This window comes from Notolepis coatsorum (assembly GCF_963971535.1).
Source record: "Notolepis coatsorum genome assembly, chromosome: 14".
NCBI lineage: Eukaryota > Metazoa > Chordata > Actinopteri > Aulopiformes > Paralepididae > Notolepis > Notolepis coatsorum.
In genome coordinates, this window is record NC_140178.1 from 92,287,218 (window position 1) to 92,431,396 (window position 144,179).

The 144,179-nt window shown below is 45.3% G+C and overlaps 2 protein-coding genes across 9 annotated transcripts; both read right to left on the minus strand.

The window, feature by feature from the left end:
- Window positions 1-294: 294 nt before the first annotated feature.
- Window positions 295-56,107, minus strand: ilf3b (interleukin enhancer binding factor 3b). Of its 8 annotated transcripts, none has more exons than XM_084328476.1 (19): window positions 56,057-56,107; window positions 54,065-54,138; window positions 35,155-35,423; window positions 32,938-33,112; window positions 31,426-31,576; window positions 29,403-29,494; window positions 27,372-27,467; window positions 26,250-26,376; window positions 24,717-24,814; window positions 21,941-22,052; window positions 13,255-13,368; window positions 12,271-12,476; window positions 10,183-10,362; window positions 8,013-8,288; window positions 7,427-7,553; window positions 7,104-7,160; window positions 6,709-6,765; window positions 2,111-2,557; window positions 295-1,226 (listed from the first exon to the last, which is right to left on the minus strand). In XM_084328476.1, the coding sequence occupies exons 2-19, from the start codon at window positions 54,065-54,067 to the stop codon at window positions 1,063-1,065; spliced, it is 2,751 nt and encodes a 916-aa protein (XP_084184602.1). In that variant the 5' UTR covers window positions 54,068-54,138; window positions 56,057-56,107; the 3' UTR covers window positions 295-1,062. The 8 variants fall into 8 exon arrangements, with proteins under 8 accessions (XP_084184602.1, XP_084184603.1, XP_084184604.1 ...); XM_084328477.1 differs by having other exon boundaries at window positions 26,265-26,376; window positions 54,065-54,142; XM_084328478.1 differs by having other exon boundaries at window positions 8,040-8,288; window positions 54,065-54,142.
- A 38,273-nt stretch (window positions 56,108-94,380) lies between these two features.
- On the minus strand, window positions 94,381-103,251 carry LOC311240250 (prostaglandin E2 receptor EP1 subtype-like). Its single transcript, XM_084328803.1, has 3 exons — window positions 102,992-103,251; window positions 100,144-101,060; window positions 94,381-94,669 (listed from the first exon to the last, which is right to left on the minus strand). Exons 2-3 carry the CDS (start codon window positions 101,011-101,013, stop codon window positions 94,385-94,387), a joined length of 1,155 nt encoding a protein of 384 aa, XP_084184929.1. The 5' UTR covers window positions 101,014-101,060; window positions 102,992-103,251; the 3' UTR covers window positions 94,381-94,384.
- Between the last annotated feature and the right edge of the window lie 40,928 nt (window positions 103,252-144,179).

The following is a 144,179-nucleotide window of genomic DNA, read 5'->3' on the forward strand; positions in this document are numbered from 1 at the left end:
TCCTATACAATGTTGGCTGAACTGAAAGTTTCCACACTTGGCACCAATGGCTGATGACCCTTCCTTCATGTATGGTTCCTTGATCTTGACGACAAACATTCTAAATAGACCCAAGTTTACTTCTTGTTGCAATGTTAGCCAATACCAATAACAGGCAGGAAATAAACATGGGTCAACCATACACAAAATACTTCCCATGTTTAGGAAAGGTTTCCAGCACGTGCTGAAGGATCAGTAACAAGGGGTGGTATTGTAGATGACAAAAGTCAATAATAAATAAATCTCTACTTTCCTTCAAAATAAAAATCCTTTATTGATACAAACACACTTTCTTATACATCGTCTTTAACAGAAAAGATCCCACCCAACCCAAAGCTACATTGACCAGAAATGTGGATTTAACAGACGGACAGTCTTTCCAGTAATCTCCAAAAGCTTTTTTTTCTTGATTAAAATAACTACATCACATTAAGTAAATTACAAAATAAAAGTCTAAAATTACAAGCAATGAAAAAAGAAAGAAAACAATCAATATGCAAGCAGGCCTATTGTTAAATTAAAATAAAACGCTCCTCAGTAGTGGAAAACTACAAGTGGTCAACTTAGTTTTACTGGTTGCATTAAATTAACCTGAGGTAAAAAAAATAAAAATAAAAAAAAACATCCTTCAGTAAAAAGGAAACCAAGTCATAATTAGTGAACAATCTGCAGCATCACCCTTCTAATTTAGTGACAAGGGCAAAGATTGGTGGGATACATATATATATAAAAAAAAAAAAACACAAGACTCAACACTGAGCGCACCACTGAAACAGACAATTTCATTGAACCAGTTTACTAAAAAGTCCATATTTTCGTGCCCACTATTGTTACAAACAAATCCATAATTACACAAGCAGACATGGAGAAGGCAAGGAGCACAGGCTAGCCGTCAATCGCTTTCTTTGGAGAAGGCTGGAGACAGGGAGGTGGGGGCGGTGGGTGTCGATGGTGGTGGAGTTAAGGGACACTAGGGAGGCAGAGGTGGGGGGATACAGTCCATCTGCACTGGTGGTTCTGCTGCTAGTAGTATGTTGCATGTTGTTGTTGTTGTTGCTGCTGCTGCTGTTGTTGTACGGTGGCCTCTCCTCTGCCGTAGCCCACAGGGTTGTGGTACTGAGTTTGGCTGGCGTCGTATCCCTGGTTGGCGCCTGCCTGTGTGTTGTAGTTGGACTGGGTGTTGTAACCTGAGAGGAAACCGAACAGTTACTGAAAACATTCCATGGGGGAAAGAAAATCTACAATAATACAGGCAACATTATGACTCTGTCACTTCTGCCATAGCAGCACTAAACAAAATACCATGGTAACAGTCATATCACTCATATGTACATAATATGTATGTGGATGTATAGATGTAATATAAAATAGTTATAAAAAAAGAAATCAGATATTATTTTTAACCGATACCCGATCCAGCTATTTGTGATATTGGGGGCCGATATCCAATATCAGAGCTTCCCCACTAGATATATGTATTAATTAAGGTATGTGTGTATAAATGTGGATGTGTAGATATATGTATTAAGGTATGCGTGTACTGTAACTGAATATCCTGTATGGATGTCTTTCATGTTGTGGATGTATCCATAAATACAGTATATGCTTAGTCTGTACAGACTGGCAACAAATATCCTTGAAGGATAATAAATAATCCATCAATAATAATGGCCACATGATCTGCATTTTATTGTTTAAAAAGGCCCAAAAAAGAATAGTTATATTTCTCTCTTGATACACTAACTAGAAAACAGCTAAAGATGTTTTAAAATGTTTATTGGTTGTATTTTGTGGCTGCAAAATGTTTGTTTACAATAGCAATGTTTGTAAACACTGGAGTTAATCAGATCTTTATGATTTATAATGAGTTAGCAAAGTTCCAAAGAGCATATTTTCAAGAATGTATGTGAATATGCCAAACAAATATATATATGGTATATATATAAAACAAATTAAGACAGATTGGGGCTTTAGGAGGTTTTAAATGTAATACAAACTGCATTCAAAATGCTAACACTTCCATTTGAAAATCAGTCAAACACCAGAAGTGATGAAGGAGTTAGTATCTGACCTTCATAGCTGTAGTCTTGGCTGGCTCCAGTTCCCCCAGTCACCTGGCTGGGGTAGGCAGTGCTGTAGGAGTACCCTGTTGTGGCTTGGTTCTGGTTCTGGTTCTGATTCTGGGTGAAAGTCTTCTTGCCCTGGCCCTGCGCCTGTCCGTAGGCCTGGCCGTACTGGTTATAGGTGCCCTGTGCCGGGGGGGCGGTGGCCTGGTAACCTCCTGAGGACGCTGCGCTCACGCCAGGGGGGCCGGGGTAGGCAGCCTTGGCTGCTCCCTGGTGCATGGGGGTCTTCTTGGCAGGGTTTTTGGGGGCGGTGGAAGTGGTGGCGTAGCTCCCGTCGTTCTGGTAGTAGGAGCCGTAGGAGGCTTGCGTGGAGCCGGCTCCAGCGTTGGCCGCGGTGCCGGTGGACTGGGTCCCCGGGGCCCCGGCTCCTCCGTTGGCCCCGTTGTAGTAATCTGAGAGGACAGCATGGACTGGGTTTAGAACGAGCTCCACGACGTATTACAACTTTCAAGATGCATTGACTATGGAAAAAGGTGCATTGACACAGGGCTGAGAGGGGCGGTCAAAATACCAGTGTGGTTTTCCAGTGAAAATGTGATTATTTTCTGCTTGTGATGATTTTATCCATATATAAAAAAAGTTATCTGATGCAAGTGGAACATTTGCGATTATCTTAAAAAAAAAAAAAAAACTCTATCTATATAATGATTTCATGATAAAGTACATATATTGTGGATGGAAAAAGGCATACGTTTGCATGGATCTATAACTGCATACTTTAAAGGTGCTATAGATAAAAATGTTATGTCATTTATAATGCATCCCGTTTTTAGAAAGGTGCAGAATAAAAAATATTGCTCCCCCCCCCCCCAAAAAATATATTGATTAGTGAATTTATCATTTAAAATGTTTTTTGCAGGGTCCAAAAGGAATGTTGTTTACATGTTGCGTGCATGTATCCCCTCCCTACTTCCCATTTCCCCACGTGGGATGCACCCGAGTGGATAAATGACATGGTGGTTCTCCAGTGCAACATCCAGTGGCTGAATATCATCCATGCTAGCACCTTTAATATGCTGTATACATCCCAGCCCTACGCCGTGTAAATGCTGTATACCTCCCAGCCCTACGCAGTGTAAATGCTTAAAATAGAACTGAATCAATAACTACTACATAGTTCCATATTACTGAATGGGGACGTCACATTTATTTAAAAAATAAACGAGAAAAAAAGAAGCAAAAACATACAAAAACAGCGTCAACAAGACAGTTTTCCCTTCACAACCGTACTACAGATAAATCTACTTCAGCCAGTCGTATGCAAAGCCTCAGTCAAACCATGCCCGACGCCGTCGCACAGAGGTCATACTGTGACCAGCAAGCACAGTCATCAAATGTTAAGACAAGTCTTCATCATGCATTCAGTAGCCATGACTCATAGCAGTGTTATTGATATGACAAAAGAAAACGGCAAGTACTACATAAAAAAGTGGCCTTTTTCCCAAAAGCAAAAACAGATAAAAAAAAACAATTGATAAGATTGGAATCAATTGATAGAAAGGCATAGACATGAAATAAAACAATTTACAGAAGATTATTCTTTCGTATGTCTTCTTGTGTGAACACAGTAAAGAGGCAGGGTCCATTAGAAACCAGTCTGTCGTGGTTTTAGGGGGGCAACAGGCAGTATGAAGTCTAGCATCCTCCTAATCTCCCCAGATAAAAAATAAAAATAAAAACATGTTCCCAGTCCAACGAATAATGAGCCAATCTGGAATAAACTGAGCTTTTAATTGTTGTAATTTTTCTGTTTTCTTTTGGCAGATCCAGGGGTCCCAGAATGTGTCCATTTGTGTGAGAAGGTGATGGCGACCGCAGGGCTACATGCTCTCAGTGGTGTCTGGTCGCTCCGAGGCGTGGAAACATCACAACACGTTGGGCTTTTAGCGAGACAGGAGGGAGGGAGGGAGGGTTCTCCCGACTGTATTCCCAGGATGTGACTTGCGGTGACAGGAGGTGGTGTTGCTGCCGGAACACTACTGAGGTGGTGTTGCTGCTGGAACACTACCAAGGTGGTGCTTTTTTTTGTCCTTTTTTTCTCCCTCTCTCTCTCTCTCTCTCTCTCTCTACAGCTTTGTTTTGTTTTTGTATAGATTGGGGGGAGGGGGTCTATGTCGCAAACTCGTGATAGCCATGGCAGTCTGAGACAAAGTCACCTAAAGAGTGAGACAGGGCAGAGAAGGGGGAAAAACAAAAATCAAAATTAGATTTGTCGTTTAAAAGGTTTTGTCAGCCATCAAAAAGTAGGCAGTTATCAAAAGATTTTTTTTTTGGTCAGATTATTATTTTTTTTTTTTAGATTTCTCTGCTCCTGTCACTCATGCAGGTCCTCAGTAAAGTCTGCTTGGGAAAGAAGGGGCTCTCATAAGAGGGAGTATAACAAAAACAAACAAACTTGCTTCCGGTGGCTCAAAGCAGAGAAATGTAAAATCACTGAGCTGGGAACAACCCAACACACTCGTCTTCCACTGACTACCATCATTTCTGACTTCTGAGGTTGAGAGGAGTTTGCCTGTAATCTTCAGCATCGGCGCTAAACTCTTTCCAAGTCACAATATGTAACATACAGGTTACAGGTGAAACCAGCTTTAGTTTGTCACAAGTAGTGGTCGATAAAAGAAAGAAAGAGAAAACATCTATCCACCAATATCGAATCTCCATATCAGCACACAGACATTAGCATCTCTCGTGAGCTCTAGCGGGCTCATCTCTCGTGAGCTCTAGCGGGCTCATCTCCCGTGAGCTCTAGCGGGCTCAGGAATCCGTTGACGTCAATCACTTCATGCTAGCTCACCCAGGGAAGCGGCTAAATAAAGTTCAGATATTTTGAAGGGAAATTTATAAATTTATATCCAATGCCTAGTACAATTCTAACACTAGTGACTGCAAATCTACCTGTAATCAATCAGCTAAGCTAGCCAATATACGTTCCAACAATTTTGTGTGCCCTCGGTTATTAACCTCTTAAGCCCTAGCCCTATTTTCTGAAAATCTGCCTAGAAATACATACCTAAGTAAATGGAAGATTGCTCCACTTCTACAAGGTCCATTAGCATGTTCTTGGTATCTAGGGACATCTATGGATCTCAGGGAATGTATTCCCAGTGTCAGAAATATTGCGTCTCTTACTAGGCTTGAGTAAATTTGTAATGAACCAAAGGAGAATATCAATTTTATTTTAATCTTTGACGGTGAACAACAGCATGCTAAAAATGACCAGACATGAAAAACTGCCACAGAGTTTGTTCAGCACCTGCTTGAGATCACGTACAAAAAATCTAAGCAAATGACTAAAGGGAAGATGATTAAACGGAAGTTTTGTAGATACAGTACTGAATTCTGCCATCCGGACACATGCAATTTGAAATATTATAGAATATAGAATATCAGGACAGGCCTATAAATGACCTTATTAAAGCCAAGTTGCACATCTATGGATCGGGCCAAATCTCCTCTTTCCAATGGCAGAGTTCAATCTGGATTTAGTATCACCAGACGTGATCCACAAACCGTGAATGAAATCTACTGTAAGTGGTTACTTTTTTATAATGTAAATTGCTCCGTCATTTTATCAGATTCCAACTTAGATTTTTGCTAAACGTTCACAGAAAGGTAGATAAACTAACTGCGTTCTAATTTATGCCAATAACGTTCAGGTTTGTGGTAAGATAATAAAATAAATAAGTTATTCCACAAGTAATTTGTGACAGGAGCTAGCTGGAGCGCGGTAGTGTCGTTTTTAGACATTCCAATGCCATTCAAAAGCCCTGGGTCTCCTCTCCTCATATGACTACAAACAAAATGGCGGTCTATATTCGCCTGTTTCCAAATACATTTAGAAAACGAATAACACTTTAACCTATTGGTAAACAAACGTATTGCTGAAAATATACATTATGACTGCTGTTTTGACAGAGTTAGGGTCTATACATTATAAAAAAAAAAGAAAAAAAAAGAAAAAGAAAAAAGCAACATTTATTCATAGTCTGTAGAGATGGATCTATGGCTTGGGTCCGGTATCAGACCCACCGGGCTTAAGATCAGATGGAAAAAATATATAATTATATCGGCCACCCTGCTCCCTAAATATTGGTATCAGCCACTGAAAAACCCATATCGGTCGACCACTAGAAGATGCACCACCTTCCACCAGCATGAGCATCTAGGCAAGGGCTGCCTGAAGGACCGTGGGCCAAATTTGGTCCCGTCACTTTTATTTGTATATATATATTTTTTTATTATTATTATTTTTGATGAATTGATTAAAGCCCCAATCCATGATATTTTGGACCATATCAATATCAAGTATACAGATACATCATCTTTCAGAGTTTGATCTCTAGATGGAAAATATGCTTTTTGGAACTTCAAACCCATCACCAAATCAGAATCCCCCCCCACCCCTTTACCTCCAGTGTTTACAGACATTACCAACATAGACAAACGTGTTGCAGCCCCAAAATACAGCAAACTCAATTAAAAACTAATTTATATATTGTCTAGTGTTAGTCTTTGTATCAAGAGCTCAGTCAGTCATTTTTACCATCAATTGTCGGTGGTGGGGCTGCCCAATTGTTGACGTTTACATCATGGATTGGGCCTTTAAAAAACAGGAACAAACACGTTGACATGAGATTCAAGACAGTCATTTACCTTTGCATTTGTAACATTTAACATTTGTAAAATCATCCATTTAAAATGTGTTGGGATCAGATTATTTGGACCGTGGCACTCCATGCATGCTACGCTTTGGCTCTTGGCCAAAACTGATCCAGGCGAACATACTGACCAGTACCTCGGCTTGCATTTAAATTTTTTTTTATTAATTAAAAGTTACGATTTTCACTGCAGCCCAGATAACAGGGGGTATAGATAGGACCTGTCTGAATGTGAAAACATAGGACTTATCAGAATGTGAAGTGTGTAATTAATACTCACTGTATCCGGATACAACTGACTTCGCATTGTTCCCGTAACCATATGTTCCGAAGCCACCTGTTCAGATAACAGGCACAACATTAATGCTTTGACTTGGTGTAGACAATGCACTACCCCACTTGGGGATCCTCAACTACTAGGGCTGGGCAATTCATCTAAATTTGATTTTCTAAATGACAATTTTGGTTTCCAATGATTATGAAAACAAGATAATGGACTTTTAAGCAGGTCGTGTTTTGTAAGCCAGGTCAAGCCTTGGAGCCAAGTCGTGTTTTAGTTGAATTATATTTCAAGTTTAAATCAGAAACTGTGTGTTGTTTTACCTCCTTGGCCATAGCCTCCACCGTTATTGAAGCCACGCCCCCTGCCGCGCCCCCGTCCTCGCCCTCTGCCCCCCCTGGTGTTTGAGTCTCCGCCCGCTGCTCCCCCAATGGAAAAGCCTTGGATGTGCTGTACAGGAGAGAAAAACATCAGCAACCCGTTTCCTTCTGTACAGGAAAGACAAAGCTTTCACAAATGTAAGTTTTGAGCACTCTAGTTCAGATATTTTTATATATATATTAGGGCTGTCCCCGACTAAGGATTTGGATAGTCAACTTTGATTGGAAAAAATGTGCCGACAGTCGACTACCACCCCCCAAAATAAAATAAAAATGGAATGATAAAAAAAAGATAATAATTTACATTAATTTTTTTGCAATCGACTAAGAGGTTGGCAGTCGACTACGGCTCCTTTAGATCGATTAGTCGACTAATCAGGGTCAGCCCTAATATATAATAAAATGCTTTTAAATGCAATTATTTTTTTATGTTTTGCGTTTTATGATTAGTGGATCATGTTCCCTGTAGGTGGATACTAAAGTTGTTTTCAACCTTACAAGGGGCTCTACTACAGAGGGTAAATCCTACCATGGGCGGCTTCTTCTTCTTGGCTACCTCAGTCATGGAGCCCTCGGGGAAGAGCTTCTCCAGGGCGGCCAGTGCGGCATAGGCCTTGGCCACCTTCTTGTTGGACCCGGTTCCCTGGAACTTCTGGCCGTCAATCTCCACCTCCATGACGAAGCGCTTGTCATGGCTCCCGCCAGTCTCTGAGATCAGCTCGTACTTCAGGCCGCGGCGCTTCTCGTTCAGCTCCATCACGGGGTTCTTGCCGTGTTTGGTCAGAATTGGTCCCTGTTGGCGACTCTGCGGGACGGAGGGACAGCTAGTTAGAGGGATGATCGTTCAGGATTCCCTACAGAGACTCATAAAAATGCTAATTACCAGCTCCATGATGGCTATCTCCCCCTCTGTGGTCAGATCAAAAGGGCAACCCAAACAAGCTGTTGAAAGCTCCAAACCCACCCTCCTCTTTAGATAGTAGTGGGGGGTCTACCATCCCCACCCTCCTCTTTAGATAGTAGTGGGGGGTCTACCATCCAGAGTGGAAAACAGTCAGTTTTCCTCTGGACATTGGTGTGAATGGACAGCAGACAGATAGTGAGCTCCTCTGCCTGGGTACAGATGTTCCCGGTATCGGTGCTGAGGTTTGTGCATGTGTGCTGCGTTAGCCTAGATGTTATTATTCTTTGCCTTATAATTCTACTTACTACTAGGGTGTAAAGGTACACGTATCCGTACCGAACCGTTTCAGTATGTACCGTACTGAAAAGCTGTGTACCGAACGAATACAACGGTATGTTAACCACTAACGACCGCCCACCAGGGGCTGTTTTATTTCACAATCTAATATAATTATAATTTTCTTCTTTTTCTTTACAAGTCGATTATTAATTTCAATATAGAATATTTGTTGACCGCCCTACAAGTACCGAACCGTGACTTCAAAACCGTGACTTCAAAACCGAGGTACGTACCGAACCGTGGTTTTTGTGTACCGTTACACCTACTTACTACTGTATTATAATTTCTTATTGTGTTACACAATCATTCACTACTGAATTACTACCATTTGTGTGTTTTATCATCAAGTCTCTTCTGTGTGAAACCCTCTGTGAGGCTGTGACTTGTTCTCTCTCTCTAATGGGGGAGTGTGTAGTCCGGGCCTACTGTGCATCCTTCTTTACATTCATTAACCCTTTCACTACCACACTATAGAAGGTTAACCCCTTCACTACGACACTACAGACGGTTAACAGTCTGTAGTATGGTAGTGAAAGGCTTAACCTTATGCAGTGTGGTAGTGAAAGGGTTAAGCTACTGTAGACACTACAGACGGTTAACAGTCTGTAGTATGGTAGTGAAAGGCTTAACCTTATGCAGTGTGGTAGTGAAAGGGTTAAGCTACTGTAGTGTGGTAGTGAAAGGGTTAAGCTACTGTGTGTGGTAGTGAAACGTTAACCTTCTGTAGTGTGGTAGTGAAAGGTTAACATGCTGTAGTGTGGTAGTGAAAGGGTTAACCGTATGTAGTGAAAGGATAACCTCCTGTAGTGTGATGGTGAAAGGGATAACCTCCTGCAGTGTGGTGGTGAAAGGGATAACCTCCTGCAGTGTGGTGGTGAAAGGGATAACCTCCTGCAGTGTGGTGGTGAAAGGTTAACCTGCTGTAGTGTGGTGGTGAAAGGTTAACCTGCTGTAGTGTGGTGGTGAAAGGGTTAACCTGCTGTAGTGTGGTGGTGAAAGGTTAACCTGCTGTAGTGTGGTGGTGAAAGGGTTAACCTGCTGTAGTGTGGTGGTGAAAGGTTAACCTGCTGTAGTGTGGTGGTGAAAGGGTTAACCTGCTGTAGTGTGGTGGTGAAAGGGTTAACTCACTGCTAGTACTTTCTGGTCCAACACGCACATCAATTTATTAGCGCGACCAGGAGAAAATAGGTTCATCACCACTGGTATGGTCCGTGAAAAGCTCAGTCATGCAACATTAAACTGCTACCTTACACTGTGCTGAGCAGTGCTGTGGAAAAGCCCATGTATTATATAAATAAAGTTATTATTATTAGCTTGAGCGCTGTGCTGCACCGTCTCCTTGAGACATATCATATAAGCCCAGACTATTATTTGATATGGTTGACGGTACTCCGCTGCTATTGCCACCTCCTCACTAAACCCTGGGGGGGGGGGGGGGTGCACGCTGGTCTGGTACCTCAGCGACGTCGGTGGCCTCTGCGCTGGCAGCACCCGTGGTGGCGGTGTCAGTCTCGCTGGGAGTGATCACTGGCTTTACGTCCTCCATGGCGGCAGCTACTGCAGCCACCTCCTCTGGCTTGACCGGCTCCGCAGTCTTCAGCTCCACCCCTGTAGGCAGGCCCATGTCCTGGAGGACCTGGGGTTTCATACACAGGGTCAATAGAATTCATTCCACCAGCATGTTTAAATTAAGTGGTAAAAATTAAGAAAGAAGCAATATTTTACTTTAAGTTTATATATATTAACAAAGGAGTGTCTATTGAGACAGTAGGAAGGCTGAGATGGAGACAGAGTAGGGGAGAAGGTTCTTTTTTGAGACAGCAAGTAGGTCAAGAGGGAGACAGTAGGGGAGACAGGAGAGAAGGTTCTTTATTGAGACTAGGGCTGTCACTCACGATTATTTAGTTATAGATTAATCTGTTGATTATTTTATAGATTAGTCGATTAATCTAAACAATTAATTTAACAGAAAAATCAACAATTGATTCTATTTGCAATTGAAGTATCAGAGTATCCGCATCCTTTTTAGCTTTAGATTAAAAAAAGAATTTTACCGGCCAAAAATTATAAATAGCTTTTTAGTATATTTCCATGAATTATTATATGTATGCGTTATCTCTCCACTCCACGCTATGGTAGTGCTTGTGCCAGCACAGGAGATACGATTAAAATATTATTTTTTATATTATAGGCTACCATACATCTTCCTTTTGAATAAAATAAGACTCAGGAATCAGGATTTTCTTTTTTTTTTATCAATGGAATCAGGATTGTTAAAGCTAATTAGACTAATCCATGTCAAAAGAGTATAAATGTATGCACACACACTAGAGGGAGAATAGCTTATAGCAGACTTAATGATTTTACAATATTTTTGCTAATCAAGTGAAATATTTATTATCAGATCAACTATCCAGTTAGTTTTTATAGTGTAACTTTTGGTTACTTGATTGATCATCATCATTGAACATACAGAGGGAGAGACGGGCTCAGCCCCCCGCCCTCCCTTTCCTCACTATTGGAACTCCACAAAACATATTTCTCCTGTGCCTGTGAGCTAGCCTAGCTTAGTTAGGAGCTTACTTTAGTTAGCATTAGTTAGATTACACGTTGCGTATGTTATAGGGCTGCACGATTTTGGGAAATAATCTAATTGCGATTATTCTGACAGATATTGCGATTGCGATGCGATTATAACATATTTTAATTTTTTTTTACAAGTAGCATGTTGCTGCTTTCTGTAGTCGGGTGCCAACTGCAAAATTACTGTATTACCCTGTATTATACACTTTTACTATCATGTAGACTATTCTGCTTTGTGTTTACATGTGATGTATTGTATACATGCACATTTATTATGTTCTTGTGTGATGTATCGCACATTTTATTGCTGTGTGATGTATTGCAAATGTTATTGCTGTCATCTTGGCCAGGTCTACCTTGCAAAGGAGATATTGTATCTCAATGGGACTTCCTGGTTTAAAAAAAAAAAAAAAAAAAAAAAAAAAAAAAAAAAAAAAAAAAATTTAATTGCAGGCTTGGCGATTTGATAATTGCATCATTCCAAATAGCGATTTCGATTAAAAACCGGTGCAGCCCTAGTATGTTATGACTTTGAAAGTCTGCCATTTTCACCGCAAAAGGCACATACAATTAGCAATGCGATGAGTCGATCATGAATATGCAAATCGACGACATTTCATAGTCGATGACAGCCTTAATTGAGACAGTAGGAAGGCTGAGAGGGAGACAACAGTATGGGGGAAACAGTAGAGAAGGTTCTTTATTGAGACAGCAGGGAGGTTAAGAGGGAGACAGAGTAGAGGAGACACAGGAGAGAAGGTTCTTTATTGAGACAGTAGGAAGGCTGAGAGGGAGAAACAGTAGAGACGGTTCTTTATTGACAGTAGGAAGGCTGAGAGGGAGACACAGTAGAGAAGGTTATTTATTGAGACAGTAGGAAGGCTGAGAGGGAGACAGAGTAGGGAGACCATCTTTGAGCACAATGGCTAATCCCCTTTATACGCATCACCAATGGACCTACCTTGACAGCTACGTGTAGCTTGGCAGTTCGTTTGGATGGGCCAGAGGCCTCAAAGGTCTTGCCGTCCACCTCTACAGACATGGTGAAGACGGGGACATGGACAGGACCCGTCTGGGAGAGGAGCTTGTACTGGAGGCCTGGCTTCAGCTGGTTCAACCTCATAAGGGCGTTCATAGCCTGGGGAGGCTCAGACTTCTCCTCCGGGGCTGGGGAGGGAGAAGACATTCAATCACCTAACGCCAGAAGAATAACAGTCGTAGTAACTTAAGTCGTCTTGTGCAAAATGCTCTGAGCAAACACACGCATTCTTGATTATTTCCATTGGTGTGTTGGAATCTATGTTCAGAGCAAGTAGCTTCAATCGCTTCGGATCCTTTGAATGAGACGAAAATGTAAACACTAGCCTCGACGTTAGACAGTAGCACTGCGTTGCGTGAAATCACTGTGCCCAGACAGCAGTGGTTCGGCAAAAAATTGTTCCGAGTATATCTGCTTAGAAAACGGAAATGTCTAATTCAATTATTTTTTATTTCTCCACGTGGTAAATACACAGGTCACAACATGTTATATGTTACAGGAACGTTTGAGTTGTATTTTGATTGTATTTAGAGTGTATTTCGTGACTGTTGGGAACTGCGGCTGTTCCCTAAGCCTAATGCATGCACAGAGACGAAAAAGGTATGTATCTTCCTGTCTAACTCCAGGGTAGATGGCAAATAAGCAAATTTCCCAAGTGTTCCTTTAAAGACAGTAGAGGTTGAGTACTTTATTATCTAAAGATGGTGAGTTAGAGTGTTGTGTTCATTCAGAGTGAAAGACAGTAGAGCGTTATAACTTTCTTGTGATATATCACATTCCCCAGTGATTTTGCACCTTTTTGAACCTTCAAAACAGAGGCAAACGATTCTTCAGTGGGTTAAACTGAACGACTGGAACAAAATTACATTAGATGAAGACGATGATAAATGCTTCATGGGCTCTTACATTTTTTCTGCAGCTTCTTCTTCTTCTTGTTCGGGCTCTTATCATCCATCCCTTCCTCTTCCTCGATGGGCCTCTTCATCGGCGGGGCGTAGGTTGTACTGGGGGGGATTTGAACTGAAACGGGATATCACACCATGAGAAATTCAGCCCAAAAACAGCCCATTTCTAAATGAGTAAATAGGTCTGTCGTTTATATAGTACACACAAAACAAGGACAGGTCGTATCAGAGATACCAAGAATGAGGACAGGTCTTGAAGACAAGTGTCACGCATGTGAACCTCCACTAGGGGCAGAGTGGCTAACTGTTATTGAGTGAATGAGTGAGTATTAAGTAGGTGACATTGCCCTGGGGGGGTCCATTCTAAGCACTTTGCCTTTGTGAAGCCTTTGCCTTAAGGCAGGGGTTCTCAAACTGTTTTATACCACGACCCATTTTATTTAGGATTTTTTTTGGCGGCCCCACCATTATAGTGCAAAAAAATATGTTCCTCCTGCCTCATTACTGTGGTCCTTTTATTTAACATTTAAGTGAGTTTGTTTTCAGGTTTGTATCTTTTATAATGAACCAACTGAGAAAGTGTGTAAATCACTAATAGAACAAAAACAACAAACTGTGTGTGCGTGCGCGCTTGTAGTGCTCTTTGAATGAGATCACAACACACACCATTGCATTAATCAGGAGGACAAGAAACTCTGCATACCTTTGTTTCACAATGAAAAGTGCTTTATAAATAAAATGAATTATTATTATTGTAAATAACCCCATGAAAGGTTTATTATGGGTAATTACCCGCTTCATATTTGTGATGTTACTGGTGATGTTTTTTATAAGAATTGAGAGGCCTACTACGGTATGTGTATATGTGACCTTTATTTTGAAAACCGTGTTGCGACGCAACCTTGTTTAAGTTTGCGCTTTTGACAGTGAAATATTCAGTTCAACTTAGCTCGAAGGAAAGACTCTAATCAAAAAGGTTTAATGGACCTGTATGAGGCCATAGCTCTTACGGTGGGACTTTATAGAAGAGGAATGTAATACTATGCAAAACGAGAAATAAACTGATTTTACCAGCAGTAAGTTGCAAGCCACTTTCATACGGGGAACTGTGACAATTATTAGTATTATCTTATTTGCATATTGTCTCAATATTAGATAGATAGGTTGATACTTTATTGATCCCCGGAGAGAAATTTAAGTAGGCCGTATTTAAGTATTGAAAAACGTCCTAATAGTGGGCTCACCTAATGCATGGCTGAACGTTAGGAACTGTCCGTGTCCCCGTCAATCATCACTGCCAGATCAGACTTAATTTAATCGGCTATGGTCTCTTATCATCTCTCCGCATCGGACGTGGTTGTCATAAGATGGACTAATATCCGCTGCGTTCTTCTTGCAGAGCAAAATTAGCGGCTTAAACTTATTGAAAGGAAGTTCTTCTTTGGCGATGCAATAGGCAACATTGAGTTTCGATTGTTCGCTAGGAATTATGGGATTTGGTGTTGGATGTATGGACTCTACGCAGACATGGTATTTAATCGCACGATAGACTACAACCAGGGGAGGAAATTAGACCATTTGACTCGCCAAATGAGTATTTTTTATGTTTGGCGAGTGATTCATGAAGACCACTCGCCAGTCTGGCGAGTGAACAAAACAAAAAAAACATTCTGCAATCACGGTCAAACGGTGCGCGTCTTCCGAGTGCTCGCTTTAGTTGACAATGCCATGAGAGCACTGCACAAGACCCACGGACATATAATGTTTAATAAAAGTTCCCACGGTACTGGCCAAACCACGAAACGTATAGAATGTTTAATAAAAGTTCACGCAGTACTAGCCATCACAGCAGAAGATGGAAAACAGACAGACCAACGGGGAACTGCATCCAACCCTAGAGTATAAGTTACTAAGGACTAGGGATGGGTACCGAACCGAAACACGTCGGTACTACCGAGTATCGAATCAAGTGAGAATCCGATTTTTTTTTTTTTTTTAACTTTTTTCTTTTCATGTCAACGTTCACACGCACAATATATGCTTACCTAGGATTTGACTTGATTCAACAACAAAGCAGTCGGAGCAATGACAAGCCGAAAACTGTCGAAATTGTAGTTATTTGAAGTTTGGATTTTCTTTTTTATGACTGAGGTAGGTAAATAAAATTTCTTGAGACTAAAGTACCGAAAAAAGGTACCGTTGGGTACCGGTATCGATTCACAGGTACCGGTTCAAATGTGAAGGTACCCATCCCTACTAAGGACACATTTAAATCACAGAGGTGTAATGTTAGTCTATTGTAACTGTATACAGTGTAGGGCTGTCTTAAATACTTCGAAGCTTCGTTCGATGGCACAAGCTTCGAACATTTAAACAAAATCGAAGTAAAAAAAAAAAAAAAAAAAAATTTTAACTTCGATTTTTTTTGTTTATGTTTGAAGCTTGTGCCATCGAAATAACGTTTATCCATTCAACTAGCTGCTGTACTGCTATGGTAGCTAGCCTAGCCGCAATGCTATGGTCGATCCCATTCACGTTAGCATGTAAGCTAACAACAACAAGAGCGTTAGGTTTAGTCTCTCGCTTTTCATTTTTCATTTTCATTTTTTTCCCCCATTTGTGTGTGTGTGTGTGTGTGTGTGTGTGTGTGTGTGTGTGTGTGTGTGTGTGTGTGTGTGTGTGTGTGTGTGTGTGTGTGTGTGTGTGTGTGTGTGTGTGTGTGTGTGTGTGTGTGTGTGTGTGTGTGTGTGTGTGTGTGTGTGTGTGTGTGTGTGTGTGTGTGCGCGTGCATGGGGCCATTGGGTGGGGCCGGGGGACAAATACACTGGAGGAAAGTAACCCAGCTCAGCACTGCCCAAATTATATCATCACTATTGCCTGTTTGAAGGATATCATCCTCAAACACATACACCTACATGCCTTGTAGAATTCCACACATAAGAAAGAAAGATACTGGGATGAATAAACAAAATAGGAAATAAAATGTAGAAATGCATGCAATACATAAATAAATATGAATCTCCATATATGAAATAGAACATTTAGATAAGGTGCTACCGAGATGTTTTGGTGAGTTCTTTGTTTTTTTGTGGAAGTAGCCTTTCTTAAAAATGCATGAACATTCACTGATAATTGGTCTCTAGTGGAGTCTACAAGGTCTACATTGCCGGACCATGTAGAATCCGGACCTTGTAGACTGACATAATTCTGTGCATAGTTTAGTCTACACAGGCCATATTTCAAATAATCAAAATCTTACTTCATTCATCTTAAACATTATTGATTTGGGGGATTGGTAGTTCCCATGAAATCTGAAGTTGTTCAAATGACAACAGCGATCCACCTTGAATTAAATCACACAGCCGAGTGAAACCTTGTTGGCTGTGTCAGTCACGAAAGGGGCTACTTAATTAATTAATCCACTTTATTTATAGAGCACATTTAAAAACAACAAAGTTTACCAAAGTGCTGTACAAGTCCCACAACATAAGATAAAAAAAAAAAAAAATGAATCGAAGCTTCGAATTAAAATCGAAGCTCGGCCCCGAAGCTTCGATTGCCAAAAAAAGCTTCGAAGGTCAGCCCTAATACAGTGGTTAGATTCTAGTTAGCGTTTTAGCTATAGCTGCTTGCTAGCTAACGTTAGCCCCGTGTGCGCGTGTGCTCAAAGCGGCCAGCCCCATGTTAGCTAGGTGTATCCGTTATGACTATAATGTTTCCAAAAACGCACCGGACTATGACTTAAGGTTGCGTGTATCCTTTCGGCAACTGGCTTGTCCTTCCGCGTTGCTCTGATTGGCCAGCGATCTACGCTAGTTTCGCCCCTACGCCGGTGTGCGCATGAGCCTAGATAATAATAATAATAATGCGCGCGCCCTCGCACACACGCAGGTTTTGCCTAGATAATAATAATAATAGCGCGAGCCTAGATAAGAATAATGCGTGAGCCCTCGCACACACGCACGCTGAAATGGGTATCGTAGAACATGACATAATATTATTAGACAAACGCACGCAATTTGCACAAAGTGTAAATTATGCATTAGTCACTCAAGTTTGAACATCGACGCACTTAGCTCAACTCGTTCCGTCAGCTGGCTGTGGACCCTATGGTCACAAGTTCAAATCGCTCTTTGTTCATTTTATTGATAGACCCTCTAAACACTGATAGACCCTCTAAACACCGTCCATCACAGTGTTTAGAAGGTCTATCAGTGTTTAGAGGGTCTATCAGTGTTTAGAGGGTCTATCACAGTGTTTAGAGGGTCTATTAGACCATAATTTCATAATGGTTTAGAGGGAGTGTTTAGTTACGTTAATATAGAGATGAACGTTATTTCGATTGATATGAATAGCTAGTTACGTTAATATAGAGATGATAAATTAACACTTTGAGTGCCACTCACGAGATTTCTCTGTTTTTTTTTTTAGGTGGTTGCATGCCACTCACGAGATTTCTCGGAATTATTATTTTTTTTTTTTTTTTTTGCGATCTGAAAAATTATTGCATCACCCGAGCCTACCCGAGTATAGCCGAGGGGCACCGGCGATCACTGTGGAAAAAAGCGCCCCCTGTCGTCTCCCAGATGACATAAGTGATTTTGGAATGGACTCAATGAAAATGAATGGGGAAAAAAATCCGGTACTCCACATTTTCCAGTTCACTGATCCAGCCGGGGTTACTAGAGTTCATTCTGGAGCCTCAGAGCCCCGCGGATCATGGAGTTCTACTGTATCGCGTTGGATCCATACACGTATCGATTTTTTCGAATGGTGATCAGGAATTGGAATATACCAGTTGGATACCATCTGATGTCAGGTAAGGACTCTATGTTATCAGTGGTAGGATAATCAGAGTAAGTTTGATGAAGTTATAAGCTGTTTTGTGAAATGTCTTTTCGGTTTCACTGTAAAAGTCCGTGAGGAAATCAACGGAGCGATTATCAGTGCGCGGCCGTAATGTGCGTGCGTGCACGTATAATATTGATCATCTAGCGTTTATTTGAAAACGATTCATAAAAAGGCCGACGAATATCAACGTTGTGGAATATTCCACTAAAAGACGATTTTCATAGAATGCTCCAGAATGAGCTGTTTTTTATATCAAAACGGGGGCTTTTCTAACTGCTCTGAAACGGCAACGACGCGATAAAAAAACAATCTGCCAAATAGTCTTTGATAATGCGATGGGCAGATTAGACACAGCCATAATTTAAAACATAGATTAGGCGATATTAACGTTAACATTGGCGCCGATGGTGGCATTCAAGCGGTAAAACAGAAAACCAGGCGTGGCGCTGAAAGTGTTAATTAAACGTAAAAAAATATATATAATTGAACAAAGAGTGATTTGAACTTGTGACCATAGGGTCCACAGTAGTGTCAAAAATATCGAAGTATCAATACATATCGATACTGAATATTTAAAATGGTTTCGATACTCATTTCCCGAAATACCGAGTGTTCTACCGCAAGTTGTTGACGCGCTGTTCAGAGCACGCTTGCCCCTCCGCCTGCTCCGAGTCCAGCCCTCCCCCTCACAGAGCCGTCTTCAGTTTGTAAACAAACATTTTAGCTGAAGATGGCAAATGCAGAGCCTCCGCAACTTGTGCTTGTGGATAAAGAAAACAGCAGAAGTGCTGTTTGGAGGTACTTCGGGTTTGAAGTAAACAACGAAGGACAAGCTAAAGATGCACCAATGCTATTTGCAAGCGGTGTTACAGAGCAGTGCCAACTCGGATCTCCATAAAGAAATGAAAGAGGTTCGTGACAGCTGCTCTTTCAACGTCACTGTGACTGAAGCATTAAACCATTAACTCTAGTTTAATACATGATACGTTTACTGATGGCACATAATATCAACAGCTGATTCGTTGTTAGTAACGTTACAGCTTTCAGCTAACGTTAGCTACTGCTAGCCGTTAGCTCCGTTAGCTTAGCTGGCCACTTTTATAATTACTGCATGGAAACGGAGTAACGTTAACGTCTAAACGTTATGTCGAGGTCATACAATACTACAGTCGACATAAGGTTAATGTTACCCCGTTTCCATGAAATGTTTAAATAGCAGCAATGTTGTTGAAAATGTAATTCTCTCTCTAAAAATCGAAACTGTTACCAACTGTAATACAAACAGTTCAGTTTGTCAGGTACATGCAACACAGATTACAGTGTTTACATCTGTCTGCTTGAGAAAATACCATGTTCTGCATCTGCAATTAAAATGATTGAAGTGAGATGAACAGTTATTTTTAAATGTGTGATCTAAAGATAAACAAAGGGTTTTAAAAGTGTTATATTTATCTTCTCTTATAGTACCAGAGAGAAGCTGAGGAGAATCAACCAGCAACAAAAGCTAAATTTGTTTAAAAAAAAATATATATATATATATATATATTATTATTATTTTATTTTTAGTATCGAAATGGTATCGAAGTATCGATACTTTTCAAGGTATCGTATCGAAGTCGAAATTCCAGTATCGTGACAACACTAGTCCACAGCCAGCTGACGAACGAATTGAGCTAAGTGCGTCGATGTTAAAACTGAGTGACTAATGCATAATTTACACTTGTGCCAATTGCGTGCGTTTGTCAGTTGTCATGTTCTACGATACCCATTTCAGCGTTATTATCTAGGCTCGCGTTATTATTATCATCATCTAGGCAAAACCTGCGTGTGTGCGAGGGCGCGCACATTATTATTATCTAGGCTCATGCTCATACCGAAACTAGGGTAGATCGCTGGCCAATCAGAGCAACGCGGAAGGACAAGCCAGTTGCCGAAGAGATACACGCCGTAAGGTTAGACATTTTATTCATGCTCAAAAGCCCCTGGCTTGCACATCGCAGTCACAAAAGGGGCTAGCTCAACCAGTACACAACAGCACACCAACCCAACTGACGATACCACAACACTTGACGGTATTTCACAGCCCTGTCGTAAGACTACCATGCCGTCTTAAAGGCACAGTGAACACCGTTGTGATGCCTACCCAGATGCATACACAACATTGACGCGGCTTGACAACCGAGGTTCAAAGTTAACTTGATTGAATAGATCCCTCTTTCATGTTAATATGTTTTATGCTAATATTGTGAAGAGTAGAGACACTGTTAATGTTTTATGCTAATACATATTTTAAAGAGTAGAGACACGGTGTGATTATTACTATGATTGAAAATCTATTTAGACGAAGACATACAAAGAAGTAATTATCACAATTAGCGATTTATTTTTGGCTGGTAAAAAATAAATCAGATACTCGCCAGTTGGCTGGTAAGCCAAAAAGTTAGTTTCCTCCCCTGACTACAACTACCAAGTTGCATGGCCCAGATTCACTTCACACGCAAAAATTTTTTTCACACAGGCTATCGCAGCAAGTTCATTCATTGCAGACAGATTTTTCATAGCACCGCAACATTATGTCGCACTGTACAGCCCTGGTTGTAGGCTAATGTCTTACTATTTTTTGTATCCAATTTGTATGGATTAATTTAGGAGTGAAATGCGAATGAAGGGTTGAAATCACTACTCGCAAGGTTACCCCCAAATATTATTTTCCACTCGCACGGGCCAAATTAAGGGGCAATTTGCGATAACCTCGTCGCAGTGTACAGCCCTGACGATACGCGACTGCGTTGTGCCAAGCAAGAGGCGGAGATCAGTCATAAATCTGGCCTCACATAGGTATGTTAATGTAAGGGGACAAGCTTTCTCAGCGCAGCATTAGACAACACTGGATACTCGTTCCGGACTGATATCCAGAACTTAACTTTCAGAAGCTCGTCACACGAAAGATCAATGGTCGCCTCCTACTCAGACAGTGTCTGTGTCTGCGTAATGAACAGATCTTTGATCCAGTAAAATAGTCAAATAGAAAATAGTTCCGAAATTGTTCAATGAGCCCTTCTATGTGGCTACAGATGATGGGCTTCAACACATTTTTTGGAACATGCGGTTCCTCCAAAAAGCCATTAAGCAGATTAAATACCCCAAAATCTCCACTGATTATCCTGGAGTGCCACAGACTGAGTTTCTTAATCCAGCTCTCCATTTGAGCTGCGAGTCCAAACAGGTCTGTGTCCCGACCTTGTAGCTAGTCCCAGATTCAACGCATTGAGTCGGTCAAAGATGTCGGCAAGATAATAATAATAAACAAAGCATGTGGGCGGCTACGTGGCGTAGTGGGCAAGGCACTCGCCACGAAATGCTGGAGACGCGACTGCTGTTACCTCAAGTACCGGAGGGGACTTGTGCTATGTATGACTTAGTCCACATTGCAGCCGGCTTGTGGGAGGCAAGAAACAGCGTCCGTGACAGGGGAGGGTTGAATTGGATGATACGAAATTGGGATGGGAGAAAAATATAGAAAATGGGAGAAAAAGTGGACCAAAAAATAAATAAACAAAGCATGTAGTCCTTTTTCTCTGCTCCAAAATATTTTCTTTTCATTCCGAAAGAAAGCTAGCGGTTCCGGTTTAAATTCAGCATGTCTAGTTTCCAAGTGTCGCTGTAATCTACTTGTCTTTTACTCGTTTCGTTTTAGTAGTGCTGGTGTCGCTACTACTATATATTCTACCTTTCTTTTGCCAGCATTTGGAACACACGGCCAACAGGCACCGCTTCCGACAACAAACCTATCCATTGCGAGTGGATCTGATCAAATATCTGAGGTAGAGCCATACCCGTGTAATCAATGGGGGTCTCGCTCCTGGGTTTTCTGGGCATCTTTGAGGGAAGGGGGTCCATTCCAAGCACTTTGTGAAGCTGTCCGAAGGCAGACAGCCTTAAGGCATGCTGCGAACACAAATCACAATTCAAGGGACAATTTAAGGCATGTTATCACAAACAGCTGCATTTCTATACATTCAAGACAAAACAGGGACAAGAGACATACATGACACTTCAAAGTATAAAAGACATGACACTGCCAGAATGGGATCCCTACATTGTTGATCCGTCAGTCCAATAGATAAATAAATAGATTTGGTCGGTATAAAAAGTGCACTTTCGTCAAATATTAAAATCAAAGGGTCAAAGGGTGCACATTTGTAAACTGACTGTGGCCATTCACCAGTCGAATGGCCTCTGGTACAAACCCAAATTTCCTTCTCGTTTGTTTTGCAGGCAGGCTGTCTAAAGGGCTTTCCTGAGGGCAGCAGGTCAAAACACACATGAAGGACATGTGTGGGGTCATCAATTATTTTGTGTGCTTTCTTGAGCACTTGGGCATTGTAAAACTGCATTAGGGATCTTTGTGTTCTGCCGATAATTTTTTAGCTAAGGTTCTTGTCTCTTTGACAGAGGGATGTGAACCAGCATACAAATGAAAAGGTTCAAATACTCTAAAAAAAGAATAAAATAGAATTCTCTGGTCTACTCCAAAAGGAGTTTAGTTTTTGAGAAGACAGTACAGATGCTGATGAGCCTTTTTTATTATAACATCCGTGTTGTCACTAAATTTAAGTTAGTCATCAAACACAGTTCCTTTAGTATTTGTAGTTCTGGACAATTTCCACCTCGGCTCCGTGGATGCTTGTTGGGGTGACTTCTATGCGTTTGTGAGATAATAATTTCTTTGGTTTTGGATACATTTAAATCCAGAAAACAGCCATCACACCAGTCTACAAAGTCCTGCATTATGGGTCCGTGTGATTTATCTGACTGACTGAGAAGAGAAGACATTTCATACACGCTGGGGAGTGAACTCTCACACCAGGGGGATAAATTGACTTTTTATTGAACTTTCTTTAAAATTCTAAACTAAACAAATGTTGTCATGAAAATGTACTATATAACCTATTGACAGGTAGATTAGTAAATAAACTGGTAGTTGACTACCCAGCCAAATGAAAAAAATATATAAAATACTATTCCTGAAGCTAAATAGCAAGAAGACTGAGCTCATGGTTGTGGCCAAGCAGTCACTGCTCCAGAAGGTTGGAGACCTCCTCCTTGAAGTGGACGGCTGCCTAATCCACCCTTCCCCAGAAGTTCGCAACCTGGGCGTCATACTGGACTCCACCCTCTCCTTTCATTCCCACATAAAAACAATAACCAAGTCAGCTTTTTTCCATCTCAGGAACATTTCCTGACTCCGGCCATCTCTCCCTGACTCCATAGCAGAGACTCATCCACGCTTTGGTCACCTCCCGTCTTGACTACGCAAACTCTGTCCTCATAGGGCTATCCAGTAATGCCCTGAACAGGCTACAATATGTGCAAAATTCTGCTGCCAGGTTTCTCACCCGCACCAAGTCCTGGCACCACATCACCCCCACCCTCATCCACCTCCACTGGCTTCCAGTCAAGTCGCGCATCAATTTCAAGATCCTCCTCATCACCTACAGGGCCCTTCACTCACTTGCCCCCGGTACCTAGCGGACCTCCTCCATCCCTACATCCCGCCCCGGAGGCTGCGGTCCTCTGACTCCGGTCTCCTCTCCATCCCCACCACCAACATGCGGACTGTTGGTCCCAGAGCCTTCTCTGTGGCCGCACCCACGCTCTGGAACTCACTCCCTCCAAACATCCGTAGTGCTACATCCCTGCACTCTTTCAAATCGCAACTCAAAACCCACCTTTTCACCAAATTTGTAAATTACTGCCCGATTTCCCCTTTTTTCTTTCCTTTTGATTAATATTTTGTTGTTACGTTGTTCCCTGTCCCCCTCCCTTAGCTGTTAAGCGCCTTGGGTCTCCTGATAGGCGCTATATAAATTTAAGATATTATTATTACTAATTATATATATATATATATTTTTGTATCATTCCATTTGGGCTGTGGGGGGTGCTTAATGTCTGAAGGAGTCGACTGAAGGCCTCTTGTCCTCTTGATATTTTGCTAGTCACTGTGTGTTCAATTAAGACGGGTGAAATCCTCTTTCAGTGCCTCTGTGCCCGTTTTCTTAGGCAGTTCAGTGTTTCCCCCGAAAAAAAATTCAACAGCGGTGCTGTGCTGCGCACACTCTGCCGGAATCCATATTTGTGCGTGCGCACATGCCGCCGGAATCCATATTAGCGCACACTGCCGGAGAAATAACTTAAAACTACCGTAGAATTGTTCGAGATAGGTTATGTTCATGGAGTCATGTGCGTGTGTATTTGCTAGGATGTTTTTGGTGTGTCCGCTGACACTAGAAGTGCCCTGGAGGCCCAGGTAGCTGCATATTTGTACACTGCAAAAAAAGAAATCTTATCAAGTGAAAATATCTTGTATTTGGTACAATAAGTCAAATATTGCGTAGAATTATCTTGAATTATCTTATTCCACAGATAATTTTGCTTATTTTTTTCTTGATTTGTTTTTTTCTTTGCATTCGACTAAGAGGTTGGCAGTCAACTACGGCACCTTTCGATCGATTAGTCGACTATGTGACTAGTCGAGGTCAGCCCTAAAATAAACAGTGATGTTTAAAGTTTTGATTTGATCCCAAGCCTGACACACAAACACTCATTCACCTGTGCGCTCTGTGTAATGTCTTCTCTCTGCTGGCGGTCCAGGTGACCAATAGCATCGGTGAGATCCTTCTCACATGGATCACAGATTCCAGCACCATCTACAAACACAGACAACAACAACAATCAGGTATTCATAGTATTCTCACGACACGTCTCGTCAATCACTTGTCTCCCTTCGATTGACTCTCCAAAGATTATAATGTACACCTTTTAAGTTTAAACCCTTCTGGTGGCTAATGAATATCAAATACTAAAAACAAGTCAATGCATTGTGGCAAATACAGACCATCCTCAGGGTGCGAACAGTGCAGCTAGAATCACAGGTGTCACAATTAATCTAATTGCCTGAGATCACACCTGGTCATCTGATTAGTCAAGGTAAAACGAGTAGGGTATATCTGCAGTGCCGCAGCCCCATACATAGGAGGGGCCTGTACTGTGCGGTGCACTACTGCGCATGCGAGAAACAAAGTAGCATATAATATAGGACACTAGAAACATAAAGTAACATACAGAACATAAAGTAACATAATATGGAAAATAGGACCTAATGTCCCAAAATATATATTTTTTTAAACTTTGACCAGTCAGCTGGTTCTTTTTAGCGTTTATCGCTTTTTCATCGCACTCATACTTGGTCAAGTTCGACCGACAGAAGCAGGCTGAAAGGGTTCAGATGGGGGGGGAAGACACTCTGGGAAAGGCACGGCTGCCGTCCGGGATTCGAACGCGCTCAGCCCCAGATCCGCGCGAGCGCGGTTGTCCACGGCGCTGAAATAGCACTCGCGGTACGTGGTGAGCTACTGGAGCTCCCCCCCCAAAATATTTTTATCTTAAACTGAATATCAATTGGATTACCAGCCCTGACTGTTACTCTAAGCTTAACCTCTTCTGGATGAGGGCCTAAATTTAACCCTTAGACTAGGTTAGAATTACTTTACTTTGTTTCTCGCATGCGCAGTAGTGCACCGCAGAGTACAGGCCCCCAACGCACAGTACAGGCCCCTCCTATGTATGGGGCTGCTGCAGTTTTATGCTATTGGGTAAAACAGCTCAACATCTGATTGAGTAAGACAAGTCTATTCATTTAGGTTAACATTTATTGTAACAAATCGTATACTAAATATTAAAAGCATAATGTATATATACAGTCATTGCACTGAGAGGAAATAGCATTAGTTTCTCATTTTCAGCCACACTGACCTGAAAACACATTTATTCATTACTGGAAAGATTATTCTCTTCCCAATGAGCTCAAGATAATAAGCCAGATAAGCCTGGTTACATTTCCGTCAGAATAATAATACAAATAAATAAAGCCTTCAAAGCAAAGCCGTTCTTCCTCGAAACTATCAGTTAACATTTTCAAATTATACTCTATAGTTAGATAAAAAATAAACAGATGAAACACGTTTAGTGTAAGTGCAAGGTTTCGGTATGTCAAATGTCATATATAGAAAAATTTGCCATTGCAACTTCAGACCAAAAATTACAGAACATATCCAAGATGTAGGAAGCCCCCCCAAGACACACCTGCCAGGTCAATACCTGTCATGAGGATCCCAGAAGCCAGACATTCCAGAACTCTCCGCAGGGCTTCTCCTGCCCCCATGGGCCGGTTCCCTGTGCCGATGGCCTTCTCACAGATCAGCTCCAGCGGCTACGGAGGCGCAGAGGAGGAGAGATTTTGTTCAAAGGGATGCTATGTTTAAAAGGAACACAGCAACTTTGGGAAATGTTGCTTATTTGCCATCTAGGCTAACGGTGCGGCTGTTCCCTAAGCCTAATGCATGCACAGGGAAGAAAGGGGTATGCATCTGCTTGTCTAACTCCAGGTTAGATGGCAAATAAACTAATTTCCCAAAAGGTTGGCGTGTTCCTTTAATCCAGATCAGACACAGAGGAGATCCGAGGGAGGGGAGGTTACAGGTAGTTTGACTAACAGAGAGGGGTTGATGGGGACAGCGGTGGCTCGTTTCAACCTTGGTGGGGTTTTTGTTACTCACCCAATGTTCACAGGTCTGGTGGACCCACAACATTGGGATTTTAAAACAATAAAGCCATAATAATTTATGTAAAAATATGTATTATAAGTTATGTTACCCTCTCAATCTCAATTACAAGCAATATAGACAGCATAATGGTTAATGTTTCCCATTTACCTCTGCTAGATCATTTACCAATAAAAGTGCCATTTGTTTTTTGTGATAAAATGTGATGCATGTAAAACAAAATTATAATCAAGACATGAATGGAATAAATCACGTTGATCTTGAAAAATATAACTGAAACAATGTGGAGGCAGACAGTGAAGGAGGTACACAGTGAACCTTTGTTTCATTTGTACTGGTTTTCACACAAGAGAGAAAAGTTATATAAATGTGTAGGGGGGGGGACACACACACACAGTGTGCACTCATGTAAATGTGTGCTTTTAGATGTTCTTCACAGAAAATTAGCCAAGACCAACAAGTCTCGGGTTGAAATAAATACAAAATAATGGTGTCATCTCTTTTTCTTTTGTAAACATTGAAATGGGGTTCCACTGAATGGGTGAAAGCGACCGGACGCCACATGGGAGGAGGAGATGTCAGTGGGAGGGAGAGCTGGAGGGTTGAAGGAGGACATTCAGCGACAGCCGGGAGACTGACTCACCCAGCCACGCAGTGGGGCCCATGTGGGGACACGGGAGCACAGGTCCCTCAGGATGCGGATGACGATGACGCAGGAGCGAAGCCCGTTGGCCCTGGCCTGGAAACACAAGCAGGGAGGGGGGCGGGAGGACAAGGAACCTCAGTCAAAGAGGAAGGCACCGCGATGCACAGACACAAAGCTACACGTTGAGAATCTAAAAAGGAAGCAAATGCAGACTTAATGGCTTAGCTTTGTCATTATGGTTGAAATGAAAATCGGAATGTTGTACAGGGGGCGGGGGGTTAAGACCACAGTTTTGATCTTTCTGTTGGGAATAGTCTACTTATGATCATTTGACAAACATTCACACGTATGGGTTTTAAAAAAGGTCAGCCTGATCAGGTCAGGGTAGGGGTTATCTTCTGTTCTTTGTGGAAAGTGTGCTTAATAATTTAGATCACAGGAGATTGTAGAAGAAAATAATAACAATGAGAAATCCCAAGTCATTGTAATCTCCTTGAAATTGATATGCAGTGATGTTTCACAACAGGTTATCTTTGTGGAGAATCACCGCCAGGGATCGCTGACGGTCGAGAATAGTGAGCAAGGTGCAATATTCCTTTGTTTGTACGCAGCACACAGAAAGCAGACACAGCCAGAGAGAGAGAGAGGAGAGCGACCACACTCTACAGGGACAAGCTGCAGGGGCGGAGCACCGAACGGTGGAGATAAAGATCAAAAAGATGACAGACAACAATGCTATGACCACCAATTATCAACACAAGTCTACTATCAAAAAGAAGAAGAATTTGTCCCTTCCACACAACAGGATGATATTGGAAAAAAAAGAAAAGGTGCTCTACGAGTAGCTTGTGTTACACAACATAAAAGACAAATTGGCACTCACACCAAGATTGACATTCTAGAAATATTGCACCCGACTGGATATTAGTTCCACAACTTGTAACTTGGGTTAATTTGAATCAAGCAGCGGTTAATGTGAATTGATCTTGGGGGACGGACAGACTAGAAAGCAGTGAACTTCTTTAAGCTGCGCTTGGACCCTTTTAGTGAGCAAAGCCACTCTACAACGATGTAATGACTAATGGATCATTCAGTATTACTACTAGGGGTGGGACGATACATCGATCCAGATCGATACATCAATCTAATTATCAATGATCCAATAGGATCGATGCAACATAAAAAGATTGGTTCATATAGATACTTATTTTGAAAATCCACATCAATCTAATTATTAATGATCCAATAGGATCGATGCAACGTAAAAAGATTGGTTCATATAGATACTCTTATTTTGAAAATCCCGTGGTCTCGTTTACGCCCCAAGTGCAGCTCCGGCAGCTGGATTTGCGCGATGTGAAAACAAACCATCTGGCAGTAGCAGCAGCACGCAACGGGTCCAATGAATCTAACATGCCTTGTATCCTCGCCATTCCTGTATGCTTATGTTGCCGTAAAAAACCTAAATTAACGCACATGGGCACATCTATAAACTCTTATGCCATAGCCATATTTTCAGAAAATTCACCTAAAAATACATACCTAAGTAAATGGAAGATTGCTCAACTTCTACAAGTGCCATTTGCATGTTCTTGGTATCTAGGGACATCTATGGATCTCAGGGAATGTATTTTCATTAATCATTTAAATGTCTAGAAGAGCTAAAAAATGTAAATGTCAAATGATATTTTAGTTTCCTTTTTTGAGTTGATATAAATGTTACTGATTGTGTTAAATGGGCATATGATATTGTCTCATATCGATCACAGGCACCTGAATCGTATCGTGGCAGACTGATATCGGCAAATATCGTATCTTTGTCCAAAGAATCAATATCGTATTGTATCGTGATGAAACTGGTGATTCCCACCCCTAATTACTACTGGTAATACATTTATAAAAAAAATATATATAAAAACACATAGAAGGCAGAAATAAAAAGAACATTAAAATAGCATAAAAATAAACTGAAGATCTACGTTTTAATTTTTTTTTGCTTTTAGAGACAAATAAAGACAAGATGCAAACCTGGAACCACTTGGCGTGGCGGAGTGACGCCAAGGCAGTTAGGCAATTCTGCCTGTCCAGAACGTCCGGGGGATCGCTGACTGAAAGCGTTTCTATTGGCGGGTGGAATAAGAAGACAAGGTACAGTTTGACCAAGGGGGGTTCTGTCAGCCGGCCAGGGGGGAACACAGGCAGCCTTTCCCAAACCACAGGCTGGAGGGGGGAGGGGAGGGGGACGCCTCCACCGGAGAGCCCGCCAGACGCTCTCAAACCTCCCAGTCAACATGGACTTAAGACCCACAGTAGAGGGTGTATGTTTAAAAACATGGGTGTTTAATATTATGTATAAAAAAAGTCAAGTACAACAATAATTAAAAAGAAAGTTAAGTGTATGCATGGTTATTAAATGACTATCAAAAGGGAGGTTGCCTCTCCATATTGATTCAATGTTAAAGATTCAGTACAATGAATTTTTTTTATTAAATGTTTATAATGTGAAAATTATTACTAAAGCCCACCGATCACTATCCCCCTGAAATCAAACCATTTCAGATATCCGATCTGCTTCCCTGAAAAACATTGCATAATCTACTCAGGTGACCCTGATTGACCCATCGGGTCAGTTGTTGGTAGTTGAAAAGGATATCAGCTAGCTAGTAATGAAACTAGTTTGCTATAATTTAGTACAAATCTAGTGGTTCAAAAACATCCACAGTCAGGAACCAACCATTTATTCATCACCTGCTAGCAGAGGTTAGCCCATGTTAGGGCACACAAAAAAGCGGAGCTGAAAGAAATGACAAACATTCCTCAATAAGCGTTCTTTTTACGACTGAAGTAACATCATTGTACTGGTTCTTTAAAAGTCAAATGTGTGCCTCAGTTCCAGCACTGAGAAGAAAAAAAAGAAAGAAAGAAAAAAGGGAGGCCTGAGCGCTTTTCTTAGGCGTCACAAACGGGAGGTAGAGCCCCTCCCCTTCGCCCGCATTACTGGGTCCACTGCACTTAGCCCCTTCCGAGACAGAGAGCGGCCAATTGGTCAAAGGTCCAGCGTCCCTAAAAATTGACAAAACTAGAAGGCTTGACAGAGAGAATCAGAATTGGAACCACAGGCAGCAGTTATCAGATGCACAAAAAGGGGGTATTCAAACTAGTCCACACTGCAGCAAAACTGGCGGCTTCCTACGGCCCAAAATGGGCTGCGTTGTCGGCACGGAGTTATAGATGAGTCAAGGGTCAAACACCTGGAAAGCGGATTACTGTAATCTCTTGTCTAGAGCGTTCCAACCTGAATATAGGCCACCTGTGACATAACTCTTACACTCTCATAGTAGAAGTATTATGGTAGAAGAATTATTCACTTAAAAAAAAATCTACCTTAAATGTCAATTTCTGAAAAGACCAAACTAAATATATATATATATTTTACAAAACCTTTACTCACCCACCCCTTCCTGATTTTGGCTGTGACTGGGCGAACATGACATTCAGCCATGCAGAGTCAAAGATGCCCTCTGCCTTATCTATAACCCCAGGCCTTCCCTGGCCAGGACCATCACAGTCAACAGCCCACTGCTGGGTCTAGCGACCAGACTGTATCACCACTCTTTTTTTTTGGATTTTTGCTACTCATTTTTGCTGCAATGCAAACCGTTCCATCAATATAAAAACACATGCAAACAAAGTGGTCTGTCTTTTTTTTTTGGTTTGTTTGTTTGTTAAATTCTCAGTAAGCCTTCATATAGTTGATGCCTTGACTCCATTAAAAAGGGGGAAGAGAAAGCCATGTCTTCACCAGACAATCAGTAAACTACCCGTCCTTTACTGTATATTGGGCAATCAAAAAATGCACAATCACATTACATGGAACTACGAGAGAGTTGTGTTAAAAGAGCTATAAGCATAGCAATTATACGACAGTTCATTCATAATCCCCTAGCTCCATTGAAGGCCCAATAAACAATATCTGTCTAGCCTGGTTGCCTGCCTGCTGGGTCTCCCTGCTTAGGAGCGGGAACACTGGGGCCTTTATGAAGGAGCTTACCACCACCGGCAGCTGCCTTCTCTGCCTCTTCGCGGACCAGTGGTGAGGTCATGTGTATGGTGAGGCTGAGCGGAGGCTCCTTGGAGCTCTTGATGACGATGCTGGCCTCACTGATGAGCTGCGTGACCACGTACTGGTCTTCCGTGATGGTCTGTGTGGAGGGAAGTAAAGCATTAAGAAGTAAGGTGACCATCTTATTGTGGCTGTCCTGTCAAAATAACAGGACATGTCTTCCGATAGCCAGAATTGTCTGGCAAGCTAAAGATAAATACAAAGGGTATTTTGTACTTTGGGCGATTTGTTAATCGTTGGCAAGAGTTCCGTGTTCTAAGAATCATTCCAAAATATTCAAATAGTCAAATGACATCAAATTAGACCAAATAGAATATCCAAAAACCTGACCCAGGTGCTTAACACATCCAGCGCCAAAAACGCTGTCCAGCATTATTGGCCGCCATGCGTTGTCTGCCAGGATCGCTGCACAGCGTTTTTGAGATCAATATTAAATTTTTTCGCCATGGCATTCATAATTCATATACCCACCCCCGGTCCTGCAGCTGGACCTTAGATGTGACTGCAACGACGGCTCAATACCGCCGCCTGGTGGATGGTCGGGCAAGTTACACTCGCAAACAGGATGTGCCATCAGTGCATCGATGAAAATCATCCGGCAGCCACATCTCGTTACGGGACTCCCGACAGACACTATGTACATAATGGATCGCTTTCTAAACTTAATAATCAATATGATTTCTGCGTTTATAGCGCCATACAAACCGGAAATACACCTAGGCAATCGGCGTCGTATAATTAGGATCTTTCACCGCCAGTCTCATTGGCCCACGATAAGAGGAATATAACGTTATTTTCAACCCGATTGTGCATTTCCTTGTTTGCAAACCATCTACCGGTAATCAATATATCCACCCAACCTACATAAAGCAGTTACTGATGATCTGGGAATTATAAACGACCCCCCCCCCCCCCTTTCCTCCGCGCATGATGAGGCATAATGTATACCGATCATATACATTTGAGTTTCTTTGGTGTAGCGTGTATGGGGGGGAAACGGCAATCGATAATCTATATAATGCGTTTGGGCCTATAACTAGCGTTTTTGGAATTACAGCAGAAAAGATTAAAAACATACTCATATTCTAGAAGGTATTAACACAACAATGTATGAATAAAAAAGTATAACGTTCCCACATCCTGAACGATAGATAATCGATGTTGAATGGGCCATAGTAATGTCAATATAGCAATACAATTTAAAAAGTTATAGCCCTGCAAAGAAGGTAAACATCTCCATAGGCTTACAGCGCTGGCAGAGGGGCATGAGATGGGCATAACCCCCGGGGGGCAATGTGTTAAAAACAAGCTGCTTGGTTAAAAAAAAAAAAATAACAATTCTCCGGAAGAGACTAAAATAACGTTGTGGAGGGCACAAGTTGTCCCACGGGCCCCAGTCTGAGCAGCTCTGACGTGAGACTAGGTCGCGGCGGCACCTACCTTGAGCTGCACGGCCAGGTTGTCAGACACATTCTTCAGGAGGGTGAGGGTGGGTTTGTCCTTGCAGAGCAACACCAGCTCCAGGTCCAGATCACCCTTCAGCAACAGACCCTTGGCCACGAGACCCACCCTCATCACCCCACGCAGGGATCGACTGGGCAGGTCCTTGTGCTCGCTGTGGATACACACAGGAGGACGAGTCAGCCGGAACACATGAAGAAGATGAACAAGGACATGAACACAGTGTCATAGATGCAGAGCTAATGGTGGGTTCGGTAGGACCTCGTCATTAGGGCTGCAGCTATCAATTATTTTAGTAATCTACCCGTTGTTACATCGATAAACTTTTGCTCTAAAGAGTAGAGTTTTGCAATAGTAAATATAGAAAAAAAGAGAAAATAAGAACAGTCTCCTCCTTATCAGAATTTGCAGAATTTTAATTACTATGGTTATTTTCTTTATTTTGCACTACCTATCTTTGTGAAAGTGGCTTCTCAGCTCTGGTCCAGCTGAAGACAGAGCAGAGGAACAGATTGGACATTGAGCATGACCTCAGAGTTGCTTTGAGACTTGCTCAGGACCAAACAACATCCCCAGTTATCCCATTAGTTCCCCCAAACTTACTGTCGGTCTGTTATGTTAAGCTAAGAAGTCTTCAGCTGGCTGGACCAGAGCTGAGAAGCCACTTTCACAAAGATGGGTAGTGCCAAAAAAAAAAAAAAAAAAAAAATCCTAACATTATACATTAACATTATAGATTTAAATGCTAATGATTGTTGGCTATTTTACAACACTACAGTTTTCCTTTTCTTTCAGCTTGAAATTTGACAATTTCTGGCGTTTTCTAGGGCCAATCTCTTTGCTCATTGCAATTTTTTCTATCTTCTTCTATTTTGTAATCCATTCAGAAATGGCTCTTTGAGAGAGATCCGGGTAAACCATGTAAAATAAAAATAAATAAAAAAAAAGCTCTCCAGAATTCCATTTCCTCATCCACGGCCATTCATTCGAAGTCTGAATCACTTCTGGTTTTCGCTCGTCAACTTTCACCTAGTTCTAGGGCTGTCTTAAATACTTCGAAGCTTTGTTCGATGGGCATGGGATTCGAATGGGAAAATAAAATTTGAATATATATAAAAAATATATATATATATTCTATATTTTTGTGTAAGTGCATTCTATTTTATGGCAATAACGTTCAGGTTTGTTCCAGCCGTGAGATATGATCCCGAAAAAGATAAAGAAATCTTCACGCTACAAGTCAGATGATTGACAGGGGCTGGCGTGAGTTGGGAAGATAATTTTTTTGAAATTCAAAAGCCCTGGATCTCTTTTCTCAAAAGACTACACTCAAGTTAGGTTGCGTCAATAAGCGCCTTTTTCTGACTCGATGCGCTGAGATTTCTATAAACTCCTATTTCACTAATAACTAGGGCTGTCCCCGACTAAGGATTTGGATAGTCGACTATGATTGGCCAATTTGCCGTTAGTCGACTATTCGTTTATTTTTTTATCATTCCATTTAGGCTGTGGGGGGTGCTTAATGTCTGAAGGAGTCGACTGAAGGCTTCTTGTCCTCTGCAAAAGCATGCAATTGGTCCACTGATGTATACATCTTGATATTCGTCTAGTCTAGTGTGTTCATTAGATGGGTGAAATCCTCTTTCAGTGCCTCTGTGCCTGTTTTCTTAGGCAGTTAGCCTCTGGTATGCGTGCCATTAGCATTAGCCACACTTCTAGGCCTCTTTTCTTTTGGAAAGAATGATACAAAAAGATATATTGGGTTGGCAGTCGACTACGGCTCCTTTAGGCCGATTAGTCGACTAATAGGGGTCAGCCCTACTAATAACACTTAAAATCATTGGTAAACAAACGTAGTGCTGAAAATATACTTTGACTGCTGTTTTGACAGGGTTAGGGTCTTACTCTTGGCTACATTTGAAAAATAAAACGCAACATTAATTCATACATACTGTAGCGATGGATTTATGGCGCAATGTCAATCTCGCCCGCTCAGGCTTAAGAGGTTAAGACCGCACCCTGTATTAGATGATGTTTCCATCCTATGTGGATCTTCATCAAGTTCTAGATCCATAGAGGATTAATAAAAGGTGTAGCTGCAGTAGTGCGAGGGCTATGCTCACCCAGGACCTCTTTTGATGCTTGTATAACTATAACTAACTGGACACAAACAATTGACATTCTGTAATCCCTCACCTCTCTTTAATATCGGTCTCTATGGCGTCTGCTGCTGGTGGTGGTGGTGGCGTTGGCGGTGGTGCAACTGCTGCGTCGGGCTTGGGGGAGCCTTTCTCCTGCTCATCCAGCCAGTCGGAGACGGCCTTCAGGGCACGCTCGGTGTGAGACACCATGTTCTGTACGCTCTCCAGCTCCTCCTGCGTTGGGTAGATGGCAGAGTGCTTGGCCATCACGTGGCGGTCGTCGTTCATGAAGATACGCATGGAGCGGTGGCGCATTGGAGGAGGCTGTGGGCGGAGACGACACATTAGACCCCAACACAGACGGAACAGTCTGGCTTAACAGCACAGATACTACCCAAGTAGATCTTGATTCACATTGTCCCGAATTCCATTTTCATGTACTAGTCAATTAGCTGATGCTTTTCTCCAAAGCGACTTACCAGTTCGGTACAACAGGTTAGCCGGAATGATACAACTCTGGTGTCAAACAGTGTCGTATACAGTAGCATAGGCATATTAGCATAGTAGGTAGTAATATAGGCACGGTCGATTACTTAACACTTTGAGTGCCACGGGTCCGGTGCCCCGGAACCCTGTTGCGTGCCACCACCCACTTCAATGATAGAGCTCTCATATTTGCAAACGCATAAACTATATCTTAAATTATGTGTATAATATGGCCGTCGCTTATCAATGACTTGTTTGCAGTCAACATTGTCGAAACGGATTTATTATTATTATTATTATTTTTTATTTAATCGGTTCATTTACGTTTTATACCATTTTGAAAAACGCTAGTTTCTTGAAAGATTCAGAAGATTCTGTGATAATCGCCATTTACTGGAATACACTGGCAAATACACAAAACTATTTATGAATCGTTTTCAAATAAACTATATTATCGATAGTATACGTGTACTTTAGGGCTGTCTTAAATACTTCGAAGCTTCGTTCGATGGCACAAGCTTCGAACATTAAAAAAAAATCAAAGTTTATAAAAAAATAAAATAAATTAATACGTTTTCTTTTTTTTCTCAAAATCTTGCGCCTCCATTCCAAATGAAACGAAAGTAAGCGGCACCTTCCCGCCTCGATTCCAATTAAACGAAAGTAAGCGGCGCCTCGACTCCACCTCTCTACAACAAGCACATGGAGATTATCTGTGTTGAAAACAACAAGGACATGTGCAGCAGACATGTCGACGAAGAAGCGAAGCAATGCCGTTTGTTATTTAAGACTGTCGGACAGATTTGTGTTCATTGTGCTGCTTTTTTAAAGAGTGCGGTGGCCTAGCAAAAAAATTTGGACGCGCCGGACAAAAGCACCAAATTTTTTCCACGTGTTCCCCATCACCATAGCTTTCATTTTGGGGTAGGGGCCACGTCATCATGATGGCCGCCATGTAAAATCAAGGTTCTGCCCATTAATAAATATCTTGGTCCATAGCACACTCAATATTTGAGCGAACACAAAGGTATTGGTATCCCTGTAAACTAAACTTCATTAAGCCCAACTGTTGGGAAGGGGGTTTTAATAGGCAATGATTCAAAATTATGTTAAATTTTCTACCTAGAAAAAACTGCCATGCTCATCTTTCAAAAGGTCCCTTGGCTGTTCACATGAATATATCAGAGTGAACATTGGTTTTATAGGTACCCACAAGCCTCTTCTTTCCAGACATACCCACTTTGTCCAACTTGCATGCTATTTGGGGCAATAATCAAGCCGGTTTGTGCATGTGGTACAAATGTGTCGAACATTAGGTTAGGGTTTGTTGTTAGAATGTTGAACATAGATCAACTTTGGTGTCAAACTAGGGCTGGACGGTATGGTCAAAAATGTATATCTGAAGCATAGACGGTAACGGTATATATCACGGTATATTAACTTATCTTAAAATGTCTATATAAATGCTTCTGAAGGGGTAAAACACTGTTATTCTGCTACAGCTGCTGAGCTATACTATAGCTAATGTCCATCAATATCTTCCTTTTTAATTAAATAGGTTCAAGAATCGAATCAGGATCGTTAGCAGAGAGAGAGAGGGAGGCTAGAGTGGAGCTAACGTTAGCTTGCTGAGGCTTGTACATCGACAGGCTGCTATAGTGGAGCCAGCTAACCCTAGCTTGCTGAGGCTAGTACATCGACAGTTAACATTACATAAGGTTTTAGCGCGACGTGGGCATTCCAGAATGGCGAGGATGCAAAGCATGTTAGACCATTGGACTCGTCGCAGAGTTTACATTACACATGGAAACTGCGCGACTTGCGAGAGAAGTTGTCACACAGCCTTCAAACGCAGGGTGGAAGAGCTAGTTTGCTTCTGTGTATTATGAAATGACAATTGCGCGTTGACACGCACACTGCGTGAAGCCTCTGTGCTCCTAAATAACTTTTTCCAGTTCGCACATCTATTATGACTAATTCTATTTTTAGGGGCAAATACGAGTGAAATAGTCACGCCCTGGCTGTGGTTACATGACGTCATTGCTATTTTAGAGCTGCTCTACCGGTTACAAGGTATAGTCAAAATCCATACCGTAGCGCAAATTCATACCGTATACCATTTATACCGTCCACCCCTATGTCAAACTACAAATTTTCTGAGTCAATAAATGTGTTAATGTGGGCGGCTAGGTGGTGTAGTGGACAAGTCACTCGCCACCAGTGTGGAGACGCTAGGATTCGCGTGTTCGAATCCAGCTCTCCACATTGTTTTTCAGTTTGGCTGGTCGTCCGCAGTAATACACATTGGCCGTATTACGGGGAGGGAAAACTGAAGGGTGGGGATCGAACGTTGTGAACAAGCGACTCCTACAAGTCGGTTGGTGCGCCTGCGCAGTAAAATCAGGAAGTGTCGGGGGCAGCGTGAGCCTCCCACGCGTTACTCCTCGACACTGAGAGACCGAGCTGCGCAGGTGAAAAGATGCGACTGCTGTTACCTCAAGTACCGGAGGGGACTTGTGCTATGTATGACTTAGTCCACATTGCAGCCGGCTTGTGGGAGGCAAGAAACAGCGTTCGTGACAGGGGAGGGTTGAATTGGATGATACGAAATTGGGATGGGAGAAAATATGGAAAAATGGGAGAAAAAGTGGATCAAAAAAAAAAATGTGTTAATGCTATGAAGAATATCCTGGTCGTTTGGTCATTACGGTGTTGATGACCGGTATAGCCACCGACAGCTGTCATGAGACGTGCACTGAGAGTATGGCCACCGCGGGAATTTTTATGAAACATTCTGATATTTTCGCAAGTCTTGTGCAGTGGTCTCGTGCGTGCCACTGTCAACCAAGCGACAGACAATGGCACGACTCGAGACGTGCACCGTTTGACAATGATATGCATGCAGCATAATTTGCGAGTGCTCTCGTGAGTCGTGACTGATGAGGATGGCCCGCAGGCCGCAGAAATTTCTATAAACATTCTGATACTTTGATTAGTTAACAATCTATTCCGTTAGTTAACTATGTATTGATAGATAACTTATTACATATTAATATGATTTTGCTTCTTTCTGTCCCTTCTCGAACAAAACCATTTGTCTTGAGCTATGTTGACTATTCCCTCCATAGGAAGATATATTTAAATGTATTTGTATTTTATTTCATTTTTATTTAGTTTGCTATTACAAATGTGTGTTTATGGTTGAAAATGTTCGAGATAAATAAAGATCAAATCAAATCTAACTGAAGAAGTAGAGGCTATCACGTGCTTCCTCCGACACGTCTAGCCAATCAACCGCTTCTTTTCACCTGGCAGCGCGGACTCTCACTGAGAGGGTGTAACGTGTGGAAGGATCACACTAACCCCCTTTAGATCCTATCCGCGCTGAGCAGGCGCCCCGACCGAACTGTAGGAGTCGCCGTTTACAACGACCCGGACCCACCCCGCCAGCTTTCCCACCCTCTAATACAGCCAATTGTATTAGTGTGAACGGCCAGCCAAGCTGGTGACAACGCCGGAGCTGTGAGCTGGATTCCGTCTCCGGTGTTGGTGACGAACGCAATCTCCGCTACGCCACCTGACCGCCCCTAAGTTATCCCTCTTCTAACGAGAGAAAAACGTATAGTTTAGCTTTAAACTATAACATCATTGCTTATTAGGGATGGGTACCGAATTCTGTACTTTTAAAAAGGTACTTACCGAAACACGTTGGTACTACCGAGTATCGATTCACGTGATACCGTAAAAAGAAAAAGAATAATTTTTTTTTAGCTAAAATAATTATTAACCTTTTTTTCTTTTCATGTCAACGTTCACACGCACAATATACGTATCAGGGCCGATGTTCCACTCTACTGGTTAAAGTTGCTTACTCGTGAGTAGTACGTTCGTTGATAAAGAAAAATAAGGTCTACAGCCGCTCCGGTGTAAAATAAAGATATCCAAATGGTTTATTTCTCTTCCACAGCGGTCTCTCTTTACAGAAGTGATCCTAAAGCTATTTTCCTAAATATTCATGTCACTACTACAAGGTAAGAAAACTGTATTTTCCGAGTCTCCAAAATCACAGCCGACTCGACACATGCAAATTCCTCCTCACCTGAAAGCCGTAAATAAACAGCAAAACGGTAGGCAAGGCACCCTGGTCTAGAAATGCAGGCTTCAGTCTATGTTGTTTAGTCTATATGTTCAGTACTGCTCAGCATTGTTTCAAGATGCACAATGAGCTCTTCAGAGAGAATTGTTGAATATATATAGATACACAAATGTTCTAGAATGTTTGATTATGACATCATACTGTGACATCACGAATGCTCTAGAATGTTCCATTATGACATCATACTGTGACATCACGAATGCTCTAGAATGTTCCATTATGACATCATACTGTGACATCACAAATGTTCTAGAATGTTTGACTATGACATCATACTGTGACATCACGTATGTTCTAGAAGGTTCCATGACAAATAATACGGTTCAATGACTATCTAAATCCAATCAATATTCCTAATGCCGTTTCAATGTAAGGTTATAAAAATAAACATAAACATTCATATAATACAATAACCTAAATATATAGCTTTGGTCCTCTACAATACGCTTGCCTAGGATTTGACTTGATTCAACAACAAAGCAGTCGGGGCAATGGCAAGCCGAAAACGGTCGAAAATGTAGTTATTTGAAGTTTGGATTTTTTTCTTTTTACGACTGAGGTAGGTAGATTACATTTTTAGAGACTAAAGTACAGAAAAGGGTACCGGTATCGATTCACAGGTACCGGTACCGTATCGGTTCAAATGTGAACGGTACCCATCCCTATTGCTTATGTCCAGAGATTCCACCTTTGATAACTAAAGTAATGACACTTGACTTACTTATATTATGTTTTGCCTTTTTAAACATGTCCCTTATCGCGCTGTCCTCTGGCTGCGCTAAGCGCACTGAGAGCTGGCCAGTATACCGCGGTAATTATTATGAAACATTCTGATATTTTCACGGGCACGAGACCACTGCACAAGACCCGCGAAAATATCTCCATAACAGTTAAATACGCCTATACGGGCTAAAGAGTTATGATACTAATAATAAATGTAACGAGTGATCCTAATAAAATGTCTATTCGATTCATGACTGTTAAACAAGTAAAAAATTATGTAAATATGTTAGAATGGTACAAATATTCATCTGGTGACATTCTTCATAGAATTAACACATTTATTGACCCAGAAAATGTATAGTTTGACACCAAAATTGATCTTCTATGTTCAACATTCTAACAAACCCTAACCCAACATTCACATTTTTGGCAGTTGTTAGAATGTTTGACACATTTGTACGACATGCACAAACCTGCTTGATTATTGCTCCAAATAGCATGAAAGTTGGACAAAGTGGGTATGTCTGGAAAGAAGAGGCTTGTGGGTACCTATAAAACCAATGTTCACTCGGATATATTCATGTGAATCATTGCCTATTAAAACCCCCTTCCCAACAGTTGGGCTTAATGAAGTTTAGTTTACAGGGATACCAATACCTTTGTGTTCGCTCAAATATTGAGCATGCTATGGACAAAGATATTTATTAACACTTTGAATGCCACTCACAGCTTTTCTCTGGTTATTACCCCCCGGGTTGAAGGCCCATCACGAGAATATTAGTTTTATTCGTTTTTATTTTATTTTATTAGCGATCTGAAATCATATTGCATCAAGCGAGCCTACCGTTGGAGATCCAGTCACCCCAGGCACTCTGATGTGAAAAAAGCGCCCCCTATCGTCTCCCAGATGGTAAATCACCCTTTTGGATTGGACTCAATGAAAGTGAATGGGAGAAAGGATTTCTGACTCCACATTTTACTTCTCACTCACGCAGCCGGCATCGACCGGCATCACTCCGGAGCCTGAAGAGCAGCAGGGATTATGTGTTCTACTGTATACACGGTTGATCAATACAATGATCGATTTTTTTTCAAATGGTGATCAGGAATTGGAATAATCCATTTGGATACCATCTGATCTCAGGTAAGGAATCTATGTTATCAGTCTTAGGATAATCAGACTTGTTTTCACGGATATATAAGCGTTTCCCATATATGTGATATAGCTGTTTTGACTGTAAAAAGCCATCAGGAAATAAGAGCAGCGATTATCAGCGCGCGGCACAAGCGTGCGTGCGCACACATATACTATCGATTATCTAGTGTTTATTTGAAAACGATTCATAAATAGACCGACAAATGATAACGTTCTGGAATATTCCAGTAAAAGGCGTTTATCAGGGAATGTGTTGTTTTTTCTTCTAAACAGAGTGGTTTTCAAAATGCTATAAAAAGGAAATTAAGCGATAAAAACACAATCTGCTTTGCCAATGTTGACTGGAAAATGATTATTTGATAAGCGATGGGCAGATTAGACACATAGCATAATTTAAAACATAGATTAGGCGATATTAACGTTACATGGGCTGTGGCATCAACGGGGTAAAAAGGAAAACACGGCCTGGCACTGAAAGTGTTAATGGGCAGAACCTTGATTTTACATGGCGGCCATCTTGAAATCCATCATGATGACGTGGCCCCTACCCCAAAATGAAAGCTATGGTGATGGGGAACATGTGGAAAAGATTTGGGGAACACGTGGAAAAAATTTGGTGCTTTTGTCCGGCGCGTCCACATCCTTCTCAAATCTGGTGCTAAGCCACCGCACTAAAAGTGTCCCGACCCATTTAAAAATATGTCTTAAAGGGGAACTCCACTTTTTTTGGAAATTAGCTTATTTAACATCTTCCCTGGAGTTAGACAAGAAGATGCATACCTTTTTTGTCTCTGTGCGTGCATTTTAGCTTTGGGAATAGACGCTCCGTTAGCATAGCTTCATCACTGGAAGTGAGGCAGGACAGTAGCCTTACAGTGCCTTACAGTGTATTGCAAGGTCTGACATTGACCAAACTTGATATGCATGACCTTGGTGGGCTCTAGGTCAACTCCTGAAAAGGGGGTCAATGTCAGACCTTGCAATCAAAGGTTAGGGGGCGCACTGAAATTATGGCAAGGGTTATTAGCCCCCTAACTTTTGATTGCAAAGTCTGACATTGACCCCCTTTTCAGGAGTTGACCTAGAGCCCACCAAGGTCATGCATATCAAGTTTGGTCAATGTCAGACCTTGCAATACACTGTAAGGCACTGTAAGGCTACTGTCCTGCCTCACTTCCAGTGATGAAGCTAAGCTATGCTAACGGAGCGTCTATTCCCAAAGCTAAAATGCACGCACAGAGACAAAAAAGGTATGCATCTTCTTGTCTAACTCCAGGGAAGATGTTAAATAAGCTAATTTCCAAAAAAAGTGGAGTTCCCCTTTAATAAAACGTGCTTAATTAAGTCGAATTCTGCCTTTGTCTCTATCAACTACATATAAATATTTATATAATTGTTTGCTTGATAGACGAAGGTTGCAACATAATTATGTAATGTCATGTCGTTGGCTGTGAGAGCAGCCCCACTGCACCCAGGCAGCGCAGCCGAGTGAAACCTTGTTGGCTGCGTCAGTCACGAAAGGGGCTACTTAATTAATTAATCCAATCCACTTTATTTATAGAGCACATTTAAAAACAACAAAGTTTACCAAAGTGATGTACAAGTCCCACAACATAAGATAAAAAAATAATTCTTTCCCCCTCGAAGCTTCAAATTATAATCGAAGCTCGGCCACGAAGCTTCGATTGCCAAAAAAAGCTTCGAAGGTCAGCCCTAGTGTACTTATGCACGCTATAAAAGCTAGCTGAAAAATCTATTATCTTATTTCCTGATCGCACACACATATGGCATACGCTGATATATAGGTGAAAACAGCTCCGATTATCCCAAGACTGGTAAAATAGATTCCTTACCTCAGATCAGATGTTCTCCAAAAAGATTATTCCAATTCCTGATCGCCATTCCAAATATCGATTGCGTTTATTGATCCAACACTGCGTACTGGAAACACCATTTTCCACTGTTCTGGTGGTGGACGATTACTTGGATCGTCTCCAGTTACTTGTCTGACAAGTAAAAATTGGAAGCAGGACTTTTTTTTCTCCATGCGTTTCATTCAATCCAATGGGGTACAGTACCATTCGGAGAGACGATATGGGGCGGTATTTTCCCAATGGAGCTCAGAGAGAGAACCGGTTCCTAATTATCAGATTCCTGGAATCGCATGCCTCCGTGACTATCGATTCCCTTATCGCTGCCAGGTTTTAGTTGTGCATAACATTAGCGCCACGCATTGCCTGGGTTTTGGTCATATGCTCCAGAAATGCTCCCGCTGTTTGGCTGCTTCTATGTGCAGTGAAAACTACTCTAATGCTTTATAACCTAGTCATTGATTTAGTTCAGGGTAACTTAAGATTAGCCGCAGAGTTAGCGCTAGCTAACATAAGCTAACGCGCTAGCTAATAAAGCTTTTTTGTCACAGTCAAGAGGGGTAGTAGTGCAACCAACAATTGTGAGCTGCTAAGAACATTTTACAAAAACAAATGTCTGCACAATGGTTTGATTATAGAACTTTATATAGAAGAAGTTATACATACCACATCAAAGCAGGCATAACATGTTTAAATAAAGTTTGGTATCGATTATAAAATGTACATATTATTACCACATCAAATCAGGCATAACATGTTTAAAGGGGAACACCACCAAAATGAAAGAGTTTTAAGATGTTATTCTCACACCCTGGTTCAATGGATATCTGTCCAAACCAGACCAATTTTCCATTGTCAACTAAAGACAAATTTCAATAAAATAGCACAAAAAAAAGTTCCAAATAAGCTGGCCCCAAACTTTCACTGCTAAAAGAAATAAACAACCTCTTTTGAATCCGTTTCTCTGCGTTACCTCTCAACGCTGAGGGACCTGGCGGTGCTTTTAACATCTTGTCTAGCGCCTGCTTTCGTCTCCCTCCCACTCGGTGACAGTCTGGTGGCGATACACGCAGACACACAACATGGTTCACGCCGGAGCACCATCTGCCGGTGGTGGGCTCCCGACTGGATCAGAGCTCTCTGTGTGTTTGGTGTTTTGTGTCAAAATGCCGACGTAAATTATATTCTTTGAGGACGGACACTGCTTCGTGACACAACAGACATACCGGTCTTTCTCCTTGAAGCACAAACATGTATTGATTTTCCCATTTGTCTTGAAACAGCCTTCCTTCTGCATCAACCTTTCTTTTCCTGGACATTTTGCGATCTGGCTGTCCCGCCTGCGCGTTCGCAGGTCACCTCACTCAACTTTGCTAGTGCTTCGGGTTTCGAGTTACAAGCCGTTGTGGACGAGTGACCACGCCCACATTTGTGAACAGACTGACTGGCGCGACTGAATGAATGGCAGCTTCCCGCCACTAGATTCTGAATTTCTGAATGGTAAATGGCTGCTTTTTTTTGTTTTGTTTTTTTTATGTCAGCGTACGGCCAAACCAGCAAGCTCTCGCGGGCCACATGAAATGACGTGGCGGGCCACATTTGGCCCGCGGGCCGTGAGTTTGACACGTATGAATTAGAGATTCCACTTTTTACAGTTTCAATTCCTGAGTTAGTTTTTTTGTATTATTATTATCATCTGTAAGGTTACATGAGGCTTACACACAAGGCATAACAAAAAATATTGTTTGTTTCCTGTTGGTTGTCAGTTAACACATTCGGGGCCATTGGGATGAGTCTAATAAATCTCTAGAGGACCGGCAAATGTAAACAGACGTGGGGCTGTTTGTAGAGCTAAATCTATACTTTGTCCATTATCATTGTCAATTGGGACCATAAACCGTCCCTTCAAAATGGATTAAAGAAATACTTTTTTCATCAATACGTTCTCATTTTATAGCGCTGTGAATATAAGCATTATACGGCATTTGGTCTAGTATATTTCCTGGGAGGCGAGATAAAGGGCTAATAGTTACTAACATTATATCCAATGGCATTTCCGTTATACAGATGCTACAGTTACAACTCAAACTGCATATGATCGGCACGATCCTCAAGCATGGGGGGGGGGGGGGGGCGTTTCTTATTATTGATTACCAATAACCATGTTCGTCTAAGTAGCCACATAGGCCGATCGTATCGTAACAAGGCTCGATCGGGCTGTAATTTACGTGAAAAAGATCTTACCATGAGCCGGTTGGACTTGGACCCCCCCCCCCCCCCCGAGCATTTCCCAGTTATCGATCGCCATCTGGTAGATCGATATGTTGGCTGATGATAAATCCCCTTATTGCATAGTGAAATCAGCAATTCAAAACGTATCCCGTGCAACAGACAATAGCTATCGCTTCAGATGATTAGAAAACTACATTAGAGATCCAAAAAAAAAAAGACAACTTCTGCCACAGAGAACACTCTATCGCGATAGCGCCCCTAAGAGGATCTGGCCGGTATTGCACGTTGACGAATTCAAAGAGTAGGGTAAATCTGCAGTGCAGCTCTGCGACCTTGAATAGGTTATTAAAATGAAATAAAAGCAATAACAACTTGCCACGGATATATCCGTGCTTCTGTCCACAACGGGTGGAATCGAAACACGGAGATCTCCGTGGTCGGGCGCCATTGTGTTAAGGCCATGGGTAGGTAGGGAATTTATTTAATTTTATTCTTTCCCACGGCGACTATGGATAGGGAATTTCTTTATTTAATAAAAATGTTCACAACAACATGGATGCATGTACTCTGCCAGCATGTTTAATATCCATAATACTAAAGGTTTGACTAAAATTTCTATGAAACTTTATTCAAAAATATATTGAGTCGCACCTAAATCGGCAGGGTCGGTCAGCAACCGGAAACAAACCATTATTTCTTTTAGGCCCAATCATGTATTATTAAAAGAGCAAACAATGCATTATTTAAATGCAAAGCAATTTATTTGGTTAATGGTTATATTGATATTTTTATGTAGATGTATAAAAAATTAAGGAAATCCAGAGCTTTTAGAAAGGTGTGGAATAAAAGTATATTAAAAAACTGTTGTGTGTGTGAATGAATCATTTAGAAGATGAATGTTGCGTTTACATCCATTTGTCCCACCGGAAGTCTGTGTGTCGTATATATATATATATATTTTTTTTTTTTCTCAAACCGGAAGTCTGCACATGTTATTGATTTCTCAAAATGCCACTGAGTGACTGAAACACTAGCTGGCTGTTACCGAGCACTGATTTCAATGGTGGAATCTGTTTACTGATCAGTTGCTGAGAAAATAGTGACAGTTTCTCAAACAGGAATTTCTCATTCACGCTCATTTGCTGAATGTTATACCTATAGCACATTTAAGTAGGCTTGAAATACAAACTGGTGGTAATAGGCCTCCATAGGCTGAGTCAGGCTGGATTAGCCTACTTACTCCTGGAAGCTTTAAATCAGTATAAAAAGATAAAACCTCTGCTCTATATTCTCTGCATTTGCACTTTATTTTGTTCATGATTGACTTTGACTCAAGGACCTTTATTGTGAAAATGTTTGAACCAAAGTCCAATAATTCTGCCGTTTGACGCTACCCAACTGAGCCACGAGCCATTTGGAGAGATTTGCCCTTTTCCACGAGATCGCCAACTAATTAGTCTCAATTGTCCTAAGCCCCGCTGTGGGATCTGGATCTGGTAGGTGGATCCGTTAAGTCAGGCCAATATCCGATAGGTCGATTTGGTCATGTCGGAAACAGACACCGGTCGTGGACCAGACCCATAGAATCTAGAGACATGATAGTTTCAGGAGGCAACATTTGGCTACTGGCTGGAATTTTTTACTCCACTACCACTTAGGGGTGGGACGATACATCGATCCAGATCGATATATCGATCTATTATCAATAATCAAATAGGATCGATGCAACGTAAAAAGATCGATTCATATTGCGATACTCTTTATTTTGAAAATCCGGCGACGTCATATCCGCCCCGCGGCCAGTGTTGTGAAACTCCGTTTAGCTCTGTACAGCAGAGCGAGAGCAGGGCTTCAGTAGTCTATTTTGAGACCCGATATAAGTCTGTGCAGTTTTTTCCCCGCAACGGGTCAAATGCATCTAACATGCTTTGCATCGTCACCATTCTTTTATGCCCACGTCGCGTGGGCAGACCTAAATTAACGTTACATTAGCTGCTTAAGCTAAGAGAGAGAGAGAAACGGAGAGAGAGGGGACATTCTGTGTGTGTGTGTGAAAATACCAGATGAAGTCAGGAGTATTATTATATTGATATTATTTACTGAGGATGGACAGATAATGATATTTAAACATGATCATCATGCAACATAAAACAATTGTAGGAACGGTTTGGGAGAGGAAGGGGTTTTAGCTTGCGTGTTGTGAGTTCCAAAACATTTTACTTAAGTTTAAAGCTCAATATATAAAAACGTGGCACTTTACAATGAACAGTAGGCTTGGGCAGTATGACGGTATTACGGTATACCAGGGTATTTAGAAATCCCGACGGTATTGAAAACCAATAGTCAAAATCACAGATCCGTTTCAGTTTATATTACAGTGAAACGGAATTTTAACAGTGGTTGGTTGTAGTGCACATGCACTGCACACACGCGCCAGCAGAGGGCGAGACCAGTCCCCACTAGTGGAGCGAGCCGCAGAGCTGGTTGTCTACACACAGTAGGAGGGGAAACCCTGCTTCACTGGAAATTAAATGAGTCGAGACACGCTTACCGTTGCTGCGGGCTAACTGGCTGTTCTGAGAGCTAACTGTTGTGTATGTGCAGGGACCGAAACTAAAGCCCGCCGCCCGCCAGGGGCGCTCAGTTTTTACCTTTGGCTGCCCGCCGTGTGGCGTGTAGACGTGTAGTTCATAACGATACTCTTATTTACAGATTATAGCCTCTCTCGTCTTTTTTTTCTCCGCCGCGAGATCGTTAAAAAACTACAAGTCCCACATTGCACTCAAGTCAACGGTCCAATCACAGTAGAGTGACGTGACTGGTTTCATGAGAAAGAAAGCAAATGACCAATCGGAAGCTCTCATTTGGCTTGTTTACTTCCTGAAACGCCACCATTGCGATATGCGGGCAGTCTGCTCTAGTCTATATCGGACCTCCATGAGCTACCGTTACTGTTTAAACAATGACCTAGTCAACTATTCACTTTTAGTTTAATACATGACGAGGCATTGTCTAACGGTATCTAGCTGGCTAGCTACTGATAGCTGCTGATATCAACAAATGATCCAGCAATAGTCGACTCGAGTGCATAATACCTCCGTTCCCTCGTTAGCTAGCTCACGTTAGCTAGCTCACATTAGATCTATCTGTCCCAGTAAACTAAATTGTCTTAACGTTATCTACCGGGCTAGCAGTAGCTACAGATAGCTCCTGATATCAATGTCTTATAACATTGATTGAATGCGTATTCTAGCTGAGGGCATGTTGAATGTGATTTGACGAAAGAAGCGTAACGTTATACCAATAGGGTCCAGCTGCATCGCCGGAGAATCCTTGCATGCTGAATGTAGGGTCTAGCTGAATATAGGGTCTAGCTGCAGGGCCGGAGAATCCTTGCTGGAGCTGGAGGCTACTCAAGTATACACACAGACAGTGGAGCTGTTTGCAGATAGCGAGCATTTTGATTTATTGCGTGGTAGCGATGTCTCGCAGATAATACAACTACAAGTATGATTATATAATATATATTTTATTTAAAAAAAAAAAAAAATTGGCAGGTAAGAAATATGCTTGGCGGGTAGATTCTTCCCATCTACCCGCCACTGGCCGGTGAGTCAAAAAGTTAATTTCGCTCCCTGTGTATGTGTATCACAACGGTGGTCACGCTTTACGGTAATGTTGCGACAGTGCTGTGAAAATACCGTAAAGCGTTGTGGTAACGAGAGTGTGTGTTGTTGTGGACTGGTGGAGCAAGCAAATAAACGGTAAAACGTTACGTCGCAGTCCGGTGCGTTTTTGAATACACAATACTAACGTTACTAGTACTAGGGTGCTGCAGGGCTCCTGGCTACCATTCTGAGAGTTAACGTTAGTATTACTAGGATGCTGCAGGCTTCTGGCTAGTGGCTACCATTCTGAGAGCTAATGATAGTAGCACTCGGATGCCCCCCCCCCCCCGCGCTGATGAAAATGAAAGTCATACAGTCATATACCATACACCGGGGTATTAGGTCATCATAGTATAACGTTGTGAAAAAAATGATACCGCCCAGGCCTAGTGAACAGGAGGTCTATTTGTATTAAAAACAATAGATTGTTTTTCATTTAAATGTCTGGAAGAGCTCAAAAATAAAAAACGTCAATTGATATTTCCGTAGCCTTTTTTTAGTTGATCTAAATGTGACCGATTGTGTTAAATGGGCACATAATATCATCTCATATCGATCGCAGGCACCTGAATCGTATCGTGGCAGACTTTGTGATAGGCAAATATCGTATCGTTGTCCAAAGAATCGATATCGTATCGTGATGAAACTGGTGATTCCCACCCCTAATACCACTTGTCTCTGCACCCAGTTCTCGTCCATTTATGTGGTATGTGCCAAAAAATGCATTTCCCTTTTATTTTCGTCTTAAGTACCTAATCTGTGAAGTAAGTCATTCTGCACTTACTTCACAGTAAAAAGCCTAAAACAATTAGATTTGGAACTGTGCCCGCCACTATGTGGGTACTATAGAAGAGTGCAGTGAAGTGGAAGGTACAACATGTGTTCCTAAGGCCTGCGGCAGCATGATGGCTGAGTCAACCTGAGATTCTAATTAAGCCAGGAATATACTCCAATCTAAGCGGCTACGCTGCGGAAGGGCATTGTTCACATACTTGCCTGTGTATTTTGCGTGTACCCGGATGATTCCATCAATACGCGTGTAGCGTTCATCCCTGAGGATGTGCATGCAACAATGCTCCAAAAATAATGTATGACTCCGCCCCTTTTGCGCATGCGAACACGCATTTAAAAAGAAAGTATACCAAAGGCTTGATGAAATTGATCTTTGTTTCTTGTATGATGTTGGCCCGACATGTAATAAAAGTTGCAATAAGTGTTTTGTGACCACATCTTTTCCATTTTCAAAAATTCGTATGACCACCAGTTATCAGAAGGTCTCATTGAGTCATGGTGTCCCACTCAAACCTGCGTCACCAGCAGCCAGACTTATTTTATTGACAAAACCCAGACCGTGCTTTAGCTCTGCCTATTTTTCGACCATGCTATGAAAGCATCCTTGTAATCTATGCATTAAAAATGATCCCCCCCAGCAAATCTCTGATCATCATCAATAGTGTGCTCTCAGGTAGGCATGGGCCGGTTACCGGTTTACCGTGGTTTGAAAACATTGCGGTGTCAAAACTAGGGCTGTCTTAAATACTTCGAAGCTTCGTTCAATGGCACAAGCTTCGAACATAAAAAAAGGCGAAGTTTAAATTTATATATTTTTTGCCTCCAAAATCTTGCGCCTCCATTTCAATGAAACGAAAGTAAGCGGCGCCTTCCCGCCTCCATTCCAATGAAACGAAAATAAGCGGCGCCTCGACTCCACCTCTCTACAACAAGCACGTGGAGATTATCTGTGTTGAAAACAACAAGAACATGTGCAGCAGACATGTCGATGAAGAAGCGAAGCAATGCCGTTTGTTATTTAAGACTATGTCAGACAGATGTGTTCATTGTGCTGCTTTTTTAAAGTGTACGGACCCATATAAAAATATGTCTTAATAAAACGTGCTTAATTAAGTCAAATTCTGCCTTTGTGTCTATCAACTACATATAAATATTTATATAATTGTTTGCTTGATAGACGAAGGTTGCAACATAATTATGTAATGTCATGTTGTTGGCTGTGAGAGCAGCCCCACTGCACCCAGGCAGCGCAGCCGAGTGAAACCTTGTTGGCTGCGTCAGTCACGAAAGGGGCTACTTAATTAATTAATCCAATCCACTTTATTTATAGAGCACATTTAAAAACAACAAAGTTTACCAAAGTGCTGTACAAGTCCCACAACATAAGATAAAAAAATTATAAAAAATAAAAAATATTATTATTATAAAAAAAAATATATATATATATGGAAGCTTTGAATTAAAATCGAAGCTTGGCCCGAAGCTTCGATTGCCAAAAAAAAAGCTTCGAATGTCAGCCCTAGTCAAAAAACCACAAATTACGTTCAGACGGTAGGCGCCGACGGTATAAGTTACGTTTCGAATCATGAACTTCGGAACATGGCTTCTGGAATAGCTGGGAGTTACCATGGCTAGCTAGTGATAATACTAGGGCTGTCAGTTTATCACGTTAAGTAGATTAATTAAATACACAGCAAATTATCACATTATGAAAATGTATGCAAAATGTATTAAAGAATTTTTTTAATCTTATTCATTCCATAAGAACATAGAATACATATTTACAGACTTTTTTTAATTATTATTATTTCCCATTTGCATGTTCTTGGTATCTGATTCTAGGGACATCTATGGATCTCAGGGAATGTATTCCCAGTGTCAGAAATACTATATTTTTTTTATTATCTTTGACTGTGAATAACACCATGCTAAAATGGACCAGACCTGAACAATCTAAGCAAATGAATAAAGGGAAGATGATTAAACAGAAGGTTTTGTAGATACAGATTCTGCCATCCGGACACATGCGAGCCGTGTATTTCCGCCGTTTGTGTCACAGCGCATGCGCACCAGGCTATTTGGCTGCCTAGTGCGCATGCGCTGTGACACCAACGGCGGAAATACACGGCTCGCTCTGTAAGTACCACTCGTTTTGTAACAATGATTTAAACTGTTTATTAGCAACTCCGAGCTTTCAGACCCCAGCGCCTCGCTGTGTGAAACCCATATTGTACGCTGGGTACCTTTGAAATTCATATCCGATATATTTTTTACTAGGGATGCCCCGATCACGTTTTTTGCCACCGATACCGATCACCGATCGTCGTGAGCCATATCGGCCGATACCGATAGTTTTTGATTAAAAAGAAATTAAAAATTATTTTATATAAAAAGTTTTTTTTTTAATAAAATATATATATTATATAATTAGACTTCTACTTGTATTATCTCCGAGACATCGCCACCACGCAACAAGTCAAAATGCTCGCTATCTGCAAACAGCTCCACTGTCTGTGTGTACTCTAGTAGCCTCCAGCTCCAAAAAGGATTCTCCGGCGCTGCAGCGGGACCCTATTGGTAACGTTATGCTTTGGTCATTTCACATTCAGCAAGCCCTCAGCTCGAATACGCATTAAATCAATGTTATAAGACATTGATATCAAGAGCTATCTGTAGCTACTGCTAGCCGGCTAGATGACGTTAAGACAGAACTTTAGTTCAATGGGACATTTCGTTTTGAACAGTAAACTAACGTCAGCTAACGCAAGCTACCGGAGGTATGAACATGGACTACTAGATTTTCTGGATCATTTGTTGATATCAGGAGCTATCGGTAGCTAGCCGGCTAAATACCGTTAGACAATGCCTACTAAACGTGAATAGTTGACTGGGTAATTTTGTTTAAACAGTAACGATAGCTAGGTAGCTAACATTAGCGCAGGTCGAATGCACTACAGACTCGAGCAGAGGAGCCGCACCTCTTTGTTTACAAACTCTACACGGGGGCGGGCGGGGCTAGGGAGGAGGAGCAGTTTGCAGGTCCTGTGCGTCTGAGACAAGCGAGTGAGATATCCACTTGATCAGTTTCCGCGATCGGCGAATATGACTCATTATCGGAATTCCCCGATCGCATATTTATACTGATTATCGGCCGATAACGATCGGTGGCCGATCGATCGGGGCATCCCTATTTTTTACCCACCCCGAGCTCAGAAGCAGCACTTGGTGGTCTAAACTAGCCTGGTAGCTACGTAGCTGAGAGTGACTGCGGATACCAAAAGCCCCTGGCTTGCAGATCGCAGTCACGTAAGGGGCTAGGTGCACATGTGCGGTGGGTTGTCCACCAAAAAAGCGCCAAACGATAGAAAAGAAACTAGCAGAGCCAGAACTGTTCAACTCCCCTGGAGCCACAGCCAGCAGAGAAGCCGGTTTACTTTCGCTTTCAAACCAGCTGCAGCCTGAGAACATGAGTGTGAGGGGATGTAACACTAAATATGGCTGCAACGACAAAGAATTGCTGCAAAATAAACATACATCTGTTTTGTTTTTTTTATACTTGAGTGCATACCCCATTACATAGTCGATTACAGGATTCATTTTGCAGCCATAAAAAGTTTGTGAAAAATAAATTTACAGCAGCGGCAGCGCATGCTTTTTTGGGATGTCCAGCTGAGCTGAGAATGAGATAACCGTACCTCTGGTAAGTCAAACATTTTGTCCAGAGTGTTGGTAAACATTTATCTTTGTTGAAATATGACAGAGAAAATGGGTATTATTGTGGGTGAAAAACAAGTGCAACACCTTGAGGCCAAGGGCGAGGCGTGCCGAGTAAACACGGACTATAAAGGGCCCCCATATAAACTTTCCTGGTGTATAAATACCATGATGGCTGCTCTTCTGTCCGTGGGTGGCAGTGATAATGGTGTTGACTGTAGCAGAGGACCAACGATGCAGCCTGTCTGTGCAGAAACAAAGAGGGACAACGTGAGAATCTTAACAAAAAGCTGATGAAATGTACCTACCCCAAGCCCCGCCCTCTTTTATTGAACCTTCAATCGCGACTGTTTGTCCGAGGGAAGCGTCCGCTGTGATTGAAGGATCAAGAAAATTGGGCGGGACTTAAGACAGGCCATGTGTAGGGCAATTGTGTGACAAGACGCCACTCTGATCCTACAGTTCAGGTTTGAGTTTGCACCAGCAGCATTGGCTTAAAGTGATTATAAGGGCCCTGGAAGTTTGACCGGTGCTACAGACGCCGGCTGCCATGTCGGGATAATCACGTCGGCTACTTCAATCTGGACTGAGAAATTGCTAAAAAGAAATAGAGGATGGGATGGCGGTTGGGTCTAGGTTTCTCGCGTGGTGGTCACATGAGATTTAATGATAACTGTACAGTGCCTGTTACTTGATTATGCTATGGAATACTAAGGATTGTGACCCAGACCTTTACAGAGTGGCTAAAATATAATTTTCTGGTACATGTTTTAAGAGGAACGGTCTACTTTGCACTACGGCGAGGACATGTTTATCTGGCTCAGTTAAATTAAGCAGACTACAGCTGTAGCAGCAACAGAGGAGGACACTTCAATGGCACTGTGGCACACACCTTAGGGACTTTGGTTAACAACACAGACTTCTACTTCCACCGGCACAAATGTGACTCACTGTGATAAATCAGGTTTCCAGAGTGTAGCCTAGAGCCAGGAACATCAGTCATAGAAATCTTCTCAAGTAAAATAGACATTATGTTGCTGGGGGGGGGCAGACAGATTTGGATGCATGCGTGTGTAGGTGTAGGTCAATACCATCACCACCAATGATTAACATTGCCTGGCGTGTGTTCAGTACAACACAAAAACAAAGTATAAGTAAAAAGTCATGCCATACAAAAATAAGATAAACAGAAAGTCAATAAAACAGGAATCCATGAATTCTAAGGATAATGTCACGATCAGTGTCTCAATCGCGCTTTGTCAACAAGTCGTTGAAAGATCAAACCAAGTAGACCGCCAACCGACAGCAGCCACAGGGAGATGTCTTGATTAAGACGTACAGTCTGCTTGCCTTTATGGGGTTTCGTTATCCAGCAGCCTCAAGTCGGGTAACTAACTGTTGATGGCCACTTATAATAATAACGTGACTGGCCCCCAACAGAATGCTTGATGCTAGATCACACGAGGTCATCGGCGTTTTTATTGGGGGCCGGGGGGTCGTCAGTCTTTTGGCCGAGCTGCCAAATAATTTTAACCTTTAAAAAAAGTTGTTTATAAACTGATCACTAACCCTGACCACTCGCACTACCTAAACATTTTAAATACATGTAAAAAATGTTCTTCCGGGCCGTGGGATCTAGCAACAGAATTTATACAGGCGCCATTTTAGCTGTGGCTCCCCTGACCGGGGCTAACGACACTAGTCCCCCGAACATCACCCCTCGGCTAACTAGCAGTCGGCTCCCCAGCCGCCCGCCAAGCAACGGGCAGCTCGCGTTGTGCTCGCCGTGGAGTCGAAAATCAAGTGCCAGATGTGTTATTCCAAATGTATAGTAGAATATAAATAACAAGTTTGCCGGATACTGGCTGAACGGTTGCCAAAATGGTCGGGGGGGAAACCCCCACCATTCAATACCTCATTGAATGTGCAGCTAACGCGTTAGCTTAGCTCACGTTAACGAACTAGCTAACGTTAGCTGCTGTTCAATTCAAACAAAGCCACACGGATCGATCTCAGACTTAAGACTAAACAAAAATGGTTGAAGCTCTTCGGAAAAAATGGCTCGTGAATAGTTCACCTCGTACCCAACAGCCATTTGAACACATAGCAATAGAACATGTTATTTACATTCGATGCAATATAAGACATTTCACACTTACCGGTGTGTGAACGTTTCGCTAATGGACGCTGCACGTTTGAAGCTATGCCCCTCTGGCTGCAACTGTGTCACGGAACGGAAACGCCCACGATCGGCGAAATATGAACGCCGATTGGCTGAAAGACGCACGTGACCACAAATATAGCCAATTAAGAGAGAGAAGTTGGCTACTAGCAAGGACGTAACAAGTGTGGAGGGAAGGGAGAGGAGGGGTGGAGGGAAGGGAGAGGAGGTGTGGTGCCAAAGTGTTGCTGCTGCTGTATTTGTGCTTTGCCTCCAGTCAAGCAACTACACAGCATCCTCCCTGAAATGGACCCACCTTCTCTCCATAAGGCCCTTCATCACTCATCTATCAACCGCAGCCGCAAGGTGATGATCATGAACTATGATGAATTGAAAATGGGGGACCCTGATGTAAACAAGACGAAAGTCTACTCTTTCTCTGGTCTGCACTGTACCCATTCTGCAATAACATTTTCAATCAATCAATCAATGATCATAATGCCTTGAACTTTTCATCAGCAAGGACTGGCTTTTATTAAGACTTTACTCTAGAGCCTGTACGTACAGGATATAGCCTATCTAACCTGAAGGGTAGCAAGGTGCATCACAGTCCCGAAAGGGGCTACCTGAAGGGGTATGACAAAATACAGCTCCATCATTTCAGACCGAACCCACAAGACTTTTGGCCTCATTGATTGATTGATTGAAAAGTTTATTAACAGATTGCAGAATGGGTACAGTACAGTACAGCTCAATACATATAATTGTTAAGGGGATGCAGACCAGAGAAAGACTTTCGTCTTGTTTACATCAGGGTCCCCCATTTTCAATTCATCATATGACACACACGACATACAGATAGACAGTACTGCTACATCTATACATTTGACATACCAGGATATTATCTGTAGGAGCCAAAGCTATATATTTAGGTTATTGTATTATATGAATGTTTAGTCAACCAAGGTGCCAAGCCTTCCGGTTTGCTGTGGAAAGAGCCGGCAAGTGGATTTACGGCTTTCCAGTGTGGAGGAATTTTCATGTGTCGAGTCGGCGGTGATTTTGGAGACTGGGAAAATACAGTTTTCTTACCTTGTAGTAGTGACGTTGTGAGGATTGGTTCTTTCCCCACCACAGGCTTAAAGTACTGTGATGATTGGTCCGTTCCCCGCCACACGCTCCGTTCCTGTAAGGTGCCGTGTTGATTGGTGCTCTCCCCGCCACACGCTTCTGGAGCAAGTATCAATTTCATCCCGCAGCTGTCACAGCTTGTAATCAGCGCCCTATGGCTTTATATACCCTGATCCCCCTACTATCGATGTTGGATCGTTCTAAATACTCCTGCATTTGCCTGCCTTCCCCGTCGCTGTTTGCTGTCTTTTGCTCTCCAGGACTTTCGTGGAGAATCCCTGTGGAGAACCTGGTTTCCCGTTCTGAGCTGCGCCTCGTTATCTGCCCGCTTTACGCGTTGCGCTCTGGTGAGTTTTTGGAAACAGTTCTTTTGGATCATCAGTTTTTTGTGTGTTTGTGAAACACCGAAGAGATCCCGTTTTTTGTTTGTACTGTTCTCACCTATTTTTGTGTTGGATTTACACTTTGGATTACCGTATTGTTTTTTCTCTGGACTCTGCTAACTGTGTGTGGTACACCGAAGATCAAGTCACTGGGATATATACTGGATCAGTCACCTCTCTGTTTCTGTTGTGCGCTGGGCTAACTCAGATTTCTCTCTCTCTCCGTTTCCACCGGGAGTGAAAGCTGGGAGGATCTGCAGAGCGGCTTCAGACGTCACAAGCCAATTCCTCACCACCACCTACTGGGAGAATCTGCAGAGCCGCAACAATCTTCACATGCCAGATTCCCCGTTTGTTCGGTTGCTCAACTTAATTCCATCTTGTAACTCTGAAAATAGCTTCTACTCAGAAGTAGCTTCTATCCCCAGGCCATCAGGCTGCTAAACGAACAATGAATGAACACTACACAACAACAACCACCAAACGCACATAGCACACACATCCACACGCACACACTCACTTTAAACAAACACACTGTAGCACCCACTCCACACACTTTATAGCACACACCCACTTTAAACAAACACACTGTAGCACCCACTCCCCACACTTTATATTTATGGATGAAGGATTGCACTACAACTCGTACACCTTACTGTAAATTGTACCTAAAATTGTACCTCATCCCATTTCTGCTTTGCACAGATAGTACTGTACATTAGTACACTGCATAGTATTGTGTATTGTATATTATATGGTAACTCAGAACATTGTACATATGTCTATACCAGTGCATGTGAGCGGATCGGAGCGTGAGCGGCGCGGGGAGCGGAGCGGCCGGTTTTGACGTGAGCGAGGAGTGGGTTTTAAAATGAGTCGGCGCGACGTCCGGAGCGAGAGTTCTCCTCCGCTCCAATCCACTCCAGGCCGCTCACAGTGGTTTAACACTGATGTAATATATACATGCAGTACAATGCCAAAGCAACAGATGGCGATGTACAAACATGAAGGCCATTTTCAACCAATGAGAAGGGTGAACCTGTGATAGGCTGTTCGTTCAGGCTTTGTCACTGTAGAGACGCCCACACTCACTCCAGTTAGAAAAAGTATATCGACGCCATTGTTGTTGACGTTAGCTTACATGCTAACGTTAATGGCAGCGACCATAGCATTGTGGCTCGGCTAGCCTATCATCGCTTAATAGAGATAGTGAATGGATAAACAACGTTATTTAACATTGCAGAATGGCTACAATTACAATGCGGCTCAATACAAACAATTGTTAAGGGGCCCAGGGGGTGTAGACTGTTGTAGTTTGAGCTCATTTACACCATGCTCCAAAAAAAGAAGAAAAAAAACTGCTGAGCGATCTGGCGCGGGGAGCGGGGAGCGCTCGATTCAAGGTGAGCGGGGAGCGAGCGGAGAGCGACTTGGGGGCGGGGTCAACATGAGTGATTAGCGGAGCGGACCAAGCTTTAAAGAGCGAAGAGCGGATTTCTCGGCCGCGCCGATCCGCTCACGTGGACTGGTCTATACCGAACACTGTGACCTCATTTTCTTCTTCTAAATTCATGCTATATTATGTTATTATGTTATTTGATACTATCTTGTCTAGCACAGTCTCTGGAGCGTAACAGTAAGAAGCATTTTGTATGAAAGTATTCTGTACTTCTGTATGACAACTATTAAAGAACTTGAACTTGAACTTGAACTTGAAATACGCCCTTGCTTTGGCTAACTCTGAACAACTCTCTCTGTGCCGTTGCGTTTGAGGTCGGTTACAAACCCTAACATTACGATCCAACCATGACGACCTCAGCCGACACAGAGAGGGTTAGGGCAGCGTTGGCGGTCCAGATCGAGTTGGTCAACGACCACGCCCAACAGTTGGGTGCGGTTGCGGCCGCTTTACAGGACCTCCGGGCCGAGGTCCAGCTTATTCTGGATGCCATTGGTACTCAGGAGTATCAGCAGGCTGTTGCTCTGCACCAGCTTCAGGCTCTCCGTACATCATTAAACACTCTGCTTTTGACCCCACCTGTCCCAGGAGTCTCGGCCAGCTCACCACCCGCGGCAGACCTCGCACCTCGGGAGCCCCGTCTCTCCGAACCACGTCTGTTCAATGGTAACTTCGAGGATTGTGCCACATTCATCATGCAGTGTGAGTTGGTCTTCCTTCATCAACCCAGCCGTTTTTCGTCTGAGGGATCCCGAGTAGCCTACATGACTAACCTGCTCACGGGCCAAGCAGCACAGTGGGTTACTGCCTCCTGGGCAATGGGGGCTGATTTCTGTTTTTCCTACCCAGACTTTGTGGCAGAGCTCCGCAGGGTTTTTCACCACCCAGCCCGTAGCCAGGACCCAGGAGCTCGGTTGGGCACCTTCCGGCAGGACAGTGGCAGTGTCAGAGACTACGCGCTGGAGTTCCGACTGGCCGCAACGGAGAGCGGTTGGAACGATCAAGCGCTTCGTCTCACCTTCCTGAGGGGGCTCAACGACGCAGTAAGGGACCAGCTCGCGACCCAAGAGGAGCCCGATTCTCTCGAGGGCCTGATCAGCCTCGCTATCCGCATCGACGGACGCCTCCGGGAGAGAAGGCGTGAGCGAGCACGACGGGGACCCCCAGACGTACCCCCCGAGTACCACGACCTCGAGGAGGTTTTCAGTACCCCAGACGTACCCCCCGAGTACCACGACCTCGAGGAGGTTTTCAGTACCCCAGACGTACCCCCCGAGTACCACGACCTCGAGGAGGTTTTCAGTAAGTCCAGGGCTCAGGTCTTTCCGCCTCACCGGCCTTACGACTGTGCCATCGACCTCCGCTCAGGGGCTCCCTTTCCCGGCGGCCGCCTCTACAGTGCTGACCGTCCTGCCCCCTCCGTGACTGATGGGTTTTTTCCCTCCCGAGCCGTGACCGAGGAGGAACCCATGCAGCTGGGACGCAACCGCCTTAGCCCGGCCGAACGGGAGTCCAGGCTCAGGTCCGGCCTTTGCCTCTACTGCGGCCGGGATGGACACCGTGTCTCCAATTGCCCTACCCGGCCAAGAAGACCAGGCTCGCCGGGACCCCGGGAGATCCTGGTGAGCCGTTTTTCCTGTTCCCCCACCCGTGCACCACCTAACCGTCTGGCGGACGTCACCCTAGCCTGGGCGGACCAGCGGGCGACGGTGGGTGCACTCATTGACTCTGGTGCTGATGGGAGTTTCATGGACGTTGGGTTTGCCACCCGGGCCAACATTCCACTTGAGGACCTCGAGAGGCCCTTGGAGGTCTTCGCGCTGGATCATCGCCGCCTGGCTGACGTCACTCAACGCACCTGTCCAGTCCTTCTCACCATTGCTGGTAACCACGTTGAGAGACTCCAGTTTTTCATCACCAGCTCTCCTCTTGTCCCTGTGGTCCTGGGCAGGCCTTGGCTCGCGCTGCATGAGCCCCACGTCGCCTGGTCCTCCGGCACCATCAGGGGGTGGGGCCCCTCCTGTCGTGCCCAGTGTCTTCAGGTGCCGTCCAGCCCCCTCACCGGGTCCCAGTCCCCGTCTCCGGCCTCCCTCGCCGGTCCTCTGTCCCCATGCCCGGCCTCCGCTGTCGGGCCCCAGTCCCCGTTTCCGGCCTCCCTCGCCGGTCCTCTGTCCCCGTGCCCGGCCTCCGCTGTCGGGCCCCAGTCCCCGTCTCCGGCCTCCCTCGCCGGTCCTCTGTCCCCGTCTCCGGTCCCCCTCTCCGGGCCTCTGTCTTTGTCCCCCTCTCCAGTGCCCCTGATCGCCGGCTTCCTTCGGTCCCGTCCGGGCAGGCCGGGGCCGAGTGGGTCGCCGGGTGGCTCCCGTGGAGGGGGGGGTACTGTGAGGATTGGTTCTTTCCCCACCACAGGCTTCTTAAAGTACTGTGATGATTGGTCCGTTCCCCGCCACACGCTCCGTTCCTGTAAGGTGCCGTGTTGATTGGTGCTCTCCCCGCCACACGCTTCTGGAGCAAGTATCAATTTCATCCCGCAGCTGTCACAGCTTGTAATCAGCGCCCTATGGCTTTATATACCCTGATCCCCCTACTATCGATGTTGGATCGTTCTAAATACTCCTGCATTTGCCTGCCTTCCCCGTCGCTGTTTGCTGTCTTTTGCTCTCCAGGACTTTCGTGGAGAATCCCTGTGGAGAACCTGGTTTCCCGTTCTGAGCTGCGCCTCGTTATCTGCCCGCTTTACGCGTTGCGCTCTGGTGAGTTTTTGGAAACAGTTCTTTTGGATCATCAGTTTTTTGTGTGTTTGTGAAACACCGAAGAGATCCCGTTTTTTGTTTGTACTGTTCTCACCTATTTTTGTGTTGGATTTACACTTTGGATTACCGTATTGTTTTTTCTCTGGACTCTGCTAACTGTGTGTGGTACACCGAAGATCAAGTCACTGGGATATATACTGGATCAGTCACCTCTCTGTTTCTGTTGTGCGCTGGGCTAACTCAGATTTCTCTCTCTCTCCGTTTCCACCGGGAGTGAAAGCTGGGAGGATCTGCAGAGCGGCTTCAGACGTCACAAGCCAATTCCTCACCACCACCTACTGGGAGAATCTGCAGAGCCGCAACAATCTTCACATGCCAGATTCCCCGTCTGTTCGGTTGCTCAACTTAATTCCATCTTGTAACTCTGAAAATAAATACGCCCTTGCTTTGGCTAACTCTGAACAACTCTCTCTCTGTGCCATTGCGTTTGAGGTCGGTTACAAACCCTAACAGACGTGAATATTTAGGAAAGTAGATTTAGGACCACTTCTTTTTTTTTATCCACTTTTTCTCCCATTTTCTATATTTTTCTCCCATCCCAATTTCGTATCATCCAATTCAACCCCCCCCCTGTCATGAACGCTGTTTCTTGCCTCCCACAAGCCGGCTGCAATGTGGACTAAGTCATACATAGCACAAGTCCCCTCCGGTACTTGAGGTAACAGCAGTCGCATCTTTTCACCTGCGCAGCTCGATCTCTCAGTGGCGAGGAGTAACGCGTGGGAGGCTCACGCTGCCCCCGACACTTCCTGATTCTACTGCGCAGGCGCACCAACCGACCTGTAGGAGTCGCTGTCCACAACGCCCGATCCCCACCCATCAGTTTCCCACCCCCTAATACGGCCAATGTGTATTAGTACGGACGACCAGCTAAACTGAAAGCAAATGTGGAGCGCTGGGCTCGAACAGGCGAGCCCAGCGTCTCCAGATTTCATGGCGAGCGCCTTGCCCACTACGCCACGTAGCCGCCCTGATTTAGGACCACTTCTGTAAAGAAAGACTTTGCTGTGGAAGAGAAATAAACCATTAGGATGTCTTTGTTTTACACTGGAGCGGCTGTGGACATTATTTTTCTTTATCAACGGAAGTACTACTCACGAGTAAGTAATTTAACCAGTAGAGTGGAACGTCAGCCCTCATATTAGTAAGAAAACTGTATTCCAAGAGGAAAAAGGAATCAACATGAACTACTGGAGCGCTGAAAGAAGGATAACCTTCTGAAGGCTGAGATGACACAAAAGGTCTATGAGGAAGATGTCCGTCATGCCATCCATAAGAGGCAAGCTAAGCTATATCAGCTAACTGGTCACTGAGTCAGATGAATCAATTAATGGATGAGGATGACGACGGTAACTTGGAAGGTGTACAGACAAGATTGGTAGAATTCAACAAGCTATTTGGAGAGTTCGGTGCGCTTAATACTTCAGTCCAGGTGGTACTAAGCGCACCGAACTCTCCAAATAGCTTGTTGACGCCGGATGGAGGAGGTGCATAAGCGTATAGCGGAGTCTAGGAAGCACCAAGATGAGGTCAGGCCTGAAGACAGTGCATCCGGCGTCGTAAAAGGGAAAGGGTCTAGAGCACCATCCACTACATTTACCAGAACATCATCTGCAAGCCAGCGTCTGAAAGCTGACTTAGAGAGGGTTGAGTTGCTAACCCAGGCTTACGCTCTAAAACAAAAATGACAACTGGAGGAACAGGAGGCTCTGCTCTTAGCTACCTCATCTAAGCTAAGAGCAGATAGGGAAGAACAGGAGGCTAAGCTAAGAGCAGAGAGAGAGGAGTTACAGATCCAGGCTGCTTTAGCTGCCTTGGAGGCTAAGTGCAAAGTACTGGAAGAGCACCAGGGCCGGCGACCCTCATACAGAGTGTCCCGTAGGGATGGAATGAACTCTTACATAGAGAAAAAGAAGCCCTTCGAATCGCAAGCTCATGAGCAGGCTACGCCTACTCCCCAGGCCGTAGCGAAAATAGAAGAACCTGTAGCAGCAGTAGCAGCTCCAGTAGCAGCTCCAGAGCACCTGGCGGTGCTACACAGAAAGAACAAGAGTCTCTGCAACAAGAGTCCACACGAGCCATGGTGGATTTCCTAGTGAAGCAACAATACCATGCTACTCTGCCCCCTCAACAGATTCCTATATTCAAGGGAGACCCTATGGGGTACAGGCTATTCATCAGGGCCTTTGAACACGGAGTGGAGGACAAGACAGATAGTAACAGACCGGCTGTACTTCATGGAGCAGTACACGGATGGACAGCCAAGAGAGCTGATAAGAAGTTGTCTTCACATGGAACCAGAGCGAGGCTATCACGAGGCAAGAAGGCTCTTGAAAAGGCATTTTGGAAATGGATACGAGATCTCAATGGCGTATATAGACAAGGCACTGAACTGGCCTACTATCAAGTCCGATGACGGAGAGGCGCTCCACTCCTTTGGCCTCTATCTCCCTTGGCCTCTACAACGCTATGGCTGATGTGGAGGACATGCAGGAGCTTGACAGCATATCAAATATGTGTGCCATCACAGCCAAGCTTCCGTACAAGCACAGGGGCGGGGAAGAAGAGGGCGAAGCCATTTCTATGGTCAGTGGATGCATCAATGCAGAAACGAGGACCTGCAGAGCTACTGGGGCCGGCAATGTCAAAAGCATCTTGGCTATCGTTCCGGTCCACATCAAAGCCAAGAAAGGCAACAAGATGGTGGCTACCTACGCGTTCCTCGACCCAGGCAGCCACGTCACTTTCGGCACAGAGAAGTTGATGACAGCGCTTAACGTCACCGGCAGGAAGACAAGTATCCTGCTAAGGACCACCATGGGAGGCGAGCAGGTCGTGAGCAGCCAGATGGTGTCTGGTTTAGAAGTCTGTAGCTTGGATAGTGACAACTTCCTAGAGCTACCCAACACCTTCTCTCAGAAGTCAATACCTGCTCGTAAACAGAACATCCCACTGCAAGAGGAAGTCGATAAGTGGCCCTATCTCAGTGAAGTGCAAATAACGAAGATCCAGGCAGAGATAGGCCTTCTCATCGGGACTGACGTACCCAAGGCAATGGGACCAGGGCAGGTGGTACCCAGCGTGGAAGAAGGGCCGTACGCGGTGAAAACACAATTAGGCTGGTTCGTCAATGGCCCCCTCAGAGGAGAAGATGGCCATGAAACTACCAGTGGACTCATATAAGTCACGTCCAACCACACATCCGTGGCCATGCTAGATGAACTTTGGAGTCAACAGTTCAAGAACGACTTTCCAGAGTGTCAAGACGACCGGTTTGAGAAGTCGAGGGACGACATCCAGTTTCTGGAACTGGTCTTGCAGTCTGTGAAACTTACAGAGGGACACTACAGCATTGGCCTACCAGGGAGGAACGCAGTCTTCAAGATGCCGAACAGCAGAAGAGTAGCTGAACAGCGAGCTCTCAACTACAGCTATCTGCTACAAAAGAGTGATGACAACAAGCTTCATGTTGCCTTCATCATGGCGAAGGCGAGAGTGGCCCCGCTCAAGCCCCTCACTATCCCGTGCATGGAGCTAGCAGCCGCTACCATAGCAGCGCGCATGGACAGGACCTTGAGATCCGAGCTGGAGCTCCACCTAAACAAATCTGTGTTCTGGTCCGACAGCACCACTGTGCTCAAGTACATTGCAAACAGAGCCAGTAGGTTTTGCGCCTTCGTGGCGAATCGAGTGGAGACCATCTTGAAGCTGTCAGAAGTGGGACAGTGTCGGTATGTAGATACTGCAACAAATCCTGCTGACCACGCGTCGAGAGGACTCAATGTGGAATCATTCCTGCGCAATGAGACTTGGATACAGGGGCCGGAATTCCTCACCAAGCCCGAATCATTCCTGCGCAATGAGACTTGGATACAGGGGCCGGAATTCATCACCAAGCCCGAAGAGGAATGGCCTCAGAACCCAGAACACCATGGGGACCTAACCACGGAGGACTCAGAGGTAAAGACTACTACTACTACTACTACTACTACTGCAGCTGAAGAGCAGTTCGACCCAGTTCAGCAGTTCCTGGAATATTACTCCAATTGGAACCGTCTCCAGAAGGCAGTCGGTTGGATGCTGAAGCTTAGAAGCACTCTGCTGAGGCTGTCGCCAGAGGAAGGAGATGAATGCTTCGCTCACACAGTCTGAGGTACAGACACAGATGGAGATCTTCAAGGCAAGCCTGGAGAAGACCAACCTCACTGTGGAGAATATAAAGGAAGCAAAGCTCGAGATCTTCGTGAAGAAGAAGCTGCATGAGGCGGTGGTAAAGACCGTCCTCCTACGGTGTGCCATGTACTAGTGACCTCTGGCACCAGGTATTGGTTATCCAGCAGCAGAGACACTTATCAGTTAAAATAGTGTTTGGTTTAGCTCCTTGTTTTTTGTAGTTAGTAATTGTCTCTAGATTAGAAGGACAATTAGGGGCCGGTGTAGGAGCCAAAGCTATATATTTAGGTTATTGTATTATATGAATGTTTAGTATTGATTGGATTTAGATAAAGTCAATGGGCCTCATGCATGAAGCGATATAAGAACAGATTTCGTTCTTAACTAGCATTTCCTCTTACTTTGTTCTTACCTGGGATTCAGCAAAGTTTTCTTATTGTTGCTTTTTTCTCAGGCAAGAACAAATTATAAGAGTGGTCGAGAGCACTCTTACCGAAGTTACAATTACGCCCTGGCCACCTAGTGCTCTCGCTCTCTAACACAGACTAAAGTGCTTCCCACACTGGGCTAGACACAGTAACAACACCTTCCCTTTAAGGGCTTATATATACTGTTCCGCTACTCCATAGGTGGGGAGAGAGGGGAGGAAGAGGGAAGGGATAAAGGGGTTACTGAATGGGAATTTTATAAAGGAACACACATATTATTACACTCAAAAGAAATGAACAGTGGGCCCACATTTAGCAAATAAAGTCCTATCTAAAGCCGGCTTGAAATGGTTGGGGCACCCCTATACACTGCTCTCCAGTGTGCGTTCAAAGCACCGTTTATCTTCACTCTTACAGAGCCTGCTCCCCACAGTGGACTGTCTACCGAACACGTTTCAACACTCAGAGCACCGCTGATACTTATCCAAGATGACGGGTCCAACCTCAGCACCGCTAGTCCGGATGCTAAGATGGCCGACGGAGATCCCGCGATAACAGCCAGCGGGGGGGGAGTAGACGCTGGGGCAGGTGATGCTGGGCAATGGCTTGGAGAGGCTGGAGAAGCGTGCAGTGTAGTGGCGTCCTCTGCTGGGCTGAAGAGGTGGGCCGGCGCGCCTGCTAAACTGTGGTACTCGCCTAAACACAGCTAAACTGTGGGTCGTGTTGAACCCTCCTGCTATGACGCCTATACACAGCTAACGCAAGGTGGCCAATGCCTACCACCTGGTCTTCGGCGATGCTCACCTGTTGATTCCTTCACAGTGTCTCTGGCTAGGATAACCCGTTGTGTAACTGAGCTTATCCGGCGCATTAATCAAACGCTCAACTACCGCATGTATTTCTGGAATAAATCGCACACTCACTCGCTGGTGCTCCTGTTGTAGACGTCCTTCCTCCTCTGTGTAGAACGCCGAAGAGGAGGTTCCTCTCTGCTGCACTTGGCGTTGAACTCATTTTTCCGCCCCTGATGTCCTTCCTGCCCAGCGACCACCACCGCCCCCTGCCAGCACCTGTAGTCCTGTCTCGCTATGAAACGCCAATGTTTTGAAGAAGGAGAATCAAAGAGCAGCAAGTTAATAGTCAATGTCAGGGAGGGGTGATCAAAGAGAACCGCACGTTAATTGTCCATGTCCGGGTAGGTATGATCAAGAGCGGTCAACTGGTTACAACGTCCACGTGAACACAGGGAATGCAAAAGATTAACGTTAGACACCCTGAATAATAGCCAGACATATTCAGGTGGCTACACTGGGAAAATACAGTTTTCTTACCTTGTAGTAGTGACGTGAATATTTAGGAAAGTAGATTTAGGACCACTTCTGTAAAGAAAGACTTCGCTGTGGAAGAGAAATAAACCATTAGGATATCTTTGTTTTACACTGGAGCGGCTGTGGATATTATTTTTCTTTATCAACGAACGTACTACTCACAAGTAAGTAATTTAACCAGTAGAGTGGAACGTCGGCCCTCATATTATCTGTGACCTGACCATATCCCAATTGATAGAAATCTGATATCCATCTGCAGACCGTCACCTGATTGATCTCAAGGCAAGCCATCCTTCTAATTGATCAGTGCTCCCCTGTTGGATATAAGATAAGATAAGATATTCCTTTATTAATCCCCTTGGGGAAATTCCAGTGACACACACATACAGCTCATCGTCTCATTAATAATAATAACAACATCACAATCATTACATTTTTACAGTAACAATGGCACAGCATAAATTCACACAGACATGTACATTTGTTGACACATGTCATCTACAGAATGCCTGAGACGCCATATGCGATAGTCAGGCTGCATCAACAACTGAGTAGTTAAACAAAGTGTTGTCGCGCCAGGTGGCGGGAAGGAGGGAGGGATGGACGGGCGGGATCGGGAGACAGTCTTAGGATCCACTCCTACAGCGCGCATACTGTTGGCAGCCGTCCAGAAAAGTTCTTACGGCGCTAGGCGTACACACGGGAGGGGAGGAGGTCTGGGTGGGGGGTGGGGGGGGAAGTGCCGAGCCAGATCTGGTGGGGGAGGTGAGATGTTGGGTAAGGGAAACACCGCATTCCAGTTGTTATCTTGTCTGACTCCCCTTTTTGAGGCCGCGAGCATACCTTGGCATTCCACAATTCTACACCAGACTTGAGAATGTGGGGGGGGGGGGTGCAGTAGTAGACAATGATTCCTAAAAGCACTGTTTTGACTCAAATTCGATCCGTCGCGCTCTTAATGTCCTGCGCGACCCCCAGCAGGACTTGACCTCTCAATTGTTCGTCAGATGAATGGACAGCGAGTCTTTTAACAAGTTCCATGTGGGTTTTAACAAGTTCCATGTGGGAGACTACCAGTCTGGCCACAGCTGTCAGGCAGCGGTCCACACGGTTATCATCCTTTTGTTCGTCTCTTTTCCCGATTATTCTTGTACAAATCCAGATCCAGATTGCGATCGCTCCCAAGCCGATCAGTAGGATTGTGATGATGTACACATCCTCAACATCCTCAATTTCAAGAGAAAAAAGGCATATTGATCGCCATTTATTCCAACTGTCAATCGCAAAGCCCGCTTGATATGTCCTGATTGGACACAGCGGATCAGCTGCGTTCTGCTTCCTTGAAGAGAAAATTCGATCAATTGCTGCAAATGACCAGCTTACTAGTTGATCCATTGTAGTTGAGTAAGGAGCCAAGTCTGTTGAAGAAAGTAGAATCCACACCGTCAGGGAGGCAGTTAGGGCCGGCGAGAGGAACGACCTTGAAGGTCTAGGGAGAGGAAAGAAAAATGCGACTGGTCTCTGCAAGAGGGAGGGAGGAAGGGATCAGTATCAGTACATGTCCCCAATACTATGATCTGCTACCAACATCCTTGCACACAACATCCACATGCACACACTCACTTTAGACATTCACTTTAAACACTTTTAAACATTACACTGTATTTTATCTATTTATTCTTACACGTTTGCACTACCTCTTCTATCTAATTTTAGCATTTTTGTACATTTTAGTTTTGTATATTTTGTATAGCATTTTTTTTTTTTTTACTCCTTTACTCTTTACTGTATGAAGCACAATCTCAGGAGGGTCACACAGAACCAAGCATTTCACTATAATGTACATGTACCTTATACTGTATGTGACAAATAATACAAAACTTGTTTTTTATCTACTTTTTCTCCTCCTTTTTCTGTGATTTTTCTCCCCATCCCAATTTTAGAAATAGAAGCCTTGCATCACATGTCCCCTCCAATACATGTGGAGGCAGCCTGTCACATCTTTTCACCTGCCAGCGCGGACTCTCATTTAGGCGAGGAGTAACGTGTGGGAGGCTCACACTACCCCCGCTATTTCCTGTCTCTGCTGTGCAGGCGTCCCCAACCGACCTGTAGGAGTCGCTGTTCACAACGACCAGACTACCATCCTTCGACTTCCCACCCGCTAACTGCCAATTGAGTTAGTATGCCGGCCGGCCCAAGCCGGAGGCAACGCCGACAGCCGGATTCGAACCCGGTGTCTCTTGCGTTGGTGACGAGCGCAATGTCCGCTGCGCCACCCAGCCGCGGTGTTTGAATTTTTATTTTGACATTTTTATTTGAGAACCATGTGTAACATGTCAGAAATCAAAGCAAAGTTATTTGATTTTCTGGTTAAACATTTTTGTTTACACATAACATAATTATATCTCTAATGGAGAAAAAATGATTATCTCTATCATTGTACAATGATGACCTGAGGGTCTATCTAAGTCTACACTGGTCAGTAAACGTAATGGATCGTATTGGTACTTGGTATCGACCAACAGCGTTTAGAACTCAATCGGCATCAGCAGGGAACAAGTGGCAGCACACTGGTGACTCGTCCTTAAAATGAATAAAGGGAATGGGTCGAGGGACAGTATGGCTTTCTTTTGGGGCATCATGCACACAATGCACAGATAAATCCACTAGGTGTCAGTGTGTGGCTATCTAACTAAAACGGAAGGAATCTCTGTCTCTCTGTCCTGTCCGCTTGAAGCCTTTTTACAACGCATCGGCGTTTCCGGGTTCCCGTTTTGCGCTCTGATTGGCCAGGTCATGTGACATGAGCGCCAATCGTGGGACGGCAAGTTTCTACACTGGTTAAGCGTAGGCACTCTTCGAAGTTGGTTAAGGTTAGAGTTTGTCTTAGAGCATGGCGATAGAACGCCAGGTAGTTTGCAGGCTGTTTCGACGAGGAAATGGGCAAACACGCTATTGGTCGCACATGTCACATGACCTGGCCAATCAGAGCGCCGGAAACGTGGATGCGTTGTAAAAAGGCTACACGCGTCCTGTCCTCTCTCTGATTGATTGATTGATTGATTGAAAAGTTTATTAACAGATTGCAGAATGGGTACAGTACAGTACAGCTCAATACATACAATTGTTAAGGGGATGCAGACCAGAGAAAGACTTTCGACTTGTTTACATCAGGGTCCCCCATTTTCAATTCATCATAACATATATGACATACATGACATACAGATAGACAGTACTGCTACATCTATACATTTATGACATATCAGATTTGCAAATACAGTACTGTTTGTGATACAAAAGTGTCCACAAAAGTGTCCAGAAAAGGAGTGTATATACATTTGGCATAGAAACTGTACATTGGAGGAGGTTGGTTGGGTGGGGTGGGGTTGGGTGGGTTGGGTGAGGGCTGTACATTGGAGGTGGGGGGGGGGGGGGGGGGGGGGGGTGTTGGGAAGGGGACACACACACATTTTACACTGTACATTGGAATATTGACAAAGCCTTACTTGGTCATTTACTGTACAACTAGGTTAGGACATTTGTAGGGGCCAGTTTCGAATTGCAGTCTCACGTAGGTGTTTTTTTAGAGTGTTTTTGAAGGTGGGTAGTGATTCACATTCCTTTACAGCTTTAGGCAGGGCGTTCCACATTGATGTGGCATAATTGCGAAACGTGTTTAGTCCCTTGTTTGATCCGAATCTGGGTTTTACATGATTTGTGGAGCTCCCTCTGGTGTTGTGATCGTGGTATTCACTGACCTTTGGGAAGTATTTTGACATGTACATGGGTACCTTGGTCGCGTAGTGTATCTTGTAGACCAGGCCCATTGCAAGTTGCTGTACTCTGTCGTCTACTCTAAGCCATCCTAGGTTGTCAAAGTGGGCAGGGGTGAGGTGGGTTCTAGGAGTCAGGTCAAGTAGTAGTCTGACTAGCTTGTTTTGAGATGTTTGTAATTTGTTTTTTAGTGCCTTTGAGGTGCTTTGGTACCATGAGGTGCAAGCATAGTCGTAGTACCCTTGAATGAGTGCTCCTGCTAGAGTCTTCAGGGTATTCTTGTTTACCAGAGCGGAGATCCGGTACAAGAATCGCGTTCGTTGGTTGACTTTTTTTATTACATTGGATGCCATTTTGTCACAGGAAAGATTAGCCTCTAGGATGGAACCCAGGTAGGTAATTTCATCTTTCCTTGTGATAATATTGTCACCCACTGTAACCGAGAAGCCGTCGGTCTTGCTGAGTTTGTTATTTGAACCGAAGAGAATGGACTCTGTTTTGCCCATGTGTAATGATAGTTTGTTGTCGGCGAGCCATATGCAGATTTTGCCTAGTTCTGAGCTGAGGGCTTTTTCAACCTGTAACTTGTTCTTGTCAGAGACCAGCAGGGCTGAGTCGTCCGCAAACAGGAACAAGTTGCAGTCACAAGCTGACGACATGTCATTTGCATAAATTAGGAATAGTAGCGGTCCTAGTATGCTTCCTTGTGGAACACCACAGCTCACTGTGAGGGGGGGGGATAGTGTACCGTTTACTTCCACCATCTGTTCCCTCCCCTCCAGGTAGGATTGTATCCAGCTCACTGATAAACTATCAAAACCAATTGCTTTTAGCTTGTCAATCAGAATGGTGTGATTGAGAGTGTCGAAGGCCTTTTGTAGGTCCAGCATGACCATGCCGCAGTATTTGCCCGCGTCCACCTCTTGTTTGATGTGGTCGTTCAAGTGTCCGTTGTGTGTCCTTTGATTTTCTCCAGAATCAGAATATGCAGACCGTCACCTACCAACATCCTTGCACACAACACCCACATGCACACACTCACTTTAGACATTCACTTTAAACACTTTTAAACATTACAATGTATTTTATCTATTTTTTTTTTTTTTCAACAACATACATAGACAATACATTTCAGCATACAAAATTATAAAGGCTCATCAACAAGAAATAAAAATAAAACAGATATACAAAAATGAGAAAAGAAAACGTGTGGCATGTGTCTTTCGGTCCATTCTATATTTGCATCCTTTATTTACATTTTTCATCATTTCCTTGTATCCTTTTCAATCCCCTGTGATGTCATTCCTTCCCCTCCTATATTCTTCCCACTTTTCCCATTTCAATTCAAACTTATTTTCTTGCAGCCTCAGCAGATGTGTGATTCTCTCCATTTCCTGTATCCCCTCTACAATCTATCCATTGTTCCTTCGTCGGCACTTCTACCCTGTACCACAGTTTAGTTAAAGCTTTTTTGGCTGCCACTATTAGTATCTTAATCAAGTATTTGTCTTCCCCTTGAATTCCTTCCTGTGATTCCTTCCCCAGGTACAACACTTGGCCTTCCTGGGGTATTTCGTATCCTATTATTTCATTCATTATCTCTCCTATCTCTTCCCAGTAGTGCCTTATTTTCTGACATCTCCAGAATATGTGTGTGTGTTTCGCTATTTCTTGTCCACACTCCCTCCAACATGGTTTCTTTGCTGGTGTGTAATTGCCCTGTATTTCTGGTCTTATAAAGAATCTAATTATGTTTTTCCACCCAAACTCCCTCCATATCCTTGATCCTGTGGTTGTTTGTTGTGTCTTACATGTGTTATACCATCCCTCCTCTGTTATCTCTATTTCTAACTCTTTCTCCCACTTTTCTTTTATATACAATGTTGTATTTCCCTTACTGTCCATTATTGCCTGATATAGTGCTGATATCACCCTTCCCTTCCTTCCTTCGTATGATTTTACCATTATCTTAATTACCCCATTCTGTTTTTTGTCTCTGTCTTGCTTTATTTCCTTGTTATAGTAGTCTCTAATCTGTAAATATCTAAAGTGGTCCCTATTCTCTAGTCCGAATCTTTCTTTCAATTTTTGTAGAGTCTGCATCTCCCCTCCTTCTATCATTGTACATATTGCTGTTCGGTCTGGTCTTCGTCTATAATATCTGTCATAAATGTCTCAAATATTTTGGATATTATTGATGTATACATCTTGTAATCTACATTAAGTATGGACACAGGTCTGAAACTGCTACACAGTTCTCTATCTTTCCCTTCTTTTGGAATTGTAGTAATTATGGCCTCTTTCCATGAAGGTGGCATTGTGCCTTTTTCCATTGTGTGTCTGAATGCTGCTTCTAATATGGGGCTCAGTTCCTGTCTAAATGTTTTGTAGAATTCCGAGGGGAACCCGTCGCTACCCTGTGACTTACTACTCTTTGCTTTACTGATCGCATTCCATACTTCCTGTTCTGTGATCTCTGCATTTAATATTTCGTTCTGTTCCTTCCCTATCGATGGTAGATACAATTTTTCAAAAAATGTCTCTATCTCCTCTTCTCCTGCCGCTATCGGTTGTGTGTATAGTTTCTTATAATATTCTTCAAATGTCTTCTCTATTTCAGCTGGTTCTCTCAGTATTTTGTTTGTGTTCGTGTCCCTTATTGTGTGTATTGTGTTCAGTTTTTGTTGTGTCCTGATTCGTCTATAGATAAAAGTCTGGTCGCTCTCGGTCCCCCTTCATAGTATGTCTGCTTCATGTATCTAGCTTTCTTCTCTATTTCTGTCAGCAGCTCTTTGTTTATCTTTCCTCTAACTTCCTTTACCTCCCTAAGTGTCTTTTGGTTCTTTGAGCTTTGGTGTTCTTTCTCTAATTCTTTCAGTTTCTTTATCAAGTTCTGGTATGTCTCTATTCTAGCCCTCTTGAGTAATGCCGTCTTTGCTATCAATTTTCCCCGTATTACTACCTTTAGTGCATCCCATAAAATGTTTGGGTCTACCTCTCCGTTATCATTTTCTTCTCTGTATCTAATTATGTCTTCCTTTACTTCATTAACCAAACCTTTGTTATTTAATAGTCCTACATTCAGTCTCCAAACTGTATTTCTCAGTCTACTTTTACGATTCACTGTCAGATATATTGCGCTATGATCTGATATGTCCGTTACCCCTATCCTGCATTCTTCTACCCTGTATCTGTCCCCTGTTGTCATGAGAAAATAGTCTATCCTTGAATATGTTGTGTGTGGATGTTACAAAGGATCAGATTAAACCGAATATATATATTTATTTATTGATATATATTGCATAGTATTTGTATATCGTTTGATATCCCCTGTATATTCCTTGTACATATACGCGGAATATCCCTTTAGCCCAGACCATAATATTTCATTCTCCTATAGGACAGCGGTCCACCGGCGCCAGGGACCGGCCTCCGGAGTCAGGTTCAAAGTCACCGTCAAGACGTGTCTGGACATGCCCGGCCTTGCCCAGGGATACGCGACAGAAATGAGATTGGCACTAGTTTGTTCACCGTGCATATAAATACGGCGCAGGTGAATACAGAAACCCTCTTAGCCCCTTAGTACGTTACCAATAAGTTGAAGCCTCACCCACGATACAACGTGCGGTGAAGTATGGCCTGTTTGGCCCCAGAATAGAGCATTGAGACCGTGTGCGAATTAATAACTGAATTGTCAGAGTTTGGCGCTATACCGTCGAGTGCGACATATTTCTATTAAGTCAATAATAGTCTATTTGTGTATAGTGTATCGTGCGGTTAAAGTTCTACAGTGACCAGCATCTCCAACGCTTCCTCGTATTAGCTAGAGTTCTTATCCAGGCTGGGCTGACCACATGGCGCTTTCACCCGAGGAGACCTAGACGAGAACCGTATGGACATGTACACTGGATTAATCTACCCGACGACTACATAGCCCTTTGCGGCTGGAATATATTTGCTTTGGTCCTGTGATTTATGGAGCGGATAATCGCCGACGCCTGCACGTGTTGGATTTACCCCGCGAGGAGTCAAGTCGAGTCGGCGCCTCAGAGAGCCTGAGGCCGACTAGCTTTCTTCACTGTGGAGCTACAGTCTACGGAGAACAGCTGTATTCGTCTGTGGATCAAGAGGCTACTGCACCGGCTCCTGTACCTGGAGTCTCCTTAGTCATCGTTGACCAGACGTTCTACTACCGACAGATCTTCTACCCCTGCTGGCTTACAACCAGGGGGAACCCCTTCCAGTATCTCCCGCTATATTACTAGTGTACCATAGATATAATTCCCTAAGATTCAGGTTGTATAATTACCTCCTGCGTAACCAGAGAATGGACATTCATTATTGATTTGCCTACGCATATTCCTTTGCCTTACAAGTGCATTCAAAGAATAATGTAAAGTATATTATGTACCTTTTGCTCCATTAAATACTTGATTATACCTTTGTGTGGAACCGATTTCATTGTGGGAAGTGTTCATCATATTCATATATCGTGTACTGTATGGCCAGTAATTAAAGTACATAAAGCGGTAGTGGTTTAATGATACCATACTTATCAATACAGTCAGGGAATTGTACCCCTCAGTTACAATTGGTCCTTCAAGCCGGAGGGTAACTAGTGTAATATTAATATAGCGGTATTAATATTGACATGGCCTATGATGAACACTCCACAAAACGGTTCTCCTAAAGTAGATCGCCCGCAGCGTAGACGGCAGACACCTCAGTACTTAGAGGATTACGTTGCCAATATACTACCTAGCCTTCTACAGACGGTAAACGCGGAAAAAGTAGATAGTAAAATTATGTCCGACCCTATCGCCCAGGCTACCCCGCCAATAGAGGCCCTAGTGGGTTCTAACGTAACTGACCAAGCTCACGGTAGGGACCAGGAGGGACCGGACACGACTTTACCCCCCGCCAAGACCGAAGAAGTAGTCCCCGGAGAGCTCCAGGATAAAGACAGCTCTCCAGGGATGGAACTCTACCCGCTACAAGAAGAGGAGAGCACCCCGGAGATGGATCTCCAGGACTCGCCACAGGAGAACAGATCTCCAACGAGTACTGCCAGGAGCGGATCACCTCAACCAGCGTCTTCCCCCAGCGAGGCGGACAAGATGCTGGCACAGGCATTCCTCGCCAGCCTAGCAGCCTCAACAGAGCGCGATCGACTCCAAGCACAGACGCTTAGTGAGCGCGAACATTCTTCCATGGAAAGAGAACGCCTTCAAGCGCAGCAACGGAGCGACGAAGATCGTATACGTATAGAGATTAGACGCCTTCAGGCGGAAGAGAATATGGTAAGAGACCGGGCCGAGGCAGAGCGCGCCGCCGCCGAAGCCCAGCGCGCCGCTGCCGGTGCCCAAAGAGAAGCAGAGCGCGCCGCCGCCGAAGCCCAGCGCGCCGCTGCCGGTGCCCAAAGAGAAGCGGAGCGCGACCTCGCTCTCACCAAGCGCGAAGCCGAGCGCGACCGATTACAAGCGCAGATAATGGAGCAGCTGATCGCCAGGGCGACACCCCCTCCCTCCGCACGGGGTTCCAGGGCCTCGTCAAGACACGGGTCAAGGGCACCCTCCCCTACCCGATCAAGCGACCCTGAGCCCGACCACCAGAGAGAGCCTATACCCCCCTCCGAACTCCTTCCCCGACCGGTCCACGCGAGGACCAGCTACAAGGAAGAAACGGTCTACACCGCGGAGAGGCTAAATAGACGACTACAGGATCTAGAGGACCTGCCAGAGCAAGAAGAAGAGGGAGAGGAGGAGAGTCAAGCCCGACAGCAGCACAGAACTCCACAGGACCAGGAGGTCCAGTACAGCCCAGGCTCTACCCCCACGGCTCTGTGCTACAGACCCCCGACTCAATTCACGGGTGAGCTTGACGCACGACCAGCCCCGAGGAATAGCACCTGGATACGCGGGCCATGGTACCCAGCAGGTACCAGCCCACCAAGAGGCGTAAGAGGAGACTCGCCTAGGAGGCCTCTCTTCCAACGCTCACCGATGTGCCAGCCATCCATGGCATCATACATTGGCACACCGACGTTTCCGGACTTCACCCACGAGAACAGAGCACAGTACACGGAGCTACGAATGTGCTTAGAGACAATGATGTCCGATGTAGCTGATGAACCGTACAAGTATGCTATCCTACTGAAGCACCTCAAGGTGCCCCGAGCGCACAATATAGCGCTGGCCTATGCCACCTCTACTACCCCATACACAGCGGCTCTAGCAGCACTCGACCAAAGATATGGACGCATATGGGACTACGTAATACAAGAGATAAGGCATATTGACCGCCTACCCCCAGCCACAGACAATCGCTCACTAGATGACCTGTCTATCAAGGTACAATCCCTGGTAGGGATGCTGGGGGCGCAAAGAGAAAAGGGTATGCACAAACTGTACGCGAACTCTAATGTCGAGAGGATTTTAGAGAAGCTTCCGCCCGCCCGACAAGAGCGCTTCAGGCGGCAAAGAGACCACCGTGATCCTAACGGTCCCGAGCCATCCCTCCTAGACCTAGCCGACTTCCTGGCGAGAGAAGTCAACAGCCTACGGTTGGATACGTTCATGCGGAGCGCCCCAAGCGCCAGAGAGGGACCTAGGAGAGCAAACGATGGCCGAAGATTGGTGACCGTCATGCACCAATCAGAATCAGTACTGAGCAGCAAGAACCACAGTACCCCCTCGATGAAAGAGAAGTGGAAGATGGTGTGCCCGTACTGCGAAAAGGAACACTGGTTGTCACAATGTGACACGTTCAAGAAGATGACCACCGACGAGGTGAGTCAATGGATAAAGTCCAACCGACGCTGTTACCGATGTGCGCGCAGTCACATGGCAGCCGATTGCCGCTTAAAGAAGAGGTGTAGTCGGTGTGACGGAGCCCACCTAGATGTCCTACACGACAGTAACAGAAGAAAGCCTGCACCCTCAAGCAGCACAAAGGCAAGTGTTATGTACATTGACCCCGCCAGCAGCGGAGGCGCCCGAGTGCTCTTAAAGGTGGTCCGCGTAACACTGAGTTACCAAGACAAGGTCATGGACACTTACGCCGTCCTTGACGACGGGTCAGAGAAGACCCTTCTCCTCGCGTCCGCTGCGGCCCAGCTGGGGCTGCGGGGGAGCGAAAACCAGATGACGATTCGGACAATAAGAAGAGATCTAAAGACGATAAAGGGCGAGAATGTCTCCTTCACTATCGCAGCAAGCGGGCAGCCAGAGAGACGGTATAGGATTACTAACGCTTTCACCAGCCAAGAAATAGGCCTGTCGCAGTACACCTACCCCATCGCCAAGCTGATGGATAAATATGTGCACCTGCGTCAACTACCTATCCCGCTCATAGACGGTGCCACCCCGACCCTGCTGATAGGCTCCGACCATGCAGACCTCATAGTCCCAATAGACCGGGTCCACACAGGGCCCAGAGGCTGTCCTGCAGCAGTCGAGACCCACCTAGGATGGACATTACAAGGCCCCCTCGCTAAGTCTCTTAACCGAACAGCAGCCACTAACTGCCTCCACTCCAGAGTGACAGAAGAAGACACCACCCTCCTACAGCATGTCGAGAGGCTATGGACACTAGAGACAATGCCCTTTAAGAACGAAAAGAAAGACATTCGTTCCAAGGAAGACATTTACGCTATAGCCCTCCTCGAGCAAGGGACAAAGAGAGTCAAAGTCAACGGAGTGATGAGATACGCAACTCCACTCCTGAGGCGAGAGGGTATGCCTACCTTCCACGCCCCAAAAGAAGCGACGGAGCGGTATCTATTGAACACAGAGCGGCGCCTAGCCAGAGACCCCGCTCAGGAGACTGTGTACCGCGCTGAGATTAACAAGCTAATCACAGCGGGACACATAAAGAAAATTGACATTAAAGAGGCCGATCAGACGACCGAATCATGGTACGTGCCGCACCACAAAGTCCACCACAACGGCAAGGATCGTATTGTGTTCAACTGCAGCTACCAGATCGGATCACAAAATCTGAATAAAGAGCTCTTGCCCGGCCCAACACTCGGCCCCTCCCTACTAGGCGTGTTACTACGTTTCCGCCAGGACAAGGTGGCCATCAGCAGCGACATCAAAGGGATGTTCCTGCAGGTGAGACTAGTGGAGGAGGACAAGCCCCTGCTGCGGTTCCTATGGAGAGAGAGGATCGGGGGATGAGCAACCAGCCATCTATCAATGGGAAGTCCTCCCTTTCGGAACCACATGCAGCCCATGCTGTGCTACGTTTGCACTGCAAAAACACGTCGCAGAGGACCCAGCAGCTGATGAAGAGGTCCGACAAAGTGTAGGAAATAGTTTCTACGTGGACAACTGTCTGCAAAGCGTCTCGACGCCAGAAGAAGCCGAGGCCCTTCTACTCAAGCTCCGCGCCTCCCTGATCAAAGGCGGCTTTGATCTCAGGCAGTGGGCCAGCAGCGACCCGCAAGTATTGCGCAGCCTCTCCCCCGAGGACAAGGCAGCAAGCAGCGAGACCTGGATGGCGACCATCCCAGGAGAAGCCCAAGAAATGACATTAGGACTAGTCTGGCGCTTCAAAACAGACTCGCTCCATTATAAGCACACACCCCTGACCAAGGAGCAGGGAAGGTCGACTGCACTACCGACCACCAGACGGAGTGTATACAGAACACTCGCCAGACAATATGACCCGTTGGGATGTATTCTACCTTACACCACCATGGCAAAGATGATTGTAAGAGCGTTATGGGACAAGGACCAGGGCTGGGACGACCCCATACCCGAACACCTTGCATCCACATGGAGAGAGTGGGAGACGGAACTCAGCTCACTCCCAGGTGTCAACATACGCCGCAGCTACTTCCCACCCACAGTGAGGCCGGAGACGTGCCAGATGGACCTGCACGTCTTCAGCGACGCCTCCGAAGTAGCCTACGGTTCGGTGGCCTACTTGCGTGCCCGAGAGGAGGGAGGAGAAATACATACTGCCTTCATCCTGGCCCGCTCAAGAATAGCCCCACGAAAGCAACAATCTATCCCGCGTCTAGAGCTCTGCGCAGCCCTAGCAGGAGCGCAACTCGCCACGTTAATCCAACGTGAACTCACCATTCCGGTGCAAAGAACAATCTTGTGGTCAGACTCCACGACAGTACTCACATGGATCCGGTCTGATTCGTGCAGATACAAGGTCTTCGTGGGAGTCAGAGTCACAGAGATTCAAGATTTAACAGAAGTAGCAAGCTGGAGGTATGTGGACACAAAACACAACCCAGCTGACGTCATCACCCGGGGAATGTCCCTGGATGACCTCACCCGTCACAACCTATACAGTGACGGGCCAGAGTTCCTCAAGCTCCCGGAAGAAGAGTGGCCTACACCCACCCCACGGGAAGCGAGTAAAGAGGAGGCAGAAAACAAGAAATCTATGTTCTGTGGATTGAACACACTCGTCTCCACAGACCCCGACATAGACGATTGCCTCACCCTAGAGAGTGCGCAGCTAAAGACATTCCTGTGGCACCACCCAGAGGTTCAGCTCACTACTGACATTACTGCAGCTGACTACGAAGAAGCAGAACTTCTTCTACTACAACGAGCCCAGAGAGACTCGTTCCCCGATGAGCTAGACTCTCTACAGGGAGCAAAGCCCGTCCCATCAGACAGCAGACTGCTCCACCGAGCCCCCGAGAGCGACGCCCATGGTCTCATCAGAGTGGGTGGTCGTCTGCGGAGAGCTCCAGACTTACCGGATGACGTCAAGTACCCGATAGTCTTAAACAGCCGACACAAGGTCACAGAGCTGATCATAAAGAAATACGACGAGGATGTGCATCACGCCGGGGCAGAGAGAGTCTTCGCGGAGATCAGACGTCGTTATTGGATACTGCAAGGGAGAGAAGCAGTGCGGCGCTTCCAGCGAACCTGTCTAGACTGTCGTAAGTGGCGAGCGCAGCCCAGTATACCCCGGATGGCTGACCTACCTCCCTGTCGCCTCCGACTCGGCGACAAGCCTTTTCACTCCACCGGTATGGACTGTTTCGGCCCGCTGTATATAAAGAAAGGAAGAGGAACCGAGAAGCGGTGGGGTATTGTATTCAAATGCATGACCACCCGAGCGATGCATATAGAACTCCTTCCAACCATGAGCACAGACTCATTCCTTATGGCCTTCCGAAGATTCACATTGCGGAAAGGTAAACCGTCTATATTATTGTCTGATCACGGGACAAACTTCAAAGGCGGAGAAAGAGAGCTGAGAGAGAGCTTCCAAGCTATGGGCCCAGAACTTAAGACCCACCTCGCTCCATACCAGATTGACTTCCAGTTTAATCCCCCGAACGCACCTCACTTCGGTGGAACTTGGGAACGAGAAGTACGTTCAATAAAGACAGCCCTGTACGCCGTGCTTGGGGCCCAGACCGTGGCGGAAGAAGTCCTAATGACAGTCCTCACGGAGATCGAGGGAGTATTGAACTCAAAGCCCCTCGGTTACGTCTCAAGTGATGTAGCAGATGTCGACCCAGTCACCCCCAACACACTCTTGATGGGGCGGCTGGACCCCGCGCTACCACAGACAATGTACAGGCCTGAAGAAGCGAACGGCCGAAGAATGTGGAGGTACAGTCAAGTATTGGCTGACAAGTTTTGGAACAGCTTCCTACTCCACTATCTACCGTCTCTACAGACCCGCCAGAAATGGTTGAAAGAGAGAGACAATTTGACAGAAGGAACAGTCGTCATGATTATCGACCAGTCACTACCCCGAGCTATGTGGCCGGCTGGCCGCGTAAGCAAAGTGATCACCGGTGCCGACGGAAAGGTCCGAGCAGCCGAAGTGCTCGTCCAAGGGCGGATCTACACCCGACCCGTGGCGAGGCTAATAGAACTGCCAAGGCTCCCCGATACTATCGATGACGACCATGACCCCATGACTTTGTGAACTGACCGACCCCTCACAACAGACATTGAGTAGTGGACAGTGCGGTTAATCTGTCTCTGCTTAGCTAATTAGGTGGGACTAATTAGGGGGCGGCTGTTACAAAGGATCAGATTAAACCGAATATATATATTTATTTATTGATATATATTGCATAGTATTTGTATATCGTTTGATATCCCCTGTATATTCCTTGTACATATACACGGAATATCCCTTTAGCCCAGACCATAATATTTCATTCTCCTATTGGAAAGCGGTCCACCGGCGCCAGGGACCGGCCTCCGGAGTCAGGTTCAAAGTCACCGTCAAGACGTGTCTGGACATGCCCGGCCTTGCCCAGGGATACGCGACAGAAATGAGATTGGCACTAGTTTGTTCACCGTGCGTATAAATACGGCGCAGGTGAATACAGAAACCCTCTTAGCCCCTTAGTACGTTACCAATAAGTTGAAGCCTCACCCATGATACAACGTGCGGTGAAGTATGGCCTGTTTGGCCCCAGAATAGAGCATTGAGACCGCGTGCGAATTAATAACTGAATTGTCAGAGTTTGGCGCTATACCGTCGAGTGCGACATATTTCTATTAAGTCAATAATAGTCTATTTGTGTATAGTGTATCGTGCGGTTAAAGTTCTACAGTGACCAGCATCTCCAACGCTTCCTCGTATTAGCTAGAGTTCTTATCCAGGCTGGGCTGACCACATGGCGCTTTCACCCGAGGAGACCTAGACGAGAACCGTATGGACATGTACACTGGATTAATCTACCCGACGACTACATAGCCCTTTGCGGCTGGAATATATTTGCTTTGGTCCTGTGATTTATGGAGCGGATAATCGCCGACGCCTGCACGTGTTGGATTTACCCCGCGAGGAGTCAAGTCGAGTCGGCGCCTCAGAGAGCCTGAGGCCGACTAGCTTTCTTCACTGTGGAGCTACAGTCTACGGAGAACAGCTGTATTCGTCTGTGGATCAAGAGGCTACTGCACCGGCTCCTGTACCTGGAGTCTCCTTAGTCATCGTTGACCAGACGTTCTACTACCGACAGATCTTCTACCCCTGCTGGCTTACAACCAGGGGGAACCCCTTCCAGTATCTCCCGCTATATTACTAGTGTACCATAGATATAATTCCCTAAGATTCAGGTTGTATAATTACCTCCTGCGTAACCAGAGAATGGACATTCATTATTGATTTGCCTACGCATATTCCTTTGCCTTACAAGTGCATTCAAAGAATAATGTAAAGTATATTATGTACCTTTTGCTCCATTAAATACTTGATTATACCTTTGTGTGGAACCGATTTCATTGTGGGAAGTGTTCATCATATTCATATATCGTGTACTGTATGGCCAGTAATTAAAGTACATAAAGCGGTAGTGGTTTAATGATACCATACTTATCAATACAGTCAGGGAATTGTACCCCTCAGTTACAGTGGATGTGAATAATGTGTGTATTCTCTATCTAGTGTGTATTGCTCTCCTTATGTCCATGATTCCTAATTCTGCCATTTGTATATTCATATATTTACTAATGTTTGTCCTCCATTTCTTTGTGCTCGTCGTGTCTATGTCATAGTTCAGTACTACATTGAAATCACCTGTACAGATCAGGACCCCTTCCCCTTCCAACGCTATGATATCAAAGATCGTTTCAAATAGATATTTCTCACTGTCTGGTGGAGCATACACATTCACTAGTGTTACCATTTGACCTTCCATTTTCCCCTTGACCATTACATACCTCCCCTCTTTATCCATTACTTCCCTGATCATTTCAAACTTCACTGTGTTCTTAATTAGTATAGCTACTCCTCTTCTAAGGTTCTGTTTAAAAGAACTATAGAACAGATTTTCATACCCGAATCTCTTCAGCTTTTCATGTTCTTGTGATATTAGATGTGTTTCTTGTAAGAAGATGATCTGCGCCTCCTCTTTCTTAAGTTTCGTCATCACCTTACTCCTCTTGATCGGATTATTCATACCATTCACATTTAACAACATCATTTTTATACCCTTAACTTGTGTCATATTTCTTTTCCAATTGTTTTCTCGTTCTACCCATGTCACATAAAATAATATTTGTGGTTGTAGCATCTGCTATCTCCGTCTGATTTACATACATATAACCATAATATACATTAACATCAACATTAACACTTGGAACTTCCATGGCAGTTGAGGGTCTCACTCGTACCCCTCTTTCCCCCGCTGGTGGGTGGGGAGTAGTGGCTCTCCTAGTGAGAGGGCTCCCCCTAGTGGCTAAAAAGTGTGCACTATATATGTCCAACTCGTTCTGTGTGCGACCTGCTCCGAGCTCCCGGTCATAAGCTCTGCATTAGTCACTTTCATGTTCCCGTCTAATTGTATTATGTGTCACGTGTAATCCTGTGGTTCTTTCATGTCCGTCTCAATACATCTCCCAAATCCCCATGTCCCTTTTTTTTTTTTTATAATTTTTTTTTTTAAATAACTTTCGGTATAACTATCATATGTCATATCATATGTTGCACGGCGGTGTAGTGGTTAACACTGTCGCCTCACAGCAAGAAGGTCCAGGGTTCGATTCCCGCTTGGGGACCAGGTTTCCATGATGCCAGGTACCCAGGTGGGGAATCTCCCAGGCCTTTCTGTGTGGAGTTTGCATGTTCTCCCCGTGCTCGCAAGGGTTTCCCCCCTGATAAGATAAACCCAATGGAAAAACATGCACAACAACAGATCGCTAACGCTGTGGCGTCCTTGACGAAGACGGACAGGAGCACTTGGATTGGTCCCCTGGCGCGGCTCACGTTGACGCCTGTCTGCTCCCGGCTGCCCTTGGGGTGAAGGACGACGGGATGGGTTAATCGCAGAGACGAATCGCATCAGCGATCCTACAGACAATGCATGCGTGTGTGTTCCGGTGTGTGTGTGTTGTGGATAATAGCCAATGCCAATTAAAGACCTCTGAGCAGGTCCTGCATTATTATTATTATTCTTTCAGTCCCCATATTCGTATATTGTTTCTCCTCGACCTCCCCTCCAAGTCCATTAACTTTTCTCTCAATATGTTCTGTTGTTCGAGCGTCTCCTTTAGAATATCTTGTATATCTGTAGTCCATTCCTCGGTTTCAGCCGTCCTTCCTTCCAACATCTTTATGTCCTTCTCTTGTTCCTGCAGTTTTCCATCCATTGCCTCGAGTCCCTTATTCATTTCCTCTCTGAGCTCGTCCTGTCCTTTCTTCAACTCTTCCCGGAGTCCATCTATGTTCGCCTGGATAGCTTGTATGCTAGTTTGTAGCTCTTGGTTAGCTGTTGCGTTAGCCTGTTGGCTAGTCATCGCGCTATCTTGCATGTCCTGCGTGTTAGCTTGCACGCTAGTTAGTATGCTAGATTGTATAGCTTGGATATCTTTTGCGTTAGCTTGCATGTTAGCGTGTAGCTCTTGGATAGCCTTTTGGTTACTCACCGCGTTAGCTTGCATGCTATCTCGTAGCTCTTGTACGCTAGCTCGTAGCTCTTGTTTAGCCGCTTGTGCGCTAGCTTGTATGCTCGCTTGTATGTTAGCTTGTAGCTCTTGGTTAGCCTCTTGTGCGCTAGCTTGTATGCTCGCTTGTATGGCCGCTTGCATCTTTGCTATCCAGGCGGGTTCCACAGGCCCCACTTCCCTGTCTTCCTGCGCCATGCTGGTCTGATCCACCTCTTCCGCCATTTCCTCGTGCCGAGATCTTTCCTCCGTTGTTTGTACTTCTTCTGGGGTCCTTTTTTTCTCGCTCTTTCTCGTGTTCATCCTTCCTTTTCTCTTATATCCTTGAATTGTCACTTTTTCTTTTGTTTTAGTTAGTTTTACTTCCTTTTTTCGATGTTTTCTGACCGGGAGCTCTGACACTTGTCAACTATCCACACATCTCAAAACCAGAAGTCCTCTATCTATTTATTCTTACACGTTTGCACTACCTCTTCTACCTAATTTTAGCATTTAGCATTTTTGTACATTTTAGTTTTGTATATTGTATATTTTGTATAGCATTTGTTTTTTTTACTCCTTTAATCTTTACTGTATGAAGCACAATCTCAGGAGGGTCATACAGAACCAAGTATTTCACTATAATGTACATGTACCTTATACTGTATGACTGTATGTGACAAATAATACAAAACTTTTTTTGTGTTTGAATAAAAAAAAAAAAATTATATCTACTTTTTCTCCTCCTTTTTCTGTGATTTTTCTCCCCATCCCAATTTGACCTCTCGTGCCAATTCTCCCTCCCCTGTCCTGATTGTTGCTCGCATATGCCCCCCACTGGCCGGTTGTAGGGAGGATAGAGGCCTTGCATCACATGTCCCCTCCAATACATGTGGAGGCAGCCTGTCACATCTTTTCACCTGCCAGCGCGGACTCTCATTTAGGCGAGGAGTAACGTGTGGGAGGCTCACACTACCCCCGCTATTTCCTGTCTCTGCTGTGCAGGCGTCCCCAACCGACCTGTAGGAGTCGCTGTTCACAACGACCAGACTACCACCCTTCGACTTCCCACCCGCTAACTCTGCCAATTGAGTTAGTATGACGGCCGGCCCAAGCCGGAGGCAACGCCGACAGCCGGATTCGAACCCGGTGTCTCTTGCGTTGGTGACGAGCGCAATGTCCGCTGCGCCACCCAGCCGCTGTGTTTGAATTTTTATTTTGACATTTTTATTTGAGAACCATGTGTAACATGTCAGAAATCAAAGCAAAGTGATTTGATTTTCTGGTTAAACATTTTTGTTTACACATAACATAATTAAAAAAAAAAATTATTATCTTTTTCCCCCTCCTTCTTTTTCCGATTTTTCTCCCATCCCACTGTTAGTCGTTATGCCTATTCGTTGTTGCGCACTTTCCCCTACTGTTGGTCCGAGAGGCCGGAGACTGTCACATGCTTTCCTCCGACGCATGTGCAGCCAGCCGGCAGCCAGCCTGGCCGTGCAGATTCTCACTGGGAGAGTGTAACGTGTGGGAGGCCGCACTACCTCTCACCAGATCCTACCTTCGCTGAGCAGGCGCCCCGACCGAACTGTAGGGGTCGCTGTCCACAACGCCCAGGACCCACCCACGGCTCCCCTCCCCCTAACTCAGCCAAACGAGTTAGTATAGCGATCAGCCCGAGCCAAGGCAATGCTGACTCTCCGGGAGTCGAGACCGCAGCCTCTTGCATTGGTGACGAGCACAATCTCTGCTACGCCACCTGACCGCCTACAAATAACATAATTATATCTCTAATGGAGAAAAAATTATTATCTCTATCATTGTACAATGATGACCTGAGGGTCTAAGTCTACACTGGTCAGTAAACGTCATGGATCGTATTGGTACTTGGTATCGACCAACAGCGTTTAGAACTCAATCGGCATCAGCAGGGAACAAGTGGCAGCACACTGGTGACTGGTCCAGTGGTCCTTAAAATGGATAAAGGGAATGGGTCGAGGGACAGTATGGCTTTCTTTTGGGGCATCATGCACACAATGCACAGATAAATCCACTAGGTGTCAGTGTGAGGCTATCTAACTAAAACGGACGGAATCTCTGTCTCTCTGTCCTTTGATTTTCTCCATAATCAGAATATGCAGACCGTCACCTGATTGATCTCAAGGCAAGCCATCCTTCTAATTGATCAGTGCTCCCCTGTTGGATATCAGTATCAGAACATGTCCCCAATACTATGATCTGCTACCAACATCCTTGCACACAACACCCACCTGCACACACTCACTTTAGACATTCACTTTAAACACTTTTAAACATTACACTGTATTTGATCTATTTATTCTTACACGTTTGCACTACCTCTTCTACCTAATTTTAGCATTTAGCATTTTTGTACATTTTAGCTTTGTATATTGTATATTTTGTATAGCATTTTATTTTTATTTATTTTTTGCTCCTTTACTCTTTACTATATGAAGCACAATCTCAGGAGGGTCATACAGAACCAAGCATTTCACTATAATGTACATGTACCTTATACTGTATGACTGTATGTAACAAATAATACAAAACCTTTTTTTTGTGTTTGAATTTTTATTTTGAAATCTTTATTTGAGAATGTGTAACATGTCAGAAATCAAAGCAAAGTGATTTGATTGTCTGGTTAAACATTTTTGTTTACACATAACATAATTATATCTCTAATGGAAAAATGATTTTGATTGAAAAATGATTATCTCTATCATTGTACAATGATGACCTGAGGGTCGAAGTCTACACTGGTCAGTAACGTCATGGATCGTATTGGTACTTGGTATCGACCAACAGCGTTTAGAACTCAATCGGCATCAGCAGGGAACAAGTGGCAGCACACTGGTGACTGGTCCAGTGGTCCTTAAAATGGATAAAGGGAATGGGTCGAGGGACAGTATGGCTTTCTTTTGGGGCATCATGCACACAATGCACAGATAAATCCACTAGGTGTCAGTGTGAGGCTATCTAACTAAAACGGAAGGAATCTCTGTCTCTCTGTCCTTTGATTTTCTCCATAATCAGAATATGCAGACCGTCACCTGATTGATCTCAAGGCAAGCCATCCTTCTAATTGATCAGTGCTCCCCTGTTGGATATCAGTATCAGAACATGTCCCCAATACTATGATCTGCTACCAACATCCTTGCACACAACACCCACCTGCACACACTCACTTTAGACATTCACTTTAAACACTTTTAAACATTACACTGTATTTGATCTATTTATTCTTACACGTTTGCACTACCTCTTCTACCTAATTTTAGCATTTAGCATTTTTGTACATTTTAGCTTTGTATATTGTATATTTTGTATAGCATTTTATTTTTATTTATTTTTTGCTCCTTTACTCTTTACTATATGAAGCACAATCTCAGGAGGGTCATACAGAACCAAGCATTTCACTATAATGTACATGTACCTTATACTGTATGACTGTATGTAACAAATAATACAAAACCTTTTTTTTGTGTTTGAATTTTTATTTTGAAATCTTTATTTGAGAATGTGTAACATGTCAGAAATCAAAGCAAAGTGATTTGATTGTCTGGTTAAACATTTTTGTTTACACATAACATAATTATATCTCTAATGGAAAAATGATTTTGATTGAAAAATGATTATCTCTATCATTGTACAATGATGACCTGAGGGTCGAAGTCTACACTGGTCAGTAACGTCATGGATCGTATTGGTACTTGGTATCGACCAACAGCGTTTAGAACTCAATCGGCATCAGCAGGGAACAAGTGGCAGCACACTGGTGACTCGTCCTTAAAATGGATAAAGGGAATGGGTCGAGGGACAGTATGGCTTTCTTTTGCAATAGCATAAATCTGCAGAGCCGCAAGCCCAACGTCTGGGCGGGGCTTCGGGGCTTGTACTCTGTGTGAGGCGGGACTTCGGGGCTTGTACTCTGTGTTGTTTCCTGTAAAACCCGGAAGTAGTCAGTTTGTGCTGTTTATTTTTACAAGCAGTGAGGACTCGACAGCATTTGCATTTCTGTGTTCCGTGTTGCGGGTTAGGGTTAGGGTTAGGGTTAGGGTTAAGGTTATAGGGTTAGGGTTAGGGTTATGGTTAGGGTTAAAAATACAGCACAAACGGACTACTTCCGGGTTTTACAGGAAACAACACAGAGTACAAGCCCCGACGCCCCGCCCACGCACAGTCACACAGAGTACAAGCCCCGAAAGTCCCGCCTCACACAGAGTACAAGCCCCGAAGCCCCGCCCAGACGTTGGGCTTGCGGCTCTTGTTTTAAAAATGGGAAGAGCAATTGGTATTTCCAGGAAATGTGCTTCTTTTGTTGCCCGTCCCCTTTTATGTCAGATAGTGCAAAGTTTAGTTTTATGTCATCTTGACTATTGCTCTGCGATGTGGTCATCTGCTGCCAGTGGTGACCTCAGGAAGCTCCAGGTGGTCCAGAACAGGGCAGCACGGTTGGTACTGGGCTTAACGTTGAAAATAGATTGTCTTTTAATATACTTGTGCAGTTCAAGTTGGTCATGAGCAGTAAGACTCCTGTTTTTATACATAATCAGATTGTTTTTAGTAATACTGTGCACGAGCATATCACAAGGAAAGATGAAATTACCTACCTGGGTTCCATCCTAGAGGCTAATCTTTCCTGTGACAAAATGGCATCCAATGTAATAAAAAAAGTCAACCAACGAACGCGATTCTTGTACCGGATCTCCTCTCTGGTAAACAAGAATACCCTGAAGACTCTAGCAGGAGCACTCATTCAAGGGTACTACGACTATGCTTGCACCTCATGGTACCAAAGCACCTCAAAGGCACTAAAAAACAAATTACAAACATCTCAAAACAAGCTAGTCAGACTACTACTTGACCTGACTCCTAGAACCCACCTCACCCCTGCCCACTTTGACAACCTAGGATGGCTTAGAGTAGACGACAGAGTACAGCAACTTGCAATGGGCCTGGTCTACAAGATACACTACGCGACCAAGGTACCCATGTACATGTCAAAATACTTCCCAAAGGTCAGTGAATACCACGATCACAACACCAGAGGGAGCTCCACAAATCATGTAAAACCCAGATTCGGCTCAAACAAGGGACTAAACATGTTTCGCAATTATGCCACATCAATGTGGAACGCCCTACCTAAAGCTGTAAAGGAATGTGAATCACTACCCACCTTCAAAAACACTCTCAAAAAACACCTACGTGAGACTGCAATTCGAAACTGGCCCCTACAAATGTCCTAACCTAGTTGTACAGTAAATGACCAAGTAAGGCTTTGTCAATATTCCAATGTACAGTGTAAAATGTGTGTGTGTCCCCTTCCCAACCCCCCCCCCCCCCCCCCCCACCTCCAATGTACAGCCCTCACCCAACCCACCCAACCCCACCCCACCCAACCAACCTCCTCCAATGTACAGTTTCTATGCCAAATGTATATACACTCCTTTTCTGGACACTTTTGTATCACAAACAGTACTGTATTTGCAAATCTGATATGTCATAAATGTATAGATGTAGCAGTACTGTCTATCTGTATGTCATGTATGTCATATATGTTATGATGAATTGAAAATGGGGGACCCTGGTGTAAACAAGACGAAAGTCTTTCTCTGGTCTGCATCCCCTTAACAATTGTATGTATTGAGCTGTACTGTACTGTACCCATTCTGCAATCTGTTAATAAACTTTTCAATCAATCAATCAAGAGGTTCCAGTAGTGGGCAGCTTGAATTGCCAGGTCCTAGAACCAGCGCTCTGGGGAGATCTTTTATTTTTAGAGCATTAACTCTGTGGAATGGCCTGCCTCGGAACCTCTGCTGCATTTACAGTAGATTCACTTTTAAAAAGAATCTTAAATTTTTTTAAATTGTTTTTAACACTGTAAAGTAATTTTTTGTTTTTGTTTTACACTAATGTAATTTTAGCTATATTAATTGTTACAGTAGGTTCATTATGCATTGTGTGTACTGACTTTTAATAATTTTGTTTTTTGCAATAGTGATTGTTTTTGTGTGTTTTTTTGTGTGTGGACCCCAGGAAGACTAGCTGGTTGCTATCGCACCAGCTAATGGGGATCCCTAATAAAATCAAATCAAATCAAAATCTTCAGATATACCCTACTCTTCTTTTGGGGCATCATGCACACAATGCACAGATAAATCCACTATGGTGTCAGTGTGTGGCTATCTAACTAAAACGGAAGGAATCTCTGTCTCTCTGTCCTGTCCTCTCTCCTCTGTCCTTTGATTTTCTCCAGAATCATCCGATCGACCTCTCACACTTGGCGGATGTATTGCTGAGGTGCAGTGTTGAGTGTGAAGTTGATTGGATGATCAGTTCTCCAGAAACCAGGGTATTTTACTTTAAAATAATATTTTTAGCAATATACTGTAGGCTGATGATAATATGTCTAATAAATGTTTTATGTAAATACTATGTTCTGCTGAGACCAAGGACCACAATGGAAATAGGTCCGACTTTTTTGTGCTATGATCCTTGATCATTTTAGGATGCATGCCTTGTTGTAACATGTACTGTATTTTAATAATTGTCAAATAAACCAAACTAAACTAACAACAAATAGCAATACCTTGTCTTATAGGGACTGCTACCTTAACATTTAATCAAGCTGTAATTAACACACCACAAGGATTCAATGTCCCCACCATCACATGGTGGGTGGTGGCCATATTCAAACAAATTTACTTGCAATAACTGTTAAACTAAATCAATGTCTGCAAAACTGTTTAGCATTTTTGGATGTGTGTGAGATTATGTGCAAAATAAATCAGCATTGTTTTTTGCCCCCGTTAAACTATAGCCTGTAAAATAATCTTCATGATTGTTCTATAGCATTATAGACTGAGTGCACTTATCAGTGTATAATTTGATTGTTTCAGGAGTTTAAGAGGCCAATTCTGTTCTTTCATGAAAATAATCCACATAGCTTTAGCTATTAAACTTGAGGCTTTATGGAGGGGGGGGGGGGGGCAACCATATTCAAAGTATGTCTATTTAGAAATCAAATATAGAAAATGAGGTTAGAATGTTGAAAATATTATTGAATGCTGCCCATTCATTTAAAATTAGCCACTCAAAATAAATGCGTCTTGTTTTTCGTTAAACTAATTGCAGCTGGTGTGGCCAAAATAACAGAGCAACTCTGAGGGCATTTCTGTGCTGTCCAAGAGTCCTGTACTTAGAGCAGCCTATAAGTACTGATCTAGAATCAGCTTCAGTCTGTTAGTTTGAGTAAGACCACAGAAACAAGCGTTCCTGGGCACCGACCTACTCTGGAAAGCTTTGTGAATATCTGATTCACAGGCTGGGCACTCAAATGGGAACATTTAGGCACACCTGAAGTTGACAGTTAAATATTTGTCACCAATGAAAAACCCAAATAAAATGAAAATGTTTTGACCATCTTTACCTTTATTTTGGCAATATAGACAGATAGATAGATAGTTTTATTTGTCCTCGGGAGGACATAATTTTGTTCCCTTTATTGGGCAATGTTACATTCAATAGCTTTTCCAAAACATCTTAATTTCTGTCTCCAGACAATAGGGAAACAATAAATACACACAGACACAAACATTGCAGTACAGACAGAAATTCACATACTGTATATACCAATAGCATTACGTATTCGACATAGTGTATACTGTATTCTTCACATCTTCAAGCTGAGGTAAAAGCACATCCTTTACTCTGGCGTAGCAGTATTTACAAAAGGCAGTGACTTTTACAACGTGTCAAGAGAGTGACACCACTAACAATACACATACGAGCAAAAGTATAAACTTCCAAAACACTGAAAGTAGCACTTTTAAATTCTTTAAAGCTGAGATGTTTGTTTTAAGAGCTTGCGGACACATTCGGCACTTGTATATTGGGGAAGTCACACACGGTGCTCTGGCCAACACCAGGCTACATTAACATAAGCCATAACAGAAGACAATACAAATGTGTCCTGCAGCTACTCGAGGCATATTGCACTTTTATAAATCAGATTTATGAAGGGTTCACTACGGAACAGTTCATTATGTTTTGGGTCCCTCCCCCTCCCCTCCCTCCCAACTGAATAAGACAACTCCACATACAGGACAACCTCCCCAAAAGGTTATTACTGGCCGTTGTCAGTGATGTTCCAAGATCTGCAAGATGTTGATTCCAATTCCAAACACTGGGGGATTCCTATTCTAAACACTTCATATTCACACATGGCCAGGGAGAGTCTCAGTCCCACTTGAGAAACTAAGATTTTTCTTTTTATATGTGAGAGCATTTCAACAGTGCTTTACTGTTCCAAAGAAGATACTCAGTCCTGCTCTGATGGAACTGTGGCAGCAAGGTAGGAGAGCATTAAAAAAAATCCCTTAATAGAGACAGACGACAGACATGTCCGCCCCCCCCCCCCCCCCCCCCCTCTCTTCCTCCATCCCTCATATCCGATTGACAGTGTTCTTCTCCGAGCTCTGGAAGGAGCTGACGTCCCAGCGGAAGGAGCGGAAGAAGGGGCTCCCCTTGAAGCTGGCCCTCTGCTTGGTGATGCGGTAGATCCTCTTGAGGATGGCCCGGCGGAGCAGGATGTAGACCCAGGGGTCCAGGATCTGGTTCCAGGCCGCCAGCCGCACACCGGCCACCATCAGCATCCTGTAGTAGTGGGTGTCCCCGTCTCCGCCCAGGGAGCCGCTGTAGGAGCGCACCGCCGACATCAGGCCAAAGATCTGAGGGAGAGAGCGGAGCAGTTGATCCTGTGTCCCCCCGACATAATAAATACAAGAATATACACATAAACACACAAGCAGATATGTTATCATACAATTAAACTTTTAGCTAACTACACAAAGGAAAATATCTGAGGTTGACAAAGGATACTTGTGTTAAAGGGGCACTTCACAAAAAAAACTTCAGATATATTTTGCACATAATCTCACACACTAAACAGTTTGGCACAAATTAATTTAGTTTGACAATTATTGAGAGTAAATTAGTAAAAACCAGTGATGTTGGGGACACTGAATACCTTGTGTTGTGTTCATTACAGCTCAATGAAATTATAAAGCAGTAGTCCCTATAAGACAAGGTATTGCTATTCTTTCATCTATATCATTTCATGGAGCATCAACACAACACAAGGATTCAATGTCCCCAATGACATCACTGGTGGCCATATTCAAACTCATTCACTCTCAATAACGCATATAATGTGAGATTATATGCTAAATTAATCAGCATTGTTTTTTGGATGAAGTGCCCCTTTAAGTATATGTTGAAATATATTGATGATGGACCGTTCTTTTGGTCACAAGTGATGAGTGACTACCAAGTGGAATATATAAATGATCTATCAATATTTGTATTGATAATGTAATCACAAGCTTTTAATCAAAATCTTTATTGCAGGCTCAACTATTAATACAGAATTATGAGCAGCACAAGCCCACGTTTCTAGTTCTCACATAGCCCTAATGATAGAAATAATAAGTTGTATATTGTACTTCATTACTTCACGAGCACTGAACAATGTATACTCAGACAAAATTTTCTCCAGTAGTTAAACAAATCAAATAATAGGTTTTATATTATAGTGAGGTTTACATTTTTTTTGTTTCAAAAAGCTTTATAGACCCTTATACTGTTTGTATACGTTGATGGCGTCTTGAGATGAGTTCACAATTTCGTCTGGAAAGTGTCCAGGGAGACGTCTCTGGATGAAGCCACGAGATGTCTGAGGACCTGTCCCTTGACCACGTTCACACAGCCGCCATTTTGCTCTTAGGTCATGCTCAGGTTGGGTTCCGGCGGGTACCGGGTGGAAAAGGAGTGTGACAAAGCGTCATACCGACGAGAGAGACACAAGAGCAAAATGGCCATCGTGTGAATATGGTCAATGCAAGCTTTCATCCAGAATGTCCCTCCAAAAGACACATATGCCATTTGGTTCAAGAACCAGAGTTTTGGCTACAAGATAATGTTGAGGGAGAAAAAAAATTCTTTTACTTATTTCCACAGCAATTCATTTATAGGGGCGAGGCTTATAGAATAACAATTACTCTTAAGGTACAACGGCAGCTCTGGGTATGCAGTAATATTAAAGTTACACACCAATATGGGTTATGCTGGTTGGTGAGGTAAGAATGGCTCACTTTGTACCAGATGATATTCATAGAATGTCCTACCAGACACCAGTGTTTATGTCACCTTCAAAACCTCCTGGGAAGCTCAAACTTCCCAGTTCAGAAGTCGTGAATGCGACACGTCACACATTCAAGTGCTTTGGTCAGAAACGCAATAATAAAATAAAATCAATATTTAAATTACTTTGGTCCTTGTTTCATCATAAATCATGCAACACATAACAAATGTAATTGATGTTTTAATAAGCAGATTTTGAGCCAATAATAATATTTCTATGACTTGAAAGCATGTATGTGTGTGTGTGTGTGTGTGTGTGTGTGTGTGTGTGTGTGTGTGTGTGTGTGTGTGTGTGTGTGTGTGTGTGTGTGTGTGTGTGTGTGTGTGTGTGTGTGTGTGTGTGTGTGTGTGTGTGTGTGTGTGTGTGTGTGTGTATCAGCAAGCCTCCAACTCAGCAACCCCATCGGGTCTCGTAGGAATGTCTCTACCACACTTAGCGGGTCCTTCACGTGCGCTCAAGTCATATTCACGTGCGCTCAAGTCATATTCACGTGCGCTCAAGTCATATTCACGTGCGTCATATTCACGTGCGCTCAAGTCATATTTAGGATATTTGCCACTTGAAGGCAGCAGCTGAGAATAGCTAAATGTAAAAGTGTTCATGAACACAGGTGGAATCAGCACTGTATGAATGAATGAATGAAAAAGTTTATTTTTGGACATGTTATTCTCCATATTTCTCCAAACAACTAACGATATCTTTTTCCGTCAAACCAAACAATCATAGCAACAAATTAAAAAAACATTAAAAGAAAAACATTAAAAAAAGAAAAAAAGAAGGAATTATAAACAAAAGGTCAAGAGCAATGTGTTTGGTTAGCAGACATGTCCAAAAAAGGAGTAGAGGGAAGCTAAGCTTATTGATCCCTACCCCCTTACATTTATATTTGTTCTTCCATTAATTTTACTGTGTCATTATAAATCAGAGAGAGTGGCTAAACATATATATAGTTTTTGTTTTTTGTTTTGCATATATATATATATTTTTTCTTTTTCTTTTTTATGTTTAAAATAGTTCACTCATTTGAGTAGTGGAAAAGGGGTAGGATTAAATAAGTGTATACTTCTTCCTACTCCTTTTCGAACATGCAGATTGAGTTGTTTTGCTTTTTGTTATTGTTTGTTGTATTCATTGCATGTTCGAAATAAAGACTTCAAATCAAAATCAAATCAAATCAAACAGAATGTTCCACATTCCACAATTGTACCCATTCTGCAATCTGTTAATACAATGTTCATTCAAAAACAACACATTCTTTGATAATCGCCTTTTACTGGAATATTCCAGAACGTTATCATTTGTCTGTCTATTTATGAATCGTTTTCAAATAAACGCTAGATGGTCGATAGTATATGTGTGCGCACGCACGCTCATGCCGTGCGCTGATAATCGCTGTTATTATTTCCTCATGGCTTTTACAGTGAAACAGCCATAGCACATATAGTGGAAACGCTTATATCTTCATGAAAACGAGTCTGATTACCCTAACACTGATAACATAGATTCCTTACCTGACATCAGATGGTATCCAACTGGTATATTCCAATTCCTGATCACCATTCAAAAAAATCGATAAGTATATGGATCCAACGTGTGTACAGTATAACCCATGATCGCCGCGGCTCAGAGGCTCCAGAATGAACTCTGGTAACTCCGGCTGCATGGGTGAGAAGTAAAATGTGAACTGGAATATTTTTTTTCCCCCATCCATTTTCATTGAGTCCATTCCAAAAGGTTGATTTACCACCTGGTAAAGGGGGCGCTTTTTTCACATCTGATCGCCGGCGGCCCCTGGGTAGGCTAGGGTAGGCTCGCGTGATGCAATATGATATCAGATCGCTAAAATAATTAAAATAAAAAAATTCCGAGAAAAGCCGTGACGTGGCTTTCAACGTCACAATCGTAAACCCGAGATTAGCCGTGAGTGGCAGTCAAAGTGTTAAGGGGATGCAGACCAGAGAAAGACTTTCGTCTTGTTTACATCAGGGTCCCCCATTTTCAATTCATGAATTGTAAGAAAGGGTGCAACTACCGTGCAATCCATTCTGTGTGGATCTAGCCCTCAGTTTATCTTGGTGTAGATGCACTCCTCAGTGTTGGAATCATTCATGTGCTGAAAATCCTCCGTTCTTCCTCGTCCTCCTGAGGCGGAATGTATTTAGGTTGTCGAAGCAAATACTAAATGGACTCGGGACTTGAAAATTACATGAGAGTCAGTGCTGTGTGAGTCAGTGCTGTGTGAGTCAGTGGTGTGTGAGTCTATCCTGTGTGCGTGTACTGTGTGAGTCTGTGCTGTGTGAGACAGTGCTGTGTGAGTACTGTGTGAGTGTACTGTGTGAGTCTGTGCTGTGTGAGTCTGTACTGTGTGAGTCTGTGCTGTGTGAGACAGTGCTGTGTGAGTGTACTGTGTGAGTGTACTGTGTGAGTCTGTGCTGTGAGTCTGTGTTGTGTGAGTCTGTGCTGGGTGAGACAGTGCTGTGTGAGACAGTGCTGTGTGAGTGTACTGTGTGAGTCTGTGCTGTGAGTCTGTGTTGTGTGAGTCTGTACTGTGTGAGTCTGTGCTGTGTGAGACAGTGCTGTGAGTCTGTGTTGTGTGAGTGTACTGTGTGAGTCTGTGCTGTGAGTCTGTGTTGTGTGAGTCTGTACTGTGTGAGTCTGTGCTGTGTGAGACAGTGCTGTGTGAGACAGTGCTGTGTGAGTCTGTGCTGTGTGAGTCTGTACTGTGTGAGTCTGTGCTGTGTGAGACAGTGCTGTGTGAGACAGTGCTGTGTGAGTGTACTGTGTGAGTGTACTGTGTGAGTCTGTGCTGTGAGTCTGTGTTGTGTGAGTGTACTGTGTGAGTCTGTGCTGTGAGTCTGTGTTGTGTGAGTCTGTACTGTGTGAGTCTGTGCTGTGTGAGTCTGTGCTGTGTGAGTACTGTGTGAGTACTGTGTGAGTCTGTGCTGTGTGAGACAGTGCTGTGTGAGACAGTGCTGTGTGAGTACTGTGTGAGTGTACTGTGTGAGTCAGTGCTGTGTGAGTCTGTGCTGTGAGTCTGTACTGTGTGAGTCAGTGCTGTGTGAGTCTGTGCTGTGAGTCTGTGTTGTGTGAGTCTGTGCTGTGTGAGTCTGTGTTGTGTGAGTCTGTGCTGTGAGTCTGTGTTGTGTGAGTCTGTACTGTGTGAGTCTGTGGTGTGTGAGTCTGTGTTGTGTGAGTCTGTGGTGTGTGAGACAGTGCTGTGTGAGTCTGTGTTGTGTGAGTCTGTGCTGTGTGAGTCTGTGTTGTGTGAGTCTGTGTTGTGTGAGTCTGTGCTGTGTGAGTCTGTGTTGTGTGAGTCTGTGCTGTGAGTCTGTGTTGTGTGAGTCTGTACTGTGTGAGTCTGTGGTGTGTGAGTCTGTGTTGTGTGAGTCTGTGGTGTGTGAGACAGTGCAACTTCGTCACGGTCAAAATGCTCCACTAAAGTTAACACAGTATTAAGCCTGATCTGCTCTCATCCCGGAAGGGGCTGCTTTATAAATGATGGAGGAATTACTCCAGTCATTCCATCTGAGAAAAGGGGACCACACAGACATCTCCAGTGACGTTTATTGAGCCTTTGCATATCGTAATTGATGTCTTTATGTAAGAACTAGAAAGTGCATACTTTATGCACTAGGGTGATTTCTCAATTGTAGGGCTTTGCCCTGCGGAGTTCGTTTTATGCCTTTTAATTCATGATGGCAGAAATGTGACAATTGTTTTTCCTGTGTACCCAGAGACCTGTGATCAATATTGTTTATATATACCACACACACTGACATGCATTTCTACATAATATTTAATGCTGTTTTAGAGAGGAATTCAAATGTAGCCCACTGAGAGAACATATACATCACACAGAAAGGGGTTTTGCAGATTTGTCTCAAAATCTCAAGTATGATACTCTCTGTGAGGCACGGGGAGCTTTTATTTACAATCAACGAATGCACCGTTATGTAGTATAATATCTCTACTTGTTCCTGATCCATCCTTCCCCAAACTCACCAGCAGGGGGCTCCAGCAGATGCAGGAGGTGACCATGATGCCGACCAGTTGAGCCACCATCTCAATGTCGTGGGACTTGGCCGAGCGGCGATGGTAGCAGCTCTGCTTCCGGAGCCTGGCTCTGACCAGCGTGATCCCGCTGATGGTGTTACACACCAGGGCGATGGCCAGAGAGGCCAGGCCCAGTCCGGAGAACAGCAACACAAAGGCCAGGTCTGTCCCCGTGGTGTCCCCCAGCACCCTGATGAAGCACCATGTGTACGGATACTGGTAGGTGTAGGCCCCCAGGCTGAAGAAGGGCATGAGGGCCACACATAAAGCTAGCAGCCAGATAATGGCCAGTGCCATCTTAGTCCGCGCTGTGGTCACTAGCTGAGCATGGAGCAGGGGCTTAGTGACTCCCAGGCAGCGCTCTGCAGCCATGGCAGAGCCCAGGAAGAGTGGACACAGGCCGAAGAAGACCATGCTTCCCCCCAGGAACAGACACGCCGCATCAGGGTCGTCTCGGGAGACGGAGGCCGAGCCACCGACCGCAGGCCTGGTACTCACAGAGTACAGTCTCAACACTAGGGCTCCCGGAATGACATGTCCGGCGAAGTCAGTCGCCACCAGTGAGCTGGCAAAGAGGAGGAAAGTCGCCTTGGAACGCCGCCGCAAACGGTTGTAAGCCTTGGCGAGGATGATGAGGGCTACGATGTTGGAGAGAATGCCCAGAGTCATGGAGAGACCCGCGGCTGTGGGGTTGCTGGAAGGACTGGTGGCATTATGCTTCCGGGCCACGGCCCCGAGCTCAGCCTCCCCTCTGGTGTGGTTGGATGGGGGCATAGGGGCCACCAGCCCCGAGGAGTTGTAGTGCTGCATTGCGAGCATCACGGTGGGCCTCTGGGCCTCACCTGAGTCCACTGTGTGAGAGGGCACTGCAAGGAGAAGAGCTTCATTTAGTATGCATGGAGGAACATAGGGATTACACCGATGAAACATTACAGGATAACTTAAAGGGACACTTCTCAAAATAACAAAAAAAAGATTATGTGCAAAAGAATGCCGATTTATTTTGCACATAATATCACGCACACCCAAAAACTCCAGTTTTGCACACATTCATTTAGTTTGACAGTTATTGAGAGTACATTAGTAAAACTAAATACGGCCACCATGTGATGTCATCGGGGACATTGAATCATTGTGTTTTGTTAATTACAGCTCCATAAAATTATGTAGATGAAAAGAATAGCAATACCTTTTATAGAGGGAGTGCTACCTAATTTTATTGAGCTGTAATTAAAACAAAATAATGATTAAATCTCCCTCTATGACATCTCTGGCGGCCATATTCAAACTCGTGTACTCTCAATAACTGTCAAACTAAATTAATGTGTGCAAAACTGTTAAACGTTTTTTGGATGTGTGTGAGATTATGTGCAAAATAAATCAGCGTTGTTTTTATGTGGTGAAGTTCCCTTTTAATAAACTCCAGAGTACACATGTCATTATTGCTACATATGTTCAGGACGTAGTGACTCATCTTTTAACAGTTGTATTGAACTATTGATACTCTCTCAACGGCCTTGGGACACGGACGCGAGAGCACTCACAGTTCTCTAACCTGTGGCAAGGGAACACAGAACAGGGAGTCTCAGAACAAGTTCTGACAATTTCTGTTGTCAGTGAAAGCTGCTGCCCGCATTCCATGAAAGGTGCTCTTTCATCAGCCTTGCAAGCCAGAAAAAACCCTTTATTTCACAACTATCATGTTGTCTCTCATTGCAGTTATGTTCTCTGACAACCTCCTCCAATGTACAGTTTCTTCCCCCTCAAATACTCTCTTTCTTAGACTCTTTTTGTATCACAAAGAAACAGTACTTATTTGTAAATCTGGTATGTCATAACAGTACTGTCTATATCTGTATGTCATCATGTATGATATGTTATGATGAATTGAAAATGGGGGATCCTGATGTAAACAAGACGAAAGTCCTTCTCTGGTCTGCATCTCCTTAACAATTGTGTGTATTGTACTGTATCCATTCTGCAATCTGTTAATACAATTTTCAACCAATCAACCAAAACAATGCCTCTGTATTAATTTAGCAAGCGCTTATAGGAACAACTTAGTAGGCTATACAACACAATAGTCTTTTGTAATGTATTGCAGATCGGCACATGTACATTTACGATTACGACACATGCGTTTTGTAATACACTGTATTTGTAATATAGCATACCGCACATATCTTTCCATTCAGTGGATCTGCATTTTTGTGTGATAAGATATTGACACTCATGTTGAATTGATTAATTGCTACTGACTGGAAGAGAGACCACATTGACCTGTTCAGTAGAAACGCATATAAAAGGGAATGTCCCTGGTTTGCCAAACATTACATACTAAAGTTTTATTGGTAACATTTGGAGTAGAGTCCTTGCAACACTTCCAATTCCCATGAGAGTATCGTTTTCATGTCCTAAATAAAAGCAGGCTATTAATGTTAATGCGTGTCATGTTTAGGGTTCAAGAATCAAGACTTTGCAAAGAAATGCGGGCATTCCCAGGTATTTATGTAAATCTGTCAAATCTAAAGTAGCCTAAATACAGGATAATTTCGTCTAAAAACGGAAAAGAAAAACGCTAAATTAAAGGAAAACATTTTTTTGAAATAACAATCCAGGTTTAACATTTCAGTAAAAATCAGATGATGTAACAGACGAGAATTTTCCGTTTGAGGAAAGGCTGCATAGTGTATCCCTTTACCTCAAAATAAATGAAAACGTTTGCTGCATTAGTATAGCCTATATATATAGCCTATAAGACGACAGCATGCTATTCGGCCTCTTGAAATATACTCACCTTGTGAAATAATAACTCCATGGAGATGAACATTTCTTTGACTTTGAAATGTCAGTCAACTCATACAGTAGACTAATTAAAACGAATCCTTGTGGTCATCTTGACATTTAGATGTGTTATTCCAAAAATGGGGGGGGGGGGGATAACGCTTTAATAAAGGCGTCACACTCCCTCATGTTGCAAGTAAAAAGAAGTCTTTCAGTCTCTAATTGGAGATGTACACACACTCTCTCTCTCACACACCCTCCCTGTTGCACAAGACAGGCTTCCACTTCTCACCGCCGCCGGGCCGTTTTATATGGACTTGCACGGTGTCTGCGATTGGTTTGCGCAGCGCGTCTCTGCCTCTAGTCTGGGGCCGGGCGCGTCTCGAATCGGACTCTCCCGCAGACGTCTGTGAGTGGCCCACTTAACCCTTTCACTGCCACACGCCGACAGTTAACCCTTTACTATCACACAACCGACGGTCGCACGTGCGCCAATTATAATATTTAACGCTCCGCGTTCTCTATAGACACGCGCTCACGGCTCACGCCCACACGCGAAGTTATTTTTGGAATGAATGAATGAATGAATGAAAACTTTATTTAACAGATTGCAGAATGGGTACATACACAGTACGGCTCAATACACACAATTGTTAAGGGGATGCAGACCTGAGAAAGACGTTTGTCTTGTTTCCATCAGGGTCCCCCATTTTCAATTCATATAGACATTTATGACATACACAACATACATGACATTTATGGCATAGGGACATATAGGTATTTAGTACTGATACATTTGTGACATAAACGGTATTCAACTATACAGTACTGTTACCCCTAGATCCTGACAGAGTATATACATATGATGGGGAGGGGACTGTACATTAGGAGGGGGTGGGTGGGTGGGAGAGAAATATACATACGGCGGGGAGGGAATATATACATGCGGTGGGGAGGAGACTGTCTATTACAGGGGTGTCAAACTCATTTTCACAGAGGGCCACATCAGCATTATGGTTGCCCTCAAAGGGCCAAAGACCGTATAAATGTTAATGTAATGTAAAATAAATGTAGCTACACATTTACATATTGTTAAACATGGTGTTTCTGTATTTATTACTTATTCAAGTTATACATATTGCATATTAATTTGCATAAATGTAAAAATATATGTTAGCTTATGTTATTTTAACAAATAATTTTAGTTTATCAGAACCCCATATTACTCCACCAATCAATGATCAAACCATTCAAGTAAATAACAAAGAAGAATATCATCAAATACAAGCTATGACATTAAGTTTGTTCAAAACCTTTTTGTCACAGTCAAGAGGGGCAGAACTAACAACTGAGCTGCAAAGAACACGTGGGACAGATGTAGCAGATGTTACAAAAACAAATGGCTGCACACAACCTTGCAGAGGCCATACATCCAACTAATGGGAGATAGTTTAATTAACTTTAATTAACAGATTGCAGAATGGGTACAGTACAGTACAGCTCAATACACACAATTGTTAAGGGGATGCAGACCAGAGAAAGACTTTCGTCTTGTTTACATCAGGGTCCCCCATTTTCAATTTGTAATGAAATTGCTATTATGTGTCTGCATGAACACACAACTGTAACTGTACTAAAAAATAACAAAATAAGGGTTGTCTCAGTTCACAACTATATTGGTCAAGTTTTGGGTGGGACTTGTTTGCGTCCCTACAGCTTCTTATTCAATTGAGCGAGATGCTCGGTTATGTCACACAGCCAGTTTGCATCTGACAGTTCAGACAATATTTCTTCAACCCTTTGTTACCTATTCCGCCTGGATCTTTTTTGTATTTTGGGCTGTAAAATTGTCAAAGAATGTCTGAGGAGTAAGTGCTTTTGGCTTTTTTCCTTTGTTACCTCAGATGTTCAACATACATGTATGTGTAAGAATGTGTAATAACTAAGGCTGTCAAAGTTAAAGCTTTATTAACGCATTAACCCACAATTATTTTAACACTGCTATTTTTTAACCCAATATTAATGTAAAAAAAAAAAAAAAAAAATAATTTTTTTTTACCTGGGCTCTTGGGGGGCCACATCAAATGACGTGGCGGGCCGGATTTGGCCCGCGGGCCGTGAGTTTGACACCTATGGTCTATTAGGAGGTGGAAGCCCTTGTCTTCATCAACATACTGTCACCACCTCGCAGATTCTATTTTTGACCCCCGCCCTCCACTGCTTTTGTACAATAGAATGCCTCCTCCACTCCACCTGGCTTTTATTATTTATAGTTTCCGTGTTTATATTCCCGTTTGTTTTATATTCTAGAATGTGTTGTTTTGTTTGTGCTCTTTGTGTGAGCACAAATACAAATTCCTTGAATGAAAATGAGTCCACATTGCAATAAGTGAATATATTCTATATTCATATTCAAATGTCTTATTGTATTACCCTGCCCGTATACCTGTACCCACCCTCACCCATGCTGTTCTACACCTGCATTCCCCCCAAGGGGATCAATAAAGGAATGTTTTATCTTGTCTTAAATATCATTCTGATTCTGAACTCTTATGCTAGTTCTGTCTGTACTAGCAGTGAACCTTATTCCTCCCCTGTCTTAACCCTTTCACTAACCACACTACAGAAGGTTATATATTCGTACTTGGCTTATCGCGTCCCGCTCTTAAAGCCTATCGAGATACCCCTTATCTCGTGTACCTATTGTACTCCATCACGGAAAAAACACGTACACCCACACCTGACCGGGTCCCGCCTCTATGGAGGCGCAGCCTATAAGACCGTAACCATGGTCACCAATACACCCTTCCTCTATTTTCGTTCCATCATATCGGATGCAGTGCACCTTATGTAACTAGCGGTATGAAAAGATTGGAGAAATTGCGTAATGTTGAAAGCTTACCGGAGCTTTGCTTGCCCCTGGCATCTTCAAAGCATGTTTCAGCGACACATTGGGCCTGTGCTGATGTTTCCTCGTCTGACCGCGGCAGACCAAGGGGCAGCGTACAAGGTTTGGCTATCAAGTCGGCTTGTACAAAGGTAAGGCCTGTGTCATTAGGCATCAATGTCGGTATTGGTAATGCTGTGGAGTATGTTTCGGCGCCAGGGCCGGGGTGGCTTGGTGATCGTTCCACTGCAGTGGACGTTTTCCTGGCAATCCTGGAGCACACTGCTAACGCTAATGCTACTACTGCTACTACTGCTAATGCTAACATTGACGCTGAAATGGGTCGTTGTTCTAATAATCCCCGCCGCGGGATGCCGCTTTTCCCTCCTCTTACCAGCTTCATTGATGAAGGTCAGTCGGTTGTTAATGTGGGGGGTTTCGCTGAGTCCTATTTACCTTTTTTACAGGTAAACGGGCTAACAACAGGGTGCAGGCCGGGTGTACCGTGGCTACGTAGCCAGGTAGCTTTGTTCCTGTGCCCCGGCGGGGATGAACGACGTCCCACCTGGCCAATGCTTGACAGCGAATCGGCTCGGAGGGTGGCAGTATGGACGGATGAGTGTTATACTGCTGCAGGATGGTATTTAGCGGCGGCCAGTGTTATGGCTCAGCTGGCTAGTTTCCTATCCATATTGGCGTCGGGTAGTAGGACTATGGGTCCAGCCGACATTGTAAACATGGTTCATGTTTGTGGTGTTATAGAGATCTTGACTCAGTCGCAAGCTATAACTGCGGGGAGGATTAGGATGCTATCAACGTTGGTTGTTAGGCATGTTTGGTTGGAGCAATCTCCTCTTGGGGAAGAGGATAGGTTTTCTCTCCTCACGACTCCTTTTTCCACAGATAGTCTTTTTGGGCATTCTGTGGAGGCGCAGGCGGTTGTTGATCTGGGTCCTACACCGCCTCACGCTGTGCAGCCAGAGGTGGGAGCACGGTCTCGTCAACGACTGTGGCGAGATCCTCGACAGGTGGCCATGTTTCCCCCGCCAGTGGTGCCCTGGGTGGAGAGTCAACAGGGTCCCACAAGGCCGACAGCCTTGGCGGCCGAGGGATCGGCCATTTTGGGTGAATTCGAGTTTGGTAAAACAAGCCGTCGTCACTTTGCCGCGAGCAGCCCGCTCCCCGTTCAATCCTCTCTCTGTTACCCACGGAAGCGGGGCTCTGATCGCTCTCCTTTGGCTGCGGGCCGCGAACCTTCCTTGAAGCGCATGCGGCCCCATTCTTCACTTCTCATGGGGACAGGGGCTGACACCCAGTTGATGGCTGAGCCTGGGTCTGTCCGTGAGAATGTTCAGTCGCGTGGTTCCTGCACCACACGTTGTGTGTTGGATGAGCCTGGTGTTACAGCTGCCACTAGCTACAGTGGTCAGCAGGGGGACTCGAGGCCTCTTCTGTTGAATGCACAGCAAGGGTTACCCCGGCCTCGCCTTCGCCAGGCGGGGTATCGCGCTGATGCCTCCCACTCCCGTCACAGCGGCAGTGGTCTGCAAAGAAGAGGCGAGCGTGATTTGGGTGGTAGCAATATCACTGCAGGGCTTCGGCGTGTAGGAGCCCATGGGGTCCTCATGCCTTGCGTGTCTAGCTGCGGAACAACTCCTCAGCATGCGCTAGAGGGGTGTTCAGGGGGGGGTGTGTGTCAACCAGTTTGATGACAGCTTCTCCCGTATCAAACCGGCCCTTTCTGTCGGGGTCCCCCCTTGGGTGCATCGCACAGCGGGAGGGACCGGGCCAACTATCTACTGTTCCTTGCGGCCCAGCGTCAGTTGACGGCGGGTGCGCTGTGGGATTATTTTCACATATGGCGACAAGAATGCCATCTTGTGGGGTGGATGGAGAGAACGTTGAGGCAGGGGCTTGTGTTGCAGTTCGCACAACCCCACCCTCCGTTCTCAGGTTTGGTGCCGACCCTATTGTCAGGGTCAGACGCAGTGACAGCCCTGGCCGACGAGATCCAATCTCTGTTGGCGAAGCAGGCCGCCGTTGTGGTTCCGAGAGAGGACGCGATGTCAGGCGTCTACTCCCGTTATTTTCTGGTACCCAAGAAAACAGGGGGGGTCAGACCTATACTGGATCTGTCCGCGTTCAATCGGTTGATTGTAGCGAGACCGTTCAGAATGTTGACCGTCAAACTCCTTCTGCTTGCTGTCAGAAGGGGAGACTGGTTCACCTCCATAGACCTGAAGGATGCGTATTTTCACGTCCTGATTTTCCCTCCTCACAGGAAGTTCCTACGGTTCCTGTTTCAGGGCGTAGCGTACGAGTACCAGAGGATGCCGTTCGGTTATTCTCTGGCTCCCCGCACATTCACCAAGTGTGTGGCAACTGCGCTGGAGCCTTTACGTCGTCGGGGGATACGAGTTCTATTCTATCTCGACGACGTTCTACTCCTCGTCGTTCGGAGGAGGTTGCCAGGTCTCATACCAGGCTGGTGGTGGAATTCCTCACCAGCCTGGGTTTTGCTGTGAATTGGAAGAAGAGTACCCCTCTTCCCAGTCAACAGGTGGAGTACTTGGGCTTGACGTTGAGGTCAAGGCCCATGATTGCAACCCTCTCGGAGCAGCGCCAGGTGTCTATCCGTCACGCGCTCTGGGGTTTCCGTCTGGTCGGCATAATGGCATCTGCTCACACGGTGGTTCCTCTTGGCCTCCTCTTCATGAGGAGGATACAGAGGTGGTTTCTCTCTATGAGAATAGATCCGGTGAGGGACAAATGGAAACGGTTGACGGTTCCTTTGTCGATATGGGGAGATCTCGCCCACTGGAGGAGGCTGGGTATCCTCACCATTGGGGTCCCCATGGGCAGCAGGCGCTCACACGTCACAGTCTTCACCGACGCCTCTCTCACGGGTTGGGGAGGGACGTGTCGGACCCACGCAGTGGGGGGAAGCTGGATGGAGGTTCATGCTGGCCCATCTACCCCGCATATCAATGTGTTGGAATTGAAAGCGGTCCTCCTGGTCCTCAAACGGTTCGACCACCTGGTGGTAGGCGAACACGTTTTGGTCAGGACAGACAGTATGATGGCTCCGGGCGGCGGTCGAACTTTGGCTATGGGCATCCCGCAGGCTGCGCAGTCTGAGGGCGCTCCACATTCCTGGTAAAGAGAATATGGGCGCGGATATGATGTCTCGGGGCGGTCCTCATTACGACAAGTGGGAACTCCGCCCCGACATAGTCAGACAGATCTGGGATCGGTTCGGGGAGGCCTCGGTAGATCTGTTTGCGTGCCGACGCTCTCACAAGTGCCCCTTGTGGTTCTCGCTCAGTCGAGCAGATCATCCCCCCTTGGGGGTGGATGCCTTCTCGACCTTTCCATGGCCGCCCGGTCTTCTGTACGCCTTTCCTCCTGTACAGCTGTTGAGTCAGCTGTTGGAGCGGATACGGAGGGAGCGCAGGATGGTGATCCTGGTCGCGCCGGACCGGGGCACGGCAGTGTGGTTCCCGGTCTTGATCCAGCTTCTGGTCGCTCCTCCTTGGGTCATTCCTTGGTCGGCGACGGCCCTCTCACAGCACGACGGGTCGCTGTTCCAGTACCCGATGTTGGGCCAACGACTGTTTGTGTGGCTGGTGGGAGGGTGAGTCTGGAGAGGATGGACCCTTCGGTGGTTGATACCATCCGGAATGCACATGCTCCCTCCACTGTCGCGCTTTACGCGGGCAGATGGCGTGCGTTCCAAGAGTGGTGTAAGGCGGGGGGCTGGGACCCAGTCTCCTGCCCCCTGGATGCTGTCCTGAGTTATCTCCAGTCTCTTCTTGGTAGACTGTCGGCTTCGACGGTGAGGGTATATGCGGCGGCTATATCCTCCTATCATGAGGGAATTGAGGGGACTGTCTTGTTCAGCCACCCTCTTGTGAAGCGTTTCCTTCTTGGCGCTCGACGCGTTAAGCCGGTGCAACGCTCCTTGGCTCCGACTTGGGATCTTCAATTGGTCCTCGGTCGGTTGTCCTTGGCCCCGTTTGAGCCGCTCGAGCAGGCGCCGTTGGAACGGCTGTCTTTCAAGATCGCGTTCCTGCTGGCTGTCACTTCCGCTAAACGCGTGGGTGAGCTCTGTGCTCTCTCGGTACGTCCAGAGTGCCTGTCTTTTCGGGCCGATTGCGGTGCCACTCTGCGACCTAATCCTGTTTCATGCCTAAGAATATCGGGAGTTCCTTCCGCTCCCGGGATATTGTGGTTCAGGCGTTTCGTCCTCCTCCTCACGCTAGTGAGTTAGATGTGGGCCTTCACCTGTCATGTCCGGTCCGTGCTTTGGGAATTTACCTCAGCCGGACTCAGGACCTCAGGGTTACCGATCAACTTTTTGTCTGTTACGGTGGTTCTCGTGCCGGTAAGGCACTGTCGAAACAGCGCCTGTCCCATTGGTTGTGCGAGGGCATTGCCCTCTGCTACACATTGGCTGGGCAGGATCCCCCTGGGGGCATCAGGGCGCACTACACTCGTGGGGTCGCTGCCTCTGCCGCTCTCCTGGGTGGGGCCTCGGTGGAGGACATCTGTGCTGCAGCTTCATGGTCCTCCCCGGGCCCCTTTGTAAGGTTTTACCTCATGGACATGACCGGGGGTTCTGTCTCCCAGGCGGTTCTGGGGTCTGTGGCCTTTCCTGCTTTCCGTCCTTTGGTAGGGTAGCAGGAGTGTGTGGGTATGGGCCACAGTGTGTTAGGTCACACTTGGTTCCGCGTGTGCTGTGTGTTCAAGGGGTTCTAGTTCCCTCTTGCTCGCACTCAGGTGGAGTTGACTGTGCCCCCCCTTCATTAGGAAGGATGGGGTGACAGGGCTCCCCAAACCCCTTGATGTGGGCTTACGGGTCCTATGGGGTACATCTGTCGGGCCTCGCGTCCGCTCTAACCCATATCTCGATAGGCTTTAAGAGCGGGACGCGATAAGCCAAGTACGAATATATAACGATAGGTTATGTATATAACCTAGTTATATGAGTACTGGCTGAGTGTCCCGCTCTTAAGCGGCCCTGAGTTCCCTTTTGAGGGATCTTTTACTGGAACGGGATTTTGGCGAGGAAGGGTGTATTGGTGACCATGGTTACGGTCTTATAGGCTGCGCCTCCATAGAGGCGGGACCCGGTCAGGTGTGGGTGTACGTGTTTTTTCCGTGATGGAATACAATAGGTACATGAGATAAGGGGTATCTCGATAGGCTTTAAGAGCGGGACGCTCAGCCAGTACTCATATAACTAGGTTATATACATAACCTATCGTTAACCTTTCACTATCACACTACAGACGGTTAACCTTTCACTACCACACACTACAAACGGTTAACCGTATGTAGTCTGGTAGTGAAAGGGTTAACCTTCTGTATTGTCGCAGTGAAAGGGTTAACCATTTGGTAGTGTGGTAGTGAAAGGTTTAAAACATATTCTCTCTGTACACAGTGTGGTTCAGGCTTGCGGTGACATCACTGCAGACCAGCTGTGGCCCTGCCTCCACAAAGCCTCCTGGTAGGTGAGACCAGGCTACAGCTGTGTCTGCTCCTGGTCCCATAGTATAGTCTACTACCACCAGGAGGTGAGACCAGGCTACAGCTGTGTCTGCTCCTGGTCCCATAGTCTACTACCACCAGGAGGTGAGACCAGGCTACAGCTGTGTCTGCTCCTGGTCCCATAGTCTACTACCACCAGGAGGTGAGACCAGGCTACAGCTGTGTCTGCTCCTGGTCCTATAGTCTACTACCACCAGGAGGTGAGACCAGGCTACAGCTGTGTCTGCTCCTGGTCCCATAGTCTACTACCACCAGGAGGTGAGACCAGGCTACAGCTGTGTCTGCTCCTGGTCCCATAGTCTACTACCACCAGGAGGTGAGACCAGGCTACAGCTGTGTCTGCTCCTGGTCCTATAGTCCAGTGGTTCCCAAAGTCGGGGTCGCGACCCAAAGGTGGGCCGCGAGCAGCCACGGGTGGGCCGCGAGATGATTTAAAAAAAAAAAAAAAAAAAATATATATATATATATTTTTTTATTTTTTTTATTTTTTTATTTTTTTATTTTTTATTTTTTTTATTTTTACTGAACTTAGAAGCAGGCCAGGACAGTGTTTCTAGTTGTATTCTAAAATTCTATTCTATTGTATTCTAAAATGTGACTATATGGTTTTATATTAACTTAATAAATAAACCAAAACGAAAAATCTACTTATTTCAACGAACATTTCAAACTAAATAACAGATTATGCACATAAAACGCTGAAAACAACCGAAGCAACAATAGTATTTTAATGAGGCTATTATTATTATCATTATTATTTTGCAACAAGTTAGCCCTCTCATAAATAGCACATATAAATGAATAACTAACTTGAACTAACTTAATAGGATTGAAGTGATATTTGGCTTAAAAAATCAATCGCCTGGCAAAAAAATAAAAATAAAAAAAGCCAGACGATGTGCATTGGGCCGCGGCTCTCTGACACCTTATTTTCTGGGCCCCGGCCTGAAAAGTTTGGGAACCCCTGCTATAGTCTACTACCACCAGGAGGTGAGACCAGGCTACAGCTGTGTCTGCTCCTGGTCCTATAGTCTACTACCACCAGGAAATGAGACCAGGCTACAGCGGTGTCTGCTCCTGGTCCTAGTCTACTATTAAAAAATATATATATATATATATTTCAACAACGCCAAGATTACATTAGGGGGAGCAAATAATAATTGAAAAGGGTATATATAAAATTTTACAAATATGCTCCCATGGTAACTGCATTGATTACCGCTGCATGTGACACAAACATAGTTTCAGGTGCACAATCTCACATGGGAGAACTGACCATTCTAAAGATGATGTCACAGTGGCTTCTGGTCATTTAATTCCAAGATAGAATTCTGACAAAAATGCAAGAAAGAAAAAAGTACAGGGTTAAAAGTAGTAGTATTAATAAATAGTGACAAGCCCCTAGCATACTGTGTAGACCACACACAGTAACATAAAAAACAAGCCCCCTTCATAACCGTGTAGACCACACACAGTAACATAAAAAACAAGCCCCCTTCATAACCGTGTAGACCACACACAGTAACATAAAAAACAAGCCCCCTTCATACCGTGTAGACTACACACAGTAACATAAAAAACAAGCCCCCTTCATAACCGTGTGGACCACCTACATTAACATAAAAAACAAGCCCTCTTCATACCATGTAGACTACACACATTAACATTAAAAACAAGTTCCTTTCATATTGTGTAGACCACACATTAACATTAAAAACAAGCCCCTCTCGAACATGCACTGCACTCCTTTGGCCTTAACTGCACATTAATCGGAGGAGCTTTATGTACGAACGCAAACATTTTAATTATTCCACGCAGAGTTTACCCTCCCAGCACCCACGTCTGTGTAATGACAAACTGAGCCCATGTCTGAACGCAGGCAGATCATTGTTTGCAGTATTCACACAGAGTGGGGTATTGATTCATATAGATAACCATGTTCTGATAACCAGCTGGCCTTTTCCCACTGATAGTTAAATGAAAATGTATGGGTTGTGGATGAAATGTATATATCTGTGTTATCTTCATTCTCTATTTTTTTTTGATCCACTTTTTTTTCTCCCATTTTCTATTTTTCTCCCATCCCAATTTCGTATCATCCAATTCAACTCTCCCCTATCTCGAATGCTGTTTCATGCCTCCCACAAGCCGGCTGTAATGTGGACGAAGCCATACATTGCACGAGTCCCCTCCGGTACTCGAGGTAGCAGCCGTCGCATCTTTTCACCTGCGCAGCGCGATCTTTCAGCGTCAGGGGTCTGCGCTTTGGAGGGACGCCGCCCCCGTCGCTTCCTGATTCTACTGCGCAGGCGCACCAACCGACCTGTAGGAGTCGCTGTCCACAACGTCCGATCCCCACCCATCAGTTTCCCACCCCCTAATACTGCCAATGTGTATTAGTACGGACGACCAGCTAAACTGAAAGCAATGTGGAGTGCTGGGATCGAACCCAGCGTCTCCAGCATTGGAGGTGAGCGCCTTGTCCACTGCACCACCTAGCCGCCCTTCATCTTCATTCTCTCCAATTTCATTCCCAACCAAACAAGGATCAAATCAAATCAAATCAAATCAAATGTATTTGTAAAGCCCGCAAGCACACGTTAATGTCCCCATGGGCTGGACAAGTCTTCTTTAAACAGGTCAAGGAGAAACATCACAATAAATCATAATAAAAAAAGGAATGTATGAATGAATGAAAACTTTATTTAACAGATTGCAGAATGGGTACAATACAGTACAGCTCAATACACACAATTGTTAAGCGGATGCAGACCAGAGAAAGACGTTTGTCTTGTTTACATCAGGGTCCCCCATTTTCAATTCATAGTGACATTTATGACATACACAACATACATGACATCATGACATTTATGGCATAGGGACATACATGACATACAGGTATATAGTACTGTTACATTTGTGACATATACGATATGCAAATATACAGTACTGTTACCCATAGATCCTAACAGAGAATATATACATATGATGGGGAGGAGACTGTACATTAGGAGGGGGTGGGTGGGGGGGAGAGAAATATACATACGGTGGGGAGAGAATACATACGGTGGGGAGGAGACTGTACATTAGGAGGGGGTGGGTGGGTGGGAGAGAAATATACATACGGTGGGGAGAGAATATATACATACGGTGGGGAGGAGACTGTCTATTAGGAGGGGGTGGGGGTGGGGGGGTTTGGACATTTACGGTGGCCAGTTTCGAATTGCAGCCTCCCGTAAGTGCTCTAAGCGGTTTTGAATGTGGGTAGGGATTCACATTTCTTCACAGCTTTGGGTAGGGCGTTCCAGATGTGGCATAATTGCTAAACGTGTTTAGTCCCTTGTTTGAGCCGAATCTGGGTTTAACATGATTTGATTAGCTCCCTCTGGTGTTGTGGTCGTGCGTGGTATTCACTGACCTTTGGGAAGTATTTTGACATGTACATGGGTACCTTAGTCGTATAGTGTATCCTGTAGACCAGGCCCATTGCAAGTTGCTGTACTCTGTCGTCTACTCTAAGCCATACGATTCTAGGTAGTCAAAGTGGGCAGGGGTGAGGTGGGTTCTAGGAGTAAGGTCAAGTAGTAGTCTGACCAGTTTGTTTTGTGATGTTTGTAATCTTGTTTTTAGCGCCTTTGAGGTGCTTTGGTACCATGAGGTGCAAGCATAGTTGTTACAAAGGGTCAGATTAAACCGAATATATATATTTATTACTTGAGATATATTGTATAGTATTTGTATATCGTCTGATATCCCTTGTATATTCTTTGTACATATACACGGAATATCCCTTTACCTAGTACAGGCCAGACCATAATATTCGTTCTCCTATTGGACAGCGATCCCCTAGGCGCCACGGCCATACCCCCAATGTCTAATTCAAAGTCACCGCTAAGACATGCCTGGACATGCCCGGTTCTGCGCAGGAATACGAGACAGAAATAAGGCTGGTACTAGATTGTTCACCTTACGTATAAATACGTCGCAGGTGGATACAGCAGTTAGTTACCCGAAACGTTGTTACCCAATAAGTTGAAGCCTCACACCACGATACAACGTGCTGTGAAGTGGGCCCGTTTTGCCCCGAAATAGAGCCTTGAGACTGCGTGCGAAATGATAGCCGAAGTGTCAGAGTTTAACGCTGTATCGTCGAGTTCGACCTATTCTATTATTAAGTAATAGTCTATTATGTATAGTGTATCGTGCGGCTACCGTTCTACAGTGACCAGCATTACCAACGTTTCATCGTACCGAGCTAGTGTGCTTATCCAGGCTGGGCGGCCTAACCTTGTGCCGTCATCCGAGGAGCCCTAGACGAGAACCGTGTGGATATGTACACTGGATAACCTACCCCGACGACTACAGAGCCCTTTTCGGCTGGATTATATTTGCTTTGGTCCTGTGGCTGTTGGAGCGGAGAATCGTCTACACCCACTACCGTGTGGGATTTACCCTGTGAGGAGCCCCGTCGAGCCCGCCTCTAGGACTCTGAGGCTGGCTAGCTTTCCTCCATGCGGCACTGCATACCGGAGAATAGCTGTTGCTTCGTCTACGGATCAAGGGATTATTGCACTGTCTCCTGTACCTGGAGTCTCCTTATTCCTCGTTGATCCAGACTTTTGCTACCGACAAATCCTCTCCCCTGCTGGCTTACAACCGGAGGGAACCCCCTTAGTATCTCCAGCTGACCTACTAGTGTACCATATATAATTCTTATGATACAGGTGGTATTAATTATCCCCTGCGTAATATGCTCATGGACTTACGCTCTTGACCTATTCATGCACATTCTTCGCCTTACAAGCGCAACTCTCAATCTTGATAAATAATGTAAGATAATCTTGGTGCTCTTCTAATAAATATTATTCTAAACAGTATTTCTTGTGAAGCCGTGTTATTGTGGGGGTGTTCATCTCATATACATGTGTACTGTATGGCCAGTAGTAATGTACATAACTCAGTAGTGGTTTAATGATACCATACTTATTCAATACAGTCAGGGAATTGTACCCCTCAGTTACAATTGGTCCTTCGAGCCGGAGGGTAATTAGCGTAATAATAATATAATATTAATATTGACATGGCCAATGATGAACACTCCACAAACGGTTCTCCTAAGCTAGATCGCCCGCAGCGCAGACAGCAGCCACCTCTTTACCTAGAGGACTACGCTGCCAGTCTACTACCTAGCTTTATACAGACGTTAAACGCGGAAAAAGCGGATAGTAAAAGTATGTCAAACCCTACCGACCAGGCGACCCTGCCAGTAGAGACCCTAGTGGGTTCTAACGTAACTGACGAAGCTCACGGGGGGGACCAGGAGGGACATGACATGACTTTACCCCCCGCCAACGTCAACGAGATAGTCCCCGGAGAGCTCCAGGATAAAGAAAGCCCTCCAGGGACGGAACCCGACCCACCACCAGAAGAGACGCGCACCCAGGAGATGGACCTCCTCGGAGTGCGACAGGAGAACGGATCTCCAACGAGCACTGCCAGAAGCCGATCACCTCCATCAGCGTCTTCCCCCAGCGAGGCGGACAAGATGCTGGCGCAGGCATTTATCGCCACCCTGGCAGCCTCCACTGAACGCGATCGACTCCAAGCACAGACGCTTAGCGAGCGCGAACATTCTTCCATGGAACAAGAGCGCCTCCGCGCGCAACACCAAAGTGAGCGCGAACACTCTACCATGGAAAGAAACCGCCTGCAGGCTCAACAACTAAGTTAGCGCGAACAATCTGCAGACCAAAGAGAACGCTTCCACGCGCAACTCCAAGCGCAAGCCCTTAGTGAATGCGAACACTCTGCGACCGAGCGAGAGCGCTTCCAGGCGCAGCAAAGGAGTGAAGACGACCGCATACGCCTGGAGACCAGACGCCTCCAGACGGAAGAGAATATGGAAAGAGACCGCGCCGAAGCCCAGCGCGCCGCCGCCGATGCACAGCGCGGAGCCGCCAATGCACAGCGCAACGCAGCCCAAGCCCAGCGCGAAGCAGAGCGCGACCTCGCTCACATCAAGCGCGAAGCCGAGCGCGACCGATTACAGGCGCAGATAATGGAGCAACTGATTGCCAGGGCAACCCCCCCTCCCTCTGCACGGAGCTCCAGGGCCTCGTCAAGACAAGGGTCTAGGGCACCCTCCCCTACCCGATCAAGCGACCCGGAGCCCGGCCTACAGAAAGAGCCTATACACGTCTCCGAGCCCCTTCCCCGACCGGTCCATGCGAGACCCAGCAACAGGGAAGAACCGGCCTACGCCGCTGAGAAACTAAATAGATGATTACAGGATCTAGAAGACCTGGCAAAGGAAGAAGAAGAGGGAGAGGAGGAAAGTCAAGCCCAACAGCAGCATCGTACTCCACAGGACCAGGAGGTCCAGTACAGCCCAGACTTTACCCCCGAGGCCCTGCGTTACAGACCCCCGACTCAACTCACGGGTGAGCTTGATGCACGACCAGCCCCGAGGAACAGCACCTGGGTACACGGGCCTTGGTACCCGCCAGGTACCAGCCCACCACGACACGTAAGAGGAGACTCGCCTAGGAGGCCTCTCCCCCAACGCTCACCGATGTGCCAGCCATCCATGGCATCGTACCTTGGCACACCGACGTTCCCGGACTTCACACACGAGAACAGAGCACAGTACACAGAGCTACGAATGTGCTTAGAGACAATGATGTCCGATGTCCCCGATGAGACGTACAAGTATGCTATCCTACTCAAGCACCTGAAGGTGCCCAGAGCGCATAATATAGCGCTGGCATATTCCAACTCAAGTACCCCATACACCGCGGCTCTAGTAGCCCTCGACCAACGTTATGGACGCATATGGGACTACGTAATACAAGAGATAAGGAATATTGACCGTCTACCCCCAGCCACAGACAATCGCTCATTAGATGACCTCTCTATCAAGGTACAATCCCTGGTAGGGATGCTGGGGGCACAAAAGGAAAAGGGTAGGCACGAACTGTACGCAAACTCTAATGTTGAGAGAATATTAGAGAAGCTTCCGCCCGCCCGACAAGAGCGCTTCAGGCGGCAAAAGGACCACCGTGATCCCAACGGTCCCGAGCCATCCCTCCTAGACCTGGCCGACTTCCTGGCGAGAGAAGTCAGCAGCCTACGACTGGATACGTTCGTGCGGAGCGTACCAAGCTCCAGAGAGGGACCTAGGAGATCAAACAATAACCGCAGGCTGGTGCCTGTCATGCACCAAGCCGAATCAGTACCGCGTAACAAGAACCACAGCACCCTCTCGACGAAAGAGAAGTGGAAGATTGTATGCCAGTACTGCGAAAAGGAACACTGGCTGTCACACTGTGACACGTTCAAGAAGATGACCGCCGACGAGGTGAGTCAATGGATAAAGTCCAACCGCCGCTGTTACCGCTGTGCGCGCAGTCACATGGCAGCCGAGTGCCGCTTAAAGAAGAGGTGTAGTCGGTGTGACGGAGCCCACTTGGACGTTTTACATGACAGTGACAGAAGAAAGCCCGCACCCTCAAGCAGCACAAAGGCAAGTGTTATGTACATTGACCCCGCCAGCAGCGGGGGCGCCCGGGTGCTCTTGAAGGTGGTCCGCGTAACATTGAGCTACGAGGACAAGGTCATGGACACCTACGCCGTCCTTGACGACGGGTCAGAAAAGACCCTTCTCCTCGCGTCCGCTGCGGCCCAGCTGGGGCAGCGGGGGAGCGAAGAAACGATGACGATTCGGACTATAAGAAGAAACCTGAAGACGATCAAGGGCGAGAACGTCTCCTTCACTATCGCAGCAAGCGGGCAGCCAGAGAGACGGTATAGGATCACTAACGCTTTCACCAGCCAAGACATAGGCCTGTCGCAGTACACCTACCCCATCGCCAAGCTGATGGACAAATACGTGCACCTGCGTCAACTACCTATACCGCTCATAGACGGTGCCACCCCGACCCTGCTGATAGGATCCGACCATGCACACCTCATCGTCCCGATGGACCGGGTCCACACTGGGCCCAGAGGCTGTCCAGCAGCAGTCGAGACCCGCCTAGGATGGACACTACAAGGCCCCCTCTCCAGGTCTCCCAACCGAACAGCAGCCACTCGCTGCCTCCACTCCAGAGTGACAGAAGAAGACACCGCCCTCTTACAGCACGTCGAGAGGCTATGGACACTAGAGACAATGCCCTTTAAGAACGAAAAGAAACACATTAGTTCCAAGGAAGACATTTATGCCATAGCCCTCCTCGAGCAGGGGACAAAGAGAGTCAAAGTCAACGGAGTGATGAGATACGCAACTCCACTCCTGAGGCGAGAGGGTATGCCTACCTTCCACGCCCCAAAAGAAGCGACGGAGCGGTATCTATCGAACACAGAGCGGCGCCTAGCCAGAGACCCCGCTCAAGCTACTGTGTACCGCGCTGAGATTGACAAGCTAATCACAGCGGGACACATAAAGAGAATTGACATTAAAGAGGCCGATCAGACGACCGAATCATGGTACGTGCCGCACCACAAAGTCCACCACAACGGCAAGGATCGTATTGTGTTTAACTGCAGCTACCAGATCGGATCACAAAATCTGAATAAAGAGCTCTTGCCCGGCCCAACACTCGGCCCCTCTCTACTAGGCGTGTTGCTACATTTCCGCCAGAACAAGGTGGCCATCAGCGGCGACATCAAAGGGATGTTCCTGCAGGTGCGACTAGTGGAAGAGGACAAGCCCCTGCTGCGGTTCTTATGGAGAGAGAGGATCGGGGATGAGCAACCATCCATCTATCAATGGGAAGTCCTCCCTTTCGGAACCACATGCAGCCCATGCTGTGCTACGTTCGCACTGCAAAAACACGTCGCAGAGGACCCAACAGCTGATGAAGAGGTCCGACAAAGTGTAGGAAATAGTTTCTACGTGGACAACTGTCTGCAAAGCGTCTCGACGCCAGAAGAAGCCGAGGCCCTCCTACTCAAGCTCCGCGCCTCTCTGATCAAAGGCGGCTTTGATCTCCGGCAGTGGGCCAGCAGCGACCCTCAAGTATTGCGCAGCCTCTCCCCAGAGGACAAGGCAGCAAGCAGCGAGACCTGGATGGCGACCATCCCAGGAGAAGCCCAAGAAATGACATTAGGACTAGTCTGGCGCTTCAAAACAGACTCGCTCCATTATAGACACACCCCTGACCAAGGAGCAGGGAAGGTCGATTTCACTACCGACCACAAGACGGAGTGTATACAGAACACTCGCCAGACAATATGACCCGTTGGGATGTATTCTACCTTACACCACCAGGGCAAAGATGATTGTACGAGCGCTATGGGACAAGGACCAGGGCTGGGACGATCCCATACCCGACCACCTTGCTTCCACATGGAGAGAGTGGGAGACGGAACTCAGCTCGCTCCCAGGTGTCAACATACGCCGCAGCTACTTCCCACCCACAGTGAGGCCGGAGACGTGTCAGATGGACCTGCACGTCTTCAGTGACACTGCAAAGCGTCTCGACGCCAGAAGAAGCCGAGGCCCTCCTACTCAAGCTCCGCGCCTCTCTGATCAAAGGCGGCTTTGATCTCCGGCAGTGGGCCAGCAGCGACCCTCAAGTATTGCGCAGCCTCTCCCCAGAGGACAAGGCAGCAAGCAGCGAGACCTGGATGGCGACCATCCCAGGAGAAGCCCAAGAAATGACATTAGGACTAGTCTGGCGCTTCAAAACAGACTCGCTCCATTATAGACACACCCCTGACCAAGGAGCAGGGAAGGTCGATTTCACTACCGACCACAAGACGGAGTGTATACAGAACACTCGCCAGACAATATGACCCGTTGGGATGTATTCTACCTTACACCACCAGGGCAAAGATGATTGTACGAGCGCTATGGGACAAGGACCAGGGCTGGGACGATCCCATACCCGACCACCTTGCTTCCACATGGAGAGAGTGGGAGACGGAACTCAGCTCGCTCCCAGGTGTCAACATACGCCGCAGCTACTTCCCACCCACAGTGAGGCCGGAGACGTGTCAGATGGACCTGCACGTCTTCAGCGACGCCTCCGAAGTAGCCTACGGTTCGGTGGCCTACTTGCGGGGCCGAGAGGAGGGAGGAGAAATACATACTGCCTTCATCCTGGCTCGCTCAAGAATAGCCCCCCGCAAGCAACAATCTATCCCGCGTCTAGAGCTCTGCGCAGCCCTAGTAGGAGCGCAACTCGCCACGTTAATCCAACGTGAACTCACCATCCCGGTGCAAAGAACAATCCTGTGGTCAGACTCCATGACCGTACTCACATGGATCCAGTCCGATTCGTGTAGATACAAGGTCTTCGTGGGAGTCAGAATCACAGAGATCCAAGATTTAACAGAAGCAGCATGCTGGAGGTATGTGGACACAAAGCAGAACCCAGCTGACGTCATCACACGGGGAATGTCCCTGGATGACCTCACACGTCACAATCTCTATAGTGACGGTCCCGAGTTCCTCAAGCTCCCGGAAGAAGAGTGGCCTACACCCACCCCACGGGAGGCGAGTGAAGAGGAGGCAGAGAAGAAGAAATCTATGTTCTGTGGGTTGACACACACACTAGTCCCCACAGATCCCAACATAGACGACTGCCCCACCCTTGAGAGTGCGCAGTTAAAGACATTCCTGTGGCACCACCCTGAAGTTCCGTCCACTACTGACATTACTGCAGCTAACTACGAAGAAGCAGAACTCCTTCTGCTACAGCGAGCCCAAAGAGACTCGTTCCCCGACGAGCTAGACTGTCTGCAGGGATCAAAGCCAGTCCCGTCAGACAGCAGACTGCTCCACTTGGCCCCTGAGAGCGACGCCCATAATCTCATCAGAGTGGGTGGTCGTCTGAGGAGAGCCCCAGACTTAACGGATGACGTCAAGTTCCCGATAGTCTTAAACAGCCGACACAAGGTCACAGAGCTCATCATAAAGAAATACGACGAGGACGTGCACCACGCCGGGGCAGAGAGAGTCTTCGCGGAGATTAGACGTCGCTATTGGATACTGCAAGGAAGAGAAGCAGTACGACGCTTCCAGCGGACCTGTCTAGACTGTCGCAAGTGGCGAGCACAGCCCAGTATACCCCGGATGGCTGACCTACCCCCCTGTCGCCTCCGACTCGGCGACAAGCCTTTTCACTCCACCGGTATGGACTGTTTCGGCCCGCTGTATGTAAAGAAAGGAAGAGGGACGGAGAAACGGTGGGGTATTGTATTCAAATGCATGACCACCCGAGCGATACACATAGAACTCCTTCCAACCATGAGTACGGACTCATTCCTTATGGCCTTCCGGAGATTCACATCGCGGAAAGGAAAACCGTCTATATTATTGTCTGATCACTGGACAAACTTCAAAGGCGGAGAAAGAGAGCTGAGAGAGAGCTTCCAAGCTATGGGCCCAGAACTTAAGACCCACCTCGCTCCCTCTCAGATTGATTTCCAGTTTAACCCCCCGAATGCACCTCACTTCGGTGGAACTTGGGAACGAGAAGTACGTTCAATAAAGACAGCCCTGTACGCCGTGCTTGGGGCCCAGACCGTGGCGGAAGAAGTCCTCACGACGGTCCTCACGGAGATCGAGGGAGTATTGAACTCAAAGCCCCTCGGTTACGTCTCAAGTGATGTAGCAGATGTCGACCCAGTCACCCCCAACACTCTCTTGATGGTGCGGCTGGACCCCGCGCTCCCACAGACAGTGTACAGACCTGAAGAAGCGAACGGCCGAAGAATGTGGAGGTACAGTCAAGTATTGGCTGACAAGTTTTGGAACAGTTTCCTCCTCCACTATCTACCGTCTCTACAGACCCGCCAGAAATGGGTAAAAGAAAGAGACAATTTGACGGAGGGCACAGTCGTCATGATTATCGACCAGTCACTACCCCGAGCTATGTGGCCGGCCGGCCGCGTAAGCAAAGTGATCACTGGTGCCGACGGAAAGGTCAGAGCGGCAGAAGTGCTCGTCCAAGGGCGGACATACACCCGACCCGTGGCGAGGCTGATAGAGTTGCCAAGGCTCCCCGACTCTCTTGATGACGACCATGACCCCCTGACTTTGTGAATTGCCCTACTCCTCACAACGGACATTGAGTAGTGGACAGTGCGGTTAATCTGTCTCTGCTTATCTAATTAGGTGCGGACTAATTAGGAGGCGGCTGTTACAAAGGGTCAGATTAAACCGAATATATATATTTATTACTTGAGATATATTGTATAGTATTTGTATATCGTCTGATATCCCTTGTATATTCTTTGTACATATACACGGAATATCCCTTTACCTAGTACAGGCCAGACCATAATATTCGTTCTCCTATTGGACAGCGATCCCCTAGGCGCCACGGCCATACCCCCAATGTCTAGTTCAAAGTCACCGCTAAGACATGCCTGGACATGCCCGGTTCTGCGCAGGAATACGAGACAGAAATAAGGCTGGTACTAGATTGTTCACCTTACGTATAAATACGTCGCAGGTGGATACAGCAGTTAGTTACCCGAAACGTTGTTACCCAATAAGTTGAAGCCTCACACCACGATACAACGTGCTGTGAAGTGGGCCCGTTTTGCCCCGAAATAGAGCCTTGAGACCGCGTGCGAATTGATAGCTGAAGTGTCAGAGTTTAACGCTGTATCGTCGAGTTCGACCTATTCTATTATTAAGTAATAGTCTATTATGTATAGTGTATCGTGCGGCTACCGTTCTACAGTGACCAGCATTACCAACGTTTCATCGTACCGAGCTAGTGTGCTTATCCAGGCTGGGCGGCCTAACCTTGTGCCGTCATCCGAGGAGCCCTAGACGAGAACCGTGTGGATATGTACACTGGATAACCTACCCCGACGACTACAGAGCCCTTTTCGGCTGGATTATATTTGCTTTGGTCCTGTGGCTGTTGGAGCGGAGAATCGTCTACACCAGGGGTCTCAAACTCGCGGCCCGCGGGCCAATTGCGGCCCGCGGGATGATATTTTGCGGCCCCCTACTGGACATCAAAGTGTAGTGTTAATGCGGCCCGTGCACTACTGTTTGCCGAGTCGTTGCGCGAGAGTTGGAAGTTTTATTTATTTGATCACTTGTAGGCTACCATAGCGCAGGCTCATGACAGCAACGTTATGTTAGTGACTTGGTTGAAACGTGATTCTGGAGTGATATGATATCAAGTAAAGTGGAAGCAAATGCATCCTCGCTATCTCTCCTCTGCGAGCAGTGCTGCGCGCTGTCCGCCTGCACTGCCCCATATGTCTGTCTGGGTGTACGGGTCTGGTCCAATCACATACGCGTCCCGTCAGCGTTTTTCCCCCTCAGCCACAGTCTGCGAATCAGAGGCAGAGTAGGGGAGTAGGGCGGGTCTTCACGGACTGCTGTCGTCTTTCTCTTTCAGTTCAAATCGGAGCAGAGTTGAAAGCGCATATACAGTAAACTCACTCCCAGTTTTATCTCTGTGAGATAAATGTAGCTATTAGCCTATTTTCGCCAGCAGGCAACCAGCAAAAAAATATGGCATTTTCAAAGATGGTCAGTAAAAGAAAAGTCGACTGCAATTCAAAGGTGAATGGACGGAAAAAGTCCCAGCCACGGGCGTAGCTGGAGATTCTGGGCCCCACTAAAGAATCAATTTGTGGGCCCCCAATCTATTAAAAAATGTGGGGCATTTATTTATTGATGAAAACGCATAATATGGTTTTTACCTATTTTTTTTATAAGCAGCTTTGTGATAGAATAAAAAAAAATGCACAGTGCATTTCCATAGCTGTGGATGAGTCCACTGACACCACTGAGAAGCCTGAAGAACCGTTAATGTTCTGAAGAACTGTTCATGTTCTGAAATGTTATTGCTAAAGATTGAGAAGATTGGATCAGTTGTACTTTTTTTTTGAATACTTGAAACCCTTTTTTTGTGGAATATTTGATGCGGCCCAGCCTCACCCAGACTCTACCTCCAGCGGCCCCCAGGTAAATTGAGTTTGAGACCCCTGGTCTACACCCACTACCGTGTGGGATTTACCCTGTGAGGAGCACCGTCGAGCCCGCCTCTAGGACTCTGAGGCTGGCTAGCTTTCCTCCATGCGGCACTGCATACCGGAGAATAGCTGTTGCTTCGTCTACGGATCAAGGGATTATTGCACTGTCTCCTGTACCTGGAGTCTCCTTATTCCTCGTTGATCCAGACTTTTGCTACCGACAAATCCTCTCCCCTGCTGGCTTACAACCGGAGGGAACCCCCTTAGTATCTCCAGCTGACCTACTAGTGTACCATATATAATTCTTATGATACAGGTGGTATTAATTATCCCCTGCGTAATATGCTCATGGACTTACGCTCTTGACCTATTCATGCACATTCTTCGCCTTACAAGCGCAACTCTCAATCTTGATAAATAATGTAAGATAATCTTGGTGCTCTTCTAATAAATTTTATTCTAAACAGTATTTCTTGTGAAGCCGTGTTATTGTGGGGGTGTTCATCTCATATACATGTGTACTGTATGGCCAGTAGTAATGTACATAACTCAGTAGTGGTTTAATGATACCATACTTATTCAATACAGTCAGGGAATTGTACCCCTCAGTTACAATAGTCGTAGTACCCTTGAATGAGTGCTCCTGCCAGAGTCTTCAGGGTATTCTTGTTTACCAGAGAGGAGATCCGGTACAAGAATAGAGTTCGTTGGTTGACATTTTTTTATTACATTGGATGCCATTTTGTCACAGGAAAGATTTGCCTCTAGGATGGAACCTAGGTATGTAATTTCATCTTTCCTTGTGACAATATTGTCACCCACTGTAACTGAGAAGCCGTCGGTCTTGCTGAGTTTGTTAATTGATCCGAAGAGAATGGACTCTGTTTTACCCAGGTGTAATGATAGTTTGTTATCAGCGAGCCAGGTGCAGATTCTGCCGAGTTCTGAGCTGAGGGTTTTTTCAACCTGTAACTTTCTCTAGTCAGAGACACCAGCAGGGCTGAGTCGTCCGCGAACAAGAACAAGTTGCAGTCACAAGCTGACGACATGTCATTTGCATAAATTAGGAACAGTAGCGGCCCTAGTATGCTTCCTTGTGGAACACCACAGCTCACTTTGAGGGGGAGGGATAGAGTACCATTTACCTCCACCATCTGTTCTCTCCCCTCAAGGTAGGATTGCATCCAGCTCATTGATAAACTATCAAAACCAATTGCTTTTAGCTTTTGGACAAGACACACAAGGCACACAAGGCATTTATGTACATATATGGTAAATGTGTGCTTCTCACAGTGTTTTAGCCTTTATGAAATGATTATTAAGTGGTCATAATGTGTTAAGTAGTACAGCTTTTTCTCAATAATGCTTTTTTAAATATCAAGTCAAGATGAAATGCTGGCCAATTTGCTCCGCTGTCTGACTGAGGACGAGATGTGAAACGCTGTTTGCTGTCAACCAAAAAACGTTACATAAATTAAGTTATGAGTAATACAAACATTTTGGATTGACTGTAAACTATTTATATACAGTTTCACAGCGTACAATCCTGTTTTTGCACTGTAGGGAACACCGTTGGTCACTTATTTCACTCTGTAGGGAACACCGTTGGTCGCTTATTTCACTCTGTAGGGAACACCGTTGTGACCCTTATTTAATTTAATTTCAAACCTTTATTTTAACAAAAAAAAGATTGAGGTTGCCCTCATTTGCAAGATGTCAAACTACATGGCAGTTAGATACATATTTAAAATCATGATCTTCCGTACACAGGTGGAGGAGGTAGGCTTTCTGTGCCATGCCCTCACTCTACCTATAGGTTCCGCACCTCAGTATTTCCATGTATCCGAACATGTCTGCTGTGGAGAATTGCATGCTGTGTGTTACTGGCAGCAACAGGCGATGCCTCCACCCAATTCCCAGCACACTGTCCTGAGTGCACGTCCGAAATCGGCCACAGTGACAAGCCCCTTGTCACCACAGGAAAGTCCCACCCTGCCATTGACCCCGTCGCCACAGAGGTCAACTAGATCAGTAGTTCTTAAAGGGGGGGTCCTTCAGGGGGTTCCAGGGGGACTCCAGAGAAAATGGGGTGTTCAATTTAACTAATACTTTCTTTGATAGAAGTTGGAAAATATATGAGAAGGACTATCATAGGTTTTACTCTCGCCCCACTGTTGTCTCCCCCTCAACTGAAGCCTCTGACAGTATAATAATAATGCAGGACTTAAAGAGAGAGGTCTTTATTCGCCATGCAACGACACAACGACATGCAATGGGCGGCACACACACACAGAGGAATACACACACACACACACACACACACACACACACACACACACACACACACACACACACACACACACACACATGCAATTGTCTCTCAGGGTCACAGACATGATCTCTTTTCAGATTAGGGGCCCCTTGCAGGACCAAACCTTACAAAATGAGGGTCAGCGGACTATTTGGGATCCTGGATGAAATTAACGGATGTTGTGAATGTTGGTAAACATTCAGTATCTGTAAAACCATGAACGCAGACTGAATTTAGCCCATATTATACCTCTTAAGTATAACTGGATTATATAAACACAGTCTGCGGCTGCGGCCTCCTGCAACGCTCTTGGTGAAGAGAGACCGCTCGAGAGAGAGAGACCCCAGTTCCCCATCGCCACCGATCGGGCCGCAGAACTCTCTCAGACAGAGGCCACCTTTCTTCTGTCACCTTGTGTCAAAACAGCGGAGATATTTCAGTACAGAGTGTGTCTAAATCCTCACAATATGGCTCTTTCATTCCAGAGGGCCCTCTGGCATGATCAGACTGAGAAAAAAACTCTCTCCTTGACTGACAGTCTAACAAGGCAAGGGATGGAATGTGTGTGTGTGTGTGTGTGTGTGTGTGTGTGTGTGTGTGTGTGTGTGTGTGTGTGTGTGAGTGCGTGCGTGTGTGTGTGTGTGTGTGTGTGTGTGTGTGTGTGTGTGTGTGTGTGTGTGCGTGCGTGCGTGCGTGCGTGCGTGCGTGCGTGCGTGCGTGTGTGTGTGTGAGCCTGCCAAGTGGTTAGCCAGCTCGTCTGTTGCTCCGCAGACCAACATCAAGAGGCAGGGCAGGTGGCGGCTACAGTGTTAGCTTAGGTTAATAACGTCCCTGACGTGCCGCTACACTCTAGTCTAGAGCCTGGAAAAGGGCTTAAATCAACCCCATATCTGGTTGCGTTTAAGTAGAACCCGGGCCGCTTGTGAACGGAAGGGAGCCTGGTGGTGGTAGAGGGGCGTAGAAGGAGGCGAGGAAGTCTGGCCTGCAAAATATAAAGCAAAATAGTGCAATTCCGCTGGTTTATTGGAGCCCAGGTGGTGGTGTAACAGTGGAGAGCCCAGGTGGTGGAGGTGTAACAGTGGAGAGCCCAGGTGGAGGTGTAACAGTGGAGAGCCCAGGTGGTGGAGGTGTAACAGTGGAGAGCCCAGGTGGAGGTGTAACAGTGGAGAGCCCAGGTGGTGGAGGTGTAACAGTGGAGAGCCCAGGTGGTGGAGGTGTAACAGCGGAGAGCCCAGGTGGGCCAAAGTGCTGAGAGTTTAGTTTAATTCGTTTACTTAACGGGGGGGGGGGGGCATGCACAGCACAGCGTTGGGCCAGAGTGAGCCGGGTAGCTACATCTGATGGTCCACTACAAACACTACAGTTAGCAGCACATCACGTATAAAACAACATGGGAGCTGTTAGTGTCAGGAAGGAAACTAGCCACACTTCTCTCCGCTAGCCCAAACAGCCCGCCGTGACGGGGCCTTGACTCCTGACGCCCCCCTCATGTCCAAATGTCTTGGCACCCGTTGAACATGTAACCCACCCCTACCCTTCGATGTGTCTCAGAGGCTTAGGTAAACAAGAATAAATTAAATTAGTGGGGGAGAAGACAGTGTTTTCTTACCAGTCTGATTGAATACATTTCGTGTCTCAGTGGGTGGAATGTTTTTCAAAATGTATTGGAATGTATCTCGATCTGATAGAAAAGGCATATCTCACGAAACCACTTCTCTCTCTCTCTCTCTCTCTCTCTCTCTCTCTCTCTCTCTCTCTCTCTCTCTCTCTCTCTCTCTCTCTCTCTCACAGAAACACACCAGTACACTATTGAAAAAGAATCTTCCCACTAGCGCTGTTGTGTTTTATGCTTATTGACGTTGGAGTCCAAGACGAGAGGATTCTGGAACAGGGGACACAGATTTGTGGTGTTGGGCCACAGACCAGCAGCCCATTCACTTTGGTCTCCCCCAGCAGTTGTTAGACAGGGGGGGGGGGGGGGGGGGGGGGAGGAAGCTGGAGTCTGTATCATTTGGCTTCAGATAACATTTTCCACACTTTTGTTTTGAGGCGGGCGGTATTGCCCCTCTGTAGCCAGAATCATTGATGGAGTAAATTACCCTGTCGTGCCTAATACTGCCTATAACCCCTGGCTTCTGCAGCAACACATCAAACAACTGTAACCAGACAGTTCTCACCCAGTCACATTCAGCCGCCACGGAATATGGTTGAGAACAACTGTTCCTTTTAGATTCTCAGCCTGTGGTACCCGTCCACACTCAACCAGTTCGCTGTAGCTGTTATAATCACGGCGAGAGCCTTCTTCACCCCTCCTCCTCCTCCTTCCTCACCATCACGGCGGAAGCTTCCCTCACCCTTCATCCTCGCACACCCTTATATGGGCAGCATCCGTTCCCCGGATCCCCACGCTGCCAGCACATCAATCAACACGGCTGTGACGGATTCCCTTATCAGCGAGAGGATACTTCAGCCCGAAGATCCTGCTCTACCCTCGTCAGAGTGTTAAACTAGCTTCCTAGGTACGACGACGAACCCAAGCCTTGCAACCCAGTCCTTATTGTTATACCTTGTCCTAACCCTTGTTCTCTATATGCCCAGGACCTCCGCTCCAGTACACCTCCTACCTGGACGTCCCGTGCTGCACAAGGAGTGCTCCTGCTCTCGCCCACTACACATTCCTGTGTCTACTGCCCCGTGCTGCACAAGGAGTGCACCTGCTCTCATCCACGGCACACTCCTGTACCTGTCGCCCCGTGCTACACAAGGAGTGCCCCTGCTCTCGCCGACTACCCATTCTCGTACCTGTCGCACATTTCTGTATTCGCTGCCTGTAACCTGTCTACTTGGGGGAATAATATTAAAACACCCTAAAACGCTCCATTCTCTCTCCTCCTGTGTTCTGCTATTGGGCTCTGCCAAACCCCATCCTAACAGTAGCTGTGTATGTCAGGATATTGGATAGTTTTTGAAGGCATGCATACACATAGTTTGAAACGACTATATCACCCGTGCAGTAGATATTTCCATATAAATGATATCCAACAGTGTCAGAGACCAATTAATCATTGAGTTTTTCAGGTGCTTTCCTTTTTCGATTTGTGACTACAGTAGGTCAATGCACCACAGACTATGTTAGTGCACAGCTTCCATTTTCTATTTCTACCCAAGAAACACAGAGACGACCCTAACCTGCAATGTTGTATCTAGATGAGATATATTCAACTTGACAACATAGTTGTCAATGGACCCCATTTTATATCCGGTTTGCAGTATGATGTTTCTTTGACAACGATGCAGAAATTCAGCACCCTCAGGAGGAAACGTTTAGAACACTGGTCTCAGTCAGCGACGCTCTGGTTATCTGATATAAACTACGGCAAAAGTTGTTCCCCAGTGCGATTCCATTGAAAAACGTCTATAGCAAGGATCCTTAAACATCTTGTGTAGTATGAGACCTCCTTGTAGGAACCAGTCTCCCATTCCATATTTCTTTCCTGGTTTTGTCTCCAAACTCAAGATGTCATCGTTCGCCTATAGGAATGCTTAGAGAGAGAGAGCAGGAGGAGGAGAGGGGGGCAGCCACCAAACACAGTAGCCAATACCACACACACAATTAGTCCAATTATATAGTCCAGCTGCGTCTCATATAGTAGTCAAGGTTCAGTATCAAGGAAAGGCCTTCACCCAGCCTATAGCAAAATGGCAGTTCATATAGTCTCAGGTCAAAAGAAACAATGAAAACACAGGAATATTCTGTCAACCTGGCACTATGTAACCTGCAACCTGCCTCTATGCCTGTATGTCACACAGCTTGTGAAACAGCTCTGTCCAAAGTGTTTTATTACTGCAACAAAAAAGGACATCCGTGACCAAATTTGAAAGAGAATGCAGTAATAGCTTTGAATTACATGTATACACAATTTTTGAGAATCAGAAAAGTAAACAGGCCATCTTTTCTGCATAAGGAAACCATATATGGCTGCATGCATCATCGTTCCCATGGACACAGTGAATAAACACACGCCTGCACAGACATGATATATAAGAAATCATGCGAGCGAGTAGCTCTAGTACATTTATTTCATCTTTGTTTGACAGTGGAATGTCATCCAGCTCTCTACGTAGGAGGGTGAGGCAAGATTTCTGAGTGGCGACTGTAGCATCCGGTGAACACTAACACTGTACTGATCTACTACAATTAGTGTAAGACCATCCGCAGACCATACAGTATGTACAACGCATATTTGTTTTCAACACAATATACACACACAGTACATACTGTATATATTACTGATAATTTCATTGCTCCTCTTAGGGCAATTGACCCTTTTTTCATCATCAGTCAAAAGCAAAACGTTGCTTCTGTTTCCAAACGGGCGCAATAATAACTTTGAAGTTCAAAATCCTGACCCAGATCTAAAGATGTGAAACAGGCTCATAACAGTCAGTGGTGTCCATGCGCTGACGCCTCTGTAGGAGAGAGACTCCAGGGACATGTTGGATGACGGCATGTGACTAAGCGAAGGTAAACCTGAACTCAATTTAAAAGTTCTTAGTGTACGTACATACAACCAGGAGAAGACACTGCATTTCCATATGTGGAGTGAAACTGTGGAACAGTCTGAATGTTGCTAAAGCAATGTCCAAACATGAGACAATTCCAACTGAATTATAAAGAAATCATTTTCACGAGGTACAGGGATGAGGAAGGGATTTGACATTCACTGGTGTTTACATTTTAATTTGATTTCTTTCATGTTTTACATATATATTTTAATGTTTTGCATATATATATATATATATATATATATATATATATTTGTTTTGTAAGGTTTTAGGTAACACTTTATAATAACACTCAGTTATAAGGTATTTGTAGATAATGAACTAATCATGAGTGTTATTATAAAGTGTTACCAGGCTTGAATTAAATTTGTACATTCATTTTGAGTAGTAGGGGTAGGATTAAATAAGTGTATACTTCCTACTCCTTTCGAACATGTAAATTCAGTTATGTTCTCTTTTTTTGTTTTGTTTTTGTTTTTTATTAATCTTTTTTTTGTTTTATATTGTTTGTATTTACATGTTCGAAATAAAGAATTAAAAAAATAAATGACTACTGCACGGACAGGTTGTCGGATGTCACATAGGTTCGTCCAGCGATGTGCCTGGAGTTGCCAAAGCAAAGCGGCTCCCAAGAAATGTCATTGTTGTTTACAAACAGAAAAAGGGGTCTAGTCACCGGCGCTCTGAGGTCATGTTCAGCGGCGAGCAGAATGCCTCACCTGGTTGCTCCACAGCAATGTGCAAAATGATCCCTCGTCCTGTTAAATACATTTATAGCGCTGTACTGGCATGGCGGTGGCACTGCCCAGGGCCCAGTAAAACACACAGAGTTCAGGAGAAACTTCTTTCGGGGGGCGGGGATGCTGACTGGCAGATTCAGGGCTAGTTGAGGAAAACCATGTGTTCATAAAAAAAAGTAATTTCTTTTGTTTATTCATGCGGTCCTGCGTGTGTTCCATAAAATCTCCGTTTGGTCTGTCTTCATTGTTAGTTAGAGCTCTCAGACAGACAGTCACCCTGCTACTTTGCAGTGTCATGTGTGTTGTAAAACAGTACCTTTTAATGATAACTCTTCCTGAATGTCAAATTTTTCGGTCCCCTACCCCCCAAAGAAAGCAGTTTAGAGAAAACATTCAGTTTAGCTGAATATGAGTGGTTCTGTTCCGTTGCCTGCCATCCCTCTGGATTCATGTGGACGATAAAACAGCAACCTCATAATCACCACAATATGAGTTGCAGACACTTTTATAATATATTATATGCTTAGCACATCAAGCACTTTATCCTCCATATCATTCATTCATTCCTTCACCCTCTCATCGCGTTCTGGTACATAAAAATGGAATGAATGAGAAGCAAAAATATCATGGAATCGTAAATAGTGTTTATGTCCTCTTCCCACAGAACTTTATATTTCCTTCATTAGATTCAAGTACTGCCTCTTCTCTGGAATCCAGTCGGCCATTTCAGTCAGCATGTTTATTATCTGCAATGATCAACCTTTTAAATTGCAGTATCTTCTTTCAAATTCAACTGGATTTTTTGCGAAAGCATGAAATTGATACAATGATACTTTTTATATCTTACCCTACATCAGCACCATCATTATATGACTATATCAGTACCATCATTATATGACTATATCAGTACCATCATGATATTACTATATAAGTACCATCATTATCTATATCAGTACCATCATTATCTATATCAGTACCATCATTATATTACTATATCAGTACCATCATTATATGACTATATCAGTACAATCATTATATGACTATATCAGTACCATCATTATATTACTATATCAGTACCATCATTATATTACTGTATCAGTAGTACCATCATTATATTAGGCTTGGCGCTTCTTCAAAAAGGTGCTCGAAATGTGCTGAACTTTGGCACTTTCTTGCCGTTGCTGTTTTTTGTTTGATTTTTAACCAATTTCTCAAGATGCACTTTCCCCAAGATGCTTTATGTAATATTATGTGCTGTCAATATCTATATCTGATGATTGATGTTTTTTATGCTCATTCTGCAAAGCAAACTCCCCTATTGGCTTGGCTGAATTTGTTCATTCATAGATGAATCAGGCTATAAGGGTTAATGGATCATCTGAGCTACTAGCTTCCTTCTTTTTCTACACATTCCTACACAGGCCCTCCATAACCACCCACTGGTTGACCGAACACAGCGAAAATATGTCCGCCCTTCCCCTTCCCAGCAATGTGGTTGTGGGATCTGGAAGGGAGAGGAGGAAGGGAGCGGATAAGAGAGGAGAGAGGAGAGAGGAGAGGAGAGGAGCGGATATGATAGGAGAGGAGAGGAGAGGAGAGGAGAGGAGAGGAGAGGAGAGGAGAGGAGAGGAGAGGAGAGGAGAGGAGAGGAGAGGAGAGGAGAGGAAGCAGGGAGCGGATAAGAGAGGAGAGAGAAGAGATGAAAGGAGAGGAGGAGGAGAGTGAATAAGAGAGGATAGAGGACAGAGAAGAGAAGAGAGTATGCCTGCTGACAGGGCGGTGCCCAGGTCACTGGCACAGACGGTCGTCCAGCAGTACCCTGGAGCAGTCGGGTCAGAGGGGCGGCGATCCGGGCAAAGCCGGGGACGAACTGCAGATAGTACCCCACGAATCCCAAGAATGACTTCACCTGTTTGCCCGTGGTGGGCACAGGCCAGCTGCGGACGGCCTGAGTCTTCTCCGGGTCAGTCGCCACCCCTTGGCCGCTGACTATATGTCCCAGGTACCTCACCTCCCGGTGGAACAACCTGCACTTTCCCGGCTGGAGTTTAAGACCGTGCTCCTGAAGCCGATGGAACACCATCTCCAGATGATTCAGGTGGCTCTGAAAGTCTGGGGAATAGACGATCACGTCGTCCAGGTAGATCAGAAGGTGGTCATTCACCTGGCCACCCAGGCAACGCTGCATCAACCGTTGGAAGGTGGCGGGGGTGTTGCACAGACCAAAGGGCATCCGTTCTAACTGGTACAACCCCAGTGGTGTGGCAAAGGCCGTCTTCTCCTGGTCCTCCGGCGCCACTTCCACTTGCCAGTACCCGCTGGCCAGATCCAGGGTACTGTACCAGGTCGCCTGGGTCAAGTTGGTCAATGACTCCTCTATCCGGGGCAGCGGGTATGCATCCTTGTGGGTCACGGCGTTCAGCTTCCGGTAGTCTACGCAGAAGCGCCAAGATCCATCCTTCTTGCGGAGCAACACCACTGGGGCCGCCCATGGACTGGAGCTCTCACACACCACCTTGCTGTCGACCATCCCCTACAGCAGTGTTCTCAGCTCAGCGTATAGCTTGGGTGGAATCGGACGGTACCTCTCCCGAATCGGTGGTGCTGTTCCAGTGGGGATATTATGTTGAACCACCTTGGTACGCCCGAAGTCCTCCTCATGTGCGACGAATACATGGGTCCATCGGCGCAGCAGGGCAGCGAGCTGTGCTTCTTGGTCCCTTGTCAGTCCATCCCCCTTCAGATCCAGGGCCGGGTGGTCGGCCAGGGTGGGTTCAGCTACCCGACGCACATCCACTTCTACCACCCCGGGGCCGGTGTCTCTCAGAATCAGATGGTTGGCCCCATGTATATCCTGCAGGGGGACCAGTGACACCGTGGCCAGGGAGCACCGCTGGGGGATTAGCACAGAGGAGAGGTGGGGGTTACAAATACGCAGTGGCACCTTACCTCCCCGTACCCAGCTGAGGGACCGAGCTACTCGCCAGCCACGCTCTCCTACCACCAGGTCAGTGTGGTCTTCCACCAGCACAGGGCAGTCCAGACGACCCATCCTTGGAATAACATCTGCCTAGACCACGATCTCAAACTCTGGGGGCACCAGGACAGGGGCCTGTCGCCGCAGCCTAGCCGCGCCACTGGCCACGGCGGCTGGGGGGGTGCTTTGTACCTGCTGGCAAAGAGTAAACACCTTTTCCCACACCCTCCGGGCCGCTGGAGGAACAGTGGATTTAAAAGCTTCCTGCCCCGGGTGTCCCCTCTGAAATAGGCCCTCCCAGCATTCTGATATAACGTTCATGCCCAACAGCCCATACTCAGTGCTAATACAGTCATCGTTTACAATCACCACCCCTCGACCCAGTACCTCAATGCCGCCGATGGTGGAATCCAGAACCACGTAGCCCACAAACGGAATCTGTATTCCATTGGCAGCTTGCAGGGTCAGCCATGGTAGTCCTCCGCCTCCCTGGAGCCCCTCGCCACCGAAATGGCGCTGAAAGAAAGATTGGCCAAACAGAGTCACCTGTGAACCCGTGTCCAGCACACAGGGTATCTTCTTGCCCTGAATCAGGACCTCCACTTCTGGACAGTGCCCCACCACTTTCTGTCTCTGCAGTGACCGGGATCGCTGAAAATCCGGGGGAGGCGCCGTCCTATGCGTGCAGTACCTCTCGATATGGCCTGCCTCCCCGCAGTTCCTGCAGATGGGCCGGCCCTGCTCATCCCACTGGTAGTTACGAGGCTCCCGGTTGTCAGGACGCTGGCGTGGCCTGGCAGAAGGTCTAGCTGGAGGGCCTGGCTGTCCCCACCTCTGCGCTGGCTCGGGTCCACGTCCAGAGCTCTGCATCTGACTCCGTATTTCCTCTGCGAGGGTGCTCCCCAGCAGTGCTACCTGGTCACGTAGTTCTTTCTGCAGTTCCACACGTAGTCTTTAAGCTGTTGCAGGCCGCTCGGGGGTAATGCTTCCATGCTGGGAGGTGGGATAGCTGGGGAAGCTCGGGTCTGGCAAGCCGCCACCACTTTAGTGGAAGCTCGTTCTTCTCGCACGATGGAGCTCGCCTCCTCAAAGGTTGTCTCGGGGTTCCGTCTCAGGTGGCGTAGGAGCTCGCGCTTAATGCGGCCTTCCCACAGGCCCTTAGCAAACTGTGCCCACAGCCTCTTGTTTTCCTCTCCTGCACTAGCGGGGTCACTGATTTGCCACGTGTAAAGGCACTCTCTAAGGCGCAGGGTGAATTCCTCTATCCCTTCCTTCTCAGCCTGCCAGTTGAAAAACCCCTCTTGAAGGGTATCAGAAGACCTATGATCCCCGTACTTCAGGGTTAATGCCTTGATTACTTCCTGGGGGGAAGCTTTAATAGCTTCTGGGAGGAGCATGGCTTCTCTATGTGTGGGGCCATCAAGGGAGCTAAACAGGAAGTCTATTCCCTGTTGGGGTGGTAAAGTTTGTGCTCGCAAAAAGGCCTCCACCTGGGCTAGCCACTGACTAAATTTAGTGGTCCCCTTTTCTCCACTAAACTTAAGAACCCAATGCGACCCCAAGTACCAGGGCATCATTACTGCTTGCACCCCAGTTTCTCTAGCATTCTCATCGACCATGTTTGCTGTGGACTATGGGGAAATCCTACCGACTACGCCAAAAGATGTCACCAGACCCCAATGGGAAGCATCCAGATATATGATTAAGGTGTGCAAAAGCACGGATGCACTTCCCAAAGGGCTCAGCTGACCTACCATACATGAATTTCCCCAAGACCACAAACAGACACGGGAGAATGTTCAAGAAACAATAAGAAATACTTTATTACATATAAGATATCGCTGCTGTCGGGACAAAACCTCATAACTCCAAAAACCCAACTTTTCAGCAGATGAAAAAAACTAACACAGATTTGAGGGTGAATAGAGTTAGGAGGTTTAGACAGATGATCGGTTTAATGCTTTCCCATTGTTTAAACTTTGTAAAACCCACACACACATATGGAGGATGATCTACGGAGTTGATTTATATAATAAAAAAAAAATAAAAAAAATGGAGTTATGAGGTTTTGTCCCGACAGCAGCGATATATAGCATACAAGTTCATGAATATAAATAAATAACTACTAACTAAACTAATCTAAAAGACCAGTGCCTGTAGGCCTAGGGTGATTGAAAGAGGAAGCGCTTCTCTGCACTGTAGGCCAACCACAAGCTGCTGTTCCCACCCACACTATCTGTTCTGCCCCTAAAGCACTGCACACGTGGGGAATGGTGCCTATATTGCACCCAGGTCTGGAAACGGTCACGAACTAATCCAAAATCACACTGCACACTACACTACAAACATAGCCTGAGAATATAAATACCCCACATCTGGTCTCAGGGAGTCACAGCACATAATTAATTAATATTAAGAACAATACACACTGGTGGCACACAATAAAGATAAGAGGGCATGTTATGGTAGTGGGTATGGGGCACTATGAGGTTTAGGTCTAGGGCCAGAATGCTCCTCCCACATCCTAGCCTAGGTTGGGGCAGTGGAAGTGCCAGTCACAGTTATAGACGATACGACAAAAAAAGGATATAACGCAGCCCGAAGGCGCGTGGGCGGGGAGGGTCTCTTCCCCCCTCCCTCTCTCCCACGGCCTCGGGCTGAAAAGCGTTCCGACTAGGACCGGAGAACAGGGTACTTCCCAGTGCAGAGCAGACCAGGGTAATGCAGTAGTGTCCTCCTGGCTGCAAGGAAATAGCACAGTTAATTACACACATCAAGCTCCCACGTTCATTTGTCAGTCAATATGCGCACCTTTGCTGCTCTCCAACGAGCGGGCCTGTGCAAACAGTAGCAGCGTTTCAGCACGTGGTGCTCTCAATTCTCCACAGTTGTAATGACAGTTTGTATAATCCAAAGTTTCTTATAGCACAGACTCACATAATCCATTCACTGATAGCTCGGGAAACAGTATATTAATCCGGTGCAGATAATCCGATACTTTGTGTTTAGTTACTCACGGCAGGTAGCGTGGCTACAATGTATTTAGCTGGTTTTGGCTCCACTCGTTCCACAGAGAGGGTGAACACAGCAGGCTGGAGCAGGAAGTGTTTCCACTGCAAAAAAAGGCACAAGAGAAAAGTAGCGTGTCCTCGTATCTCCGCAGTTCCGCATTCCCGGGTGTCGTCCTTGCGACTCTGTCTTCCATACTGCCAAAACTAATTCTCCTTTCAACAGCGCCCGGGCTTCCTGGTACCGCCCCTCCACGCCAGCCAGCCAATCAATCTCCTGCTCCCTCCAGCGGCAGACCCCGGCTGCGTAAGAAAGAGGGACTTCATGTGTAGACTTCAAGACTGAAATAGACTATCCCCTCCTGGCGGCCCGTACTCGCCTGCTGTCACTGGCCCCAGCACATATCACCATCCCCACAGGACGGCTCCCCACCCTCTCACCGGGACTCCATGGACCTCATCTAAGCAGGGAAGAAGGGACAGCATGGCGCAGTACTGCGATAGGAGATTCCAATACATATAACAGTCGGATATGCACTTGCCTGTTAAAACGGCCAGGTAAGCATCTAGGTCCTCATCAGGACCATCGCTGGGCGTGTCCTCCTCTCAGGGTCCTGCAGGTACATCAACACACACACATACAGACACACACACACCCCCACCCGTGACAAGCACTTTGGATAAAAGCTGCTATATGAATGCAGTCCATTTGGCACTTGTGGAAAAACAACCCATCGATTCAGTGCTGCATAAAGTGAATAGTTTATCATTCGATAATTTCCTCATTCTGTCATTACACCATATTTCTTTATTTTATTTTATTATAATTATCCAAAATTATCTGGACGTGCATATTTATACATAGTCGGTGCACCGCATGCATTCCTGCACGTCCACGTCCATAGCTGCACATTCCTCACAATGAGAGAATAGCCAACACAGAATCAATCAAAAATACATGCAAAACAAAACAATAACATGACAGATCACAGAGAAGATCATCTTCACCACCACACGGCCTCTCTTGCCCTCTCATTGCAGGGGGGCAGTGATGTGTCATTAGCGAACGACCCGGTTCTTCCGAGCGGCTCTTTGGTAAGAACGAATGGAATGGACTCGCTGGGAGAAGGGCTGTTCTTCTGAGCTGTTGTTCTGAGTTGTTGTTCTGAGCTGTTGTTCTGAGCTGTTGTTCTGAGCTGTTCTTCTTCTGATTTAAGATGGATCATATTGCAGTGGAAACAAGACAGGCCGGTAAGACTTCTTGCTCGATTAGACTCTTCTTTTTAACTGGCTATCATTTCCAGTCCTGTCCTGTAATACGTCTTTGTAGGGAACAGGAAACAGGAAATACTATATAGTATAGAATAGAATAGAAGTACTTTATTGATCCAGAGGAAAACTATTCAGCACCACAGATCGCCCACAATGAACATTCAGTTAGTCAAAAAATCTAAAATAAGAAAACAAATTTAAATACACAGTCAGATATATACATTCTAAAATATGTATATACATTCTAAAATATACAGTAATATATAGGGGTGTAACCCTCTTTGCGCTGCCCCTGTGCCTCAAATAGATCCGCTATCAGCTCTATCTTTAATCTTTCAAAATGTTCAGTTGCTATCGCTATCAGCTCTATCTTAAATGTTTCTAAATGTTCAGTTGATATTGCATGCACTCATCTGTGTTTCACTACACACATGAGTGCATGCTTACCAACTGTCCGTCTGCAACACTACTATCACCGACATGTAAGAAGGGAGATCCCCCCTTGAATTGGCCCTTCTAAGGTTTCTCTCCTCCAGGGGCATATCTAGACCAAGCACTACACTGGGGCACAGGGGGGCACCAAGGTATGTGAAGCGGGCGCACGTGAACAAATATTTTTGCCGATTTTGCCCGGTTTTTGGGCGAAAATGGGCAGATTTTTTTTTAACTTTATTTCGGTTTTAGGGTTAGGGTTAGGTTAGATGCATCCATCTGTATGGAGAATGGGAGGGGTTTGTCTGATGTTAAGGCCTTGAGAACATCACCCACTGCCTTTGGAGCAAGGACCAGAGCCTCTGCCTTTGTTCTTCCTAAAGTAATTTTCTTCACTATTTTGGAATCATGTAGAATCTTTTGATTGAGCTTGTTTTTTTTAAAGAAAAAATGTATCATTTAGATGCCTTTATTTCATATTCGATGCAGACGGTAGGCTATATATAGCACATTTTGTTTGGTTTTCAGTTTTCAATCCATAATAAGTTAACAGAAAAAATAAGTACACAACCACATTATTTCAACCTAATAAAACTATGTTTATTGTCATTGTTTTAAGAACACAAGGTGACTTGGTAATACTCACATTTTGAGTAAAAAGAATCCCACTGGTCACAATGGTGACCGTAATAATGTTTTTGTTATAAGGCTCTGAAAATGTTACTGAATGATGTATCAATGTATTTCCAGCTAAATTGAAATAATAAAGGGTCTCAATTAAATATGTGTAGTGTCACATGACCAGAACTCAGTCGTCGCAAGGTTTAACTGAGGCTGCGTTAACATGATGGCACACCCTCCTCCAATCCCTCCACCGGAACAAGGCCAGAGAGAGAGAGAGGAGAGGAGAGAGAGAGAGAGAGAGAGGAGAGAGAGAGAGAGAGAGAGAGAGAGAGAGAAGAGAGAGAGAGAGAGAGAGAGAGAGAGAGAGAGAGAGAGAGAGAGAGAGAGAGAGAGGAGAGGAGAGGAGAGGAGAGGAGAGAGAGGAGAGAGGAGAGAGGAGAGAGGAGAGAGAGAGAGGGAGAGAGGGAGAAAGAAAGAGGGAGAGAGGGAGAGAGAGAAAGACGTTCAAGTTAACACGCCATGTGTAGGAAAATAAACAGCTGCCGCAGCCTACCTGAGATCCCTGGCACAGTTTTGCTTATTTGGTCCCTTTAAGCTGCACACCGGAGCATCTTTTAATCCAGCTGTTTGCTGTTCTCTGATATTTTCGGACATTTCGTTGATGCGTCGCTCGACACTTCGAGCTGACATGGGGATATCTTTTATCCTTGATTTGATTGTCTCTTTGTTTGGCAAGCCTTCAACATAAGTACACACAGCACGGTCCTTCTGACACACAAACCAGGCTATAGGCTAAAGGTATGAGTAATGTTACAGAACCATACATAGTCCACAGTACACCACACAGGTGTCTGCATGCATGATGAAGACGCACATATGAAATACACATGCTCAGATTAACCCCTCTGATCCAACACTCAAATTCACACACACAACAGTCCTATTTACACATAAACACACGGATGAACCAATACCGAACAACAAGTCCACGACCAAACACATCGAGTCTAACATTATTATAGTAGGCAAATGCAACATTATCGCCACCCACCTGATGGTGAAGATCTGCCCAATTCTCAAAATCTGCATGTCACAGAAGTATAGTCCCCCCAGCAGGCTGCTTCGCCTTCTTTGTAAAACCAAAATTGGTTAGAAGGCTTACTTCTTTGATATTTCGTTTAACTTTCGACATTATCCTGAATACCTGTATTTATTTTGTTTGATTTGTGCCTGCAGGCTGCAGCGCCGCCACGCTCCGAATGGTAAACGCAAGAATAGCATGTGTAGCAGCCTGAAAATATTGCCTATTATTCAGAACTGCTGACTTGCTGTTTATCTCCCCGTTGTACACAAAGACATCATTGATATTCTCACGAACATTGATGTGAGTTTCTCTTCCTTCTATCGGCTGGAATATGGATGATACACAGTATCGCTGGACCATATTTACATTTACATTTAGTCATTTAGCTGACGCTTTTATCCAAAGCGACTTACAAGTTCTGTGCGACAAGACAGCAAGAAGGGTATAACTCTATCAGCTGAGTAACAATGTTCATCAAAGTGTTGCGTGTTACAGTGTAGGTTAGTTTATTAGGACAAGTGCATGACATTAAGCTTAGTCGGGGTTAGATTATTTTTTTTTTTCTTTTTTTATATCATTTCAGATAATGGTTGAAGAAGTGAGTCTTTAGTCGACGGCGAAAGATTGGACGGGATTCGGCTGTCCTAACTGGGATGGGTAGTTCATTCCACCATTGTGGGGCAAGGACTGAGAATAGGCGGCTTCTCTTTGATGACCCTCCGGGAGCTTGGATAGGAGTAGATCTGAGGCGGCCAGAAGACGCAGAGCGTAGGGGTCTTGAGGGTGTGTAGTTAGAGACCATTGACCGGAGGTAGGCGGGAGCGGTTCCCTTTGCCGCACGGTATGCTAGGTCGAGGGCCTTGAAGCGGATACGTGCAGCAATGGGGAGCCAGTGCAGGTCCCTAAGAAGTGGGGTGACATGGGCTGACTTCGGTAGGTTTGAGATCAGGCGGGCCGCTGCATTTTGAATGAGTTGAAGAGGCTTGGTGGCAGTGGCCGGGAGGCCAGCTAGCAGTGCGTTGCAGTAGTCGAGGCGGGAGATGACTGTTGATTGGACGAGGAGTTGGGTGGCTTCTTTTGTCAGGAAGGGGCGTATCCTTCTGACGTTGCTCAGGAGGAATCTGCAGGTTCTGGTTGTCGCTGCGATGTGAGCAGAGAAGTTCAACTGGTCGTCGAGGACAACACCAAGGTTCTTGGCGGTCGGCGACGCGGTCACAGCTGCATTCTCGACTGTGATGGAGAGGTCGGTCAGGGGGGAGGATTTGGCCGGCAGGTGGAGCAATTCTGTTTTGCTTAGGTTCAGTTTGAGGTGGTTGGTCGTCATACAGGCGGAGATGTCGGACAGACAGGCCGAGATCCGCTCAGAGACGTGGATATCTGAGGGAGGGAAGGAGAGGAAGAGTTGAGTATCATCGGCATAACAATGATATGAGAAGCCATGAGATGTGATAATGTTACCCAGTGATTTAGTGTAGAGGGAGAAGAGAAGGGGTCCTAGGACCGAGCCCTGGGGGACACCCGTCCGGAGGGGGCGGGTGGCCGACAGAGTCCCTCTCCATGACACTTGGTAGGAGCGGTCATTGAGGTATGATGTCAGCCATGTCAGCGCAGATCCAGCCACTCCCATTCCTGCGAGGGCCGCGAGGAGGATCTGATGGTTGACTGTGTCGAAGGCTGCAGATAGATCTAGGAGAATCAGGACAGAGGAGAGGCCTTTCGCTTTTGCTAAGTGAAGTGCCTCTGTGACCGCAATGAGGGCCGTTTCTGTGGAGTGGCCAGTCCGGAAGCCAGACTGATTGG

Bases quoted from the DNA above. Each gene is read 5' to 3' on its own strand.
- ilf3b (XM_084328476.1), bottom strand. The intron at 13,369-21,940 runs GTATGGCTCTAC...ATCCCGTTTCAG, and splicing joins GACCCCCATTGATTACACGG to TTCAAATCCCCCCCAGTACA. The intron at 7,554-8,012 runs GTAGGATTTACC...TCTCCTGTACAG, and splicing joins AGAAGAAGAAGCCGCCCATG to CACATCCAAGGCTTTTCCAT.
- LOC311240250 (XM_084328803.1), bottom strand. From the start codon at position 101,013: ATGCTCGCAATGCAGCACTACAACTCCTCGGGGCTGGTGGCCCCTATG. The intron at 94,670-100,143 runs GTGAGTTTGGGG...TCTCTCCCTCAG, and splicing joins TCTGCTGGAGCCCCCTGCTG to ATCTTTGGCCTGATGTCGGC.